This window comes from Mesoplodon bidens (genome assembly GCF_964165515.1).
Source record: "Mesoplodon bidens genome assembly, chromosome: 8".
Classification (NCBI taxonomy): Eukaryota; Metazoa; Chordata; class Mammalia; order Artiodactyla; family Ziphiidae; genus Mesoplodon; species Mesoplodon bidens.
Genome location: NC_138165.1, coordinates 997,206 through 1,116,224, shown reverse-complemented (window position 1 = coordinate 1,116,224; position 119,019 = coordinate 997,206). Strand labels below are relative to the sequence as shown.

At 40.0% G+C, this 119,019-nt stretch overlaps 2 protein-coding genes across 5 annotated transcripts; one reads left to right on the top strand and one right to left on the bottom strand.

The window, feature by feature from the left end:
• The first annotated feature begins 4,552 nt into the window (after positions 1–4,552).
• Positions 4,553–7,033, top strand: SFT2D3 (SFT2 domain containing 3). The gene has a single exon (XM_081243117.1). The coding sequence runs from the start codon at positions 4,564–4,566 to the stop codon at positions 5,218–5,220; it is 657 nt and encodes a 218-aa protein (XP_081099243.1). The 5' UTR covers positions 4,553–4,563; the 3' UTR covers positions 5,221–7,033.
• A 1,765-nt stretch (positions 7,034–8,798) lies between these two features.
• Positions 8,799–114,222, bottom strand: WDR33 (WD repeat domain 33). 4 transcript variants are annotated; one of them, XM_081243113.1, is made up of 24 exons: positions 114,048–114,222; positions 71,770–71,996; positions 70,461–70,529; positions 68,915–69,019; positions 66,361–66,456; positions 66,021–66,172; positions 64,252–64,349; positions 29,853–29,979; positions 28,452–28,606; positions 28,280–28,358; positions 27,743–27,853; positions 27,285–27,379; positions 26,985–27,071; positions 26,619–26,758; positions 25,824–25,976; positions 24,105–25,193; positions 20,879–20,987; positions 19,500–19,601; positions 19,235–19,342; positions 17,237–17,675; positions 12,507–12,670; positions 12,306–12,398; positions 11,239–11,454; positions 8,799–9,334 (listed from the first exon to the last, which is right to left on the bottom strand). In XM_081243113.1, exons 2-24 carry the CDS (start codon positions 71,971–71,973, stop codon positions 9,105–9,107), a joined length of 4,221 nt encoding a protein of 1,406 aa, XP_081099239.1. In that variant the 5' UTR covers positions 71,974–71,996; positions 114,048–114,222; the 3' UTR covers positions 8,799–9,104. The 4 variants fall into 4 exon arrangements, with proteins under 4 accessions (XP_081099239.1, XP_081099241.1, XP_081099240.1 ...); XM_081243115.1 differs by lacking the exon at positions 19,235–19,342 and having other exon boundaries at positions 114,048–114,221; XM_081243114.1 differs by lacking the exon at positions 19,500–19,601 and having other exon boundaries at positions 114,048–114,221.
• Between the last annotated feature and the right edge of the window lie 4,797 nt (positions 114,223–119,019).

Sequence of the window (119,019 nt, the reverse complement as noted above, 5' to 3'; positions counted from 1 at the left end):
ATAATGATGCTATGTTATAATAAATTATATGTTATAAATTATGTTGATAATATAAGTTATAGTATAAATATAATTCATTATAAATAATGAATTAATTAAAATTTAAAATGAAGTTCTTCCAACTCACTAGCCACCTTTCAGGTTGCTCAAACTACATGTGGCTAGTGGCTACAGAACTGAACATTCACCAAGAATCTTTCCCCATCAAATTACCAGTGGCATTTTTCACGGAACTAGAACAAAAAATTATACAATTTGTATGGAAACACAAAAGACCCCGAATAGCCAAAGCAATCTTGAGAAAGAAAAACGGAGCTGGAGGAATCAGGCTCCCCAACTTCAGACTATACTACAAAGCTACAGTAGTCAAGACAGTATGGTACTGGCACAAAAACAGAAATATACATCAATGGTACAAGACAAAAAGCCCAGAGATAAAACCACACACCTATGGTCACCTAATCTATGACAAAGGAGACAAGAATATACAATGGAGACAAGACATCCTCTTCAATAAATGGTCCTGGGAAAACTGGACAACAACATGTAGATGAATGAAATTAGAACACTACCTAACACCATATACAAAAATAAACTCAAAGTGGATTAAAAACCTAAATGTAAGACTGGACACTATAAAACTCTTAGAGGAAAACATAGGAAAAACACTCTTTGACATAAATCACAGCAAGATCTTTTATGACCCACCTCCTAGAGTAATGAAAATAAAAACAAAAATAAGCTAATGGGACCTAATGAAACTTAAAAGCTTTTGCACAGCAAAGGAAACCAAAAACAGGATGAAAAAACAACCCACAGAATGGGAGAAATATTTGCAAATGAAGAAAAGGACAAAGAATTAATCTCTAAAATATGCAAACAGCTCATGCAGCTCAATATCAAAAAACAAACAACCCAGTCTAAAAATGGGTGGAAGACCTAAACAGACATTTCAGCAAAGAAGACATACAGATGGCCAAGAGGCACATGAAAAGATGCTCAACATCACTAATTATTAGAGAAATGCAAATCAAAACTACAATGAGGTATCACCTCACACCAGTTACAATGGGTATCATCAGAAAATCTACAAACAATAAATGCTGGAGAGGGTGCAGAGAAAAGGGAACCCTCTTGCACTGGTGGTGGGAATGTAAATTGGTACAGCCACTATGGAGAACAGTAGGGAGGTTCCTTAAAAAACTAAAAATAGAACTACCATAAGATCCAGCAATCCCACTACTGGGCATATACCCTGAGAAAAACATAATTTAAAAAGACACATGTACCCCAGTGTTCACTGCAACACTATTTACAATAGCCAGGACATGGAAACAATCTATATGTCCATCGACAGATGAATGGATAAAGAAGTTGTGGTACATATATACAATGGAATATTACTCAGCCATAAAGAGAAATGAAATTGGGTCATTTGTAGAGATGTGGATGAACCTAGTCTGTCATACAGAGTGAAGTCAGTCAGAAAGAGAAAAACAAATATCGTATATTAACACATATATGTGGAATCTAGAAAAATGGTACAGATGAACCTATTTGCAGGGCAGGAATAGAAAGGCAGATGTAGAGAACGGACGTGTGGACATGGGAGGGGGGAAGGGGAGGGTGGGATGAATTGGGAGATTAGATTTGACATAAATACACTACCATGTGTAAAACAGATAGCTAGTGGGAACCTGCTGTATAGCACAGGGAGCTCAGTTCAGTGCTGTGATGACCTTGATGGGTGGGATGGGGTGTGGGAGGGAGGTCCAAGAGGGAGGGGAGATAAGTATACATACAGCTGATTCACTTCACTGCACAGCAGAAACTTACACAACATTGTAAAACAGTTATACTCCAATTAAAAAAAAAATCTCTCCCCATCCTCAAGCCAAACTTACTACTTGGACTCTGGCTAGACTCCCTGCTCTAGGCACTCCTTGCTCATAAATACAGCCCAGCCCAAACCTCAACGGACTCCCTTGTAGCTGCTACAGTTTGCTTTTCCTGAAATGCAATTCCTCTGCTATTCCCGATTAAGTTCAATTTCTGGTAACTTAAGCTTGCCTCGGTTTACTCCTTTATTTAGGGTGACACACGTGAGATAACAAATTGGAATTTATTTTGAAAAAGCATACTGAAACCAAGCAGGAACCTTCCAGGGAGAGACCTCCCCATGTCTCCACTTCTTGTTTGTAGAAAAGCTTTAGCCTCCTAGGTGTTCCCCGAGTTCCAAAGAGCAAAGTGAGAAAATGAAGAAACAAAGGAAAGCAGTCAAGTCAGAAAAAATAAGAATAGTTTAGCCATAAAACAAAGTTGAGGACCTTTAGTTCCATCTCAAGGGCTGTAGATAATATCCTGAACCATACCCTTGAGCTGTTTTGCAGACACTAAAACCTCCACTAGGTGGAGGAAGTTAACTGCATGCTCACCACCAGCACGTAGACCCCAGACCTGTTGGAACCAGAAGGTTGATGACTGAGATTCCTGAAGCATCATCCTCTTAACCTCACCACCAACCAGAGAACCGTGCACAAGCTGATCATGCACCCTGTGACCCTCGCCCTCCCACTGTCTTTAAAAGCTCTTCCCTGAAAGCCACTGGGGAGTGCGGGTCCTCTGAGCATGGTGCTGGGCGCCCTGCAATAAACGCTGCGCTTTCCTCCACCACAATCCAGTGTCAGTGGATTGGCTTTGCTCACATCGGGCAAGTGGAACCAAGTTTGGTTCAGGACCAACAGTAACTGCCAAGATCCAACCAGGAAAACAAAGTATTAAGGGGAATTTAATGCGGGAAACAGGTTACACAGGTAACAGGAAGACTGAAAAGTCAGAGACGACAACAGCAGAAAGCCATTAATATCAACCTTTTCATAGAGGAGAGAACAAAGGGGTGTTACCAGCCCATCAGCAGGAGTTGCCCAGGGGAAGCCAGTACAGCCAAAAGCGGCAGACACGGCGGAAATACCCTGGGTTCACCTCCTGCAGTGCCTCCAAAGCCAGGGATACCGGAAACAGCCTACAGTGGTCAGCCCTGCCTTCCACTTCCAGTACTTCTGGGGTAAATAAGCCAAAGACTTGTACAAGAGTAGACTGCTGTATTACTTAACTGTACTGCACTTTATGGTACAAAAGGACTTCCACGCCATCACGTTCACGTTCACAACAGGCATTTATAAAGTCTAGCAAAATAGGTTTTTCAACCAATGGCTTCTACATCTACAAAAGAAGTATCTACAGGGGACTTCCCTGGTGGTGCCGTGGTTAAGACTCCGCGCTCCCAATGCTGGGGGCCCAGGTTCAACCCCTGGTTGGGGAGCTAGATCCCACACACATGCCGCAATTAAGAGTTCGCACGCCACAACTAAGGGGCCAGCAAGGGAGACTGCAAACCACAACTAAGGAGCCCGACTGCTGCAACTAAGACTCGGCACAACCAAATAAATAAATTAAAATATATTTTTTTAAAAGAAGTATCTACAAAGCCTTTCAGGCAGCTTTACTGCACACAAATTGACAACTGTGTCAATCTGGTCAACATCTGTTTGTGTGCCTTTGCAGCAGCCTTCCAGGCCCCAGGAAAAGGGAGATGGAAGAGAACCTGTCCTCAAGCTGCTGGCACTGCCTTCAACCAATAAACTTTCACAACTAGAATAGATGAAAACTCAGAAAAAGTGCACCTAAGCGGGATAGGAGTAAATAGCAGGCGGTGCAGCTTGAGCCAACGTCCGGGAATGGGAATCAGGTAGAAACCAGAGGGGGATGAAGCCCTGGCAGAGACCCGGAAAGTTGTGACCTACGTGACCACAGGCTGAAGAACTTCCAAGGAGGCTCTGAAAAAGAGCAGGGCTATGGGAGCTACCTCAGAACACCCTGAAGTGCGAGGAGCATGGCAAGGCGGGCCAAGGATACATGATAAGGGGCTTGAAAGACTCAAGAATATTTCCAGGCCTCTGCTGAAACGGGGAAGAGAAAAGAAGCAAACTGGTGGGAGTGGGGGGTTAACTCTTCTTCACCTCTGTAGCTTTCCCAAAGAAACCACCTAAGACCTGCACTCTGAGCTTCTAAAAACATTAAATTCATTGACATAGATTAGCATGGTTTTAAGAAATAGGTAGATCCCGTGTACCCTTTCCCCATTTTCCCCCAATAGCAGCATCTTGAAAAGCTATAACACAGTATCACAACAGGATACTGACATCCATAAGGTCAAGACACGTTAAGTTTCCCTCAAGTTCCTTTATAACCACACCGACTCACGCCCCCCAACTAACTTTTAATGCTGCCATGATTTATCCAGGCCCTCACAGCGCCTACACCGGACACAAGACAAGGTCCGGGGCTAGGAGGGTAAACGCACAGGGCCCAGCAGAGCCCCCAGCCCCGGGGCCAGCGGAGGCAGCTGAAGGCGCGGAGGCAGCTGAAGTCGCCGAGCCGCAGGCCCCGCCCCTTCCGCCAAGGCCGACCAACAGCCGACCGAGGCCCGAGCCGCTTCCAACGGCGACCGAGCAAAACCGGAAGTGGGCGGCAGCCCTCCCCCTCCCGGAGCCCCCGCCCAAGATGGCGGACCTCCACCGCCAACTGCAGGAGTATCTGGCGCAGGGGAAAGCGGGCGGGCCGGCGGCCGCCGAGCCGCTGCTCGATGCGGGAGAGGCGGAGGAGACCACGGCCGGGGCCGGGCCGGCGGGGGCGTGGCTCGGTCGCGCGGGCCTGCGCTGGACGTGGGCGCGGAGCTCCGCGGAGCCGACGACGGCGGCGGGACCGACGTGCATGCCGAGAGTGACGCGCGCTCAGCGGCTGGCGGCGAGCGGCGTTTGCCTGCTGCTGGCCGCTCTCTGCTTCGGCCTGGCCGCACTCTACGCGCCAGTGTTGCTGCTGCGCGCCCGCAAGTTCGCGCTGCTGTGGTCGCTGGGCTCGGCACTGGCGCTAGCGGGCGGCACGCTCCTGCGAGGCGGTGCAGCGTGCGGACGCCTGTTGCGCGGCGAGGAGGCGCCGTCGCGGCCCGCGCTGCTCTACATGGCCGCGCTGGGTGCTACGCTGTACGCGGCGCTGGGTCTGCGCAGCACGTTGCTCACGGCGCTGGGCGCCTGCGCGCAGGTGGCTGCGCTGCTCGCCGTGCTGTTGGGTTTGCTCCCCCGCGGAGCGGGCACCGCGCTGCGCATGGCGCTTGGGCGCCTGGGCCCGGGCGCCACCCTCGCCAAGGCGCTCCCCGTGTGAGAGGCCTGGGGCCCGCGCCGTCGGAAAGGACGCAGAGTCCGCCCCCGGGACGCGCCGTCGGGAGACCACACGCAGCCGGCCCAGGGGCCCAACGCTCGCCATGCCAAGGACTGCGCCCGCCGTTACCAGAGCGCGCGGGGCAAAGGCTGCTCCTTTACTGTGCCAGCGAAATCTGTAAACTGAGCAGCCGTTGTAAAACTGAGATATGAGCTGTTTCGGAAGCTCCTCAAGTTCAGCGTTTTGTGCTATACTCAGCAGCAAGTGCTATGAGAACTAAATTTTGCCCTTGAGTTGGTGACATACTGTGAAGCATTTATGATAAATTGCTTTTGCGTTAACCGTGGTCTTAGTTTACACTCAGTTGAAAAAGAAAAAGAACACTAAGCTCTACCGTTTTAGTTAACTGCCCTTATTTTCTCAGACTTCTGTTCCACGTTTTGTCACTTTAAAAAATCCAGTGGTAGACTGTAGTAGCTTAGCTACAGTAAACTTGTTCTCTTCGGCTCTTGGAAATTATTTTTCCGTATTCTTCAATGTTAGTGGATCCATAAGAGTTATCAAAATAAATACTGACTTTAGCCACCGGAATTTTTAAAAGTACTTTAGTTAAGATGGTTTATCTCAGTTTTTTCTACTTTTAGTGGCGTTGTAAACATGGTGCCTTATAAAATTAAAGGAAAATTGATTCTGTATTAGATGGGGAAAGAGACGGACCAAGAAGCATCCTGTAAGAAGTACCCAATAAGGTGCATGTAAATGCTGTGAGAGGTCCGTGGGCAGAACTGAGCTAGGGGACTCCTGGGAGACAGACGATTCTACGTGTGGTTTCCCTGTTTGATGGAAACCATGGATTTCTACAAGGCCTAATTTTTTTCATTCCTAATTTTATGATCTGCTTTTTAACTATAATTTACACTTTACAGTCTGATCTTCATGCAATGTAAGATGCTTTTCATATCTGATTGCCAAATTTCCTTCATTTTAGGTTTAGCACTTTTGTTTAGGACCTTCTTACTTACCTTAATTTATTGCCAGAAAGTATGGGCTCAATATTCTGATGAGTCCAGAAAACTACATGTTTTATCACTAGCTGTATATTAACTAGGAAGTAAACTATTTAAAATGTTTAAATCCTACGCCAGTGGTTCTCCGTTCACATGAGAATTACCTCAGATCAACTCAGTCTGTCTCTGCGGCGGTGGGGGTGGGAGCCAGGCATCAGCATTTTTTTCGAGCTCTCCAGATGATTCCTTTTCCAGCTAAGGTTGTGAACCACTTTTCTGTATGTTGGCGTGCACGATTTGAAAATAATTGTCTCCTGGGGCTGGATTCCAGTGCTGCCGAAACTGGCTGTCAGGCAGCAGTAGAGCCTTACCCCTTTGTCCAACCTCAGAATTTAGATTTTTATCAGTGTCCTAAGCCCTGCTTCAAGAAGTGGACACTAAAGTGACCAACATCCACACTGTAGACTTACCCCAGCCCCCCATATTCTCTAAGAATGCTTCCTTGTTCCCCTCTCAGTAAATAGGGTTACCTACCTCAAGAGGAACAACCAAGGGGGTGTTTGTAAAAGCAAATCCACTGTTTTGGGGGAGTGACTGGAAAACGTACCATTGGCTGCTCTTTCTACCCCCTTGTTAAATCTGCATTCTAGTTCTAAATTTCTCTACAGTTTGCATGGCTGAAGATTTCACAGTGTTGGCTTTTATGTTCATTATACTGTATTTTAAAAAATTGTTTTCCCATCATTTTTTCAAGAATTCACTGTTTGGAAATCTAAGCTTTAATAAAATTCAAAGCACAACATCTTGTATGTATTTTGACAGTGATACTTTAAAATGTATCACTTAACTAAGTAATGCATTACTAAGTAATTAATATATAATGTTTTCAGTTTTCTCTAAATGAATTCATTCTCAAAATGTGATCTGGTTATCTGCTTACTGAGGCACTGTTTTCAAGTTAAAGCCTTGGAATGTTATGATAAAGTTCTTACCACATAAATCTCAGAAAAAAGGAGCCTAAATCTCTGTATGGGTTTGCTCTCTGGATCCCTTTTTAGCTTCTTAGAATTTGATTACAACTTCTTTTTAAGCTATACCAGTGGAGGGCAAATGAATATCCTCAGGGCTTCCCTTGTGGCGCAGTGGTTGAGTCCGCCTGCCGATGCAGGGGACATGGGTTCATGCCCCGGTCCGGGAAGATCCCACATGCCGCAGAGCGGCTGGGCCCGTGAGCCATGGCCGCTGAGCCTGCGTGTCCGGAGCCTGTGCTCCACAACGGGAGAGGCCACAACAGTGAGAGGCCCGCGTACTGCAAAAAAAAAAAAAAAAAAAAAAGAATATCCTCAGACCTAAAGCAATCCTGAGTCTACTAAACATGTGTTTAGAGCAAAGTGCTGATCAATAGGATGTTTTAAATTGCAAAGAAAAGAGAAAATCTCTTGTAGTCTCTAGGTTCTAACACCCTAAAAAAGCGGTGTGTGTGGTGTCAACATTTTATCTGCAGAGATAACTTAGCACTTACCATTTTTTAAATTAATGTAGAATCAGGAGTTTTTTATATACTCTCCCAACTATGTCAGTATCCCTTTCCTAAGCAACTACTGACACTTTCCAGCACCACTAAATTTGTCAAGGAAACTTTTCTCCTATGCCAAACTGAAGCTGGCAAAGTAATGAGATGTTAGGGTGGCCACAGGACAGTCCTTTGAATAATAAAAGCTTTCTTTTTATAAAAACAAAGTAAGGGGTGAGTATAGAAAGTATGCTGGAGTTATCTCAAACTGAACTTTTGGCTTTCAATTCAAACTGGGCCAAATGTTCCATTTATTTAAAACTAAAGGAATTTGTTGTGGATGAGAACTTCCTGGCTTACTTTAAGTTGGAACAATCCTCTGCCTTAAAAATTGGTGTTTCCACATAGCTAGTGTGGAAGAGGAAGAAATTATTTAAGTTTTGCACAACTGTTTTAAGAGAGATTTTGATCCATTCCTTTTCAACTTAGAACCATTTGTGAAATGATTTACAGTATTCAGGAGGTATGTATAGTTGATTTCTGGTTTATGTCAAGTTCCTCTCATCAGAAAAAGGCAATTCAAGTCTATGGTGTGATTACTAGGAGATGCAGCCTAGTAAGACCCCTACTTGGACATCCAGATTTTTTTTCTCCGGTGTATAATTTTCCGTCTGCCAGAGTAGATCTAACTAATTATAAGGCTTTGAATCTACTTCAAACCTTGTTACAGTTTTGAAGTATTTTTCACTCTACTACAGAAATAAGTGTGACAATGGCTAGATAAGAATTTGTTTAAAAACAAAAAGTTCACAGATGACTTTAGATGACTTAGAGATTCCCATCAAGTATGCTCACAAATATAAGCAATAATTGTACACCCCTCAGCAGACTAGATGCAATGGAAGCTAAGGGTTTCCTTAAGGCAAGCACTTGACGACTAGTTGTTTTCTGTTAATTCTTGCGTAAATCACATTCTGTATTCATACAAAAACAACTTTTTCTCTGACAAACTGTACATATAGAAACAAATTTCCAATCAGACATGAACTTAAATTTGTGGAGGTTCCATGTCTTGTGACACTTTAAAAAAAAAAAAAGAAAAAAAATTCCAGCTCTTATCTTCACAAGCCCACGTGGGATTTAGGGCAGTGTGGGTGGACAGGGCAAAACAAGGCCAGCTACTCTGGGTAGCCAGCTACTCTGGCAGCAGTCTCTTCATAATGAAGACATCAGGGGCTCCTGGGATTCAGCTGCCCCAGAAAGAGTTCAGGGCTACACGGTGCAGGTTTCCTTTTGTTTCTCTTGGAAAGTCCACAGAAGTTCTTAAATACTGTCCAGAGAGGCCGAGGAGTATCGAGCCCCAACTTCTACCGACCCCTTCCACCCCCTCTTGAAGCTCCTCGCCTTGGCGGGCCAGAGTTCATGTTACTCCCTCTACCCCAGTTACTGCCACTCCGGCCCCCTCTAGAAGGGGTACCACTGCCTGGAGGGCCCCCAAAAGGTTCATCTCTGTGGTATCCATCATGGTGATCTCCATCCAAGGAGCTGGAACGTCCGGACTTTGGCACTCTCTGAGAAGGTCCAGGGCCCCCTCGGCCTGAAACGAAACAATGGTTTTACATGTGACTTTTTTTTCCATCAGAGACTGTTAACAACTCCTGGTACAAACTTTTACTCTATGACGACAGACAGTGGAACACTTCTTTTTTAAAAAAAAAAAAACAGAGCTCTGAGGACATAAGCACAGCCCTCAGAGCACTGAAAGCTGTGCCTCTGCTTTTCTGGACCACCATCTCACTCCTGCCCTGGCTTGTGGCTGTGCACCCCTCAGCCTCACCTACACATGTGTTCCCCGAGGCTGTGACGGAACTGACAGGGAGCCAAGAGATAAACACGGAGCACCTCCTGGAGGTCACCGACCATATGGACCATGCCTACAGTCCATGAGATGTGTATCTTCACCCTCCTACGCCACCAGGGGTATTCCAGGGGAAGGTTTGAAAAGCACTGACTTAACATTGGAAGCAACTAAGAAATACAAACTGTTGATGATGTTAATTATTACAATTGCTCTAACCAGGATAAGTGTTTACTATGATTATCCTACAACTATATAGCACTTTTGATTTCCTTTTAAATAACCAGATAAAACATTTCTTGAAAAACAAAAGCACAAAAAGAAAAACACTGGCTTTTAGTGCTTCTCCCAGGGATAGTTTTATTTGTACCAGACTTAGACACAGAAACCTCTAGGTATCTTAATGACTTTTAAGATTCTGACCTTTAAGATTTTTTGTCTTGAGATGATCGGATTTGGACACATCTCCCATGATGCATTATCAGAAGACTACTGCCAACTTCGTCTTAAATTTTTGAATGGAATTTGAATTCAGCTAAGACAATGAGGTGAGGAAAGCTAGCCAAAATAGCCAAAGGCATTTTGGCTTCTTTTCTTACAAAGCTCAGCCTAGGTACCTTGGCTGAGCACCACCTGAAGGTACCTTGGCAGAGAATCTGTCAGCTAGGACATCATTTCCACACTAGCCACGTGGCCTCAGCCCTGGACCTACAAAGGTGTCCCCAGTGCCCACCCCAACTGGCAACAAAATGAGCGCCTGGGTGGGGGGATCTACTGGTGACACGAGGTAAATTCTGAGGGCTTTGCACTGAGAAGAACCAAACTATTGAGAACAAAAGGCAGAACTTTGTAATGAAGGGACTACAACCACGAGGCAGGTGAACTGAGGAGTGGAGCACAGGTCGAGGCACACAGGCAGTCTTTCCAGCAGCCTCCAAAGTACACCACATGTGCAACGGCCCAGCCTAACCTGAGACCACAGCTGTAGTTAGCATTTGGTGGCTACTGCTCTGGGCTAAAAGTCAGTGCTGCCTCTAAAATAAAGATCCAAAGTTTCAAGTAGTAGAAATAATCCACTGCCCCCCTGAAAAGAAAACCCCTTCCAGACCATACTCCCCAAAGTCTTTGTGACTCTGGGCATAAGCCAAATGCCTCCTGGGTTCAGACTTAAAAAAAAAACCACAGAACCTGAGAGAGGACAATTCTTCCTGGCACTGGGGACACCCTTCAAGGTATCAGAGCAGCCACTACCAGAGAGCACATTTGCCAATTAGAGCAAGAGTCTCAGAGATCAGCAGAGAAAGTACTGGGGCAAACTGAAAGAGAGCTGGAGTGGAAAATGTGAACAAACCAGAGGTTCCTGGAAGCAAGTGGAGAAGAACTGCATAGAGGCTGAGCTTGCAGTCACCCACTGAGAGCTCCAACTGGCTGTACCACAGCTGGGAACATGTGCCTTTGCACAGTCTAAGCCCTGGAGGGTAGAGTGGAGAAAGGACCCCCAGTACCCCAGTCGGGGACAGACAGAACAGGCATACACTGGGATGGGGCTGGCCTGGAGATGAGGCTTCCCGTGACCCCTGCAGCCTTCTTGGCAGGGCTGTGGCATCCGTAGCTCCTGAGCTGAAATCACCAGCCTCACTTACCTTTGCCTCCTCGATCCTCAGAAGGACCCCCTGGGGCTTCCATTTCTCTATGCTCAGAGGTTCCTGGCCCATCATGCCAGGGGCGCTTTCGGGGTGGTAGGGATGCCATGTCCATGCCTTGGAGAGAAGAGGACCGTTCTCTGCTAGCTGGGGAATGACCGTCGTGAGGGGGATGATCAGGGCGGGGAGCATCACGGAAATGTTCATGACCTGGCCCTAATATAGAAAACACAGATCCAGAAGGCTAAGAATCTAACCATCTCATATTAAAGTACAGTGTGACTAAAAGCAGACAGGAATTATACTGTTAAGAATAAATGGCAACTCCACCTACTGAGCCTGTGCGTCTGGAGCCTGTGCTCCGCAACAAGAGAGGCCGTGATAGTGAGAGGCCCGCGCGCCGCGATGAAGAGTGGCCCCCGCTCGCCGCAACTAGAGAAAGCCCTCGCACAGAAAGACCCAACACAGCCAAAAATAAATAAATTAATTAATTAATTTAAAAAAAAAAAGAAGAAGTGGCAACTCAAAAACCAATATTCACTCATGAAAGAAACATTTCCTGAATACCTAGTCACATCATGAGTACACAAAAAGGGTCAAGATTAGAAATCAACGTACCTCCTAAAATAAGAGGAGGCAGGGAAGGGCCAGAAAAGTGGTTCTCAGACTTTTTAGTTTCAGAGTGTCTTTACACTCTTAAAAATTATTGAGGATCCCAAAGAGAATTCATTTACGAGAGTTCTAACAACATTTGCCATATCAGAAATGAAGACTGAGAAAGCTTTAGTTCATTTAACTATACTTTCCAAAAACAAAACAATTTAGTGAAAAGAGTGGTATTTAGACAAATCTCTTTAATATCTGGCTCAGTAGGAGAAAGCTGGGTTCTCCCATCTGCTCTTGCATTCAGTCTACACTGTGGGTTGAAGATGTGGGTTGAAGACAATGAGGCCTACCACGGAGAGGTGAGTCGCTAAAGAGAGAACCCAGTGGACCCCTGGGAGAGTCCTCAGACCAAACTCTGTGAACTGTGGGACCCTAAGCCACAAGCAGCTCTACTGCCTTACCTGGCTCTCTATTTCCATCCCAGGAGTCTGGTTTCCGACCTCCTTCAAAGCGAGGGAACTCATCAGGAGTGGGAAGTAAACCCTTCCTTCCTCCTACACAACAGAACACAGCAACGCCGCACACTCACAGACTATTTCAGGGGTGTCCACAACAACCTACCTCTCCACCCGTCCTTCCCAGACCCGGGGTTCTCAGCTCACCTCGTGGGGTACCCCGACCTCGACCTCTGAGATCTCTTCCTCGGGCTGTTTCATCAGAACCATCAAAATTCTCCTCTGGTCCGAAGTCTTCGGGACCAGGAAAACCATCCCTTCCTCTGGGGGGAGCACGGCCCTCATGTCTCGGGGGGGCTCCTCGTCTGAAGCTGTTAGGGAAAAACAATAGAATATCCACCTAATGGAATACCTTGTAGTCCTCAGTTCATGTTTCAAAGAAGCATAATGATGTGAGAAAATATGATACAATGTTAAATGGGAGAAAAACAAAATAAAAGTATGTATTTTTTAAAGTACCCATTTTACAATCCCAATATGGCACGTAAAAACAGGCAAGAGGGAAAAGTACCAGAATGTAGGGTTATTTTAATTTTGTTTTAGGCTTTTAGGAATAATAGCAGTGAGCATTTTTTAGGTGCTTATATCATGCCAAGTGCTTTACATGTATTATTTCATGTCATTTTATCCTCACAACCACCTTATGAAACGGACACTATTACTTCCCTGGCAGTCCAGTGGTTAAGACTCTGTGCTTCCATGGCAGGGGGCATGGGTTCGATCCCTGGTCAGGGAACTAAGATCCTGCATGCCATGCAGCACACCAAAAAATAGAAAGGAAAAAGAAAAGAAACTGACACTACTATTCTACCCATGTGTACACTGGGGCTCAGAGAGGTTAAGTCATTTACTTAAGGACACAACACAGTAAGTGTTGGGATTTGAACTCAGCCAGTCTCGACACCCAGCCCAGGCTCTTTATCATTGCTTCCCAAATACTTTTCATATTACCATTTATGTTTTTATAATGAATACTACTTATATAATCAGAAAAAAGGGGGGCACAGATTCATGCCTGCTAACTGTACCCGACTTGTTTTGGGGCATCTGCTCTGCCATCTGCCCCGGCCCACCTCTACTCAGGGGCAGGCCTGGTGGCCATGAACTTCAGCAATGGCCCCAGCCCACAGCTGACTGGTGTACTGGTAGGGCCTCTGGCTTATGGGTAGCCCACCCGCTGGCAAGCTGGCAACCTGGTGCCTGGGCTGGTGGAGAATTTCACCACCTCTCAGAAATTCTGGAACTGGGAAACTAAGTCAGCCAGGAGTGTTACTGAAGCAGGACCATTAATGAGGGGGTGCCAGAGCTGTAGCAGAAGCCTGTGGGGAAGCAGGAACAGGGGCCTGCCAGCAGGAAAGGTACGTGAACACCCAGGAGAGGCCATGGAAACTGGAGAAAGGATCAGAAGGGGGAAAGGGCCTGGGCCATCTGCATGAACTGCCTGCTCGTGGCTTCCTCTCAGGCCAGGCCTTCTGCTTTTTCCTGAGTTTCCACTCAGTTATATTTTACTCCAACATTTTAGTTCGAAAAATTTCAAACTTACAGTAAAGATGCAAGTATAGAGCAACAAATGCCCATACATCCTTCACTGCGATTAATTAATCAGTTCTTAAGATTCTGCCACATGAGCCTTTGTCTTTTCTCTATCCATCTATTTATAAATTCATTTTCTAAACCATTTCAAAACCAGTTGTGACATGATGCTTCACCCCTAAATCCTTCAGTAAATTTCTTTAAGAACAAGGACTTTCTCCTACATAATACCACTACTATCACTCTAAATAACATGTAATATTATTTAATATACAGTCCAACTTGAATTTCTCCAATTGTCCTCAAAACGTCCTTTACAGTTGTCTTTATAGATTTCAGTCATCATCACACACTATTATTTAGTGGTCACGTCCCTTTGGTCTACCTTAATCTAGAACAGTCCCCCCCGCCACCCCGCGTTTTATCTTTCATGACCTCGACTTTACTTATTTATTTATTTATTTTTAAATTTTTACTGAGATAGGCCCCAACATTTTTGAAGGATCCATCCTTCAAAATGGCTCGTTTTACAGAATGTTCCACAATTTGAATTCATGTGATTGCTTCCTCATGATTAGATTCAGGTAAAACACTTCTGGCAAAACGTCTTATACCTTCACAGTGATGCCAGTCTGTCTCATTGTTTAGGATGCAAAAGTGGTATGGCAACAAAACTCATTGTTGCAAAGGTACATTTTCTCCTTTGCAATTAAGTAATCTGTAGGGTGATACTTTGGCAGCATGGGTGATTCTCCACAATCTTTTTACTCAGTGGCTTTTAGCATCCCCACTGATGATCCTTGCCTGAATCAATTACGACACTGGGTACTTAAAAGAAGTGATTTTCTAATTCTATCACTCCTCCTCCGTTTATAACTTGGTGTTTTACTGTAAAAAGAGCTTTCCTTTTTTCACTCCACCGTTCCAGCTACTAGCTACCTTTTTAATACCCTTCCTGTCCTGAGGTAACTTAATGAGCCATGCTTCTGCAAGCAAAGCGGGTATGACCCAGACGCTGGCTGAAATGACCACCTAAGGTGAGGGTGGAACTGACACGGGGAGGTAAGTGGAGCAGGGAGAGTATCAGCAGAGGGCGCTGCTCCCCTGAGACGGATTCAGGGGAGACTCCCCACACATGGCAGGACTCTTTTCTTGTCCAGGCAGCCATTATACGACTGCCCTAGCTACAAAAGGAAAGGGGGGGGTCTAATGTGCCCTAATTAGAAAACAGTTCCTGTTATGGACTAAATGTTTGCGTCCCCTCCACCAAATTCATGTTGAAGCCCTATCCACCAAGATGATTTTGGAAATGGGCCTCTGAGAGCTATTTAGGTTAGATGAGGTTCTCAGCATGGGGCCCCACAATGGGCTCAGATAAGAAGAGATACCAGCAAGAGCCTGCTCACTCTCTTTCCACCATGCAAGGACAAAGGGAGACGGTGGCTGTCTGCAAGCCAGGAAGAGAAGTCTCACCAGAAACCCACCCTGCTAGACCTTGATCTGGGACTTCTAGCCTCCAGTACTGTGAGAAAACTGATTTCTGTTGTTTCAGCCCCCCAGTCCGGGTATTTGCTATGGCAGCCCAAGCTGAGTAGCACACCTCCTAGTGAACTGAACCCTGTCAAATACATCTCCCCCTTTAACACATTCATTTATTCAACAGTTACTGAGAACCTACAGGGCGTCACCACTACTGCTCTAGTTTCTGAGGACCTGCCTTCAGGAAGCTACCGTGCTTCTGGGAGTTACAACACAGAAATACGTATACCACTTAATGTCAAGCAGTGCTAAGTGCTATGCAGAAATATAAAGCAGGGTAAAATAAAGGAACAGGAGGAGAGATCTAAGTGGAGTGAGCCACAAACATCTGGGAGACTGTGCTCCAGGCAGAGGAAAAAGCAAGCACTACGTGAACAGGACATGCTTGGCATACCTGAAGAGGAGCACAAGCTGGGAACAGCACAAGAGTCTAGGTGTGGGTCTGTCACTGACAGATGAAATATGACAAACCGAAGCACAGTAAAATCTGAAACTTTGCACAAGATGCAGAGATTTAAGAACTCACTGAAAGTTATGCTGATGCCAAAGCCACTGGAAATGAGCTTCCTGCAGACTTGTGAACACTTGGATGTCATTAAGAGAGCTCTTAAATCTTTTTATTAAAAACTCCCCTCTGATAGCTGCTTCCTTTAACCCCTCTAGTTCACCCTCCTGGCCATTTTATCAGCCACTCTTTTCTAACACACACCGTGAGAACAGAGATTGCCAACCCTTACTTCAATTACCTGCAAGCGACAGTCACGAGAAGTATGATGGGAAAAGACACAGGAGAGAGGACTGAGGCAGGAAAGGCAGGAGTGCTGGACAGCACAGCTTGGGCACTGCAGTCGGACGGCCCAGGCCTGAAGCTGCTCTTACACTTACCACCTATGGGACCTTCCAAAGTCAAGGAACTGCTCTGACTCTCCATGTCATCCCTTATCTGTAAATGCTGGCAGTAACACCTATCTCACAACTCACTCTAACAGTTAAATGAAGTAACATCTGGCACAAGGTAAATACTCAATTATTATACCATTGATTACTCTGAGTCTCACTTGAGATTTCACTAATTCTTGTTTTTTTCTCCCTACTTCTTCTTTTCCTTTTGTTACCCCAAGCAAGTTGAGTGTTCAAGCCTGACCTCAACCTAATTTAATAGCAAGATTATTTTTCAGTTTGATTGGATTTTGTTAAGATCTTTAGGCAATTACACAGAAACTATCTACTCAATAATTCCATGGGGCCTCCCTGGTGGCGCAGTGGTTGAGAGTCCGCCTGCCGATGCAGGGGATACGGGTTCGTGCCCCGGTCTGGGAGGATCCCATATGCCGCGGAGCGGCTGGGCCCGTGAGCCATGGCCGCTGGGCCTGCGCATCCGGAGCCTGTGCTCCGCAACGGGAGAGGCCACAACAGTGAGAGGCCCGCATACCGCAAAAAGAAAAAAATAAATAATAATAATAATTCCTTTATTCTCAATCTAGATATCTGTCTCATATTTCATCATTCTAACCAAGAGAACCTGGAGATTTCTATTCAAATCCAAGAAACTTTACAGCACACTGACCCATCTATCTGTTTAAAAGGACCAAGTAATAAGCAAAAAGAAAAAGATTTCTAAATTGTAGAGACAAAAAAGAACCACATAAATGTTAAAGGCATATACATATTTTTAAGTCTAAACACGAAACCTAGAGGGGGGAGGGTACTCTCTCCCCAGGTGAGGGAGGAAAGAGACTTTTGTGGAGAGAACAGGTGGAAAGCTCCAGGGAAGAAGAAACGGACCCATGAAGTATCCATCCCACCTTTCTTCTCTGCGCCCTCGAAACCGTGGGTCCTCAGGATCCCGGGGGAAGCGCTCGTCTCCAGGTCTGCGGCCTTCCCAGGCCCCTGGAGGGCCCCGGGCCGCGCCCCGGCCATCCCCCTCACTGAACTCCCTGTGATCAGGAGGAAACGGAGGCCCGGGGCCCCCACGCCTCCACTTCTCTTCTTGCGGTAAAGGTCCTCCTCGGCCCTCAAATTCACGTAACCGGTGGCCAAAGCGCTTGTCAGGGTGGAAGTCATCTGGTCTGCTGAAGTCATCGGGGAAGTCGGGGTGGGGGCCGCGCCTATCAGGGGGACCCCTGCAGTCCTGGCCGCCCCGGAAAGGACCCCTCTCGGGACCGTGCTCGGGCCCGCTGCTCTGCTCGTGCCGTCTCTCTGACATTGGGCCCATGTGATGGTTCGGAGGGCCACGTGAGTCACCTAAAGGAAACAAAACGGATTTTTACCTTGTCTTCCAGGAATCCTGCCAACGTAGGTCTGATTTTCAGCATCTTAAAATTTCAGAATGCATGCTTTTATTAAGAATGTTTTCCCTTTTTGGTTCCCAGCATACTTAGAAGACAAACGTCCCTCAGGCATCATATGATGAAAAGAACAAGGGTTTTGGGGGTGCAGATTTCATCACTCATTAGCTAAGCAACTAGACCTAGGGCGAATTATTAATCTCAAATGAGATGAGCAACTCAGTTGATATGAAGATTCATTTGGAAAACACAAGAGAGCCTCACTGGCCTAAGAACGGGCTTCCCCTCCTACCCCCATTCCTTCAGTGTTTTTGTTGGGCCCACTCCCCATACCCAGGGAGAAGGCAACGGGGGAAATTCATGCCGAAAGTCGGGAAGCCGAGTACAAGGAATTCACCTCTGCGTTTGTAAAAGCCCGCAAGCTCACCACAGGGCCACAGGCCTACACTGCCATGGTGTCTCTCCTTTCACTCCTAGTTCATTTAAGTTGATTTGTTAACTCATACTTTGATCCTTAACAAAATCCTCTGTAAGGTACATGGAAGCATGGGCCTCTCTAATAACTGCTTGGGGACCAAACAGCCTTGCTGTACTTCAGTTTCAGGGTTTATATAAACACTTTTTCTGTCCCTTCTATGAATGATATCCCTCGTCTATAATATCATCACCATTCTTCGCAGATAAGAGCTTGGAAACCCACTAAAGATTTTTTAAAAAATATTTTAGTACATGTACTATATTCAGAGTACTGAATAAAAATGCAAAGAGGCCAGTTACACTTAGTTTACTTTGAAGGGATGTGTTTTCCTGGCTACTGAATAATTATTGCAGCCATTGTAAAAGTACACCTATTTTCTGTCAACATACAATTTAAATCAAATATATTTTTTTAAGTAGATAGCAAAGGGACACTCTTGCTTCTAAAACAACTAACTTTAAAAAATGAAATTCCTCCACTTGCCCAGCTCATGCCTTTTTACTGCTTTTCCCTGGCAATCAAGACGAACTTCCTTTCCTTACAGCACATTCGGCCATAATCCTTACCCTTCTAACATCCTTCCTCTCTCATTTTTCACTCATTTCTCTTGGCCACTTCAATTCCTCCTCACCATTCAACATGGTTAAACAACTTGGAAATCTTAGTATAAAACTACACCATTAGAAGGACTCTCTCTCCTTTTAAGCTTTCTCTGTCCCCTCTACCTTCCCTTCTTTCCTTCCATTAAACCAGTCCTCTCCATGCTGAGGAAAGCGCCTTCGAAGCTGCCTTTTTGTTCAAATACCCCAGGCTTCTCTCCTCCTGGTAAACAGCCCCTCACTTCTCAGTGTGATCCTGCAGCTAGTGGCGCCTTCTCTGACCTCATGTTGCTTGGACTTCGTGTGACCTCAGACACAGCAGACCTTTGACCTGAGGAAGCTGAACACATTCCATTCGAACTTACCTATGAATAATAATCCTCCCATTACCTCTACCTGCTTAAAAGTACCCTGGCTCCTCCAAAGAAAGAAACCCACCACTACAAATCAGAAGGGATGTGGCCCCCGGTGACGGGCGGCGGCGCTGGTTAATCCAGTAGGGGACGGCGGGGCCACTTTCTCGGCTCTCCCTTCTCCCTTTGGTCCCTGGGAGGAGAAAGGAGGAAGAGAGAGATGGGGGTGGGGTGGGGCGGGGTGAAGAGAAAAGGGGAAGAAGAGCAAGGAGGAGAGGGAAGTAGGTGGAGACAGACACAAGGTGGGGGAGAGGGAGAGAGGCAGGCTCTCGGTTTGCTGATGGCTGTACCTTGTGGGAAACAGACTTCTTTTCTTAGGGTCCCCAAATCCAGAGATTGGTTCTTGATGCTTTCTCTTTTTCCCTGTTGGCCACCGCTTCCATAGGATGAGACTAAAATAAACATTCTCCTAATTCCTTTATCTCTCCCTTTCCTACCTCTAGTAACTCAGGTAAATTCAGGACTAAGCTTTAAATTCCCAAAGTCCTAGGGCTGAAAATGCTGACAAGGGCTTTTCTTAATCTGATCAAATGGGGGCAAGAAACCTAACATGTACCACAAGGTGCTGTGGGCTTAGCCAATTAAAAATTAAAAGGGGTCTAGTTCTTTGTAGTGACGTCTCCACAATGCTCAGGATTCTCTGGCTTGCTCCCCGTGAAAAGGCGCACTGAACGTGCAACTCCAGCCACCCGCACTCCCTCCCGGTCCCACCCTCTGACTCTCCATCCAGGAGCTGCCCACTCACCACAGCCCCGCTCCAGCTCTTCTTGCACGTGTGAGAGCTGAACACCTCGCCAAGCAGGGACTGTGGCTCCTGCGGGTGCCCCCTTCCAACCCTTAGGGGTAACTCAACTTCCACAGAGCCTCACATCTCAAAACTGACAATTCTCATCTCGGTGCTTTTCATGTTATCAACAACCTGAGGCACAACACACTGGTACATGGCTTTCTTCTTTTCAAAGGGTACAGAACAATGTAACCAGCTAAAGAATTCAACATATGACACAATTTGAGGGGAGGAGGGGGTGATATTAAAAACACCGTCAGGGCTTCCCTGGTGGCGCAGTGGTTGCGAGTCCGCCTGCTGATGCGGGGGACACGGGTTCATGCCCTGGTCCGGGAAGATCCCACATGCCGCGGAGCGGCTGGGCCCGTGAGCCATGACCGCTGAGCCTGCGCATCTGGAGCCTGTGCTCCGCAAGGGGAGAGGCCGCAGTAGTGAGAGGCCCTCGTACCGCAAAAAAAAAAAAAAAAAAACACCATCAAAATCTCTGAATTCTTTATCCCGTCAAAAATTTAAACTGAGACAGTTCAGCTCTCTGGGATAATAAAAACATACGCTTGCACTCAGTTAGCATAGGAACCACTCCCATTCCCAGGAGATGGACAAGGCCGGCCTGTGGCCCAGGCCCTGCTCTTGGAGGTTGTCCAAGCGGTTTCACCGCCCACTTCTGGTAGTGAGCAGCTGTTTCCTCTGGCGGAATTTGGGCTAACTAAAGCAAATCTACGAAAACAACATAAGACAAAGCTATTACCTGAATTGACTATGCTCTTATTTTTCCTAGAGGTTCAAATGACCAGTCTATCAATTACTTACCAGTAAAACTATTGTAAGATTTACCCAAAGGAGATAGAATATAATCTCTTATTCAGCCAAGCAGATATTTACCTTTGTTAGGGCCAGGTCCTTGTCCAGGGTTAAGAGGGGGGATGCGACCTTGTGCTCCCTGCTGCCCTAGGCCTGGTATCAGGGGTGGGGGGCCTGCGTTCTGTCCTTCCTGAAAAGATGTTTTTAAAGCGGGGGTGTGAAATCAAAGGCTTGTGCTTCATGAACAGCAATTGTATCATAATGTGACAAGATAAAAACACTAGGTTGCCCCAAAGCTTCCAGGAGTAAATATATACCTAGTGACATTATAGCAAAATTGTCATTAAATTGGGGGAAAGGAGATACTTCTCTGACCATAATAAAAGGAAACACTTATATTTTAAACCTGCTGATAAGTTTTATTTAAAGCTAGATCTTTACTTGTAATGCCAAGCAAGAACCTCAGTGGAAAGTCAGAAATCATAACATAAAACAACAACACTCTGCACAAAGGCGTGACTTCTAGCAAAAGTAAAGACCTGGAAACCCGCCAGGACAGGTAAACTCTGCTCTTACATCCATGACCCCTTTCCAGCTACAGAAAATATCCATCCTCTCAAGAGGCTATGGCCAGGTTTACAAGGCGGGGAGGAGGAGAGTAAGAAGGGGTCCCTGATGAGCAAGGTGTTCACTCACTGCTTTCTCCTTTCCCTCCCCAACCTCTACTGTCTAACTCGCCCGTGCTCAGCACCCACTGCGCATTCCCAGCTACGTTACCCGGGACATGGGTTCGTGGGTTCTTGCAGCTTCTATCTGACGCAAACCTACTGCTCTGATCCTCTTAACCTCCTTTCTCTGCAACCCCAGCATGTCCCCCGTCCTAATATTCTGTATTTTTATCTAGCCACGTCTAAATTCAGATTCCCCACACTTCCCAGTGACCTTGGATCTGGTCTCTTGACAAACAAATAATCAAATATAGATCTAGTCATTCCTTCACAGAAAGAATGCATTTAGTGACTGGACCTACCATGAGAATAGCAGAGTTTCAAAACCATCAATAGCAAAAGTGCTTTCACATTCCAAACTAGCTACAAGAAAGAGCAGCGTTGATAGGACTCATTTATAGCACTGCAGTTAAACTGCCATAATTAACTCAATACCAGTAATTTCCATATTCCTTTGTTTCTTGTCCCTTTTACTCAAGGGCAGCTCTTATCAACATCTTGCATGCTATTACTGTAACACCTGAAGGCAATTCCATTAAATTTAACCAATTAAAACAACTGGTTTAAATAACTGACCTGGGGGACTTCCTGGTGGTTCAGTGGTTAAGAATCCGCCTGCCAATGCAGGGGACACGGGTTCGAGCCCTGGTCCGCGAGGATCCCACATGCCGCGGAGCAGCTAAGCCCTCACCACAACTGCTGAGCCTGCACTCTAGAGCCCAGGAGCCACAGCTACTAAGCCCACGTGCCACAACTACTGAAGCCCGTGCACCTCGAGCTTATGCTCCACAACAAGAGAAGCCACCGCAATGAGAAGCCTGCACACCGCAACAAGGAGTAGCCCCCGCTCGCTGCAGTTAGAGGAAGCCTGCGCACAGCAACGAAGACCCAACGCAGCCAAAAATAATAAATAAATAAATAGCTGACCTTGTCAAAGTGAAGAAAGTCAGATATCAGTGTAAGAAATATAAGCAAAAAAAAAAGAAAAAGAAATACAAGCAAAGCTTTTTATCAGACAACTTCTGAGATGTGAAATGCCCTACACTATATTAATCCTCCATTCTCATGCCACCAGTATTTCTATAGGTCAATTAAATTTTTAGAGCCACTTTGCTTTTCATGTATAAAATCTTTTACTATATGATACAATAACTTATTAAATTGTCCCCAACAGACCTGTCCTCTGGAATATGACATGTTTATATAATTTCAGTCACAAGGTAATGGCTAAATTTCATTATGTTTTTATCCTCCAAAATGAGAACTGTTAATTCACTAACATAAGGTCAGGTAGGTAAATATTATAAACACACACAAATATACTCTGTATTAATAAAACATATATTACTTTTAAGTCTTAGGACAGTTCTGGATGGTAAACCTAGATTTATTAAACATCCTAAATTCTGAAAAGTGCCCAATAAGTTCTGGAAATAAACTCAAATGCCATCAGATTCTTCACTGGTATGACATTTTTAAGTTCTGGAAGATGTGCTGAAGAGGAACATATAATCTAGTTATTTTAATTCAGTGAATCCAATGGCCACCTTCCCATTACAGACTCTCCGAGGTGTTGTGTGTTCTACACACAGCATCCACAGCAGGCCCTCTTCCACAGGAATCGAGTGCCTTGCAACACCAGCTCACTCAGTCACTCACTTACTTTTGGTCCACGACTGACTTCAAGGACACAAACCCAGTTGTTCATACCCAAATAATGCTTTCAGACTATGAAATTCAGAAAAATGTAAACACCACAGAGCCAAACAGTGTCCAATCCACTCACGCCCATGCAGTCTTCTGCAATTCAGCCCAAGCAAACTGAACTCTCATCATACCACCTCTCAAGCACAGCTCAGAGAATGGGTAAAAAAAACTTGGCTGACAATAACAGAATCCTCTAAAAAGGACCAAGAAAATTTCTACAGAAACACTCCCTCCTGTAAACACTTTTATATGTGAGCTAAAAAAAACAACTTGAACGGAACTTCATCCAAAGGGTCACCATTTGAAAATGCACAATTCTGGACTCAAGAGATCTCTAAAAGCATTCACTGAAATGAAAACAGTGAGATCACAGTCTACAGTATACTCATGAGTTAAATACCCCACACTATCTTAAAAGCAGAGCCGGCAGGCAGATCGGCAGGCAGATAGGAGGTGGCTCAGCTGTCTGGCAAGCCCATGAAACACCAACCTATGAAGGCAAGAGCCCAGAAAACAGCGCAGGACAGGATCAGAGCCACCCATGCTCCCTCCTCACCCTCCTCAGGGCCACAGCTCTTTTGGAGCCCTGGGACAATTATGAACTGTATTCAACAGGGAGTGCATCTTTTCTGGAAGAACCTCTATTAAAAAACATAGGTTGAGAAGTAAAGATTCATACTGCGATGTATTTGGTATCTACTTAGTTACTCTTATTTCTTTCTTCAGCCATGATGCTATTCTCAAGCCACCATCACTACTTGAGAGATATCTATACCAGCTGTGACTGCCTTTCTCAGCATTTGGAAGTGCCACCTCAGTGCAGAGTATATTTTCCCAAAGTGTAATGCCTACAAGTTGGAAAGAAATAATACCTGGTTGAAGGAGGCCCGGGGCCCATCACCTAGCAGAGCTGTTTTCTGCTGCTGGAATGGTATTGGCCCTTGAGATGGATGTGGCCCTCTTGCCGGGTTCTGCTGTCCCTGAGGTCCAGGGGGCCCTTGCATGCCACCCTGGGGTGGAGGTCCCAAAGAGCCCTGGGGCGGCCCCTGCTGACCTTGTGAGCCTGGAGGCCCTCGCAATTCCTGGGGAGGGCCCAGCATTGATCCTTGGGGTGGAGGCCCCTGCATGCCTCGCATCTCCTGAGGACCTCGCATCTCCTGAGGGCCATGTCCCAGCAGTCCACTTGGAGGATGAGGTCCTCTCATCTCTTGAGGCGGGTGGCCCAGCATCATCCCTTGGGGAGCAGGACCCTGGTTCTCTCGGGGGCCTGGAGGACCCTGCATTCCTCTTGGATTCAATCCCATCAGAGGTCCCTGAGACACAGGACCTTGGATCCCTTGAGACCCTGGCCCACCTTGCATCCCATGAGGATGGGGAGGTCCTTGCATTCCTCTGGGACCAGGTGGTCCCTGCATACCTTGAGTACCAGGAGGTCCCTGAGGGCCCAAGTGACCCTGGGGACCAGGTGGGCCTTGGGGGCCTATGTGACTTTGTGGGCCAGGTGGGCCCTGAGGACCCATATGACCTTGAGGACCAGAATTGCCCTGTGGTCCAGGTGGTCCTTGAGGTCCCAAAGGGCCATGAGGTCCAGGATGCCTTTGCATTCCTTGGGGCCCATGCATGTCCTGAGGCCTTGGCAACCCCTGGGGTGGGCCCTGGGGCCCTTGTGGTCCCATGAATCCTTGTGGCCCCCCACCTCCCTGATGCAGTGGAGGACCCTGTGGTCCCATTTGTCCCTGCGGTCCAGGGGGCCTAAACTGTCCCTGTGGACCTGGAGGCCCCATTTGAGCCATGTTCATTGGCATCTGCTGAGATGGATGAGGCTGTTGAAAACCTTGAGGAATCTGAGACATTGGACCTTGTCCTGGAAAGGGCTGGGGTCCCAGGAGAGGGGTGCCAGATGAAGGAGGAGGCTGAATTTGCTCAGCCTGTTTCTGTGCAAGTCTTTCAATTTTAAGTTGCTGGAAAGAAAGAAAGAAAACGCATGCTGATAAAAATGCCAGAGCCCTTAAAGATGACAATACTGCTCTCACTTATTTCGTTAGGGGAGCCTCAAAACAAACATAAGGTATTGATTGACCTCTAGAGTCCATATGATATTCAGATGTTCTGAAGGTACTCAGGCTTCCAGACTCTAGAATGCTTCTTTTTAGGTGCTGGGAAACAGCAGTCAGGACTATTTATATCCATCTTGATCAGGGAAAGCCCAACAATTTACTAGTGTTTTATCATTCTTGGTAGCTGCCAATGGTAGGGAAAATAAGAACAAACCACCTGTTCTAGAGCTGACAGAAAAAAATTTTTAACCCGTGGATAAGTAAGTGAATCCAAATTAAAACTATGTTGGTTCTATCCTGTCTATTAAAAAACGTATATTCAACTTAGGTCTACTTGCTGCTTGACTGATCTGGTTTTAAAAGTCTAAGAAACACGATTCTTTTAGAAACTAGCTTCCTAATGCAGCAATAATAAATGATATTGCTCATCAGACCCATCTGAGAGTCCCTTCCCTTCTCCTTAAGAGCGTATCAATAAAAAAAAGTTAATCACTACTTAGATCATCTCGAATCCCCCAAAAGAGCGTCACACACCTCCAGAAGCTGTGGGTTAGTATACTGTAATGTGGCCATCTCTTGTTCGATTTCTGCTTGTGTTTTTTTCTTCTCTTCCAATTTAATGTCTTCTTTTCTGTCATTCAATACCTCGTTTGGGGCAGGAATTGGAACTTTATTTTGCATCCAAGCCTTGGGAAAGAAGAGAATATTAAAGTATACTCTAAGTGTGTAAATTATAATGACAGAATGAGAAAGCCATTCTATAATGTCACTGGCTCATTCCAACCTGGTGAATACAAGTCGGCTCAGCTGGTAAACTATCTTTATTTCTAATACTAGTTCTTAGTGACACAGGAATGGAGTCAGGCAAGCACATCACTAGGTAGAAATTGTTAAGTTGATAAAAGCTGCAAGATCTCACATGTTATTAAGATGCAACACCTGCCTGCCTCTTCAAAAGGACACGTGTACTCTGTGTTGAGGGAACAAAGTGGAAGACAGACAAAATACGTTGAAGAGGGTCAACATACTCTCCCTGCTCCGTGTCTCTTTTTTCCCTCTTCTGAGAGCTTGGAATGATAACAAGGAGGTGAGAATAAAAGAAGACCTAGAGAAGATTCATGACAAACTCAGGACTAACTGCAAAGCAACAGATGGGAACTACGTCTAATAATGCCTGAAATATGTGAAGAATGCTCAAAAAATGTCTGTAGTACAGAAATACCTTCAATAGATGAGGCAATCCAAGAGAAACCTATTTCTGCACTTCAGTTAGACTCACCAAGCAGAGTCTCCCACCAAGTGGGCAGGGGCGCACTTCTAGTTACTCACCTGCTGAAACTGAGCAGGAATAGGTTTTGCATAAGGAACTTTCTTCTGAGGTACTTTTTTCTGATCCTTTTGCATCACCTCCTCCATTCCCCAATCTAAACCTGGAATTGTCATTTCAATTTCGTTTGATTCATCTTTCCCTGAAACCATAAAGAGAAGTAGTTAGCCAAGGAAGTAAAAGAAAGTGGTCACTTCATCAATGAACACATTTTTGGAAGAACAGATTCTAAATATCATGCAGTTTACATCACTTTTATCAACATTTCTCAACATACATCATTTTGGCATTTTCAACATAATATCATGATTATAAGAAATAGGTAAAATTACAGAAAAAGTAAAATTTATAGGTACAACTTCTCTTACCCATCTGTTCTTGTTCCATAGCTAATTTTAGTTGTTCTGGTATTCCCATCCCTGGAATTACTGCCAGGCTATTAGGTTCAAGGTCATCTATACATAGGAATACAGCCATTGTCAATAGAGATTTTATAAATGTATCAGGCCAATAAAATTAACACTTTATAAAAATGAAAATTATTGCTGGCGATTTATAAATCCATAAACTATAAAACTAAAATTTGTTTTGCAAAATCTTCTCAACACCTAACACTTTTATAACAGAATATCAGATTTCAAAGACGGATAAACATGCAAGAACCTCACCGTATTCCACTCCATCTTCAGACATTCCAGGCAACAAGTTTAGATTGTATCGATCTCGCATTTTATCACCTGGTCGGTTTCGGGTCCAAAATTTGCTGTCAAAATAAAAGTATTTGGAGGGGGGAGGAGAGAAGCATGGTTTCAGTGTATTTCTGGGCACTTAACAGTACTTAGCAGTCCTCTGGCAAAAACAACAAAGTTTTACAATGCCTTATTCTAAACATTTTTAATGTAGAAATATATTTTTTAAATTAGAAGGCAAAACAAAATCCAAATAACAAAGTCATATTCAATACCCAATCTCCTTGTAATATATGTATTTACAAACCACTACTATCATGTCCTTAAGAGTACGTTAGAAAACAAATTAATACACTCCTATATGAATAAAATATACATTTATCTCCTGCTGCTCCATAAATACAGTAATTCCTTGTTATTTTTGACATAAAGCTTACCTAGTATGGTCATTTGAGCCTGAGCAGAGGATATGTCCAAGAGGATGCCAAGCCAGACTCCAAATCATTCCTTCATGGGCCATCTCCATCCCACCCACTTCTTTCTCTACCCTGTAATGGCACCACAGAAAGTAGTCTTTTTCACAAAAGTTACCCAACCCCTCCCCCACCAAAAAAGACATTTTCTTTTAGTGCAACACAAAGCTACCAAAGTCTGTTACTTTGAATCTGGTCAACTCCACATGTTTCAGAGGTACTGATTTGTCATCAGTAATATAGTCTTTTATCCAGAGAGTACCTCAGAGGGGAAATGCTTCAGAAATGACCTCACCACAAGAAACAAGGAAGTTGGTCATACTCTCCCTTCATGACTTCCATAGCCAAAAAGAGAGATGCTAAGTTTTCTGTTCCAAACTGGGTTTACAGATACAGGACATATGAACACTCAGAAAAAATACAAAACACTATCATTTTTTTCATGTTCAGGTGCTCTCTTCATAAAATTTGTAACTTCTTTACATAGTAAGTGCCACATACCCAACATGCCAGAATAACAAAGAGCCATCAGACCCTCCACTGGCAAAAAGTCCTTCGTGAACAGGATGCCAGGCCACAGCTGTAAACAAAAACACGGAGAAGGACAAAACTATTAGGATCTCAGAACACTACAGGTAATAGTCAAAATGAGAAGCATATCATAGCCGCTGACCTGTAGCTTCTTTCTTATGACCTCGGAAGACTTGAAGCTCTTCTTTCAGGTTTCGGATGTCGAAAAGTTTACAGAGGTGGTCACGTGATGCTGTGAGTAGCCAGTTACCATTGAGATTTAATTTCACTTCCATTACTGTGTTTTTATGGGCATGACTACAAACAAAGTACCAAGAAAGTAATCTGTCAGAATTCAAAACAAGTATAAACCAATATAATGGCCATTCTTCTTGAAAAGCTCATGGCAGTCAAGATGGCAAGAACTTTGGCCTAGAAGTAATAAAGCTGTAACGTTATAGGACCATGGCTAAAAGTGCATGTGAAAGAAATAGGTCAAAGACAGAAGGAAATAATGTCCATTATCTAAGCACAGCTTTCACTAACCAGTTAAAATAAGAGAACTTCAACTGGATAGAAAAGTTTATCTGTGAAGCAGGGGAAGCACTTGAACACATAAATTAATATTCGATAAAGCTCATTCAATTTTAAAAATTCAATGAAGCTTCTCTCATTGAGTCAAAGCATTTTTAAAAAGGACACAAGATAGTTTGAGGGTTAATTTGAACTAAAGACTCTGCAACCGCTGAGGCCTGCACAATGCACACATCTCCAAGGAGCACCATTCACAAGGCGTCCTATTTGGTTGTGGCCACTGGAGCTGTGCAACAAGGCAGCCTTGCTCCAGCCAGCTCACTCTGGGTATGGCTCAATTCCCAATAAGAGGGACCAGGATACAGCTGCTTAGTCAAAAAAACGTTAACAACATATTCATAGAACTGTGAATGTTTACAGATAATTCAAAGAGAAAATTTTTTATGATGTGGCTGCATCGTAACTAAATACCTCAGATAAAAAATGAGAACTGATTCAAATATGAAGGGAAAATTTCTCTATAAGTAGATGTAGTGAGATGGAGAAAGCTGGGCTGTGTCTAACAAATGGCACACGTCAGGACTTCCCTGGTCGTACAGTGGTTACGACTCCGCGCTTCCGATGCAGGGGGCGTGGGTTCGATCCCTGGTTGGGGAATACGATCCCACATGCCACGCGGCCAAAAGTTTAAAAAAAAAAAAAAATGGCACACACATCAATTCCATACAAAATGTATTATGATGAGGAAACAGTAAAGCTAGAAGAGTAGCAATAACCACCTCCTCCCCACCCCCGTGACGCCCAAATTAAATTTAGATGTATGGGGCAGAACAAAAATCAAGCCTTATTTTATTAGGAATTTAGAGAGAAATCATATTTAATAAATAAGAAGCCTCTAGGTGTAAGTCCATCTGTTGTCTACACTACTTTTTCAGGAATACATGAGAGGAAAAAAAAGCTAAAAGGTAAAGAATACAGGCAGCTTTGCTCCCCTTGGTTTAGGGACCAAGGTGGGGTTCCTATCACTTACAGTGTTGCAAGACTCTGCCCAGTCTTGGGATCCCAGAACTTGATTGGCTGTTGACTATCTTTACTTCCTGAAACAACTAACCCTTTTGTTGGATGCCAGTCTACACACTTCACATCAGCACCGTGCCCTGTCGGAAACAAGTTAAGATAAAAACCTAATCAGCATAGATATTTAAAACAGGACTCCATTCTAATTTAAACCAAAGTAGAGAAACCTATTAAATGTTTTGATCCTAGTACTCAGTCATCTTAAACTTTTAAAACAAACTCTCTTTGGTCATTGTGTCTGGAAGACTTTTGGGTACAGCAACCTCTCCTCCTATGCCACAATGCACAGGGACCATTCCTCTTCTCCTGGAACTAAGCTCACCTTCTCACCTACTTGCTGGTAGGCCGGTCAAGATTTTTGGAAGCCCCTGTAAAGCTTTGCAAACTTTTCATGATCTTCTATGTATTGTCCTAATTATTAGAAACAGTGCTTGTCATTCACTTTAGCTTTCCTGCTTTGAAGTAGTCCCTATAGATCAAAAGTCCTAAATTCAGATTCAGACACAACCACTTTCTAGATGTGACAATACGAAAAGTATTCCATCTTTCTGATCCCATTTACTGAAATGCAGAATGGGAAAAATAATCCCTGCTTCACTCACACATATGTCAGGTGAGATGCCAATAAAAGCTAGTCTATCGAGTGCTCACTATATGATAGGCAGTGTATCGAGCACTTATAAGCATCACCTCTTTAAATCCTCTCAAAATCCTGAGAAAAGCTAGTCAACAATAACAGGAGCTGGAATCTGAACCCTGTCTGTAGGAATAGAGAGAGTTCTCTTAACCACTGTGCTAGAGCACGAGGTTGCTTCAAAAATGCAACAGATTAACCGTTACTAAAAATTACAAAAGTGAAAACCAGAATTTACAAAACTGAAAAAAATGAGCATGATTTTTGAAAACTTGTTGCTGTACAAAAAGAGCCTCAAGAGTATTTTATATAGCAAATGCACTAAGAAGCAGGGGAAGAGGGAGGTCAACAGCATTTGAAACAGCTCCTTCTCTAACCAGGCTCAAATCCAGCTTCTATGGAGTATGAGGTGGGAAGCAGGAAGGATACAGAAGAATAGAAAAATAGGGAAGTAGGGAAGAAGGAAGAGATGGCTCTAGAGGCGCTGGAGAGTGAATGTGCACCATGCAGAAGGGAAATTCACATCTCAAGTAGGCAAGACTTATCTAAAGCTCATCCCAGGGCTGGCGCTTGGGAGATACCAACTCTCTGGAGAAGCTTGGCAACGTGTAGTAAAAGCATGGAAAAAGTACATATCCTGCAACCCGGTAACTCCACGTCTCAGAATTGATCATCAGGATACCATGGGTGTCCAAAAAGATTGGCATATAATGATGTTGACCAATATAGTTTATTTTTAAATGCTCCTGAATAGGAACTATACTACAGAATAAATTTCAGCATGGCATATGTGCTCAATGGAATATGATGCACCTATTATAAATGATTCTATAGATAATTTAATGGCATGATTAAAATGTTCATACTAAGTTTATTAAAAAAAACAAACACCAGTGTGTATAGCATTCCTGATGCCATCACTGTAGAAGGCCAACAAATTAATAACGAGTGACTGTGTGTGCATATCTATATATAGAAAAAAGGCAGGAAGTCTAGACAGCAAGCTGTTATAATATTAAGCTGGATAGCAATTTTAAGGTGATTCTTATTTCTCTGTGTCTTCTGTTTTTATATTTCCTACAATAAATATATATTATTTTGTAACTAGGATCTGAAGGTGGGAAAGGGAAAAGAGGTCTCGTTGTTGCCTTAATTTTTTACTAAGAACTGAGGATGGAAAAATTGGACAGAAATAGAATTCAGTCCCCCAGCCCCTGGCTTGCCTTAAGAACTTTTAATGTTATTAACAATTTTATCCTTAAAAGATATGGCCAGGGAATTTTAAGACTTTATGGGCCACTATCACCTGAAATTAAATATTATGTATAGATACGTATATATTTTTACCAAATTTGAGTACAAAGTGCGTGAGAAAGTATTTTTAAAATGTGATGCGCTATGCAAAATTGTTCATATTCTTAGCTGCCACCTCTACCCTCACCTTCTCTGGGACACTTTTATTACATAAAGAAAGCTGAGCTTAGTTTAAAGAAGTATATGCAAAAACAAGAAAACTATCAACCCATAAGAAAGGAACAACACAATGTATTTTAGCTGCTTCACTTTTGTTCTCGGAAGTTTTCTAAAATATTTAAGTAGAATTCAAACAAGTGAAAAATCCCGTCCATCCCTTTCTGTTCAATGAATTTACCCATATCCATATATATCACTAATATACATCAAACTGATAGGAACTGATTCTTGGATGTTATTTTATTGGTCACTGTCCCTAATAATAAAACTACTACTACTAGCAAACACATATACTCCTTATGTATGGTAGTAGTCTAAGCAAAGAATGTATACTGAGTCATCATCTCACATGATTACAAAGCGCAGATAGGTTAAAAAAGTTGCCCACGATTATACAGATGATATGTGGCAGAGCGGACACCTGAACGCAGGGAACCGGCCCCGAGCCACTGCTCTTAATGCCTATTCTATACTGCCTGAGTACATGTTAAAGGTTACTTTGAGAGTTACAGAAGGAAAACAAAAATATGTACCTTCCTATTTGCTTCTCTATGCGTAAAGACTCACCAAAGGACGGTACATTGCAGACAGGGTACTGAAATAGAAGGGGGACTATTCAAGCCCTTACATTATTTTACTTTTGAAAAATGTACATGTATTATCTACTTTAAAAAATTAAATACAAATAAAATAATCTAAGAAAATATGTACAAAAAAGTATGTGCAGCTTGCTAACATCTGTGGCTTAAAAAGAGAGAGACACACAAACATACACAGAGCACACACATACATTTGCTTAAAAATGCATAAAATGGGCTTCCCTGGTGGCGCAGTGGTTGAGAGTCCACCTGCCGATGCAGGGGACACGGGTTCGTGCCCCGGTCTGGGAAGATCCCACATGCCATGGAGCAGCTGGGCCCGTGAGCCATGGCCGCTGAGCCTGCGCGTCCGGAGCCTGTGCTCCACAACAGGAGAGGCCACAACAGTGAGAGGCCCGCGTACCGCAATACAATAATAATAATAAAAAATAAAAATGCATAAAATATGTCTGAAAGAATATGAAAGAATCTGATAATATTGACGGCCACCAAGAAGGGGAACTGGTACCCTTGTACCCTGGGAACAAGGGTAAGGAGAGTTCACTGTATATTATTTGGTAATTTTAAAATATTGAAACACATGAAATGATCTATTGAGAAAAATATTCAATTAAAAGATTTTATTTACTAGATAACAGATTGATTACCTATATGAAATCTTTACAAGCAGCATATGTTATTTTCATAATTTTTCATGAAAAAGAATAAACAGATTAAGCTGGCAATAGAAGCAAATTGATATGCAACTGCTTCCTTCTCCAGGGAAAAAAGTTACTGAATTCCCAATGAAGTGACAAAAACTATTTCAAATGATAAAATTTTACCCTCTCATGTCAATATGATACGTTTAGATCAAGAAGAATCAGACTGATAGAAATCAGGATTATCCTAAGAAAATAATTTTCAAGGATTTTAAAAAACTTTTATTTTTAAAATATGGTATTTGAAACCTTGTTCATAACAGTTTAAAAGTATAAAAAATTTCAGAAGTGGAATGACTAAATGAACTGTGCCACAGTCCCAGAACAGAAGAAACATACAACTACTACAATGAAGATTCTGGGAACAAAGAAAAACATGCTCATGAAATAAAGGGAACTTTTACAAGCAAACAACACAGGCACAACCTGTGCATATGCTATGAGAATGACTATAAAAATGTACACATATATTTGCAAAAATGTAGGTACAAATAAGCAGGAAATGAAAAACATATTGGGATAGTGAGAACAAAGGTAAAATTTTTCTATCCACATTTCCTCTAATGTTATACTGTGGTTTTAACCATAAATAACATGGGTTAGATTTTTGTGTGTGTGTGTGAACTTTTTGATATGTTTTTAAAATGAGAAAAAAATGCAAGTTACTTAGCTAGGTAATGTCTTAACCATCAAATTAGCAAAAATTAATTTTGGTGACACCCAGTGTAAGTAAGTTACACTCTTATGCATAACTGGTTGGAAAGTCAATCAGTACAACTTTGCAGGGAAGCTTTTGGCCCTATCAAAATGTTAAATGCTCACAACCTTTAATTCAGTAATCCCTCTGCTAGGAATTTACCCTATGTTTGTAGCTGTAAAAGCACACCAAGATTTATATACAAAGGTATTTATTACACTGTGTTTGAATTATAAAACTGGAAACAACCTAAATATAAATAAATGAGGGGATATTTAGAAAAATTAAGATAAATCCATATAATTGAATACCATACGGCTGTTAAAACTGAAGCTGAAACTGAATCTGGAGTGACAGAAGTGTTTTATATCTTGATTATGGTGGTGGTTTCAAAAATGAAGCAGTGAGAAGGAACCTTCTGGAGGGACTGAAATGTTATATATCTTGATTATGGTGTATATATTTGTCAAAATTCATAGAACTGTACACCTAAAAAAAGGTAAATGTTACCGTATGTAACTTACGCCTCAATAAACCTGACTTTTAAATAATATAAGCAGAAAAGCAAGGTGTAATTTAGCCCCATTTGGAAAAAAGAAAACTTAAGCTGTTAATAAGTGAGAAGAAATGGTATGGGAATAAGAAGAAGGCATTTACTCTTCTGTACTGCTTGAAGCTTTTAACATGGGCTTTTATTACTTTACTTAATGTCAACTGGCTTTGGTTTCCCTCTATTCAAAACTCAAGGGACTGACTGACATCAATTAGCGCCTGTGTTTGTCAATACGGAACTAACCAGTGCCTGTGGTCCCGGGAAGATGTGCTTCAGAACCTCAGTGGGAATGAAAGTTTCCGTTGAAAGCTCTTGGACTCGCTATGGCTGAATGAAGTTTCAAGGATAATATGGGTTTTGTGACCTGGCATGCTATATATAAAAACTTAATCTTATATAAATTATTATCTCATCGAAAAATGACTGAGTCCCAAACACATGGCTTATCAATTTCAACCATTAACCCTAAAGAACGCCTTTACAATAATTTTTATCATTTCAAAGGTCCAGAATTTCAGGATAGAATCATTCAAAGTTCTTTGTAATCCCCAAACATGAAAATTTCAAGACTAGTATTTGCAGTGCTGAAGCAATTAATACAGACTTCATGGAAAATTCATTCACGTGACAACTGTTTTTTATTGGCCTACTGACCTAGATATTTTAGTACTAAAAACATCTTGCTAATGGCTCAAGATTTTAGGACTGAAAACTTCTTGCCAATGAAAGACCAAATATTTTTTAAAGTGGCATTTAAACGTTTCAGAATCAAGCCCATAAAAAATACAAAGATAAAACTCTCAACACCACCAAACCTCCTCCAGATACTATAAAGCCTAACACAGGAAAACGTGGAGCCCTGCAGGGGACTGACAGGAGTCTAAAGGTAGATTGTAGTAAACACATACAATCCTTAGTAGGATGGCAGAGCTTTAAGAAGCCAGCGATGTGGGCACAGAGTTACCAAGTAAAAACTCTAGGATCCCCAGGAAAGGTAACAAGTAGCTGGGCCATACTGCTACTAGAAATGGAGGCTATGCTTAAAGAAAGATTTCAATATTGAGACTTGGAGATACAACTGCCAAATTCTAAAATATCCCAGTTGCAAATTATCAAATAAAAAACAAGACTGTCATGATAAATCTACACGTGACATTCCCTTTGAATGCTTTTAAATATTTAAGAACTTAACCTGCACTGTTCAATACAGTAGCTATTAGCCACCCGTAGCTATTTAAATGTTTTAATTTAGATTAAAAATTAGGTCACTCAGTCACACTAGCGACATTTCAAGTGCTCAACAGCCACCTGTGATTAACAGCTAGCATACTGGACAGCGTAAACACAGAATATTTCCATCATCTCAAGAAGTCCTATTAGACAACACTGATTTAGACTGTAATTAGACATTTTAAAGAAAGTTTCTCCTTGAATTTCCATAATCATATTATTTTTATTCCCTATCTCAGTTACACAATGAATAGCAACAACAAAAAAATTACCTTCAATTGATACTTGAGCTAGGGACAACCTACAAAGTTATACAGTCTTGTAATTTTTACAAGAGAAAACTGAGGCCTAAAAGAGTTTTAGGCCAGTGGCCAGAGGTGGCCGGGACTGCCTTCTTTCCATTCCAATCTTCCCTTCACCTCACTAAATATAACGTCCAAATGAAGTAGCAGAAGAGGTCCTTTTGCTTGCTCAAATGTAACTGAGGAGGGTGTGGAAGGCAAACTTCTACACACCTTTCCGTCTCTCAGAACTGTACAAGAACAGAACTTAGGGGTAAAATCTAAAGATAAACACATAAAAAAGATTACTTGTTAACTATCTGAGAAGTAACCAGATTGACTTGGAAGACCAGGGTCCTGTTAAATGTGGCAACCATGACCCAACTCCACCCAAAGAAATTCCAAATTAATCTAACCATACTGGGTTACTCTCAGAGCTTAAGCTTTGAGGGCAATGAGTTCTGCATCATTTCTTTGCTAGCTAAACATTCCCTCAGGGTCCGAGCTAAATGAATAGTGACAGAATTAGCATCTCTAAGAGAGTGGTGGCATTGCTCTGCGGATTAACCTGGGTCTGACATGCCAGAATTGTTTAGCTTATTACTTCATAATAATTATTTGCAGAAAGCAACCATTAATTGTGCATTAGAATTTATACCAAATGGGGAGGTAAACAGTAATTTTACTTATTCCACTTGATTATACTTTCACACATTCATCTATCTTTCACTTGTTCACTAATTCAAAATAAGTTTGCTCAATAGCAACATTTATTGGGTTCCTATTACGGGTGGCTCAACCTCTAAAAGATGTGATCACCAAATGAAATAGAACTGAACACTGGGGAAGTATTTGTGGAATCACACAGTCCAGGTACAATAACTTTCAAGAAAGTTAATACTTAGAATAAAGAAGTTTTCTGAATATAGACTGAAATTAAGCCAGCAAACAATTAATGCAGGTGTTTTAGAGACCCTCTCCACAAAATGAAAACAGGAAAAAAACCTCTTTTAAAAACAATGTTACATGACTATGCTTGAAATAGGAAGTGCACCTTCCTATTTCAAAAAAAAAAAAAAAAAAATTTTCCTAATGACAAAATGCTTAATGTGTTGTTGTTGTTTTTAAAGGAGATCCTAGAAATATTATGCAGAGACTCCTTAATAAACCTTAGAATTCTATGAATAATAGGATAGATGGTTAGGTCCTTAGCTGTTTGGCGAACAGCTCTAGACTTACTTTTGTAGAAAGTGGAGTCTTCCTGTTGATTAATAATTTCCAATCTCAGAATCGTAAAGTGTAGTGCAGTGAACGCTAGCCGCCAACAAGGGAACAAGGTCTGTTTTTGTACTCTTCCCTTACCGGACCCTGGCCTCTGGGAAACTGTATGTAAACTTTGTGCCCCTGTGCATTTTTCAAGAACCTCAACTCTCCTCCACAGCCTCACCAGATCCTAAGGGACCTATCATCCCACGAAGGTAAACAGCCCTGCCTTAAGACAATGCATATGCCCCCAAGGCTCGGTGAAGAGTCTGAAAATCAAGATACAGAGTTTTATTTGAAGGTCAGAAATAGTGTCCATTTTCCCATTTTATTTTTCCTGGATCAGACCATTATATGAACAAATCTTAAGGAAAATTTCTTTTATACATAGCTTACAAAAAGCACCAAGATTTTCTAATACAGGAAGGAAAAAAGCAAACAAAATTTAAGCACCACCTCGTACAACATTAACAGCTGAAGAACTGTTATTCAAGAAAGTGTGTCAAACATTAACAAACTCAAGCTACTTCCAGCCACAAGAACATAAAATGTAACAGATCAGTTCAAGGCAAAGGTATGTGTAGCTATGGTCCATAGCCAAACACTTCAGTAGGTCAGCGGAATCAAGAATTTAAAAAATTAAGGAGCATAAGCAACTTGTATGTTGGTCAATGAATATGCAATTTATTAACATTTTTACCTTCCTTTTTTGCAGAATGATTTTAAACTTGATCCAACACTGAACATCAACTGGAAGTAATTACTATCTTTGTCATTTAAATCTAGAAAGTTACATTAGTAAAAAACTATAAAATTAAATGGAAAATAAATTTTAGAAAGAGTACACCTCTAGGCAGTGTTTACACAAAGCATATTCCAAGCAACAACAGTGCACAGAATCATGGGTGAAGGGTTTCTCCGGTCAAATAGCTGGGCAATGCTGAATTTTAAAAATTGACAAGTTTCTCTTCACGTCTGAGAGCCTTCAGTGCTGTCAATATGTATTACAAATCTGACCACAAGCCTTTTTTTTCTCAGAATACTTCCCAGTCCCTCAAAAGACCAATCTGTGAAATTTTGAAATGCTAGCTTAGGATGTGGTCTGGCAATGAGGAACCTAAATTCAGGCCAGCAGACACCTCTGGAGCAGGAGAGGAGCAACTAAAGGGACCTTTAACCATACCTGTGATGTGTGTAATGTGTACTTCTTTTTAAAATTCAGAAGTAAGTATGGAAAAATGTAAGGATTTGACAGAGCTGAGTGGTAACACTGTTATAACTCAAGTGTTATAAAAAACAGTTAAACATACAGTGTCAGAAAAGCATCCAATATACAAACAAAAACAAACTCAAATGGCATAGGGGGTAGACACATCATAAATTTGTCCATCTTCTACTTAACTTACATATTTAATTTGCGTATGCAAGTAAAATGGTTTCTATTTATTTGTACCATGTATTTACATGGTACTGACAAAGGCTGACCTAAATGAAATTGTCAAGTAGGTTAAAAATTGAAATTAAATATACATCTCATAAGATTAATGCCATGTAACTACTTCTGGCATAAAGTGAAAAAAATTATGAATATATGACTAAGTATATAATTTCTGAGTCCAATTAAAAATTTAGGGCTTCCCTGGTGGCGCAGTGGTTGAGAGTCCGCCTGCCGATGCAGGGGACACGGGTTCGTGCCCCGGTCTGGGAGGATCCCGCATGCCGCGGAGCGGTTGGGCCCGTGAGCCATGGCCGTTGGGCCTGCGCGTCCGAAGCCTGTGCTCCGCAACGGGAGAGGCCACGACAGTGAGAGGCCCGCATACAGCAAAAAAAATAAAAAAATAAAAATAAAAATTTAAAGTATTCAAAAAAAGTACAAGGCTATTTTGGAGAATATTTATCAAAGCAGATTAAAGCAAACGAATGCAACAACCAAATATTCTTTCAGCCTCATTGCTGTTGTACTCCCCCAATTGCTGGATGTTAACAATCAATATATCAAAGCACTTCAGCCATTTGTCTGGGATGGGAGATACTTGGGGTCCCACGCAACACAGAAACCAGCCACAAAGTCCTTTGTAAGAAAGGGTACACTGGTGTGTGCATGTGTGCGCATGTGTGTGAGCACGTGCATAATTAGTCAAAGTTCTCTAGTAAACATTTCTGCACACATTCATAATTCAATAGTAATATACAGATGACACAATATTCTTTTAAAGGATCAAGAAGAAAAGCATATAGCCATTGCTTGAAAAATTAGAAAGAAAATGTAAAACCAAAAACTCCTTTAAAAGAATGAGCAGGGGGCTTCCCTGGTGGCGCAGTGGTTGTGACTCCGCCTGCCGATGCAGGGGACACGGGTTCGTGCCCCGGTCCGGGAGGATCCCACATGCCGCGGAGTGGCTGGGCCCGTGAGCCATGGCCACTGAGCCTGCGCGTCCGGAGCCTGTGCTCCGCAACGGGAGAGGCCACAACAGTGAGAGGCCCGCGTACCGCCAAAAAAAAGGAATGAGCAGGACTAGAAGAAAGTGCAATACCTATGTGACATTAATAATAAAGTTATTAGTGCCAGCAGGTACCTTGGCCAAGAATGAAGAGAAGTCATGATTGAAACTCCTAATAAAGAAAAAGCAAAACCATTTATAATGATACTTTAGGGTACTTCTAGAGTAAGCCTTCCTTCTGAAAACAAGGTAAAAAATATGGTGCACCCAGTTGGCCATCTTAAGGAGACTGTTTTTTTAAGTTGAAGTTTAGATACATAAAAGCAACACATAATCTTGGTCAAAGCACAATTAATTAACCCCATGGCAATCACAGCCATGCACAGCATCAATTGTACTTTGAATCTCTGAGTTTTGCCAGACTATTCTTGGGTATATCTGCACACTTTTGGTAAATGTGGTTCCCTGTATAATCCTCTCCATCTACTACTATTTACCTCTTGGAAGAAAGGAAGGTACAATGGCAAGGTTACAGAAATTTACCTGTACCAGAACAAAAGGGTTATGTGAACCCCTAAATACTGCTGGGGGTAAGTATATATCACATGATTCTAAGCACATTGTGTAATTTCTACCTATAACTAAAACTTTTCCTACAAATATTCATTGGTAGGAATTACACTCCAATTGGATCATTACCCTCCAATTGGATCTTGATAATTATCTTAATTTCTGTTTCAAAGCAGAAATAAGATAACAGAGAAAGCCTCAACTGGGAGCTGGTCCTATTATCTAGTTTCTATCACAGTGAAAACATATTCCAATAAAATATTCATTAGCCCATAGTGATATAAATAAATAATAAATAAGAGGGGGAGAAGAGCTGAATTTCTCATATGTGAAAATTCCAAATAACTTAGGTTCACCCTCAAGGATGTGGAGCATAATTCCCAACCCCTTTGGTGTGGGCTGTGCTTCACGACTTCCTTTCAAAGAGAACTGTATGGAGGGGGGAGAAAGAGTAGCCTTACACTGGAGAACTCTGACAAACACTGCTTCAACCTGTTGACCAAAGTCAACATCAAGTCATGTTGATAGTATACACCCTCTTGCTCTGATGTGATAAAAATGGCACTTCACCTCTGTGATCTACCTCCCCAAATCCCATAAAACCAAAACCAATCATGAGAAAAATATCAGCTAAAACCCAACTGAGGGCCATTCCACAACTAGCATAATACTCATCAAAACACTGGCAGCAAGAAGACAGAGGAACAAAATCTTCATAGTGCTAACATGGGGGAGAAACTTTGAATCTAGAATTCTGAATCCAGCCAAAGCCTCATTATAAATGAAATGAAGACGTATAATAAATTTTCAAAATTTTGCCCATAGGTCTCAGAAAGAAAAAAAATTTTTGACCGTTCTAGAAATGTGGAAACCAAGTAATACTGGTTAGGAAATGTGAAAATCCAAAGCAGCTCAAATTAAACTTAACATATTATAAAGAATACCATTATTTCCTCGTGGAGGTGTTTTAAAATCTGCCATCTTCTTGTACTTTGTTGAATGAATGAATGAATGAATGTATGTATGATGAAAAGCCCAGAGAAAAAAACCCAAAAAAACAAAATTGTGTTCTTAGGAAAAACAGATCAGTGTTTCATTTTGCCCTCCTCTCTTGAGCAGCGTCGTGAATCACAAAAATTCTCATCCCACCTACAATCTACTATATACTTCCTTCCCTCTGGAAGAAATAATCACAAGATAAAGTGAGCTTTCTCCAACAGGTGCGCAGGTACAGTGTCAGAACAGTTTTATTTGGAATCAAGGAAAGGATATGTTAAATATAATTTAATTCATGTAGGTACTATGTTTAGTGCTCATGTGCTATACAATGGTTATTAGTAAAAAGATTTGAAGTGAACTTGATCTGTTTAAACCTCAAATGTCATTTACCATCTTATATAATTTACTTAACCCTTGCTAAGCCTTTATATTTCCATGTGTAAAATGGACTACTCAATCATTGGGTTGTTTCAGGAATTAAATGAAATGTATGAAGCACTTAGCATCATGCCTAGCACACATTTTGAATAGTCAAATTTTAAAAACTCTTGTTTTGATCCAATCTCTGCCCTGAAGAAGCTCACCATAAGGACAGAGATTTCCATGTAGAGCTATTCAGCAAGAGCTGTCACTACCATGAACAGAGTATGGGAAAGCGGAAAATGGCTCAATTTGCAAGTACTTCCCACAAGTGAGACTTAAGACTTCGCTAAATTTCAGTCTTCAAGTGACCCAAGAAAAAAAGAACACGGAGTTCTAATTACCAACATCCAACCTAAGTATTAGACTTGACCCAACGCCATTTCTCTCTGAGAACTGGAAAACCTACAATGGGGGCCATCATTGCCTTTATTATATTATTTTGACTGTGTTTTAAGACAGGTAATACTTTTGATGACAGATAATACTGTTAATTCCGCTAGACTAAATGGCAGTCTCCAATACTGAGATAAAACCAATCACTTTTTTTTAATATTAAGTAAATATTTGAAAATTCTCTCTACATTTTTTTCTATTTTTATTAATATTAACACATTTCTAGGGGACAAAAAACCTACGGGAAAAATACTAGGTTTAACTCAAGCGCCTTTCATTTATTTTAATTGATCACTTACCTCTAAATTCTCCCAAATGCCACGGATTACCTTAAACTAGAAATAAATGATTAAAAACTTATATGTATAATATTTCTTAAGAAATGGAGAAATGACAGAAGTTGGAAGAATACCAGGAGGGAGGTAAGGGAAACTGTGTCAAGGTCACTAATGTGAAGAAGGAATTGAGTCTTGGAATAAATCATGATTTTACTACTAAGTTAAATTATGTATGCAAGCCCCTTCCTAAATTACTTTGAAAGATTTACAGTGGATGCACTTATTTCCCACGACTGTCACTGACCACAAACGTTATAAAAATTTCAAAAAACTTCAACCTAAATGTGGGCAATTCTCCAAAAATAGATGGGCTCAGTGATGAATAAACCATAGCACAGAAATAACATACACAAAGGGCTGCTGGGGCCTTAAAAAGACTCTAGGCTCCAGGACAGCTCAGTGACAAAGGCTGTGATGCTGTAATGAGGGTAATTACAGAACTCTCCACAGAGCAACTTGTCCAGGCCCCTCCTCCTGCCTTCCCATTTATATAGAAGAGCTGCACTCAGCTAAAGCCAGACATCGGCTTTCTAAAACAAAGCAATATTAAGTCTGGAAAGAAATCCCAGAACAGGACTTAAGGCTGGAGGGAAAAGCAGCACAAAGCTTGTGCCAATGCTATACTATGACCCTGGAGGAAGGAAAGGAGAAGGGAGAGGAGAGAAAGAAGGAAAGAGGAGGGGAGATGAGACAGGAGAGGAGGAAAGGAGAGGGGGAAAGGGGAGAAAGGAAGGTAGTTCCATCCACCCAAGGGTGAAATAAACTGAGCACTCACTGCATCTCAGAATACAACACACTTACTTTCTTCCTTTGGCAACTGTGGCAGTAGCCCGTTTACTCCAAGACTGTCCTTCCCCACACAGCTCACTACACACACGCACACACACACGCGCGCGCGCACGCACACAGAGTCCACAGTGAGGTCTATTATTGAGCAGAGTCCTTTGGGCCAGTGGACTTACTCAACTGCAAAAGAAATGAAAAACAGCTACTTATACTAACCAACACAAATCTTCATTCAAGTATTAGGCCAACCAAGGATCACTGGACATTTGAGAAAAATCAAACAGGAGGAAAGAGAAAGACCAGGGGAAAAAAACAGATTAAGTGATTCTAGGGAAAACAAATAGGAACAGACCCAACCAAACTAAACACACATATACACTCATACACACACACCTCGATTACTATGCTGAAAGTTTTAAAGGCTATGTGCATTTCAAAAAAACAAACAACAAACCAGGCCACCATGAAAAATGAAAAGACCAGAGAACCACTAGGGGGTCCTGGAAATTAAACACGGCAGTGGATAAAATAAAAGTTTCATCAGAAGGGCTGAATAACAGATTGGGCATGATTGAAGATCACACTCTGGAAGATAAAATAAAAGAATTCTCCCAATACTGGGAGCAAAAGATGGAAACAGAAAATATGAAAGAGGTAATACACAGTAGATAGCTCCAAGAGGTCCAACATTCATATATCAAGTTCCATAATACAAGCAGAGACAGTACGAAATGATAATCAAAGAAGAAAAACCCTTTGACTAGAATAAAGATTTGAGATTGTAGATCAAAGTGAGCCAATGAAGATGAAGTTTAAAATCTTACACCTATACCCACAGTAAAATAATAATAATAATAAAATAAGTCCACAGAAAAAAAGAGATCATTTAAAAATCATTCAGAAGGGAAAACTAGGTTACATACAAAATAATGTGAACTGGAATAGCATATGACTTCTCATCAGCAGAACTGACAGAAGATAGTAGAAGCCTTCAAAATCCTGAGGGAAGAGAATTTCAAACCTAGAATCTGAAACCCAAACTATGAGTCAAGTATGATGGCAAATTATAGACCTCTCCAGACATCAGAATTTTGAAATTTACCTCTCAAGCACTGTTTCGGGGGGGTGGGGGGGTGGGGGGTATATTTTTAATTAAATTGAAAAACAAAAACAAAACAGAGTGGACTTAACAGGGGAAGGCAAAGAAATCCCAGTATGACTGCAGTCACAGGCACAGAAGACAATCAGTCCAAATTAGAGCAGGAAGTCAGAGAACCAGTTGAAGAATATCTTCAAAAATAAAAATAAAATGCATTTACTATAATTGCAAAATTAAAATTCAAAAACTTGCTACGATAAAGGCTTTTAGTGCCATTAAGAAGGGAAAGTAATTACAAATTATAAGAAAAACTAAAGCAAACTTAATTATGGCATTACTTTCAACAGTTTATAGGACAATCGATGTAAGAAAACAGAGTCTCACTTGATCTTGGTAATCTTGAAGCAGGACAACTTTTAACTGCCATAGAGTTTATTATAAACCAGCTTGTACTACTTGTTTCTGAGATCAACAGGCTCATTCATATTCAAAATTCTACTTATTGGTTTCATTTTTTTTTTTAGAACTGAAACCTTGGTTAAAAATAAAAGGGAGAAAAGTAGAAAAGATATTGAGGGGCATAGATTTCCTTAGGTAACATAATGGTGAGTCAAGGAACATTGCCTAAAGTTGGTGGCCCCCCAAAATAAAGAACTAAGAACATTTAAAGCTATATGGGAAACTATCAAAACAACTACAATTCATAACAAAGCCCAGAAGGTAGAAGGCAAGGCTGGTGGTGTAAGTACTTGAAATTCTTCACCTTTCATGATAGGTAGTAAACAGACACTGTGTCAGGTAGATATACCAAGAAATATTTAAAATTCTGATGGTAACCACAGGAATAAACAAATTAGTTTAAAAGGATTATCCACATTCCATCCCTCTATGGTGCTGGAGAAAAGATTTTACCATATGTGCATTTTATTTATAAATTTTTAAAAATAAGCTTACATTTTTAAATGGTAGAAATTTCCTCAAATGTTAAGCCTACAGTATCTCTAGAATTTCTGGCTGGATCACAACATTCTTAAAGTTTATCATTAATGACTCCAGGATGGTGAGGACAACTCAGGAGTATCTTCCAAAAGTTTGAATGGTCATGCTCTGATCCATCAAGTTTACTGCTAGGATTCTATCCTAAAGGAAAATTTACTTAAGTGGGAACAAATATTAAGGTACAATGAAGCTTAGTGAACAACTTTGTCTTTGTAAAACTTCTTGCAAATCCTAAATGTCTGTCACTGAGAATGGTAAAATAAGCAAGCTATGGTAGATACACGCTATGTAATGTTATAGAGCAGTTACTTTAAAAAGACTGGAATAGTAATGACACGGAAGAATGATCATGACATACTGTGTTGTGAGAAAAGCAAACAGCAGAAGAATATATGTAGTATAATCCCGTTTCAGTAGGTTTTAAAAAAAATTTTTTTTGTATATGCGTAAGAGTTGTAGAAACATTCACACCAAACTATTAATGGAATAGCGATGACCTCTGAATGTGAGATTGGAAACAGGGAGGGCAAGACACTGACTTGTTACTTCTAAGTGTTTGAACTCTTTATGAATGTTTATTACCCCTGTAAAAGGCAGAAAATTCTCAAGAAAACATCGTCAACATTAATCCTACCCAATTCTTTCCTTACCTTTCCACCCCTCCATTCCCCCAACACTGATGCATAATAGATCTCAGCCTTCCATATGGCACATGGTAGGAATGTGTGAATCCAGACATTACAATTCTCTCCAAATCTCACTTCCACGTGATACACAGAATATACTTGTTGTCATGCATGACTGATGAAAAAAATGCATCTTAAAATGTTGCATGTGGTCTTCAGCTTGGTTGGTTAGGAAATGGTGCTGCTAATAAAGCCAAGGTTGCAAGTGATATCCACATATAGGTCAGTAATTGTTATGAAGTCAGCCTGCATTTGTACTCATCATCTGTCATCTTTCTGGTGACAGAACAAGATGTGGAAAAATCAACATAAACCCATTTGAACTAGTGAGAACACTTCTTAAAAGATACATACTGATAGTGGGCTTCAGTCTCTTGGTTGTATTCTGAACACATTTGTGTAGACGTATGACCGCAGTTTATACATTTCTTTGCCAGTCAACCACACTAAGTTGTGTCATCAGTGTTTCCCAGAGAGAGAATGCCGGTTAACCAGGTATCTGCAGCAACACTGCCTGTCTGCGCTCTGTGGGACCAATGTGATGTTGGGATGTGTGGGGCCACAGCGTTCTGTTTCTGGTCTTTAATTCTCATCTTCAGCCATCATACCAAACACAAAATCAAAGTAATGTGGCAGAGTGAAGGTTTCTCAACCTTAACTGTGCTTGAAGAATGATTTTTCTTTTACTGCTCATTTTTAGAAAATGCAACTATATAAGGAGAAAATCAAAGACTGAAGAAAAACAGAATATATAATATATAAACAGAACTTATAATGTGACTGCATTGCTAGAAATGGAGTATGTGATTTTGATCTAACTTAAAATGTCTATTTAAAATGCTCAAATAACTCACACTGCAGAGATCTATCATTTTTTTTGGCCATTATATCCTTTCAAGATATTATAAACCTAGTAAAAAATAGCAATGGGAAGAAAATTCTGCTGCATCTACAGAATAACTTAGTATATCTTATATTCACCAAATATGAATTTACCTAACTAGAACTCAAAAAAACAGCTAGTGATTCTCAGGAAAGATTCAAATGTATTAGCTATTCAAAATCCAAACAAGCAAGCAACCAAAAAAAGGAACAGAACTTTGGGGACAGTGCATGGGGAAAGGCGGGAGTGAATTATTGCCTTAAGGTAATGCTGTGATTGTGAGATGACAGTGGAAATAAAGTATGAGGACTGATATAAATAAAGCTTTAAAAAATAAGTCATACTTCCATTTCAATGTTATTTATTTAAATGTGGCTTACAATACAATTAATTTTATCAATGACACATCTAAACCTAAGAATCACTACTGAAATAGGATACTCATATGACAACCCATCCCAGTTCTTGACCTAGTAATCTCCTCTTAAATAAACCCTTTATAATATCTTTCCTAATCAACTCCAACTTCCTCTTAAACCAAATTAACTTAAATGTGTTACTTTCTTTACACCCTCCATGCTTTTTGCATCTTTCCTAGCACATATATGACCTTAAGCAACATTTACTTCATGCCTACAACATGAGAAGTGCCTTCTTCTGTGTACTTCTGGGACCCTCACAACAACCCTGTGAGGTAGGTACCATTAGCTCCACTTTACAGAGGAGGAAGCGCATACTGAGAGAGACTGACCTGCCCAATAGCAGAGCTGGGATTCAAAGCCAGACCTGCTGCTCTCAGATGAGTAATGTTTAAAGTACCCCAGATGAAAAAACAAGGATTGCCCAAGGAGAAACTATGACTGTAGCCAGAATTTTGGAGCAGCTGGAGAAGAGGTTTCGACAACATTAATGATTTCTTCTTCCTTGTCACTTAACCACTGTAAGCAGCAATTACACTATATTCTCCTATACTTTATTTTTAAAAAAAAATTTTTTTTTGGCCGTGCCGCATGGCATGCGGGATCTTAGTTCCCCGACCAGGGATTGAACCCGTGCCCCCTGCAGTGGAAGCGGAGAGTCCTAACCACTGGACCACCAGGGAATTCCTGTATTCTCCTACATTTTAAAGGTAGCAATACACAAACAGAAATTTTACCCCTCCCTTTTTTATAGAAAAAAAAATGACACATTACAAACAGACTTACACTCATCATTGACTATAAAAAGACACAGTAAACTGGCACTATTTCACAACAACCCTTATGGTAAGTGGATAGTTACAAAGAAAACATAGATGCAAATCTACTGGTTATAGTAAATAACATGAAAAGTGAATTTTGTGGGGATCATGAAAATGGGTTGCTGCCCAGATTTAATTTTAAATTACAAAACCTTATCTAGACACTTTAAATCAAGAGAATGTACCACAAACCTTTGTGCCTAAATTACATGAAGATGTATTCTGGCATCTACATTTGGCCCAAATCAACCATATTCTAATGCTACTACGGCTCTACTAAAAGCATCAAGAGTTCAAAAGTTGTGCAATCTAAATCCTTTCTTAAAGGTTTTTGAGATTCTCATAAACATTCAAAGCTATCATGAAGATTTCAATGACAAAATATGATTATGTTCTTTATTTCTATAGGAAAGTTCTATAGACCAATGGCAAAACTAGTAGTACCACATAAAGAGACTGGTTTGCCTATAGTGTGTCTTGCTTATCTAATGGAGCTAGACATTTTGAATTCTCTAATCATGTGACACTATCCTAATGTGCTCTATACTTTTAATAAGTACCCACAGTCAAGTCTTAATTACAAACCTAACTTTTCTAGTATTAAAACTTACTCAGTTTTTACCAAATGACAAAAAGATTCAGTATTAAAAATACACCCAGTTTATTATTCAAGGTAAAGATTCAACAGAAGAAGCCTATCTTGCAGTTTCCTAGGAGACAAATTTTGTTCTGAAGACCTTCACATTTAAAAAAAATTATCTCCAGACTTGCATGAACAGATGCTCCACAAATACATGATTTTTAAAAGCTACCACTTTCAAAATCACAAAAATGATAAGAACTACCTCATTAATCATAGGGATATTTTTCTATGCACTATAATACAATAAGACAATGCTTACTTTAGTATATGAAATTAAGATACCATTAAAAGTGATGCTTTTAGGGCTTCCCTGGTGGTGCAGTGGTTGAGAGTCCGCCTGCCGATGCAGGGGACACGGGTTCCTGCCCCGGTCTGGGAAGATCCCACATGCCGCGGAGCGGCTGGGCCTGTGAGCCATGGCCACTGAGCCTGCGCGTCCGGAGCCTGTGCTCCGCGACGGGAGAGGCCACAGCAGTGAGAGGCCCGCATACCGCCAAAAAAAAAAAAAAAAGTGATGCTTTTAAACCAAAAATCTCCAGCTATCACTTGTATTGCTCATAAAGACAGGAATAAGTGCTTGACTCCCTCCTCCAAGCCCAGGGCCTGGCACCTAGCTGGGCACACACTGCACAGCAATTACTTAAATAAATGAATAAATATACATTTCTTTTCAGTGATCTTTGATGCACATGAATAAACTACAGGGTGGAGTTTCAAAACATGGTCCTTTTTTTTGCCTTAAGTCAACCTGAGAGTTCATAAAGAATTTTACAATTATTATAATTATTAATTGTAAGGCTTTTTTAAACAGTGTTCATAGTCTTAAAAACCTTTAAAATCCCTTTGGTGTATACTGCTATGTATTATATTAACAAAGACAACAGAGAAAATAAACAGTTGACTCTTCCCAGATCTAAAGAACTCCTAAAGTATGAAAAACTAATTCCTAGACACTAAATTTAGTAAAATAACCCTAAGATCCCCAGAGAGATTAATGTAGCAAAACTGACCCATCTTATTTCTTAAAAAAGGACATGTTTTTACCCACTAAAGGTACCCCGTGCTTTTCGAAAGTTCGCTTTACACCACTTTGCTTTTATGAAGGATCTACATTAGTACAGACATACCTCTAAGATATTGTAGGTTCGGTTCCAGACCACCATAATAAAGCAAATATTGCAATAAAGCAATTCACATGAATTTCTGATTTCCCAGTACTTAAACTTATTTACACATACTGTATCTATTAAGTGTGCAATAACAGTATGTCTTAAAAAAATGTACCTACCTTAATTAAAAACTAATGCTATTGGAAAATGGCGCTAATAGGCTTGCTTGAAACAGGATTGCCACAAACCTTCAATTTGTGAAAAATGCACTGTGAAGTGCAACAAAACGAAGTACAATAAAACAAGGTATGCTTGTACCTGTTTTTGCTAACAGAAAGAAATCCAAAGAGAATTTCTGCTTTTGCAAAAAATGGCAAAAAGCATCTGTTTTGCAGCAAAACCGAGATAGAGGCAGACACCCTGAGCAACAAGAGTGGCGCCACCAAGCTCCTTCCCTAGGAACTACACTCAGCATCTCAGCAGCAAGCCATGGTAGTCTGCGAGCACCTGCACTTTTGTCTCGATTTATTTTGTGCATCAGTTGGCAAGCTGAGTCCTACTTTAGGATAGTGGGGGAAACCTGTAATTACTTCCAGCCAGCTGAAAACTGGCATGATTCCCAACTGCTCTGCTTTGTAAAAATATACCTGTCAGTATCACCACAGCTTGTTCAAGTGACAGACCTAACAGGTCACTGCTATTAAATCCTGACCTCCCCCAGCTGGTCCCTACATAGTGAGAAGCCAGTTGGACTTAAATGCTATTGGGGGGCTGGGGGTGGGGGAAGCAGTTGCTGATCTCTGAGAACTAACCTGAGGCTCACAGCTAAGCCTCCATGTTATTAAAAACTGATCCGACATTTACAGCTAAACCATTTTGTTCTCCTGTTGGACAATCTCACTAAACATCTGTATCAAATTAAGTCATTCTGAGATCACGATGACGTGAAACAAAAACAAGGTCCTGCACAACCTACAAAATACCAAACATCTCTCTTATGCTAAAAGAGTGATAGCCCTCACTTCTTTGAACCCTTACGTCAATTACCCAAAGTCCAAATCCTGTAATATAATCTTTATAATATCCTCTCTTACTGGGATACCCTGTGGTTCCCTGTGGTCTGTGTTCTTTGCTTAAGACGAGTAATAAATCCAATTTGTTCAACTAAAGGTATGCTCCTGGTGGTCTCTGACTCCAGGCACTTACACTTGTCAATACTAATGGTAGAATAAAACAGACTAAGTGTTCTGGGGTTACAAAATGACTCTAAAACATGCCTTATTAATACACATCTCATCATTCACAGGGAGGTAAGCTTTGGATGATTTTGGCATAAGATTTCTTCCTTTTTGCTTTCAATGTCAAAGCCATGCTAGTATGTGCTGAAGAGTTCAGATAAAACAAAAAGCATTACTGCCCATCATACTGAGAAGGCACAGGAGATGCCTATCTAGCCCAGCTGACCAGGAGAATGAGCAGGAGTTCATCACGTGTCATCTCCACTGGAGGCATGCTCAAGCATCTGGGCTACACCCAGATTCACAAGTATTTTTAAAAAAGGGCTCCAGGAAAATACTCAGCAATAATAAAACCAAAGGTATGTAAGGAAAAGGTGGAAGAAAATAACTCTTTAAAAAAAAAAGTGCTCACCATAACTACTGGAAAATCTAGATAATAGGTTAGTATGAGAAGAAAATGAAGATTTTCATATGTACTTTTCCACTGAAAGATTTTTTTAGATGTGCAAAAAAAATCTCCCACTTTACAGCTGAACGTTACTTTTGTAAGAATTAATCACATCCAGACAGAGGTTAAAAAAACCAAGAATGCCAACTTAAAACAAACAAGTTTCTATAACACAAACAAATCTACTAGGCACTAAAATCAGCATTTTGTCAGAAGTTTTTTTAAAGCTAATCTATTCATAACTATATGTTTAACACAAAAGTTAAAAACTAGAAGTCTTAAAGAACCTGAGGATAATAATTTTTAAAAAGCCCCTCTCTGGCCCAAAGAAAAAACAGAAAACATCTTTTAACTTATCAACTATAAAATCCGCTTTAAAAGAAAGAAAGAAAAAAAAAACTATGAAAAAAAAAATCACCCATTCCTTACCTTCCAGATATAACCAGAAGATTTTCATGTCTAAGGCTGGGGACAGGCGTAAATGTATGCCTGTTCCCCTAGTGCCTACTGTGTCCTTCCTGGCCACAGAAGATGTAAGTTTGGAGTCTGAGATCCCAAACATGAAAGTCATTGTCTTCAAAGGCACATCATTTCCTAGGAACCTGCACTGTGTGGACATTTTGGGTGAGAGAAAACATTTTCACCACCACTGCCCTCTAACATGTAGCACACAAAGTGCTGCATATATTACAATCTGATTTCCCTTGTTATACAGGCATTACCATTTACTTTTTATGGATCATGAAAACCTGGTTATTCAACAAGTAGAAGGAGCAATGATTTAAACTCATCTTCTGATGCCATCATGCAGTTGAAAACCATGACTTCAATATAGCAATAAAAAATGTTTAAAAGTTTGTTCAAAGACAATATATATTATAGCATGTAATGTCTGTGTAACTTATAGTAGGAAAAGGAAGTTTGTGGTAAATGAGGTAATAAAAGATTTTAGGGAACAACGGGCTAAATATTCATAAGTTACATTTTACAGTAACCTCCTCCGTAAATCTCTGCTAAATTTATTTTTTTCAAGAAATGCAAATTTATTGCCTGCTGGATTTTAGCACATTTAATTCAAATGTGATTGTAAAATAATGATGAAGGAAACACCACAATATTGACTACTCTCTCTTTACAGTCTAGACCTTAATAACAGTGCCAAGCCTTGTCCTTTACAATTATCATGGTCCTTGGTGAGCCTCCTCCAGGACTGAAACTCTCCTCTACCAAACTGAGTCTTTCAAGCACCTATCATCTCACAGGCTTCAATCTCTAATATCCAATTCCCAAATCAGAAATGTGTCAACATCTTATTTTCTCATGGTGGAAGGATAGCAGATTTTCCTTTTTTTAAAAAAAGGTACAAAAGCAATTATATCCCTAAAAAAAAAAAAGGTACAAAATATAAAGGAAAAAACTACATTTAAAACACTTAATTCAAAAAGTTAAAGTATTTTATAGTAACATTTAATGATTTTTCTGCTAGAATTTAATAAACCAAACAAAATGCCTAGTGTACTCTTGAATCTTTGTTTTAATATTTTATTTTTACCCAGAAGACCCTTGGTGATTTACATTTGCATGGCACATTAAAACATTCAATCTGTAAAACTAAAAATGTCCTCAAAAATTAGACTAAGCCACTTGAAAAAGATGTAAATGGAAGTTTCCATAAATCTCTGAAAACTAAATTAAATGATCTGATTTGACCATTACAAAAAATATGTAAAATATTAAAAACACCAAACTTCTGAAGTATTTCAAAACATTGAGGGCCTACAGAAAGAACATTAGAAGCGGGCGGTGTACTATATGACCTCAAGAAAGAAGCAGGATTTATGTTCAGAAATCATCAAACTTACAATGAATGCTCTTTAACTTCTAATACCTCCTGTAATATCATCCTGTTTGCTCTTAGAATCACTTTATCAGTTGGGCCCCTATCTGTTACATCCTATGTAAGGATCTAGATCCCACCCTGTAACAAACTCCACCAAAGACATCTGGGATAGAATAGGCTACACGCCCAGCCAGTCGGCTGTCAGCTGGCAAGTTGGATGGGATGGGGAGAGAGGATGATTAGGAGGCTGAAATAGTTGATACTAGATTTCTATATTTAAGCCGTCTATTGTGACAAAAAATATGTGGAATACACTTTCCCCAAAACTTCTAACTTACTGCTTATCACATTCCTCATCAAAGATGACAAACAGAAATGACATTTTACCAGAGCTATCACTAGTTCACCCAACTTTATTATATTGCTAAATGGAGTCTGAAGTTTAAAACTGTGATCAAATTCAGTCAATAGGAAAAAAAACCCTGTTCTTTCCTCAGAGAAAAACAAGTGCTGTCCCAAGGAATCAACCTAGACACCGATTACCCCAATCTGCTGCAGTGTTATAAGTTGTGGAGACTGCTGGATCTCAGTTACTCAGCACTACGTTCCCCAGAGTACCAGGCCAACTTACAAAACATCTGAAGAAATGAAAGAACTAGGGAAATGCTGAAAATGCTGCTTAAGGGACAAGGTCATGCCTTGTAAATGTATCAGCAAAAGAATCAAGCTCAGCGTCTTGACCAGTAGGTAATCATTAAATATTCAATTCATCTAACAATTAAAATAGAATCTTTAAATGTTTCCAAATGAGATCTTAAGATCTAAACTTCCCTTTACTCTTTGCCCAATTCTAAGCGCTGAATTTTTTACACCTGAAAACATTAGAAAATCATGACAACTGTTTAAACAAGTGCTCGTATTTATGGACTACCTGTAAATAAAAACTTGTACTACTGTAAAAACTAATGACAATGGCTGAAAAATATTTAAATGAGAAAAGCAGAATACACTTCTGAAATAACCATTTTAATCCTTAAATAGGCAGAGACAGGGAAACAGGTTCTGAAATTAGCTTTGGAAATGACATAATAGCTGGCATCCACTGAACACTCTTTATGGCACTAGTTAAGTGCTTCTTATGAATTAACCCATTTACTTCTTGCAACTTAGTAGGCTGGTACTATTATTAATCCCCATTATACACATGAGGACACAACCCCAGTAATGTGACTTACATGGCTGCTAACAGCTAAAACTGTGAATCACATTCAGATTGTGACTGTAGTAATACACAATAGTATCTTTTTATACACTAACTTCTGTTATGTAGCAGGAAACTAGTAAAAGAAGCTAATCAGAAAAAATAGTACAACAGTATTTTCAAAAGAGTACAGAAGCAAATCAAGGAAAGGAAATTAAGAAAGCTCCACACAAGGGAAAGTGAGATGATAGAAACCACAAAATGACAAAATAAAGAACAGTAGAAAAAAAGGAAAAATAATTTAATGAAAATATCTTTGAAAGTCTAAACTACCTAATAGAAGGCTTAGGTGGAAAAGAGGCAGGAAGGAATCTTTAGAGTGCTGAAAACACTCTGTATCTTGATCTAACAGGTGGTTAGATGAGTGTGTAAATATGTAAAAATACATCATACTGTACACCTAGGATTTGTGTACTTTACTGTATATGTATAATATGATCTAAAAGTATAAATATTTTAAAATATTTTTTATAAGATGAGGTGGCTTTGAGGCTCCATTTACTTCAAGCAACAGGATTAAATGATCTAATGTCTCACCAAAAATATTTTTAGAACAGAAGGTGGCAGTATCTCCTCATGGGATAATATCCCATCCACTTAACCCTTTGTAATAAATGTATCCACATGCTTGACTTTCAGGCTTTTGGGTCTGCCTTAAAACATGAAACTAGGGCTTCCCTGGTGGCGCAGTGGTTGAGAGTCCGCCTGCCGATGCAGGGGACGCGGGTTCGTGCCCCGGTCCGGGAGGATCCCACATGCCGCGGAGCGGCTGGGCCCGTGAGCCATGGCCGCTGAGCCTGCGCGTCCGGAGCCTGTGCTCCGCGACGGGAGAGGCCACAGCAGTGAGAGGCCCGCGTACCGCAAAAAAAAAAAAAAAAAAAAAACATGAAACTACAGGGCTTCCCTGGTGGCGCAGTGGTTGAGAGTCCGCCTGCCGATGCAGGGGACGCGGGTTCGTGCCCCGGTCCCCGGTCCGAGAGGATCCCACGTGCCGCCGCGCGGCTGGGCCCATGAGCCATGGCCACTGAGCCTGTGCGTCCGGAGCCTGTGCTCCGCAACGGGGGAGGCCACAACAGTGAGAGGCCTGCGTACAGCATAAAAAATAAAACAAAACAAAACATGAAACTACAGTTAACAGACAACCTAATCCAGGTTAATTATTATCAAATAGAACCATCCTTCTGAAAAAGGAGTGCATTCTATAATCTCCGTAACAGTTGGCAAAGCTAAACATGGCACAACTTCAGCAAAGGAAAGCCTAACAGCTCACAGAATAGCCCATTCTCTTTTCAACAAAAAAGTTCCATAATTAAATCCAAATATCATGTCCTATTTTCTCCCCAACCCCTTTATTCTAGACATATATACAATAAATCCAATCCTACTTCCATACAAAAGCCTTTAAATATTTGAAAATGACAAAACTTGTCTTCAATCTCTCTTATCCAAGTTGAATACTAAACTTCCCTTTACTCTTCCTCATGATTTCCAGATGCTTCTCCATTCTAATCATCTCCCATCAATAATTAAGCCCCATCGTTCTGAACATCACTTTTACAAATAGGGGAAGGCATGACACCTCAAGAATTCACACTTATCATCTAAAACCCATGATCGTTTTTATATGAACTCTCATAAACCAGTCTAATAAACTCCAGAATTGAGGTTGAAAACCTAAATACAGAACTTTACATTCATCTCTATTTAAAATTTAACATAATATTTTTCTATTAAGTTTAATATCACACTATCTTCTTGAATCCTGATGAGATTCAAGAGGTTCTCTCTAGATGAGAATTTCTGCTTGTAATTTTGAATTACCTGTAAATTTGCAAAGCAAGCTATCTTTAATAAAAAATGTTAAACAGGACAGAGGCCAAGTAAAGGATCTTGCAGCACTCTCTGCATACTTGCCTCACAGATAACAAACCACCAATGAAACTTTTTTGGAAATGACCAATCATGCAGCTATAAAGCCATGATCCTCTACCATAACTCACAGATGAATTCAAAAGATTGACTACGGTTTGACTACAATCTCCTTCAGCTCCTCCGGTAATTCTAGAAAAATAGGGTTGTTTTAGCATGACCTCTTCCAAACCACCGGTTTTCAATGGAAGCAGTAATGTCCCTTAATGAGCATTTTGTAAACTTTTCTTCTCAGAGCCTGTATGCATGTGCACTGGTGCCTTTTAAAAAAAGTTTAATGTGTAGCAGTTATTATCAATGAAGTTCATTTCAGAAGAGTAAAACTATTTATTAGACAAAGCAATTAATAGGCTTTACAGGACCAAAACCAGCTACTCTAACCTTTGATGACTCCTGGTTATCAAAAATTACTTTTGTTTAATAATATATAAAAAGTTTCCACTGCAGATAAAATATTGAGCTCCCAGGTATGAAGTTTCTTGGACTCACCTTTGTACTTTGGTTCTGCACTCATGTTGATTTCCCTCAGTATTTCCTAATTGTTTTAATGTGGTAGAATACTTATGGTTTCCACCTTTGACAAAACAAACCTGGAAACTGAGTGAGGATTCCCACAAGCTGTCCAAGGGATATGCCAGGTGCAGAAAATGCTGAAGGTTTAACTCTTGAACAGATAATTTAAAAAGGAGAAAAAAATACACAGCCTGAAAACAGCAACAACTTGGCCACTTTTAAAGCCACATATCCTAAACTGGATCTCTACATGATGTCTGCACTTTTGCCCACTCAGAAGTATAGACAAAGGGGCATGCACTAGTCGGGGGAGGGCTCTAATAAAGCAGCACACTGGGCTATGGAGAAGCTCTACCTACCCCTGCTCAAAGGCACCTTGTGGTGGCTGGCCTTCCCTGGGGTTCCCTAGAACCAGTGCAATACTTAAAAACAACAAGTTAAAGCAGATACAGTTCACAGGGCTAATGCAAGTAACATGGTATTCTAAAATCATGCTAAGAAGGTAAACTTCTCTCAAAGAGAACTATATTAGATTATATTCAGCGGAAAAAAACATAAAGAGGCCTCAGCAGATTGATTTTGAGACATAGTAGTGTGTTCTGGACAAATTAAGACTATTTTATGACACAATTTGTAAAAAAGAATAAATGACCAAGAAAATACCATTTCTTCCTTGAAATTCTTCTTCTAGTCTCTTTATAACTAAAGAGATCACAGCATGGTAGGTGCTTCTTAAAAATTCCTGAGATATGATTTAAATCAAATTTTAAGATGGTTTTCAGATATATAATAAAAAAGTGAGTAAAGGGAAAAAAATGACTATGAAAAAAACAATATTTGTTTTGGTACTTAATGTCCCTAATTGGCAAATAACTTATTTGTGGTGATACCATATTTTAATCATATACTTTTATTAAAGGATCTACCCAGTAGAAATGAAGAAGCCAAAAGCGTATTATATATTTATCTACTTTTATCAGCTCTTTCAAAAGCTCTGAAATTTAACTTTAAAAACTATCAAATGGGCTTCCCTGGTGGCGCAGTGGTTGAGAGTCCGCCTGCCGATGCAGGGGACACGGGTTCGTGCCCCGGTCTGGGAAGATCCCACATGCCGCAGAGTGGCTAGGCCCGTGAGCCATGGCTGCTGAGCCTGCGCATCCGGAGCCTGTGCCCTGCAAGGGGAGAGGCCACAACAGTGAGAGGCCCGCCTACCGCAAAAAAAAAAAAAAAAAAAAAAAAAAAAAAAAAACTATCAAAAACTTGATTAGCTGAGGAGCTCTATAAGAGGGTAACTAATTCCTCAGCAAATAGAAATTTAAGCCTCACTGAAGGCAGACTGAAGCAGACAATTACAGAATATTTACTAAATGCAAAGATGAAAACTGACTGCCTAGATTACGAGTCATAGTAATTTGTTGCTGTCAAAAAACTGGAATCTTGGGGCTTCCCTGGTGGCACAGTGGTTGAGAATCCGCCTGCCGATGCAGGGGACACGGGTTCGTGCCCTGGTCCAGGAAGATCCCACATGCCGCGGAGCGGCTGGGCCCGTGAGCCATGGCCACTGAGCCTGTGCGTCCGGAGCCTGTGCTCCGCAACGGGAGAGGCCACAACAGTGAGAGGCCCGCGTACCGCAAAAAAACAAAACAAAACCTGGAATCTTTATACACAAAAGAATGTCTGGAAATAACTCTTGACTCTTAATTATAACAGTGAATAAGACAGTAACAGTGTGTAGCACTGGCATCCCAAGAAAGCTAAGATCTATTTTCAAGAAGTTTTTGCCACATTTGTGCAATATCTTAAGTGTAGAGTTAGAAAGGACAAAGCCCAGCATAAAAATCTAAAACAGTTCCTGCAAAACTGTGAATGGACTATATAAAATGAATATTTCAGGACACTACTACACTAATTTCTTCAAATAATTTGCTTTAGAAGTAAATGTTAAGTCTTCTTCCCTCTCATGATATACCCAGATAGTTATTTATCAATACATAGGAGAACCTACCATGATCCAGTCTGTTCAGGAGAGCAGAGGGAAAAGAGCCTTAAATAAACGCTTCCTCAAAATAAGGAATCACAGATAAGAGAAAACAGGTGTCAATCAATATATATATATGGGCCCACATGATTGTTTGGATGATGTGCCTGAAGTACTTTTAATATTAAAACATGCTATGTTAGTGGAAGGAGTTATTCTGCTATAGGCTATTTATTTTAAAGGAAGCTGGGTGTTTGTTTTTTGTCTTGGAGAGAACAGAAAGGATTTTGTGGAATGTTCTGTACAAATACATTAGGTCCATTAATCATAAACTTCATGGTTTGGCAATTTTACTTTAAATAAGTAAAATTATTTCCCATGAAAAGCATCAGAGGGGACTTCCCTGGTGGTCCAGTGGCCCGCACTTCCACTGCAGGGGGCATGGATTCGATCCCTGGTAGGGGAACTAAGATCCCACATGCCGCAGAGCACGGCCAAAAAAAGAAAAAGAAAAAAAAAAATCAGAGATTTTTTTGAACACTCAGACTTTGTAAACATGTCTTTACACAGTTCAAAAACACACTTTTTGAACCAAAAGATCTTTGCAGAGGAGTTTATCTCATTAAGAACCACAGCCAAATACAATCAGGCATGGATACGCAAGACTTAGTAAAAATGCTAACAGTATTCTTTTTCATAAGCTGTGTGTACTCGGGTTCATTTCCTCTCCATGAGTGCTATATTTTAAAACTGAAAACAGATCTTACCTCCTGAGTAAGTCTCAGTACAACTCCTTATGTCCATGTTCTATTTATATAACCTAGCTTATAACTCACCTGCAGTTTGAACTATTCATTGTGGTTTTTTGTTGTTGTTAAATATACATTGAAAACCTATAGCCTATATGGACAGCTTTAAAGAAGAATGGTAAAGTAAACTTGAGTACCTAAATTCTCTCTACCCACACTTCTCTCCTTTCCCCCCAAAAAACTCTACAATTCTGTCATCACAGCTCAGGAAGACATTATTACATCCATGCTGATGATATTTTTAAAACATAAAAGAGGCAGTTTAACATAATAAATAAGAGCATGAACTCTGGAGTGAAATAACATGGGTTCAAATCTGAGCCTCATCTCTTACAAGTTATATTACCTTGGGGAGGTTTACTTAACTTTCTTGTACCTTGGTTACTGATTCGTAAAATGTGCAATAAACAGTATTTATCTCATAGGGTTACTGGTAAGATTAAATGAAGTACTGGTTACTGGTAAGATTAAATGAAGTATTTAAAATATGCCTGATACATAGTAAGTGTAATGTGTCAGCTACTGTTGTTAAAATCAAGAAGGTAAAACAAAATTAAAGCATGCTAAAGCTGATAAACTGGATTCTTTTTAAGTTATATATAATATACATGTTATATATCATATAATATATAATTATGCTTCTCATTAAAATTTACTCTGTATTCTTACTGATTCTACATTTTCAATCTTTCACATTTTCATTTTAGTCACAAGTGATCTGCTTCTAACTTTACACTGATAAAACTACACTTTTTTTTTAAAACTATACTTCTAATACTCTCATGACTCTTCTCCCCTAATATCCAACAATATTGTTTGTGACAATATCTTACCTTTCCTACTAAACTTTAAGAAGCAGGAGGGTAGGAGGTCATCATACCTTATTTTCTTTTAAATTTCTTCTACCTATGATAGCATGCATATAATATATGCTAATTAAATAAATGGATTTTAATGCCTCTATTTCTCTTGGAGTCAACTGCATAAACACCTAGAGGCTCATTTAGACTCATGTATTCCTGGTGCTTAAATGTTATTTTAATCCCAGTCCATAATTTGAGTGCTGCAATTCATACTAGAAAAGGATAAATGTGTATAAATTACACTGATTTGCATATGCTTTGGAAATGGGTGGACATATACATGGTACTTCTCAATGTTGCAGTATATTCCATTTCACAAGTGTTTCCTTTTCCCATCTATGGACCAAACATTACAACTTCAAAGTAGCAAATCTGGCAACAGATCGATGCTCATTTTTTGTTAAAAAAACTGATGATTTTCTCTTGTGTAACTTCTTCTTTTTCCAAGAAGCATAAGAACAATCTCAGTAAGGACACTAAAAAGCAACTGTAAATTCTGCACTCACAGGGATCCTGTAAGCTTATAGCTGAAAGACTGCATTAAGAAGACATGAGAGCTGTCTTCAAATACTTAAAGGGCTGCTATGTAGAAGAGTACAGACCTGATTTTTTGTGTTCCAGAAGGGAGGACAAGTTATAAGAAAGTGGGTTTCTGATATAAAGAAAGAACTTTCTGAAAATTAGAGCTACCTAAAATTGAAAAAGAGATTCATGTGTGGTAGTGAATACTGTATCACTAATAATGTTTTGTGAGTAGAAAACTGGTTTTGGGGAATGATGTAGAAAAGTATTAGATAAAGAGTTGGACTACGTGATCACAAACATCCTCCTCAATCAAAATGTTCTTGGATTTTCTTAACTTAATCCCAAGTGATGGTCTGATGCACAACACTAACATGCCTTCGGAATATGCCTACCTGCCTGGCGTCACACAGCCTATGTAGGCTACATGAACATCACCCCCTTTCTATAGGGCAACTGACATTTTAGAGGCCACCCTATCTGCTTAACTCTGTGATCCACCTTTCTCTCTACGAACAGAACTAAATTAAGTTCACTTCAAATTTTATTTGAAGAATTTCACATCAATCCTTGAGACAAGTGGAGTTCCATCATCCCCTGATCCCCAAGCCACCAAGTGAAGAATAGAAAAACTATAACAACATTGGTTTCACTATTTTATAATCATCTCTAAAGTTCAGAAAATTTAGAAAAATGAGGAATGACAGAAAATGGATAATTGGAAAAACCCATCTACTACACCAGATCCACTATCAGAACTACTACTTGGGTGGTATAATTAACTTGGCTTATATATTTATACTTCTCATATACTCATTGAGGTACAAAGAAAAAAATCATGACCATAAAACAAGTAGAATACTGTTTAAAGGAAATAAAAAACATGAATAAGCTAGAATACAAATCCTAAAAGTACATGCAAGTTCATTATACTCTTGTGCATGTTTGAAATTTTCATAGTGAAAACTTAAAAAGAACACCCACATGAAAAATAAAATTCAACTCTCAGTATAGACATGATATTGGTGTATTTTTTAAGCTATAAGAACAACAGGTAATGATTCAGCATCCACATTATCCAAATCTACCTGGACTCAAATCTGAAAATATTTAACTGCTAACTAATAACTCATGTACACTAAATTTCAGAAGAAAAGTTCTTAAGCACTATTTAGAAACAGTTTCATTACCAAAACTGAATAACACTTCATTGGAACCTGGGATTGAAAATGCTATCTTATAGCAGCTTTTCTTCTTCTTCTTTATTTAATCCAAGATGCAGAGTGGTTTTGTATCAGACTTTACAGTTATTATAGTCCTAGGTCACTGTAAAATTAATGGTTTTGATCCTTTAGAATTACTTTCAATAAATAAAATTATTTGGTTTCCTCTATATTTCTTAGGATTTTCAAAGTCTGGAAAAAGTTGTTTCCCTTATCACTGTTTAGCAGCTAAGACTTCTACTAATAGTGAGGAAAGATGCAACATTAGTGTAGCATTAGGCTAGTTGTCAAGTGACAGGATGCTAGTCCCGGCTCTGAACTTCTTTTACCTTGAACATGTCACTTAGGCCTTCTGGGTCATGATGCTCATCCATACAATAACTCAGATAAGATGATTTCAAAGGCTCCACCTAGTTCTGAAGCTGTACAATATTATGACCTCATTGTCAGGACACCCCTTCACTATGACAGGTGAAGGTACTATATCCTTATGCTAGCTATCACAATACATTACTGTGGATAAAACCCACACAAAATGTGCAAAGCCAGGAATGTTTAAAAATTGTGATTTAAAAAAAAATACTGGCTTGAAATATGGGTTAAATATCAAGAATACTTAGCTTCTTGTCTAGAAAGCATCGACACTATATGCTGTAAATAAAGCTCTGAAAAAGGTATAAAAAACTTATAAGTCAACCAAGATAACTCTGCCGACTCTTGAACAAAAAGGGCAATCTCTGAATAGTAACTGCTTGACACCCAATATCTGTGGCACCCATTCTCCCACCCTGCATTTATGTGTCAGAGAAAGATGTTACTTTTATGGTATATTGGAATGAAGAGTATGCAACAGAATGTACGCCTTGTTAAATCAGTACAGGTTCAAATTAAGCACCTGAGAAAACTACCTTCCCAATTAATAATAAGCTAATGAGATTTAGTTAAAAGTGTAAATGTTTTTTGTTTCAATGTTTGTATTGAATATATAAAACACACAGTTAATTTCCTTAACTTACTTTAACAGCACTGAATTCACATAAATGGTGTTGATGTACTGTATTTCAACAGCCCCACCTTAGGAAGTCTAAAACTAAGTTAATCCAAGTGAAAATACGGATTTCTTTTCTAGGATAGAGAAATTTATAGATGTTAGTTTATAATTATGAAATCAATAAAAGTACATAAAAATCCCTCCAAAGCTTAGTAACGAGTGGGCCACGTAGTACTGAAAAACCACCTCCTTTCAGAAATACCAATACTGAGAAGGGTAGCTAGTGAGACCTTGGTTAATGCATATTGTAAAAGGCCTGCCAGGAGAATGCGAGCTATATAAATAAAATTATTGTGTCAGTATGTTGGTGAAAGCTATCCTGGGTACAAGGCAGGAAAAGGAATATAGCCCTAATGGATGCATACAGATAAGTAAGTAATTGGGAGGAGAGGGGAGGAGAAGGGGAACATGTGTATTTAATTTATAGCTCAAAGAATTCAAAGATAATATTAGTAGTAAAAATCTACAAAAATGATTGTGAACCACAGAGTTGTTTTCTTTAAAGAGACTGACTGAGAGGGTGTGTATGTAAAACAACTGAATGAAGATGTAAGCTGGTATTGTGGTATTGTGATGATTTAAACCACAAATGCCTTCCCTATTTAAATATTCCAATCAGTACTGTTAGTACACGTACCTCGGAGAATTCTTTCCTCATGGCAACGAAGAAAGTCCCAGATTCTAACAGTGCCGTCATCAGAGCATGTAGCAAATTTATTATCCGTGGGTGAGAAACTGTTACATGAAGACACACAGCAGGGGAAAGAAGTCAGCATTTAACAGATTATCTGTGCTTCTCAGACAGGGAAAAATAAAAACACTGTGCTGCGTTATAAACAGAAGAGGGAAGTATCCACAGTGAAGAAGACCTTAAGGAGAATGTTGTCAGCTAACAAATGTATCTCATCAAAAGAAGAATTCAACAGAGTAGCTGCTTCTTAGTTTTCAATCATCAATATTCAGAGAACTTTATGAGTGTATTATTAGTACTAATGTTACCCACACTCCCCAGTATAGTATTTCCTATGGTACCAACAGAAAACATGGAGCTGATTTAAATGTAGAAACTAAACAAATTCTATCTTTGCAATATTCCTGTAAAGTCTTAAATCACGTAGGAATACTGCTCAAAAAATTAGCATCAGCTTCTGCTTCAAACTTCATAAAAGTTTCAGACAGGCTGTTTAAAGACTGGTTGCTACACATCCCTACCTAGGATGTTTCTGATTTATGTAAAAGGTCTGTGGAAAACGTTCACACCTTCTTCCAGGCAAACTATCCCATGAACGTTGCACTTTTTGAAGAAAACTAACATGGGGACCTTCTGACTGTTTAAAGCCAAAGAATATGCTTGCGAAGGAGGACTCCATTTTTTTCCTCCCTGTAAAAGACCATCAAGTTTCTCATCTAAGAACTCCCCTGAACTTCTGAACCCTTTGCCTAAGAAAGGACCAACTGCGAAAACTCAATGTATGGTCAGGACAATAAGGCAAAGTCTTTGCAGAAGCGTGTTTATCCAATAACTTTTGTTAAGATTCTGAGAGTAGAAACAAGTGACTGCAGTGGATGATGTTTCTATAAAGATGTCAACCTCCTCCCACACGTGGGTGGCACAACCGTGAAGAATGCTGCTTAGCTTTATTCTGAGGCTCCAGCAATTCTTCAGGCTTGTTTTTGAAGCTTTTTTTTTTCCATTTCTACTATACATATCTCACGGATATGTAAAAATATACAACTCACTGAAAATATTGTAAACTCCCACGTATGATACATTTGCATTACTGATGTTATCAACAGTGAATCAGAAGGAAAGTCTTCTTGACATTGGTCTGCTTACAGTTTCAAAGCTTGAAAGAACCCACTCATTAATCCATTAATGTTTGCCACATCCAGAGTTACTTGTGAGAGTTTTTAGTCCTACTGTACTTTCCTTTTGAAGTCGTGGCATAACCAAGCCAACCAGGGTCTTCACTTAAGCCTTTTTTATCTTGTATTTTGTGTGAACTCTGAAGGTGTTTTCTGTAGGCTTTAGATTTTATTCAGTTGTATAATTAAAGACTGAATTCTTTATTTGGAATGAAATATTCTTGTCTTACATAGTAGGTAATAAAAATGAATAACGTATACACATTATTAACCATAAACGAAAAGAGAAAACCAGTGCAAAATGCGGCAGACAATACATCTCTAACATATTGCAAAGGCTGATACCGGGACAACACTACTTCAGAAAAGTGCCAGCAAAATGGTGAATGTGTGAAAACAAAGAAAAATATTGTGCTTATAGGGTGCAGAAAGTTTCCCAGAATCTGACAGAGCCCATGCATCTCTGCACCCAGAATACACTTAGAGAATAATTTAACCATGACAATAGGGACTACAGAAAATGGTATATTGTGTATAAACCTGGCCTCTCTAATCGCCTCCTTATGTGCCTGGAACATCTTGACGTTGTTCATGTTCGACTGCCAATATTTCACATAGCCTCCGTGGTCCGCTGTCAACATCCACATGTCATTATGTGACCAAGTCATGGCTCTCACTGGGCTATCGTGAGCCTGTGAAAACATAAAACATTTGTAAACATTATATAAAAGAATATATGACGGAAGCCTTTACAGGACCATATATTAACTCATAACAATCATCGGTCCAACTGTAAGTTTAAAATGCCAAGAAAGTAACTACATATCAAGTTCTTTAACAGTAATATGGGACGATGCTACCATCTGATGATTACTGTTACCTGTAATATTGTTTCAAAATTGAAAGTGAGTCCATTCCACAAGGTAAACTCTCCACTAGAGGCTCCAGTGACTAACCGTCTTCCTTCTGGAGTCCACTGGGGGGGAAAAAAAGACATTATACAAGGTCACGAATCCTCAACCTTAATTTTTAAAACACTTAGAAAGTCTTTATTTATAAAATATCCAATAACTGACATTAAGTGGACAATACTGACTTTCACTTAAGACTATAGCTCAGATTTGTAAGTACTTTGTCAGAAAAGAACTTGTATTGACACAGTGCAAGGAAAGCTCTAGCACTTTAGCTCATTAATTAAAAATAATAAGTGCATTTTATTTATTTATTTATTTTTTGGCGGTATGCAGGCCTCTCACTGTTGTGGCCTCTCCCGTTGCGGAGCACAGGCTCCAGATGCGCAGGCTCAGCGGCCATGGCTCACAGGCCTAGCCGCTCTGCAGCATGTGGGATCCTCCTGGACCGGGGCACGAACCCGTGTCCCCTACATCAGCAGGCAGACTCTCAACCACTGCGCCACCAGGGAAGCCCCAATAAGTGCATTTTAAATACCTGTTAAGTTACACACACCTAGGCACTCTAAAGAGCATTTCAAAACAAAATATGCAAAGACCTAATTTTTCTAGAATACATGGCAGACCAACATAAATAAGATGGTCAGCCACCAGAAAAATTCAAAGACTAAATGTATAAACGATTTGGTTTATTACAGCTGCTAGTGAACCAATTCAGGCAAAAAAGTTACCAGTGTCTTATGAAAAAACAGTATTATATACCAATTTAAGGACATCAAGGCTATCAAACTTTTCCTGGAAACTAAACGTACAATATATACTACATACATGTATACATATTTTTTTAAGTTCTTCGTTCACAGTATCAGGCAGTGACAGGTCTTATGCTAATCTAGTCTCCAAAAAAATGTAATACAACAGAGGCATGACTAACAGTACCTCAATATTTCAATGTCACAATTTGCACACTGAAGGGAATCTGTGATATATGCTTATCAACTCAAAATGCAACATATTTTTTCTTACTTTTATTTTCAAGTTTCTATAGATTACATGTTCATTTTCCTTAGATGTAAATACATGAAATATCAATACAACAATCCTATTAGTAAAAAGTGTGACACAGAGTTGAAAACTACAAGTGTGTTTATAGGATGAGATACATGATATGAAGTCTGTTTGGTAAATTTCACAGATACATGCGACAAGCCAGCCTTTTACTGTTTACCTGCAGATCACAATTTTGATTATTATTAATAAAATCCTCCTACTTTCCTAGTTTCTGTTATCTGCTATGGATCCCAACCCAGTAAATACTACAAGCAATCAAACTGTAGACTCATGACCCACAGTCTTTATGTCTTTAATACCTTGTAATTTGGACTTGCCTCTACTATGTGCAAATTTCTTAAGACTTTATAGCTTGATTCCCAAATGAGAAATTTACCCATCTAACAAGATACAGGACACAGAATGCTCAGATTTTATTCATTCCAAAAAGGTTTTGTGTTATGCTAACAGGATATTAAAACTAGCTGCCATCATACTCCTTTTGCCAAATTCCCCGGCAAACAAAATTACACTACACACTGGTTGGCTCTCCTAATACAAAAGCCATTCAAATAATGTTTCTTTACTAATGGTTTCTACTGTAATAGGCCTCTGAAGCAAACAGGAGGCCTAAGACTGACTACCACATTTGTACGGAGCTCAAGCAGAGTCTCCTCCAGCAACTCTCAGTCCTCCTGGCTTGTCTATCACAACTCTCTAATAAGAAGACCTGCTTATTTTGCTCATTTGCCACAATGTTTGCCATGACTGTCTTTTCTCTGTCCCATTATTTTTTTCAATTCTTATTTGCTCCACTTTGACTATTAACTTTCCTACATTTCTGGACTTGATATACTGCTAACCAGCAAGTGCATTCTTGCTAGCAAACCACAAAAAAATGATTATACCATTATCTATGGAAATATTAACAGGATGCCTGGGAGACAGAGATGGGAAGACTTATTTATTGCAAACCCCTTCAAATTTTAATAATTTGAACCATGTTATTAATATATATTTTTAAATTATATTTTAAAAATTTTAGTGAAGAGTACCTACAATGTACCTTCATGGAGCTGACAATTATGGTCTACCATTGGTCTTCAGCTCTTCTTAGGTGTTTTCCTTCCTAGTAACCCTAAGAGTTTTCATTCACCTTGAGATGCTGCTCTCTAAACAGTAACAAAACATTCCTATTCAAGAGCAAGTCAGACAACTGCTGTAACACATATATCCATGGCCAGCTCAGAGAGAATTCTATGGAAATTGCAACATGAAGCAATCCAAAAGTACTACCTTACTAAATGTGGATACAGTAGATAAATGATTGGATATTTCAAAATAAAAATACAAGCAATACACTGATTTTTATCCCAGATATACATTTAAAATAATGTTTAATTTTCTTTGCAAATATATTTGCAGGCTAACTCAGAGTTAATTTTTCCAAAAAATATCAAACAGAATACTTACCCTAACAACAAATACTGGACACTTTACTTTATTTGTTGATGTTCGAACAAACTTTGTTGTTACTGCATTCATAGGATTATTCAACATTCCAATAGGTGGAACCAGCTACAAAAAAAGAAAATTGGGTTTAAAGATCACAAACGGCATAAACCAAGGACATGACAAGGTAATTACTTCAACATTTAAAGACAAATTCAGGACCATATAGGACTTTCAAAACACTATTATAATAGATTACAATTAGTCTATAGTAATTAAATGAAGAAAATGGAGATACAGGAAAGTTAAATGCCCATAATTACTAAATAAACAATAAAAGCAAGTGCCAGATTTCCCCCAATTACTTCTCAAAGTCAACACAATTAAACACATTCATAACAAGCCAAGTTTAAAATTAACTTTCTTGTTACAGAGACTCTGAGGCAGTGCAATCTTTTGCTGGACACTGCTTTAAACCCCAAATCAAAAGTTCACCTGTCGGGCCTCCCTGGTGGCGCAGTGGTTGAGAGTCCGCCTGCCGATGCAGGGGATGCGGGTTCGTGCCCCGGTCTGGGAGGATCCCATGTGCCGCGGAGCGGCTGGGCCCGTGAGCCATGGCCGATGGGCCTGCGCGTCCGGAGCCTGTGCTCCGCAACGGGAGAGGCCACAACAGTGAGAGGCCCGCATACCGCAAAAAGAAAAAAAAAAAAAAAAAAAAAAAAAAAAAAAAAAAAAGTTCACCTGTCATCAGATTAAAAGGAAAATTTTAATTGAGATTAAAAAAAATAATAACCCGGGCTTCCCTGGTGGCACAGTGGTTAAGAATCTGCCTGCCAGTACAGGAGACATGGGTTTGAGCCCTGGTCCGGGAAGATGCCAAATGCCACGGAGCAGCTAGGCCCGTGAGCCATGGCCGCTGAGCCTGCGTGTCCAGAAACTGTGCTCCACAACGGGAGAGGCCACAACAGTGAGAGGCCTGCATACCGCAAATAATAATAATAATAATAATAATAATAAAATAGGACTTCCCTGGTGGCGCAGTGGTTGAGAGTCCGCCTGCCGATGCAGGGGACACGGGTTCGTGCCCCGGTCTGGGAAGATCCCACATGCCACAGAGCGGCTGGGCCCGTGAGCCATGGCCGCTGAGCCTGAGCGTCCAGAGCCTGTGCTCCACAACGGGAGAGGCCGTGACAGTGAGAGGCCCGTGTACCGGGGAGGGAGGGAGGGAGGAAGGGAGGAAGGAAGGAAGGAAGGAAGGTAGGAAGGAAGGAAGGAAGGAAGGAAGGAAGGAAGGAAGGAAAGAAAGAAAGAAAGAAAGAAAGAAAGAAAGAAAGAAAGAAAGAAAGAAAGAAAGAAAGAAAGAAAGAAATATATATATATATATATATATATATATAAAAAATAACCCATGGTTTACACAGATATGTTATACTATCCCTTTAGGAATGTTTTATTTTAATTATAAAAATGTAATAAGAAAAGTCCATGTTTGAATTAGAGATCCCATAGTTCAAATGTCCAAGCAAAGAGGTTTCTATTAAGCTAGCATGACATATCTTATACTTACATCATTATAATAACCTGCATCAGGCTGAATTGCCCGCATATCTCTCTGGTCTCTTTGCCATATTCTATTCTGTTAAAAATAAATAAATTAATCAATCAATCAATATATTGTCTAATTATACTCAATTTGAAACATAATATTTACAAAATGCAAGCTGTCGTTAAATGTGGAAAAAAGAAGACTAAAACTTTTCCATTATGTTCTAAAACATAGATAATAGTGTGTATCTTAAGAGATTTCCCCTCTTAACACACTGACATTGCTGAGAATTTCCCTCCTTTCTTTACTCATATTATGCCCAACCAATCATCCAAGATGCTGCTGACCCCAACACATTCTCACTGACCATACCTTAGAGTAAACGGAAAAAGGACAAGGGGTAGACAGACGTTCCCAATTCCTTCAAAATCCTCAGCACAAAACAATTCCTCTTATCTTGGTGTTGGTTTTCTTAATTCCTCCCAAACTTTCCTAGTCTAGTTTTCCACCTGAAACACCTGAAAAAGCCTGTATCTGTCTTTACCTCTGAATGAATATTTTTGCTATGTACCTGCAACATACTAATTATGCCCAATATGCATATAGGTCTGTTAACAACTTGTCTCAGGTAATGAAAAGCAGACAAATCTTCTTCACGGGAGGCCGAGCAGACCAAAACCTGATTAACGTGGCGTTAGCAATGAAAACAGCAAATCATAGAGGCTTAAGACAAGAAAGGTTAAGACAAGTAAATAAAAAACTCAAAGGGGAGATGTGTCAAGCTGACACAGGTTTAGGCAGACCCCTCCTCTGCCTTTATTTGCCATGTCAGAGTTGGTTTCACCCTATAAGACTGTAGTAGGTGCTCAACCTTCATAAGTAAATAGAGCCCTTTTCCCTGAGGGGCTTGGAGAGTCGTGTTCTGATGCCAGTGTCTTGGACATGCAAGTCACTATTCTGAACACATGTTGTAATACAAATATTCCTATGTTGGTAGTCTCTTAACATTTCATATACACTGTGGGTTTAACAAGTGTTTTAAAGTTGGCCTCGTTGGACAAAAGTACCCTCTTCTGAAATACAGTGTGAACCTTTAGAACAAAACATATTTTTAAGTTGGAGTCTAATAATTTTTGAGATTATTCATGCATGCAAAGAGTAAAAAAAAAGGACTCTTTTTTATTGAGGTGATTGGTTGGCTTCATTTGAAATTCTACTTCATCCTACTAATTTAAAAAACACAGGTATACTCATTACCCTGCATTATAAAAACTTTCTTCTTTTCAAGAAACCAAAGTTCGGTCATCTGAAGTACATTAACTGGACTTACCTCCAAATACTTAATTACAGATGGATTATAGTCTATGGTTTTTCGGTTTACTGCTTTTCTCATTCGTTTTCCATCAAAAGTAAGCTGTTGCATTGCTTGCTGCTGTGCAAAATCAGGTCGCTTATAAAACAGCTGTCGAGGTGCCTGGTGTTGGAACCTTGGCATATGGAAAAAACGAGGAGGAGAACCAATTTCTGTAGCCATGGTGATGTTTTCCTTCTATGACACTAGGGTAAGGAAAAAGCACTGTCACAAATATATCAGCACTGTAACACTGCCTGAAAATATTTTTAAATGAACATTTTTTACACTTCTCTTCCTTTTCCTAATATGCACCATTTTTAGCTTTTAGTCGATCTATTTCCAAAATGAACTATTAAATTTAATGGCAGAGACCAGTTACACATTTGAAAAAGGTCAATTCACAGAATAAATGCTAATAAGTATTTGTTGTAAAATTTAGCCTGACGGAAGGAAAAATCACTGTTTATAACAGCTTGGGGCAATTGTGTTGTGCACGTGTGGGGTGGGTAAATTGTGGAGGGTAAGGAGGGTAAAATCACTGAGAACTGTTCACATTTTTAAAATGAAGTTTTCATTAGATGTTTGATAGTAAAACACATCATTTTAAGTTTATCGTAAGACCCCCATTTTATACAAGAGCCACTAAAACATTTTAAAACCTGACATTTTGTCCTTTTAAATTTCCTAGGACTAGTGTAAAAAGTGGAATAAACTATCTTGTTTCACATGAATGCTAAAAGTATGTATATCTAATTTCAGGCTCAAAGTAACTACCACAGAAACTTATTTCTCAGTATGTGGATTTACATATTTATAAGGCAATATTAAGCTAACATCTGAAGAAAAAAATATTAAGAGCTTACAGTTTTTCAACTTTAGTGTTCTACAATTAAACTTACATTCCAATAATACAAATATGCATGATTTAAAACCACATTTTCAAGCATATTTTAAAAATCAGACCATGAAAAAAAAATCAGACCATGATTTTTAACACATAAAGGGTGTTATAACAATTTTGGTATTTTTGTTTGAAAAAGAGGAATGATTAGACTCTCCATTATTTTTCTATATTCTTACATTTGCCTTTCTTCATTCAAGACACTAAATAAAGGACCTGAAAATAAATCTGTGATTTCCTCTGGATGAAAATATTCTTAGTACTAGCTAATTCACCCTTGACCCTTTAGTATCTCCTGAAACCATTTAATAATGATAACAGAAAGGAAATGGGGCAGGAGGAGGGGTGAGGGTGGGGAGATAAGTCCTGACTCCCAAGACAACAAAAGTAAACAGTGCAATTAAATGTGCATCTAATACATATTACTCCCACTACTCTGGAGCAATCCCAGAAGACCCCTGACAAATGTTCATCTGTAATGAGATGAGACACATTCTCAGGCTATGTGTATATTAAATTAGAATGCATTTGCCTCAATAAGGTTGGTGAAGGAATCTGTTTATTCAGCTATCCCATGAATCCAACTCAGTTTCAGCATGCAGATTTCAATTAACGGCTTTAATTCAGATGTCTACGCCAGTAATTCTAAAAGGATGCAGCTTTGGAAAGTATATTTTAAAATTACTATTTTTTCACTTTATAATCATCAAATTTCTAATTTTATTAGAAAAAATTATCCTAATATTCTAGTTTCCAATATTATTGATATCAAATGAGAATAAAGATTTTTACATGTATCAAAAGAGGCTTAAAAATTATTCAGCCAAAAAAACAAGGGAATGAAGTGCTGACACATGCTACAACATGGATGAATCTCAAAAACACTACCCAAGTGAAAGAAGCCAGACGTAAAAGGTCACATATTGTATGATTTCATTTATACCCAAATCCAAAACAGGCTAATACATAGTGACAGAAAGCATATTAGTGGTTGCCAGGGGCAGGGGAAGGGCAGAATAGGCAATGACTGCTTAATGGGAATGGGGTTTCCTTTGGGGACGATGAAAATGTTTGGAACCAGGCAGAGGTGGTGGCTGCACGACACTGTGAATATACTAAGTGGTGCTGAATTACACACTTTAAAATGGTTAAGACAGTGAATTTCATGTTATATGACTTTTACCTCAGTTAAAGAATGGGGGGTTTAATCTGCTGGAAAAACTTTTATATGGAGAGTAGATGAAACATTATCAGAAAGTTGATGGTATTAAAGCTGGGTGACAGGTACCTGGATGTAAAGCACTAACCAAGAGCCAAACCAAGGATCTACTGTAGAAATATGAGGAAAATGACTGAAGTCAAATACAAAACAACCAATGCGTTGTTACTAACACTCTTGAATAATTCACATGTTAAAGCTAGAAAAAATATTACTCCTTCATTTAAGACCTTTCCATTTACAGATTTGTTGAGTAAAACTTGTTCTGTAAAAAAGGCCTTTAACATTTCCTTGAATGGTCAAGTACCGCTTGTGTTCTAGAAATAAAGGTCCGGCATGGGGACTTCCCTAGTGGCACAGTGGTTAAGAATCCGCCTGCCAGTGCAGGGGACAAGGGTTCGAGCCCTGGTCCGGAAAGATCCCACATGCCGTGGAGCAACTAAGCCCATGCTCCACAACTACTGAGCTTGTGCTCTAGAGCCCGCAAGCCACAACTACTAAGCCTGAGTGCTGCAACTACTGAAGCCAGCACGCCGAGAGCCCGTGCTCCGCAACAAGAGAAGCCACCGCAATGAGAAGCCCGCACACCACCACGAACAGTAGCCCCCGCTCGCCGCAACTAGAGAAAGCCCGCACACAGCAACAAAGACCCAACACAGCCAAAAAAAAAAAAAAAAAAATTAAAAAGGTCTGGCATGAAGAAAATGAAAAAAAATATTATATTCTAAATCAAAATCCAGCCCTAAAATAAAACAAGAAAACCTCCTGACAATACAGTAAGCAGTCTTCATAAATGCCTTACACACTCCAGCTTCACTTCTGCAAACCACTGTAATTTGCCCAAAGTCAAAACAGAGCCTCTTAGTGGCTGTTATGAGCTGAACTGTGTCCCCCCACAAATTCGTATGTTGAAGTCCTAACTTCCAGTACCTCAGAATGTGACTGCACTTGGAGATAAAGCCCTAACCCTCGTGACTGGTATCCCAATAAGAGAAGGATATTAGGACGCAGGCATGCACAGAAGGAAGGCCATGTGAAAACATGGGAAGACGAAAGCCATCCACTAGCCAAGAAGAGAGGTCTCAGAAGAAACCAACCCCCTGCTCACACCTTAATCTCAGATTTCTACCTTCCAAAACTGTGAGAAAATTAATTTCTGTTGTTTCAGCCACCCAGTCTGTGGCGCTTTGTCATGGCAGCCCTAGCAGACTAACACAGAGGCAGAGGCAGAGGAAAACACCTGGACCTCCCGACTCTCCTTCAACTCTTCTTCCTTCGGGTTGCCAGAAGCCTTCAGCAATAATGATCTCACAGCTTTCGATGGCTGAAACGGCAGGTTGAAAACTGAATGGCCCAGATAGAAAAACCATCAATCAAATCATTAAAACTATCCTTTTCAGGCTTCACTCAGGACTATACTTCAAGGAACTATATATATAACCAAATACAGAAAAAGAAACAAAAGCTTTATCTTTCATAAAAATAATTATTGTAATTTCGACTCACTTAAGTACTCACACCTGAGCTACACTAACAGAAGACAACAATTTAAACCAGAAGGCAGGGTTGTCCCCAAAGCATATTCATCTCATATCTGGGGTAGAGCGGGAGGGAGGAGGATGGAGGGGATGGGGTGGGGAGAAGAGGGCTGTAGGCAAGACAGAAACTGAGGCAGAATGAGCATAAGTAATTTGCATAGGATTATTAAATACATACTAACAATAGACCAAATTGCTAAGGAAAAAAATCACCTGACACATTGAATTCATCATGTCTTTCTCATACACATAAACCTTCAATGTTTAAAGAAATCAGCACAATTTTATCAAGTGCCTACTTTTTATTACACCTAGCATAGGGTACAACATATTATCCTGATTCACTGAATATCACTTCTAAGTTCATAGATTTCATACTTTGTGTTTTTTGGTCCCCATCTCTATTTTCGGCAAATACAAAGACTCCTGAAGTCACAAAAGTCTGCAGCATATTCTTAGCCTTCAAGCTGGCAACTACTCTCCAAAATTAGGCAGGTCATGCCACTTCTCTGGATCTGTTTTCTCAACCTGGACAAGTCTAATGTAGATAACTTCAAAGATCCTTTTTGCTCAAAGATATTATTTTGCATGAAATATATTATTCTTTTAGCCAATGTACTGACTAGTCTGTTGAACAAACTGGAATACCCAGACGCGTGTGTGTATGCAAATCCATACAAGCATTATAATTCTGCTTCTTGTCCCAACTATTACAAAATAACCTTTTATAATCTTAGTCATGTGATACTACCAAGGGTATAAATGAAGACAGGGAAAAAACCACAAATGCTTTTTTTTTTTTTAACAGCTTTACTGGGATGTAATTTACACACAATAATTTCAACGCTTTAATGTATACAATTCAGTAGTTCTTAGTGTAACCACTAAAAGACTTGTGTAACCATCACAACATCCAATTTTAGATTTCTGTCCCCCCACAAAAAAACCCATTACACATTTACAATGTTTTTTCATTCTCCTCAACCCTCTCAGTCCTAGGCAATCACCAATCTACTTTCTGCATCTACAGATTTGCTCTTCTGGGCATTTCATATAAATGGGACCATATAATATGTGATCTTTTGTGAGTGGCTGCTTTTACTTTACATAATGCTTTCATGGCTCATCCATGTTGTAACATGGATCAATACTTCATCCCTTTTTATAGCTGAATGCTATTCTATTGTACGGATATTCCACATTTTGTTTATTCATCTGTCAGATTGACATTTGCTCTTTTTCCACCTTTTGTTTGTATAAACATGCTTCTGTGAACATTCACGTACAAGCTTTTGTGCAGACATAAGTTTTTATTTCTGTTAGGTATATATTTAGTAGTGGAACTGCTGGGTCATAGGGTCACTCCATGTTTAACATTTGGAGGAACTGTCAAGCTGTTTTGCAAAATGGCCACCCATTTTACATTCCCACCAGCAATGTATGTGGGCTCCAATCTCTTGTCTTTTAGCCTAGCATGTCATCTATGCTGGAAAACGTTTCACGTGTAGTTGAGAAGGATGAGTATTTTACTGTTCAGTTGAGTGTTCTGTAGACATTTATTAGGTCTTGATAATTCATAGTGTTGTCCAAGTCTTCTATATCCTTGTTGATCTTCTGCCTAATTGTTCTATCCATTATTGACCATGGAGTACTGAAGCCTCTACCTAATGTTGTGGAATTATCTATTTCTTCCTTCAATTCTTCGTGTATTTTGCTATTTTCTTCTTCATGTATTCTGGTTTTATCTTATTCAGGACACATGTTAATAATTTTTGAATCTTCCCTTTTTTTATCATAAAATGTCCCTTTTCATATCTAGTAATTTTGTTTGTTTTAAAGTCTATTTTTTCTGGTATTAGTATAGCCACTTCAGCATGCTATGGTTGCTATTTGCATGATGTATATTTTTTCATCCTTTTACTTTGTATACATTAGACCTTTGAATCCAAGAAGCGTCTCCTATAGAAAACATTTTTTTAAACCCTGGTAAACTTCTTTTTAAAGTTTGACAATATATGACTTTTGATTGTACTGCTTAATTCATTACACTTAGTTTTTATTATTGATATGGTAGGATTTATTTATGTTTAACACTGTACCTTTGGTTTTGTACATGTCTCATGTTTTTGTTTTTTGTTATTGTTGTTCCTCCATTTTCCTTTTTTTACATATTAATTTTATGATTAATAACGTGATTGTCATGTTCTACCAAATAAACAGACAACTTTTATATATGAATTGTCACTACAGCAAATCTCTAGATCACTTTGGGAAGAATTGATACATTTAAAATATTGATAGTCATTATTTACAAAGATATTTTTTTTAACATCTTTATTGGAGTATAGTTGCTTTACAATGGTGTGTTAGTTTCTGCTTTATAACAAAGTGAATCAGTTATACATATACATATGTTCCCATCTCTCTTCCCTCTTGCGCCTCCCTCCCTCCCACCCTCCCTATCCCACCCCTCTAGGTGGTCACAAAGCACTGAGCTGACCTCCCTCTGCTATGCGGCTGCTTCCCACTAGCTATCTATTTTACATTTGGTAGTGTATATATGTCCATGCCACTCTCACTTTGTCACAGCTTACCCTCCCCCCTCCCCATATCCTCAAGTCCATTCTCTAGTAGGTCTGTGTCTTTATTCCTGTCCTGTCCCTAGGTTCTTCATGACCTTTTTTTTTTTCTTAGATTCCATATATATGTGTTAGCATACGGTATTTGTTTTTCTCCTTCTGACTTACTTCACTCTGTATGACAGACTCTAGGTCCATCCACCTCACTACAAATAACTCAATTTCGTTTCTTTTTATGGCTGAGTAATATTCCACTGTATATATGTGCCACATCTTCTTTATCCATTCATCTGTTGATGGACACTTAGGTTGCTTCCATGTCCTGGCTATTGTAAATAGAGCTGCAATCAACATTTTGGTACATGACTCTTTTTGAATTACGGTTTTCTCAGGGTATATGCCCAGTAGTGGGATTGCTGGGCCGTATGGTAGTTCCATTTTTAGTTTTTTAAGGAACCTCCATACTGTTCTCCATAGTGGCTGTATCAATTTACATTCCCACCAACAGTGCAAGAGGGTTCCCTTTTCTCCACACCCTCTCCAGCATTTATTGTTTGTAAATTTTTTGATGATGGCCATTCTGACTGGTGAACTACAAATGCTTTTCTTAAAGAAAAGTCATTACAAGTTTCACATTGTAGAATTGTGCTAAACAATAACTCATTTTATTGAACCTAACTTCTAATTAAAGTAATAAAAACTCTACACTAGTAGTAACACAAGCTCAAAAATTAGAGCAACAATAGCAAAATTAACAGAAAGAGATTTATGAGAGACGTAAGACTTAAACTGAAAATTATATAGCAAAAGTTATTAATAATGAGCAGGCACCACCAAATTCACTGAGGCAGTTACTAGTTACTAGCTATGAATACATAAACTTAGGAACTGTTGAAAAAACCCTGTGACATGGGGAAGCGTAACAAGAAATGTAATTCATTTCAAGAAGTAATCAGTGAGCACTAACTACTTGACAGGCTAAAGACAGAGACACACATAAAGTCTGTCCTCAAGATTGACAGTTCTGGGCTTCCCTGGTGGTGCAGTGGTTGAGAATCTGCCTGCCAATGCAGGGGACATGGGTTCGAGCCCTGGTCTGGGAAGATCCCACATGCCGCGGAGCAACTGGGCCCGTGAGCCACGACTACTGAGCCTGCGCATCTGGAGCCTGTGCTCCCCAACAAGAGAGGCCGCAATAGTGAGAGGCCAGCGCACTGCGATGAAGAGTGGCCCCTGCTCACCGCAACTACAGAAAGCCCTCACACAGAAACGAAGACCCAACACAGCAAAGATAAATAAATAAATAAATAAAATTAAAAAAAAAAAAAAAGATTGACAGTTCATCAAAACAGAAGAGCTCATAAAGAAAGCAATGTTAGAATACTACTACATTGAGAATCTACTATGCTTGTTTACCAGAACTATTCATAGGCAATAGGGATATAACACAGGATGCTTACTGCACAATTCAGCCTCAAGAAGCTTAAATTCAGGGTGGGGTGGGGGAAGGTTGGAGGAAAAGACAGAGGAAATAAACAAAAATAAGTAACATTCATTCATTCAGCACACCACATCCCGAATAATCTTTTCCCCAACCAAACGTAATCCAAAATAATCTTCCCCAAGCAAACATTTCTGACTCCATGAGAAAAATTTTACCATCACAGCCAATCTCCAACTAAAACACAGGGGGAAAGGTGTACAGTTGACTCTTGAACAATGTGGGGTTAACCTGAGTATAACTTATAGTCAGCCCTCCATATCCACGGTTCTTTGCAACTTCAGATTCAACCAACAAATGGACCATGCAGTACTGTAGTATTTACTATTGAAAATTATCTGTGTCTAAGTGGACCTGCACAGATCAAACCCACACTGGTCAAGGGTCAAATGCATTTTTTATTGGAAAATAACATTGCTAAACCTTAACTAATTCGACAAATTCAATCCAAAACGAATTTGCTAAATGCTTCACACAATTGAATAAAAATATCTTTACGACTCAGGAGGGTAGGACTGAAAAGAAACCTCCATGGCCTGAAAGTTCATCAATTGCTCTGAAGTAGGGTTTTTCCTTTAAACCAGAAGTCATATCCTATTGGTGGTTCCTGAAATCAATGTGGCTGACAACTAGCATTACTTTAATAATTTAAAAAATAAAACAGACAAGATTGAACCACACATTTTAAAGAAAAGAACTGCTTCTGTAAAACTCATTTTGGTTGTACATGTGTGTACACTAGGTCACAATGTAAAAAAGTATTTCCTTCCTGTTAATTTCTCAAAAGTGAAAGCAAATGGTTTAATGTTAACAAACCGTTCAGTGAAAACCAGAGCTTCTTATTTATGCTATCTTCTGCTTATGATGACTTAATTTCTGCTGCCACTGAGAATCCATAGCCAAAGAAGTTCAAATACAGCATCTGTCTAGTGTGGGTACAGTGCCTGGCTACAGTAGCTATGGCAACAGAATCTGGTCGAATTATGAAATATAACAATTCTTACCGTGTCAACCACTAATCAGAGCTTTCTGATCAGCACATGAAAGCTTGTTTTCCCAAACTGAGAGGAAAGAATTCTAACCGAAAGCAAACTACTGATGCATTAAATAGCTAGGATAGCAAGTATAATTACTGAAGGGCTTTTAAAAATAACAAAAGATTTTAAGATCACCACCCTCATTAACACAAACCTGGTCCCCTAGGTCAGAACCTCAACCTAGGAACCTCTACTGAAGATTATCACCAGACCATTAGGTCCTGAAATGGATAATCTACCCTAAAAGAGATCTGATACCTAATCTGCCATAGAACTTTGAGGGGATCTACACTAGTGGTAAAAAAAAAAAAAGGCCAATAACAAAGTGATCAATGTTCTCTCTTCAATGTCCAATCATTGATAAATATGAATCCTGAACAAATCAGGAGACATTATGTTGAGACCATTCCATCTTTTAAAGAATAAACAAGAAGGCAACTGTTTAAATAAGTAGTTTTTAGAAGTTCACAATTCTGTATCTTGTTGATGATTAAATCTGACATTAAAGATCAACTTTACTTAACTCTCAGTGTAGGAGCTTTCCAACTTTTATTGCTTTCAGCCTCAGATTTACCTGCATAATTCTTTGTAACTTGCGGTAAGAAGCTTTGGTTGTATACTTAGGTACAAGGGTACTGAAACATTTTAGTGGATACTGCACTCGACCAGTTTAATATACATGTTACCTGATACTGTATTTGGGCTTTTACATTCAGTTTTCTGTGCCATTTCAAAAGCTAACTTTAATATTTAATGCACATATGAACACAAATCTGACTGTCTACTCAACTGGAAAGTAACAACTCAATATTTCAAAAGTGTGATTCTGGGATAAGGAACCTGTACCAGCAACGGTTTTCAATGGAGATAAAGTCAGTGGTTATTGGATATGTTTATTTCCCCTTGTCATTAGCATACAAAGAGGGTTTTCCATTCTTACACTTTGAACTGCATTGTAATTTATCAACTGTCTAAACCAATAAAAACTGGACAAACCAATTGTCACTAGATTAGTGAACTGCCTTTGTAAAAGTAAACAAAAACCATGCCTCATTTTCTAGATAAGGTAAGTAATCATAAACTGACCTCCTAAATTAAAGATAAGGAATTCAAAGATTCAAGTGTGAGTTGAAGTCAGCAGTTCCTAAGGCCAAACTTTAAGGGTCTCATCTTCGTTCTGATTTAACAGTATGGGATATGAACTGGGCAGCAGAGAGTTTTAAAAGCTCCCAGGTGATACCTTAATGTGGCAAAATTTGGGAACCACTGGACAAAGCAACTTGGATAGCTTACTTCTGAAACAGTTTCTTTCTTTTTTTTTTTTAGCTGCACCCTCGGCTTGTGGGAATCTTAGTTCCCTGACCAGGGATCGAACCCCGGCCACAGCAGTGAAAGCGCCAAGTCCTAACCACTGGACCACCAGGGAATTCAATGAAACTGTTTCTTTAAAGCAGCAAATTCTTAAACTTTTTATTTCAGGACACTTTTACTCTTAAAAATTGAGGATTTCCCCCCAATTTTTGTTAATTGTTATATTTATATCCATAGATACTTGCCACATTAGAAATTAAAACAGGAGAATCCAAAGTATTTATTAATTTAATTTAGAATAATGATAAACCTATTATAATAACTATTTTCCCTTCACCAGAAACAACTAGTGAGAGACTGGCATTGTTTTTTACATTTTTGCAAATCTCCTTAATGTCTAGCTTAACTGAAAACAGCTGGATTCTCATGTCTGCTTCTGCATTCAATCTGCTGCAATATGTTATTATTTAGGTTAGAGTACATGAAAAATATCTGGACCCACAGAGATATACATTTGGAAAAAGGAAGATTATTTTAATAGCCTTCTCAGAAAATTATGGGTATTCTTTGATATTCCAACAAAGCTTGACAAGTGATAGTTTATTAAATATTAATTGTAATGCAGCCTCTGAAATCACATCAATAAGCTTTCTGTACTCTATTATATTAAAATACACTGGTTTATTTTGTACTTTGGAATTTTAAACCATGTATGATTTTTCAACACCATACACTGATCACTTGGAAAACACTGGTTCCACAAAATCAGGCATTTCATCTAACTGTCACACTTCTTATAAAACATGTAATAATCATTTTTATTAAAATCAGCATTGATCTCATCATAAAAACTATTAATTATTGGGAAACTCAACCTCACAGACACAAGTTTTCCAAAACTCTAATTCTTGCTTGAAAACTAAATTTTTATCACTGGCAACAAATACTAACAGTTGCTTTCCTTGAAGCAACAGTCTACTTACATTCATCTTGAAGAAAAGTATTTAACATATACTCAAGAAGTCTGAATGCCATAGCTTGTCATTCTTTTCATTTAAATTTATTTAATATTTTTACATACTTTTAAAAATTACAGTTGATTTACAATATTGTGTTAACTTCTGCTGTACAGCAAAGTGATTCAGTTATACATATGTATACATTTTTTTGTATATTCTTTTCCATAATGGTTTATCACAAGATATTGAATCTAGTTCTCTGTGCTATACTGTAGGACCTTGTTGTTTATCAATTCTACATGTAATGGTTTGCATCTACTAACCCCAAACTCCCACTCCATCTCTCCCCCTCCCCTCCTCTCCCTCTGGAAACCACAAGTCTGTTCTCTATGTCTGTGAATCTGTTTCTGTTTCATAGATAAGTTCATTTGTGTCATATTTTAGATTCCACATATGATAACATATGGTATTTGTCTTTCTCCTTCTGATTTACTTCACTTAATATGATAATCTCTAGGTCCATCCATATTGCTGCAAATGGCATTACTTCATTTTTTTATGGCTGAGTAGCATTCCATTGTATTTATGTACCACATCATCTTTATCCATTCACCTGTCGATGGACATTTAGGTTGCTTCCATGTCTTGGCTATTGTGAACAGTGCTGCTATGAACATAAGGGTGCATGTACCTTTTGAATTATAATTTTAACTGGATATATGCCAAGGAGTGGGACTGCTGGATCATATGGCAACTCTATTTTTAGTTTTTTGAGGAACCTCCATACCATTTTCGATAGTGGCTGCACCAATTTACATTCCCACCAATGGTGTAGGAAGGTTCCCTTTTCTCCACACTCCCCAGCATTTGTTATTTGTAGACTTTTTAATGATGGCCATTCTGACCGGTGTGAGGTGATACCTCATTGTAGTTTTGATTTGCATTTCTCTAATAATTAGTGATGTTGAGCATCTTTTCATGTGCCTGTTGGCCGTCTGTATGTCTTCTTTGGAGAAATGTCTATTTAAGTTTTCTGCTCATTTTTCGATTGGGTTTTTGTTGTTGAGTTGCATGAGCTGTTTGTACATTTTGGAAATTAATCCCTTGTCGGTCACATAGTTTACAAATATTTTCTCCCATTCCACAAGTTGTCTTTTTGTTTTGTTTATTGTTTCCTTTGCTGTGCAAAAGCTTGTAAGTTTGATTAGGTCACATTTTTTTATTTTGCTTTTATTTCTATTGCCTTGGGTGACTGACCTAAGAGAACACTGATACAATTTATGTCGAAGAATGTTTTGCCTATGTTCTCTTTTAGGAGTTTATGGTGCCATGTCTTATACTTAAGGCTTTAAGCCATTTTGAATTTATTTTTGTGTATGGTGTGAGGGTGTGTTCTAACTTTATTGATTTACATGCAGCTGTCTGACTTTCCCAACACCACTTGCTGTAGAGACTGTCTTTCTCCCATTGTACGTACTTGCCTCCTCTGATGAAAATTGACCTTAGTTGTGTGGGTTTGTTTCTGAGTGGTCTTTTCTGTTTCATTGATCCAGATATCTGTTTTTGTGCCAATACCATGCTGTTTTGATTGCTGTAGCTTTGTAGTAGTCTCTGAAGTCTGGGAGGGTTATCCCTCCTGCTTTGTTCTTTTTCCTCAGGATTGCTTTGGTAATTCTGGACTTTTATGGTTCCATATAAACTTTAGGATTATTTGTTCTAGTTCTGTGAAAATGTAATGGGTAATTTGATAGGGATCACATTGAGTCTGTAGACTGCTTTGGGCAGTGTGGCCATTTTAACAATATTAATTCTTCCAATTCAAGAGCATGGGATATCTTTCCATTTCTTTGAATCATCTTTAATTTCCTTTATTAGTTTTACAGTCCTCAGCATATAAGTCGTTCACCTCCTTGGGCAGGTTTATTCCTATACACTTTTATCTTTTAAAGCAGTCCTAGGTCCACAGCAAAAGTGAGCATAAGGCACAGAGTTCCTGCACACAGTCCCCCTCCCTCACAACATTCAGCATCAGACTGAAAGTTAAAATCAGTGTACCAATATTAACACATCACTATGACCCAAAGCCCAAAGTTTATATAAGGGTTCACTCTCGGTGTTGTACATCCTATGGGTTTTGAAAAATGTATTCAGATTGACTTCTTTCACACAGCAGCATGGATTTAAAGCCCCTCCAGGTCTTTTCCACAATAGCTTAGCTCATTTCTTTTTAGCACTGACTAACATTCCATTGTCTGGATGTACCACTCTTTGTTTATCCACTCGCCTATAAAGTATACCTTGGTTACCTAAGTTTTGGCAATTAGTAATAAAGTTACTATAGACATTCACATGCAGGTTTTTTCTATGAATTTACTTTCAACTAATTTGGTTAAACACCAAGAAGTGCGATTACTGGATCCTCTGGTAAGAGTATACTTCATTTTGGGACTTCCCTGGTGGTCCAGTGGTTAAGACTCCACACTTACAGTAGGGAACCTGGGTTCGATCCCTGGTCAGGGAACTAGATCCCACATGCCGCAACTAAGACCCAGCACAGCCAAAGAAATAAATAAATATTTTTTTAAAAGAGTATACTTCATTTTGTAAAAAAACTAACGAACTGTCCAAAGTGGCTGCACCATTTTGCATTTCCACCAGCAATGAATGAGACTTTGTGTTGCTCCATAGCCTCACCAGCATTTGGTGATGTCCGTGTTTTGGATTTTAGACATTCTAACAGGTGTGCAGTGGTATCTCGTTGTTTTAATTTGCAATTCCCTAATGATGTACGATGCTAGGCATCTTTCCATATTCTTATTTGTCACCTGTATATCTTCTTTGGAGAGGTGTCTGTTCAGATCTTTTGCCCGTTTTTTTTTTTTTTTTTTTTTTTTGCGGTACGCGGGCCTCTCACTGTTGTGGCCTCTCCCGTTGCGGAGCACAGGCTCCGGACACGCAGGCCCAGCGGCCATGGCTCACGGATCCAGCCGCTCCGCGGCATGTGGGATCCTCCCGGACCGGGGCACGAACCCGTGTCCCCTGCATCGGCAGGCGGACTCTCAACCACTGCGCCACCAGGGAAGCCCCTTGCCCGTTTTTTTAAACTGAGTTCTACATTTTCTTATTGTTAAGTTTTAAGAGTTCTCTAAATATCTTGGGTAACAGTCTTTTATCAGATATGTCTTCTGCAAATATCTCCTCTCAGTCTGTGGCTTATCTTCTCATACTCTTGATTAATTTATTTTTAAAGTTACATGCAAGGGACTTCCCTGGTGGTTCAATGGTCAAGAATCCGCCTGCCGGGCTTCCCTGGTGGTGCAGTGGTTGAGAGTCCGCCTGCTGATGCAGGGGACACGGGTTCGTGCCCCAGTCTGGAAAGATCCCAAATGCCGCAGAGCGGCTGGGCCCGTGGGCCATGGCTGCTGAGCCTGCGCGTCTGGAGCCTGTGCTCCGCAATGGGAGAGGCCAGGACAGTGAGAGGCCCGCGTGCCGCAAAAAAAAAAAAAAAAAAAAAAGAATCCGCCTGCCAATGCAGGGGACACAGGTTTGAGCCCTGCTCCGGGAAGACCCCCCATGCCACGGAGCAACTAAGCCTGTGTGCCACAAGTACTGGCAAGCCAGCATGCCAAACTACTGAAGGCTGAGCGCCTAGAGCCCATGCTCCACGACAAGAGAAACCACCGAAGTGAGAAGCCCACGCAGCACAACAAAGAATAGCCCCCGCTCGCTGCAACTAGAGAAAGCCCGTGCACGGCAATGAAGACCCAACGCAGCCAAAAACATTTATTTAAAAAATAAAATAAAATAAAAATTTTTAAAAAGCTACATGCAGCAAAATTCACTTTTTGGTATATGTTTCTAAGTTTTAACAAACGCATAGAACCATGGAACAATCAAGGTGTAGAACAGTTCCACCACCGCCATAGATTCCTTCAAACTGACCCGCTGTTATAGATCTCCTACCACTACTCGTAGCCCCCCCGCAACCATTGATCTGTTTCCTATCCGTGTAATTGTGTGTTTTGGGGTTTTTTTTTTTGGCCACTAGGTGCGGCATGCAGGATCTAACCCGTGACCCCTGCAATGGAAGCATGTAGTCTTAACCACTGGACCACCAGGGAAGTCCCCTCATCATTGTAGTTTCTGTCTTTTACAGAATGTCATATAAATAGAATCATACATTCTATATAGACTTTTAAGTCTGGCATTTTCTATTCAGCGTAATACTTTTGAGATTCGCCAACGCTATTGCAAATTCCTTTTTTTAACTGTTGAATTCTATGGACACACCACAACTGTTTATCCATTTACCAATTCAGGAACATTTGGATTTTTTGCAGTGCTTGGCAATTTGAACAAAATTGCTATAAACATTCACACATAGCTTTTCTGTGACCTAAGTTTTCATTTTTCATGGGTAAATATCTAGGATTGAAACTGCTGGGTCATGTTAAGTTTATGTTTAACTTTATGGAAAGCAGCCAAACTGTCTCCCAAAGTGGCTGTACCATAAAAGTTCCAGTTACCCTACATCCTCACTTATACTTGGTATAGTCTACTAGGGGGAGGACATGGTTGTTTGTTTTGCTTTTTAGTCATTCTAATAGTAGAGAAGTAGTATCTTGTTGAGGTTTAATTTGCATTTCCCTAGTGACTAATGATGTAGAAGTCTTTTCAGATGTTTGTCACACATGTGTCTTTGCCAGCAAAGCTTCTTTTCAAATCTTTTGCCTATTTTTAAATTGGATTTTCGTTTTTGGGGCCACGCCATACGGCTTGCAGGATCTTAGTTCCCTGACCAGGGATTGAACCGCAGCCCTTGGCACTGAGAGCGTGGAGCCCTAATCACTGGACTGCCAGGGAACTCCCTCTGGTTATTTTCTCACTGTTGAGTTCTGAGAGTTCTTCCATAATCTACGTACAAAATCTTTATCAGATATGTGATCTGCGAATATTTTCTCTCAGTCTGTTGCTTCTTTTCATTCTCTTCACCATTTCTTTCAGAGTAGAAGTTTTGCATCTTAATGCAATCAAACTTATCAACTGATTTCGTGCTTTCAATTATATCTAAGAAGTCTCTATCGAAGCCAAGGCTACAAAGATTTTCTCCTGTCTTCTCCTCTGTCAATTTTACTGTTTTACATTTTCCAATTGTACTGTAAACAATTATAAAAAAGACTCATCTTTGTTCTACTGAATTGTCTTTCACATAGTGTGGGGGGTCTACCTCAATATCTTGATTACCATAATGGTAAAGAATATCTTGAGGGGCTTCCCTGGTGGCGCAGTGGTTGAGAGTCTGCCTGCGGATGCAGGGGACACGGGTTCGTGCCCCGGTCCGGGAGGATCCCACATGCCGCAGAGCGGCTGGGCCCGTGTTCCATGGCCGCTGATCCTGCGCGTCCGGAGCCTGTGCTCCGCAACGGGAGAGGCCGCAACAGTGAGAGGCCTGCGTACCGCAAAAAAAAAAAAAAAAAAAAAAAAAAAAAGAATATCTTGAAATCAGTCAGATCTCATATCAGATTCTCCAACTATGTTGTTTTTTATCAAGTGTTTTAGCGATCTGTGCTCCTTTGCCATTCTATGATTTTTAAAAGCAGCTTATCATTGATTACCTACAAAAAATGTTTCTGGGATTCTGATCTGGTGGATCAATTTAAGGAAAAATTACACCTTAATGTTGAGTCTCCAAAACCACAAAAAGGTAAATTCTCTACAATGCCTTGGGCCTTCCTTAATTTCTTTAATCAGTTTTGTAGTTTTCGGCTCACAGACCCTGTACACATTTTGCTAGACTTATATCTATTTTTTGGTGCTTTTTAAATGGCACCATTTTTTATATATTTCCATTGCTGTAATTCCAATTAATTGTATTTCCATACTGAAATACAATTGTATACACTGTCTATATAACCTGAAATCTTGCTAAACTCACTTATTAGTTCTAGAAGCTTTCCTGTAGATTTCTTGCGGTTTTCTGCACAATCAAGTCATCTGCAAATAGGGGCAATTTTATTTCTTCCTTTCTGTTCTAAAAGCCCTTTGTATTTCTTTTTCTTGCCTTACTGCACTGTTCTTAATTTTAGGGGGAAAAGCATTGTCTTTCACTATTAAGTATTCACTATTAAATATGACATTAGCTATAGACTTTTATAGATGTCCTTCATGAGTGAAAGAAAATCCCTTCCATTCCTAGTTTGTAAGAATTTTTAGCATGAAAGTATGAAGAATTGTATCAAATGCTTATTCTCTATCTACAAAGACTAGTATATTAATATGGTAAATTACCCCAACTGATTTTCAAATGTTGAACAGCCTTTCATTTCCAAAATAAACTGCATTTATTGTGACGTATTATATCCATTTTATAATTACCTGTATTTGATACAGTCACTAATATTTTGTAACTCTTCCATCCATGTTCGTGAGGAGTATTGGTATAGTTTTATTTTCTTGTATATCTTTACCTGGTTTTGTATCAAGCCTCACATAGTGAGTTGAGAAGTGTTTCTTCTAATATCTCCTGGAAGAGACTATATAGAACTTGCATTATTTCCTCTTTTTTTTTTTTTTTTTTGGCTGCGCAGCATGTAGGATCTTACTTCCCTGACCAGGGATCTAACCCATGCCCACTGCAGTGGAAGCACGGAAGTCTTAACCACTGGACCGCCAGGGAACTCTCATGTATTATTTCCTCCTTACATGTTTGGTAAACGTCACCTGTGAAACCATCTGAACATCAAGTTTCTTTTTTTGAAAGGATTTTAACTATGAAATCAGTTTCTTTAAAAGATACAGGACTGGAACTTCCCTGGCAGTCCAGTGGTTAAGACTCTGTGCTTCCAACACAGGGGGCGCAGGTTCAATCCCTGGTCGGGGAACTAGAATCCCACATGCCACGGAGCCAAAAAAAAAAAAAAAAAAAAAAAAAAAAAAAAAGAGAGGGCCTCCCTGGTGGCGCAGTGGTTGAGAGTCCGCCTGCCGATGCAGGGGATACGGGTTCGTGCCCCGGTCCGGGAGGATCCCATATGCTGCGGAGCGGCTGGGCCCGTGAGCCATGGCCGCTGAGCCTGCGCGTCCGGAGCCTGTGCTCCGCTACGGGAGAGGCCACAACAGTGAGAGGCCCGCGTACCGCAAAAAAAAAAAAAAAAAAAAAAAAAAAAAAAAAAAAAAAAAAAGAGAGAGAGAGAGGGGGACTTCCCTAGTGGTCCAGTGGTAAAGAATCCACCTTCCAATGCAGGGAACACGGGTTCAATCCCTGGTTGGGGATCTAAGATCCCACATGCTGTGGGGGCAATTAAGCCTGTGCACCACAATGAACAGCCCTCGCCACAACTAAGACCCGACACAGCCAAAAAAAAAAAAAAAAAAAAAAGAGCGAGAGAGAGACAGGACTATTCAGGTTATCTATTTCTTCTTGAGTGACTTTTAGTAGTTTGTGTTGTTACAGGAATTGTTCATTTTCACTCAAGTTATTAAATTTTAGGGCACAGAATTTTCATATTATTCCATTATCATTTTAAAGTCTGTAAACTCTGTAGTGATAGCCCTTCTTTCATTCCTGATGGTTAATTTGGGCACCTCCTTCTCTATACTCTCCCCACCTCTCTCTGAACAGTCTGTCATTCTTTTAAGTAAAAAAATGGGTTCCATAAAAAAAAGTGAGTATTATCATTACATAATTGTCTCTCAAGAGAAATGACATACTTTTGTAAGTGAGAAAAAGCACTTTACCTACACTTCCCATTTCATCACACAGTACGTATTTGTCTCCTCGGGCTGCCATAACAAACTACCACAGACTGAAACACTGATTAAACAACAGAAATTTATTTTCTTACAGTTCTAGAAGCTGAAAATCTGAAATCACGGTACCAGCATAGTCAAGTTCTGGTGAGAGCTCTCTTCCTGGCTTGCCAGTGGCCACCTTCTTGCTGTGTCCTCATAGGGCAGAGAGAAAGAAACAGCAAGTTCTCTGGTGTCTCTTCTTATAAAGACACTAATCCCATCATGAAGGCCCTACCTTCATGATGTCACCTAAACCTAATTATCTCCCAAAGGCCCCATCTCCAAATCCCATCACTGGGAGTTAGTGTTCCAACATGCGATTCTCACAGGGACACAGTTCTGTCCACAGTACACTACACTGTATTTTAAAACACACGTTCAAGGTGTAACATTTACATGAATTATTTTTACTGCTTGTCCGTGACATTCTTAAGTAAAATGCTTTTTTCATTTTAACTGCCAGTGTGCGGTGACAGCAAACATACAGTGACTACTAACACAGTTGGTACCACTGCCTTGAATCACGTCCAGGAGCCAGCAGTTTTATCCATTATGGCCTTTATTCCATAAGTGCAAATGTCAACACGGTAAAAAAGCCTAATAATATCTGAGCATTATTATAAAAGTAGTTCTGGCCTCACCTTGAGAATTCACCACTGCCTTACAAAGTTAAGTTCAAATAACTACCACAGAAAAAAGTTTAACAAACTGCAGTATTTATTAGGAATTTAAGATAGTCACATAGTATTCACGATACAACTAATATTAAAAACTTGATCCATTCCTAACTCTTCCAAATTCACTGATGAAAATGATCAAGCTATGCTTTCATTTGATGAATGTAAACCTTAGAAGGAAATATAAAGTGCTATAGGATCTAAAAAAGAAGAAACTACCTTGGTTGGCTATCTTGGTTGTGATAAAACAAATAAAAAAAATAAATAAAGCAGGCCATTTGTAAGCTATAAACATACTCATGTTTTTACAGGATTATATCACTTACAGACAGATACACCACAAATATTACCAGTGATGACCTCAGGAAGGGAATTAGATGACTTAGGACAAGAAATTTAGTTTATGTTCTCTTCCAGTTTTATAGGGTCATGTCTTACATTTAGATCTTTAAGCCATTTTGAGTTTGTGTATATGATATGATGGAATGTTCTAATTTCATTGTTTCACACATAGCTGTCCAGCTTTCCCAACACCACTTGAAGAGACTGTCTTTTCTCCATTGTATAGTCTAGTCTCCTTTGTCGTAGATTAATTGACCAGGTGCATGTGTTTATTTCTCAGCTCTATTCTGTTCCACTGATCTATGTATGTGTTTTTGTGCCAATACCATGCTGTTTTGATTACTGTAGCTTTGTAACATAGTCTTAGGTCTGGAAAAGTTATACCTCTAGCTTTGTTCTTTTTTCTCAGGATGACTTTGGCAATTCTGGGTCTTTTGTGGTCCCATATAATAATCCCATCTAGGATTATTTGTTCTAGTCCTGTGGAAAATGTCACTGATACTCTGATAGGGATTACACTAAATCTGTAGATTGCTTTGGGTAGTATGGCCATTTTAACAATATTAATTCTTCCAATCCAAGAGCAAAGAATATCTTTCCATTTCTTTGAATCACCTTCAATTTCCTTCAACAGTGTTTTATAGTTTCTGGCATATAGGTCTTTCACCTCCTTCATTAAATCTATTCCTAGGTGCTTAAGTTTTTTGACACAATTTTAAACAGGATTGGTTTTTTTTTTCCTCTTTCTGACATTCCATTATTAGTGTACAGAAATGCAACAGACTTCTGCATATTAGTCTTACATCCCATTACCTTGTTGAAATCACTTATTAGCTCTAATAGTTTTTGTGTGGAGACCTTAGAATTCTCTATATAGAGCATCATGTCATCTGCAAATATTGACAGTTTTGCTTCTTCCCTTCCAATCTGGATACCTTTTGTTTCTTTTTCTTGTCTGATTGCTGTGGCTAGGACTTCCAACACTACGTTAAATAGAAGTGATAAGAGTGGGCATCCTTGTCCTGAATTTAGCAGGAAGACTAAACTCCTAGAAAAAAACATAGGCAAAACATTCTTTGACACAAATCGTAGCAATATTTTCTTCGATCAGTCTCCCACAGCAAAAGAAATAAAAGCAAAAATAAACAAATGGGACCTAATCAAACTTACAAACTTTTGCTCAGCAAAGGAAACCATCAACAAAGCAAAAAGACAACCTAGGAATGGGAGAAAATATTTACAGCCCACGCGACCAACAAGGGATTAATTTCCAAAACATACAAACAGGTCATACAACTCAATATCGAAAACAAACAACCCCATCAAAGAAAAAAAATGGGCAGAAGATCTAAATAAACATTTCTCCAAAGAAGACATAGGTGGCCAACAGGCACATGAAAAGATGCTCAACACTGCTAATTATTAGAAAAATGCAAATCAAAACCACAATGAGGGGCTTCCTTGGTGGCACAGTGGTTAAGAATCTGCCTACCAATGCAGGGAACACAAGTTTGAGCCCTGGTCCAGGAAGATCCCACATGCCGTGGAACAACTAAGCCTGTGCGCCACAACTACTGAGCCTGTGCTCTAGAGCCCACAAGCCACAACTACTGAGCCCATGAGCCACAACCGCTGAAGCCCACATGCCTAGAGCCTGTGCTCCGCAACAAGAGAAGCCAGTGCAATGAGAAGCCCGCGCATTGCAACAAAGAGTAGCCCCCGCTCACCACAACTAGAGAAAGCCCGTGTGCAGCAATGAAGACCCAATGCAGCCAAAAATAAATTAAATAAATAAATTTATTTTTTTAAAAAACCCACAATCAGGCATCACCTCACACCAATCAGAATGGCCATCATCAAAAAGTCTACAAGTAAAAAAATCCTGGAAAGGATGTGGAGAACAGGGATCCCTCCTACACTATTGGTGGGAATGTAAATTGGTGCAGTCACTATAGAAAACAGTATGGAGGTCCCTTTAAAAACTAAAAAGAGAGCTACCATATGATCCAGCAATTCCACTCTTGGTTATACATCTGGAAAAAATGAGAAGTCTAATTTGAAAAGATACATGCCCCACAATGTTCCTAGCAGCACTATTCACATTAGCCAAAACGTGGGTGCAACCCAAGTGCCCATCAACAGACAACTGGCTTAAGATGTGAAAGAGTACTCAATCATAAAAAAAAGAATGAAATATTGCCACTTGTAGTAACATGGATGGACCTAGAGAATACTATGCTTAGTAAAATAAGTCAGAGAAAGACAAATTCTGTACAGTACAATTATATGTGGAATCTAAAAGTAATACAAATGAATCTAGATGCTGAACAGAAATAGACTCAGATACAGAAAACCAATTTATGATTACCAAATTTATGGTTACCAAAGGGAGAGGGGAAGGGACAAATTAGGAGTATGGGATTAACAGATAAAAACTACTGGACATAAAATAGGTAAGCAATAAGGATTACTGTATAGCATAGGGAATTATACTCAGTATCTTGTAATAACCTATAATGGAATATTATCTGTGAAAAAAAATTGGATCATTATGCTGTACACCTGAAACTAACACAATATTGTAAATCAGTTAAAAAAAGAGAAATTTAGTTAACACCTTGTGAATTTTAGACTATCTACATGTATTACCCCAAAAGTAAATGAAATTTGTTTCACAGTTAATATATAATGATTTCGTACACTAGAAACTCAATTTAAAACACTGTAAAATTTCACCCCCTCACTCAACTTGGGAAATAGAAGCCAGAATTCAGTTTTGTTTTTAAGAAAATACTTTTCTATTCCATAAATGGTATGTGTATAATTTTTCTAAAGCAATAGGGGTCTGACTGGATCTCCTTTAATGACTGGATAGTATCAATTTATAAGTGACAAAAATATAAATTCAGTTGCTTATTCTATGTTGGATTAAGTTTTCAATCAAAAACCTGAGATAGTTCTCAGCTGGAAGGTCTGTTAAGACTGAAGACAAAGTTCTCAGCTGGAAGGTCTGTTAAGACTGAAAGACAACATACATGTCATATATGTGATTAGTCCCTCCAAATGGAGAATTCAGTCCAGTATATTTCTCGAGAACAGACAATCAGCTTCATCATAACATTATTTTAAACGAATGAATAAGACACAAACCTAATATCTAGAGTCTATCTTAAACACTTTTTTTTTTAATATATAAATTTATTTATTTATTTTTGGCTGTGTTGGGTCTTCATTTCTGTGCGAGGGCTTTCTCTAGTTGCGGCGAGCGGGGGCCACTCTTTATCGCAGTGCATGGGCCTCTCACTATCACAGTCTCTCTTGTTGTGCAGCACAGGCTCCAGACCCACAGGCTCAGTAGTTGTGGCTCACGGGCCCAGTTGCTCCACGGCATGTGGGATCTTCCCAGACCAGGGCTCGAACCTGTGTCCCCTGCGTTAGCAGGTGGATTCTTAGCCACTGCGCCACCAGGGAAGCCCTATCTTAAACACTTTTAATCAAAATTAACTTAAAACAGGAAATACAACTTTCAAAACAACAGCTGTCCTTTCACATGTGCTTAAGCAATACTTTCTATTCCCAAACTGCAAGCCACTAATAATTTAAAAGCCTCTGGAGATTGATGGCTATCAGTACAAGGGGAGTAAGCTATAAAACAGTGTGGAGGTTTCCACCAAAATTAAAAACAGAACTACCATACGATCCAGCAATTCCACTTCTAAGTATTTATGCAAAGAAAACAAAAATACTAACTCAAAAATATATATGCACCCCATGTTCACTGCAACATTATTTATAACAACCAAGATACGGAAACAATGTGTCTATATATATGTGCGTATACATTACAGACACATATTACATGTATCACAAAATTATTCTCAGCCATCAAAAAGAATGAAATCTTGCCATGTGTGACAACATGGATGAACCTTGAGGGCATCACACTAAGTGAAATAAGTCAAAGACAAATATGTATAATCTCACTTACATGTGGAATCTAAAATACAAACAAACAAAAAACAAAACTCATGCAGAAAACAGACTGGTGGTTGCCAGAGGAGGGGGGTGTGCAGTAGGTGAAATGAGTGAAACGGGTCAAAAGGTACAAACTTCCAGGCTTCCCTGGTGGCACAGTGGTTGAGAGTCTGCCTGCCGATGCAGGGGACACGGGTTTGTGCCCCGGTCCGGGAAGATCCCACATGCCGCGGAGCGGCTGGGCCCGTGAGCCATGGCCGCTGAGCCTCCGCGTCCGGAGCCTGTGCTCCGCAACAGGAGAGGCCACAACAGTGAGAGGCCTGCGTACCACAAAAAAAAAAAAAAAAAAAAAGGTACAAACTTCCAGTTATAAATGTCATGGGAATGTAATGAGTAACATGGTGACTACAGTTAATAATACTATATTGCATACTTGAAAGTTGCTAAGAGAGTAGATCTTAAAAGTTCTCATCATAAGAACAGTAATTTGTAACTATGTAAGGTGACAGACATTAACTAGACTTATCTGATAATTCTGCAACGTATACATAAATCAAATCGTTATGTTGTACACCTGAAACTAATAAAATGCTATAAGTCAATGATACCTCAACTTTTTCAGAGTTCAAAAAAAAAAAAACTGAATGAATAAGTGAAAACCATGCTGTACACAGTTTAACCTCTCCCTAATGACTATTAGAAGGCACTTGAAGATCCTGTTCCACCTCAGTGTCACATTAATAGGACACTAATGATATTATATATACTGTGAGCCAAATCTGTATTACCTAACCATAACTTGCATTTATTTTTTAAGCCTTGGTCCACTGTGAAAACAATACATGGTAATGACAGATATCTGTGAAAAGAGGAGAAAGTAAAGAGAAGAGGGAGCAAGTAAATATAGTCAGGGCCTCCCCGGTGGCGCAGTGGTTGAGAGTCCGCCTGCCGATGCAGGGGACACGGGTTCCTGCCCCGGTCCGGGAGGATCCCACATGCCGCGGAGCGGCTGGGCCCGTGAGCCATGGCCGCTGAGCCTGCACGTCCAGAGCCTGTGCTCCGCAACGGGAGAGGCCACAACAGTGAGAGGCCTGCGTACCGCAAAAAAAATAAAAATAAAATAAAATAAAAATATATATATATAACATGATTTACTTAAGATAGTAAAAATGTAGAAAGACCAAGCTGGTTTCTTGGGTACCAGTTTCTTAAGCAGTCCAAATCTAAGCTTAGAAGAGAAGTTTAGCATTAAGCACCTTTACCTTCATGGATAAGTTCCAGCTTGCTCTTGCCAAGAGAAATTTAGTTAACACCTTTTAGTTAACTAAAAGTTAACTAAACTTTAACTTTAGTTAACTAAAACTTTAACCAAACTTGAGTTACAGAAGGCATAATTAGTTTGAAGAATTCAGCCTTACATATCAAAATAGATTTTGATGTATAAATGAGTTTTGTGAGGTGACGGCTGCCTCTCTATTCCTGTAACCATTTCACCTGGACTGTCTAATCAGTCCTATGAATATATAACTAAACGTGGTTTTTTTGAAAACCAAATAGCTGCCTCAGGACAATTAAGCACATGTTATTTATGGAGGAAAAAATATTAAATTTTGAATAGAGCATGTAGGCTCCCTAGTCAATGACTTTAACTTAAATTGTATGTTTGTAAAGCGTTCATTGTCCTACATCAGACTCATATTAAATAATTCCATCCACTTATGGAGGAGAGGATGTAGAAGAGGTAGAAGCTGCGCACTAGTTCATGTGCCTATGAGTCAGTCAGTAAAGATGGAAATAATGCCCAAGGTGGAGTTAGTTATTTCGAAATATGATAAAAATGATCACTGAGGTAAAAATTCTATTAACTGGAAGATCACAGGATATAGCCATCATATTTTTCAGGACAGGTAGTTTTTCATGTGAGGCAAAAAGTAAAAATTATACTGTATGGTAATTGCAATAAGGTTCTAAAGAAAGAAAAAACTGCAGAGAAATCTATGCAATATATAATTTGTCCAGATTGGTTTTCATTTGGGCAAAGAAGTTCTGAAAAATCTGCAAACAGTTTACTCATCAATTGAAAGTCCTCCAAAAACGGAACTATTGGGAAACCGTGGTATGTGGGGATGGAAAAGAAAAGCTCCCTTAGTTTTTTGGAGAGAATAACTTTAAAAATACTTAAACAGCCAAGTTTACTCGGTTCAGTTAAGATTAAAACTTGTTGATTTTAACACTGCTGTTACATCTGAAACAAACTTATGTAATATTCTGGGCAGAAAAAAATTTTATATATATATATATATATATATATATATATATATATATATATATATACACACAATGTAATATATATAATATAAACATGATTTACTTAAATGTCCCACTGTTGGACATTTGAATTGTTTTTAAGATATATCCTACTAAAATATGATACAAATGAACATATCTACGAAACAGAAACAGACTCAAAGACACAGAAAACAGACTTGTGGTTGCCAGCAGGGAGGAGGTGGGGGAGGGAAAGATTGGGAGTTTGGGATTAGCAGATGCAAACTAGTATGTGTAGGACGGATAAACAACAACGCCCTATTGTATAACACTGGGAACTATATTCAATATCCTGTAATAAACCATAACGAAAGAGAATATATATACACATATGCATGTATAACTGAGTCACTTTGCTGTACAGAAGAAATTAACACAACACTGTAAATCAACTATACTTCAATAAAATTAAAAAATAAAATAAAATACATCCTACTAAAATTCAAATCACACTGATCATCTTTGTACATAAAGCTTTTTCTGTAGAACCACTTATTTCCATCACAAGCAAGAGGAACTACTGAAGTCACTTTTTTTGATACTTTAGGTTTTAAAAAGAAAAATCACTTTTTCTTGGTTGTTTTTTAGTTTTCCTGATTAATAAGTGGAATACTTTTCCAGTTTTCAATTTTATTAACCAGTTTTACTCCCACCAGTGTAAAACTCCCAGTTTTAAAACCAGTGTAAAACTCCCAGTTTTTGTTTTTTTTTAATTTATTTTATTATTTAGTTATTTATTTTTGGCTGTGTTGGGTCTTCACTGCTGCATGTGGGCTTTCTCTAGTTGCGGCGAGTGGGGGTTAACTCTTTCTTGCGGTGCGTGGGCTTCTCATTGTGGTGGCTTCTCTTGTTGTGGAGCACAGGCTCTAGGCACGCAGGCTGCAGTAGTTGTGGCACGTGAGCTCAGTAGTTGTGGCTCGCAGGCTCCAGAGCTCATGCTCAGTAGTTGTGGCGCATGGGCTTAGTTGCTCCATGGCATGTGGGATGTTCCTGGACCAGGGCTTGAACCCGTGTCCCCTGCATTGGCAGGCAGACTCCCAACCACTGTGCCACCAGGGAAGCCCAAACTCCCAGTTTTTAAAACCAGTGTAGAACTCCCAGTTTTACACTGTCCTTTCATGTCTTTCGAATACCGTTTTGGGGAATCTACATGTAGGTCTTTGTCGTTTGTCTCCTACATGATTAGGTTCAGGGAAAAAACTTTCAGTATGCATTTTAGTTGTTTGGATTCTGAACTTAAAAGGCATACTTTTTATACCTCTGGAATTTTTATTGTTTCCCTGTGCTCAAACTAGAGTGGATTCTCATTATTCAAAGATTCAGCATTTGCAAATTTGCCTAATAGTTAACTTTTTCTGTAGCCCCAAAATCAACATTTGTAGTCTTTGGCGGTCATTTGTACGTCATATGCAGAGTTGAATCACCCAGAACTCAAGTTCCCAACTGAGGTATACCCTCCCCGTCCCCAAGTGTTGTGCTCCAGTGCTGTCTAGTGTGCCTGAGTGCAAGAAAGCTGTGATGTGCCTTATGGATTAAATGCAGTTAGATACTAAAGCTGTAAACAACCAATGTTGTTCGCCATGAGAACAATGTTAATGGATCAGCAATATACATTAACTAAGGCATCTTTAAACAGAAACACAAGGCTTCTTCCCTGCTGGCTCAGCGGTTAAGAATCCGCCTGCCTATGCAGGGGAATGGGTTCGAGCCCTGCTCCGGGAAGATCCCACATGCTGCGGAGCAACTAGGCCTGTGCGCCACAACTACTAAGCCTGTGCTCTAGAGCCCGTGAGCCACAACTACTTAAGCCATGTGCCACAACTACTGACGCCTACGCACCTAGAGCCCGTGCTCTGCAACAAGAGAAGCCACCACAATGAGAAGCCTGTGCACCGCAAGGAAGAGTAGCTCCCGCTCGCCACAACTTGAGAAAGCCTAGGCGCAGCAACGAAGACCCAACATAGCCAAAAATAAATTAATCTTAAAAAAAAAAGTAACTATCCTTAAAAAAAATAAAATAAACACATAAAATAAGGTTATGTTTTGGCTGACTGACTCAAATACTGTCACAGAGGCTCACAGGAATCTAAATTTCCTACGAGCAACGGTTCAGTATTTGCTAGTTCAGTGTTTGTGGCAACTTTATAGAGCATAACTACCATGAATAACAAGAATCAACTGGAGTTGGCAGCACTTACTATGTGCCACGCAGGATCTTAGTTTCCCAACCAGGAACTGAACCCAGGCCCTCGGCAGTGGAAGCACAGACTCCTAACCACTGGACAGCAAGGAATTCCCTCTCATTCTCTCCTTTTAAGTCTCCTTCAACTGAAGAACTCCTTCTTCAAGCTACATCTTAAAAGTAAGTTCGGGCTTCCCTGGTGGCACAGTGGTTAAGAGTCCGCCTGCCGATGCAGGGGACACGGGTTCGTGCCCCAGTCTGGGAAGATCCCGCATGCTGTGGAGTGGCTGGGCCCCTGAGCCATGGCCACTGAGCCTGCGCGTCCAGAGCCTGTGCTCCGCAACGGGAGAGGCCACAACAGTGAGAGGCCCTCGCACCCCCCAAAAAAAGAAAAAAAAAAGTAAGTTCAAGATAGACTGCAAAGTTGCACCACTCTAATACTATTCACAACTCCTCCACAGAACCCCTAAGCCTTGGGGGAAGGGGATACTGAATCATTAGAGTGCAAAGAACAACAAACTATGGAAGCTAGGACTCTATTTAAGGCTCTCCTATCCTGGAGAAATTTTTGACACCTCTGGGTCTTTGTTTCCTAGATCTCTAAAATGAAGGAACTGGATTAAGAACCATTAATAGCACTCAATACTTAAAATGTGTAAAGCACAGAGTGATTATGACTTATAATCTTATATTTGATATTCAAGGAAACTTCTGCAATTTTTAAACCATGTTACAACTAGCTGTGATTTCCAGAAATACCTTTATATGTTTATAAATTTCAGAGAACCATTCTATGATTTAATAGAGATCTACGTGGGCAACTTAAAAATCCTGTCTTGCAACAAAGTCTTTCAGTTCCGTTCACAAGCGTAACAGGCAACCAGAGAGGAATGACTAAATTACTTCTGCGTATCTGCATCACAAAATTTTATATAATTAAAAATGTTTGAAATATTTTTAACAAATTGCACATGATCTAATACTAAGTGGAAAAATCAGATTATGAAACAATTACCATTATTTTAAAAGAACTATACACTTTTGCTCAAAAGCCAGAAAATGGGAAGGAACACATAACGAAGGTAATAAGAGCATGGACTTATGGTAATATTTTGTTGACTTTTTTTTTTTTTTTTTTTTTTTTTGGCTGCGTTGGGTCTTAGTTGCTGCGCGTGGGCTTTCTCTAGTTGCAGTAAGCAAGGGCTATGCTTTGTTGCGGTGCACAGGCTTCTCATTGCAGTGGCTTCTCTTGTTGCGGAGCACTGGCTCTAGGCACGCAGGCTTCAGTAGTTGTGGCACAAGGGCTCAGTACTTGTGGCTCGCAGGCTCTAGAGCACAAGGCTCAGTAGTTGTGGCGCACGGGCTCAGCGGCTCCGCGGCATATGGAGTATTCCCGGACCAGGGATTGAACCCGTGTCCCCTGCACTAGCAGGCGAATTCTTAACCACTGTGCCACCACAGAAGTCCCTTGTTGTCTTCTTTACACCGTGGGTTTTTCCAAGTTGTCCACAAGAGACAAGACGGTCTGTATAAGGAGCTAGTAGCGTTTTTCTGTTTTTTTGTTTTAAATGCTATTCTGAAATCTCTAAGTTTGCCAAACACTCTCACAACCTTTGTTGCCATAATCCTAATACCAGTGTTCTTAATTACTTTTGTAAATTTATGCTTATTTATTATACTCAATTTATTCAGCAGTCTGCACTTCTAAAGTATATTATGCATAATCATGGAAAAGCATGTATCATACTGGTAAAAACCATGTAACTGCCTTTCTGTCTAAACTATAAATTTCTTGTAGGCAAGGACTGAATGTTTTTAATCTCTATATTCTCAGTGCCTTGCATACAGCCTAGCACACATGAAAATGGTAATAAATATATGTTAAAATATATGCTAACAGAAAATCATCATTGGAACCCCCATTAATAGTTGCTACAGACAGGGTCTAGCAATGGATGCTAAAAATCTGAGAACGAACAGTATATTTACACAGTTTCCAAGATACTTATTAACTACAAAAGAAAAAATATTAACTATACAGTGGAGAAGTACAGCAAACATAGTATTTACTCATAGAACAATTTTTGTGTTTCTGTATTACAAGTAATGAGCTAAGAGAATTTTCATCAAATTAAAAGGGTCTGTTTAAAATGATCTAATTTAAAATACAGAATGTGTAGCATACACAAAATAACATACAAAGATAAAGTCCATTCTCCAGAACAACTATAACAGAGGACATGTAACAGCCCTCTTAACTGTCCATCAAGAGACATGCCTTCTGTATTAGGACTCTTGGACAGAGAAAGCAAATGGTGGTTTCAACTAGTCTTAATCAGGTTGGCAGAGCACAGAGGCTTGATCTGCAACCGTGACACTGTAAGTCTTAAAAAAAAAAAAAAGTATATATATAAAAAGTAAAAGAGCAAAAAGACTGCTCCAGTTAAACATGCCAAGGAGACAACCAAATGATTGTCTGGTTTGGGGAAAAAAACAGCTATTAAAGACTATTTGAATGTGGACCATATATTACATAGTATTAGGAAATTATGGCTTATTTTCTTAGATGTGTTACTGCATGTTGATACTGCATGCTTAAGCGTCTTTTGTCATGTGTGCAATTACTCTCAAATGGTTAAAAGGTATGTATGTCTGTATGTATATAGAGACAGATTGTTACTGGTTGAATTACATCCCCTCAAAATTCACATGGTAAAGTCTTCACAACCACCACCACCCAGTACCTTACTGGGAAACAGGGTTGTTGCAGATATCATTAGTTAAGATGAAGTCATACTGGAGTAGGGTGGGCCAGTAATTCAATGTGATTGGTGTCTTTATAAAAAGGGGAAATTTGGACACATGTAAAGATTGGAGTTATGCTGGCACAGGCCAAGGAACTACCAAAATCCAGGTAAGGTCTGGAACAGATCTGTCCCTAGCACCTTCAGAGGGACCATGGCCCTGCTGACACCTTGATCTCAGACACCTAACCTCTAGAACTGTAAGACAATAAATAAATGTCTATTGTTTAAGCCACTCAGTCTGTGGTATTTTGATATATCAGCCCTAGCAAGAAAATACAGCAAAACTATAACAAATATTGAATTTAGGAGGCAAATAAATGGTATTAACTTCTTTCTTCAACTTTGTATATATCTAAAATGCTTAATACTGTAGGGTAATACCTTAGAACTGTGTGAATATTCTGTTCTCTAGTAACCATTCATTTAACAGGCACTGATGAAACTTATCTCATTAAAAGGAGCTTTGTTTGTTTATCAACATCCACAAAATAACTTGCTGGGATTCTGATTGGGAGCATGTTGAATCTATAGATCAAGCTGGGAAGACCTGACATCTTGACAATATTGAATCTTCCTATATCCACGTACTTTACATATTTTGCTGTGAGAGAGAATGCCGTGGGAAGAAACAAGAACTAGTGGGGGAGCACTGACGTGAAACAAAAGTGTCAGATTAACTAGCTTATAAGGGTCATAAGAGAAAGTCTACACCAAGTGGCGAAGGGGAAGAGGAGCAATTCCAGGCAGAGGAAGCAGTAAGTGAGGTAACAGAGAACGACTTTGGGGGTTTTTGTCTTGAGACATAATTGACAGATTGGGTTGGCCAAAAAGTTAGTTCAGGGTTTTCCATAACATCTTATGGGAAAACCTGAACGAACTTTTTTGGCCAACCCCACAACATTTCATTAGTTTTATTAGGTGTACTCAAGCTTTTAAAAAATGGTTCAAGGACAGGGTAGTGGGGAGAGGGAGTAGCAGAGGAAGAAGCTGAAAACCTGAGTTCATATAGTGGGACTAGATTCTGAAATGTCCGTTATGCTCATCTAGACACAAGAGTTTATATGTAACAAATAAAGCAGGAAGCCTTAACTGGAGTCTATGGATACATAAATGGGCAAAAGGATTTAAATTACCTCTCCACCTCACAGTTCCATGCCGAAGTCTAATATGGATATTCACATTTTTTATAATGGGAAGTATAAAACTTTCATAAGATTCCTATGGGGTCCAAAAAGGACAGAAACCACTATTATAGGCAATGGTGAATCATCCCAGGAATATATATCACGTGAAAATTATCAAAAAGGGACAAATTAGTGATTTTAAATTCTCGTTGCTACTCATGCTACAGAATGACTCATCATTTACTGAGAAGCAACGAAACTCAAGAAGGCAAAAACTATGATAAGGCTTCCCTGGTGGCACAGTGGTCAGGAATCCTCCTGCCAATGCAGGGGATGCAGGTTCGAGCCCTGGAGAATCCCACATGCCGCAGAGCAGCTAAGCCCATGTGCTGCAGCTGCTGAGCCTGCGCTCTAGAGCCAGCGAGGCACGGCTGCTGAGCCCACATGCCACAACTACTGAGCCCGCGTGCCACAGCTGCTGAAGTTCGCGTGCCTGGAGCTCATGTTCTGCAACAGTAAAGGCCACCGCAATGAGAGGCCCATGCGCCACGGCGAGGAGTGGCCCCTGGTCACCGCGGCTGGAGAGGGCCCGCGATCAGCAGTGAAGACCCAATACAACCAAAAATAAATAAATTTATAAAAAAACAAAAAAAAACCTATGATAATGCAAGTGGTGGTTTGGTGTGAGAGAAACCACCATATTCACACACTGATACTGCACCTACTTTGACCAAGCAATCCCACTTCCATGAATTTATCCCTACACATGTGCTCACACATGCACAAACACATATGCATAAGATTATTCAATGGAGCACTGTTTTTAATAACAAAAGACTGGAAACCACCCATGTCTATTAAGTAGAGGACTAGTTAATCATGGAATACCCATACTATATATATAAACTTTTAAACAGTTTGGCAGTTTCTTTTTTTTTTAATGTTGCGTATTTTATTTATTTTTTATTTATTTGTTTTGGCTGCACTAGGTCTTCGTTGCTGCGCGGGGGCTTTCTCTAGTTGTGGTGAGCGGGGGCACTCTTCCTTGCGGTGTGCGGGCTTCTCATTACGCTGGCTTCTCTCATTGCAGAGCATGGGCTCTAGGCACGTGGGCTTCAGTAACTGTGGCACTCGGGCTCAGTAGTTGTGACTCGCAGGCTCTACAGCACAGGCTCAGCAGTTGTGGTGCATGGGCTTAGGTGCTCCGCAGCATGTGGGATCTTCCCAGACCAGGGATCAAACCCGTGTCTCCTGCATTGGCAGGCGGATTCCTAACCACTGCGCCACCAGGGAAGTCCCCCCATACAATATATATTATGCAACTACTGATATTATCAAGAAGGTAGTTCTATTTAGGATCTCCAAGATATACCGTTAAGTGAAAAAAAGTACAAAACAGTGTATAAACTACAACTGTGTAAGTGAAAAGCAACAAAAAAGGGACACATACACATCTGTAGTAAATACATTTGCTATATAGAACCCAAAACATCTCTGGAAGAATTTACAATGAACTGATAACTACAGCTACCAGATAGATGAAAAAGGATTAGAGAATAGCCATAGGGAAGAGATAGATCACTGTATATCCCCTTGTACTTTGTACTTTTTTTTTCTTTTTTGGTAATTCGTTTATAAATGAATGAATAAATGCATAAAAATAAAATAACTTATATAAGTAATGCTACTAAGTAGTGCTATGAACACAGGCACAGAAATAGAAATGACTACTCTGGGCACAAAACTGCTGTAAGAAACATAACTGAAAATAAGCATCGTGGGTAGAAAATGCGGGTGAAAAAAACCTCCCTCATACTATCAACTATAATTTGAGTACATAAAACACATGAGAGAGGCACCTTGCTACACACTTGGGATATGGTGTGTGTGGATAAAATCTACCAAGAGGGAATTCCCTGGTGATCCAGTGGTTAGGACTCCACACTTCCCCTGCAGGGGGGCAGGGATTCGATCCCTGGTCAGGGAACTAAGATCTCACAAGCCTTGCGGCGCGACCTAATTGACTAATTTCTTAAAAATCTACCAAGAAATATTCTGCCAAATCCTATGATTATCTGGCAGAGTTAAAGGCTGAAATCATTAGGTTACTAAAATAGAAACATACCAAAGTCCCAGTTTGATAGTCAATTTTGAACAAAGCTAGATATGTCAAGTTCAGGACCACAGAATAATGTCACCACTTACTAACTGATGGAAGATTTTCCTATTTCAGACTTTTCTGGCTATGTAAACTTATAATTTTAGCTCTCTCTCAAAGACGATGAACCAAAAAAACTCTCCCAAGTTACACTATGAAATGTTCAGGGGTTTGTTTTTTGTTTGGTGTTTTTGTAAAGGTGGAGAAAAGAACACTAAACTGGTACTCAGGTGACCTGGATTCTTCCACTAACTGTGTGATTACGAACAAATTTAATCTCCTCAATCCTGTTTCTTTAAGGGTCTAGATCTGATGACTTACAGAAGTAAAATAATTCTAAAATTTCAAGATTACACAGGGAGTAAGCAACGATTTTCCAGTTTCTTTCAGCTCATTTTTAAACTTGGCTTAACAACTAAATTATATGTAAAAGCATTTAACAAAATACATAATCATTACCAAAGGAAGAACTCTAAAGAGATAGTCTTGAATATTTCAAATTTGTCAACAGCAAGATGAAACTGACAAACTTAAGGCTCTGAGTGCCTCTTGATTTCGGAACAGTGGTTCTCAGTTTCTGGTTTTATTGCCCACACTGGCCTAAAAGCCTAACTAGTTCCTCAGTCTTTGGCATTTGTGTCTTTACCCTATGACACATACTGTCTTAGTTTGGTTATTTCCCTCCAAACAAGTCAGTCTGGATTTCAAAAGTACAGTGATTACTAAAGATATAATCAGTGAGACTTAACCAAATACCTAAAAGTGAAGTTAAAAAAATTTAACCAATGAAACATATATCTATTATTATTTTTTAAACAAAGGATTTTTTTAACATTTTTAAAATTTATTTATTTTATTTTTTGGCTGAGCCATGTGTTAGTTGTGGCACGCAAGATCTTTGTTGAGGCATGCATGATCTTTCGTTGCTGCGTGCAGGCTTTCTCTACTTGTGGCGAGTGGGGGTTACTCTTTGTTGTGGTGCGTGGGCTTCTCATTGCAGTGGCTTCTCTTGTTGCAGAGCACGGGCTCTAGGCGCGTGGGCTTCAGTAGTTGTGGCGCACGAGCTCAGTTGCTCCGCCGCATGTGGGATCTTCCCAGACCAAGGATTGAACCCGTGTCCCCTACACTGGCAGGTGGATTCTTAACCACTGCGCCACCAGGGAAGTCCCCTGGAATGATTTCTTGGATATACTGTTAGGAAAAAACAAGGGTCCCACACACATAAATGGGACTGTATCAATCTTAAAAACTTTCGTGCAGTAAAGGACACAATCAAAAGAGTGAAAAGGCAACCTACAGAATGGGAGAAAATATTTGCAAATCTGATAAGGATTTATCAGATTTATCAGATTTTATCAGAATATATAAAGAACTCCTACAACTCAGCAACAACAAAAAAATCCAGTAACTCACTTAAAATCTGGGCAAAGGGCTTGAAGAGACATTTCTCCAAAGACGATATACAAATGGCCAACAAGCATATGAAAAAGATGTTCAACATCATTAATCATCAGAGAAATGCAAATTGAAACCACAATAAAGTACTGTAACTTTTGAACACAGTTCTCTGTTCATTTTTAGTAGAATACGTTCTAAGGAAAAAAAGACGGGAAAGAAATCAACTGCACTCAGCAGGATGTAAACTGAATCTACTTTCTTTGTAGCAAATCCCAATAATAACGTTATAATATAAACTGATGATTTTTGAAAACGTTTCCTAGCTCTGTCCACTGAAAGGAGCCTAGAAGCAAAGACACTCTAGTAACAGCACATATACTACCTAGCACTCAAATTTTAATTTATAAATATCATTTTCCATCAAAAGAAAGCGGGGCTTTCTGGAGAAATAGAAAAATATAAAAAACAAGAAGAAAGGGAAAAAAAGAAAGACCTGGGTTATTGTTTTGCAAAAACCAAGAAAGCCCTCAGAGATTAATCAGGCTCAGTCAAAAAAGACATAAGAGGGAATTCCCTGGCGGTCCAACGTTTAGGACTCTGCACTTCTACTGCAGGGGCCATGGGTTTGTTCCATGGTAAGGGAACTAAGATCCTTGGAAGCCGCATGGCACAGCCAAAAGAAAAAAAAAAAAAGTGACACAGAACCAGCTCGAAGAGGGACTCACACTGGCCAAATCTGGAACAACTTAAGCATCAAAAACAATAAGAGGGGCTTCCCCCGTGGCCCAGTGATTAAGAATCCGCCAGCCAACGCAGGGGACACGGGTTCCAGCCCTGGTCCGGGAAGATCCCACGTGCCGCGGAGCAACTGAGCCCATGTGCCACAACTACGGAGCCTGAACTCTAGAGCCCAAGAGCCACAACTACTGGGCCCACGTGCCACAACTACCGAAGCCCGGGCACCTAGAACCGGTGCTCCGCAACAAGAGAAGTCCCCACAATGAGAAGCCCGTGCACTGCAACGAAGAGTAGCCCTGGCTCGCCACAACCAGAGAAAGCCCGTGCAGCAACGAAGACCCAACACAGACAAAATTAAATAAATAAAATATTTTTTTAAAACAGTAACAACTACAACATACAAAAAAACTGTATTAGTAATTCTCCAAAAACGAAAACAAAACTAATAGACTATACTCTAAAAAAAAGTCATTAAAGAAAAAAAGACCACAGAACTGGTCTTCATTAAAAACTAAAGAAATATGGGCTTCCCTGGTGGCACAGTGGTTGGGAGTCTGCCTGCCGATGCAGGGGGCGCGGGTTTGTGCCCCGGTCTGGGAGGATCCCACATGCCGCGGAGCGGCTGGGCCCGTGAGCCATGGCCACTGGGCCTGAGCGTCCGGAGCCTGTGCTCTGCAATGGGAGAGGCCACAGCAGTAAGAGGCCGGCGTACCGCAAAAAAAAAACCCAAAAAACTAAAGAAATATGACAATCAAACACAATGTTCAATTTTAGGTTGGACCCTAAATGACAGGGGGGGAAAAACTCTGTAAGGGATGTTATTGAGACAACTAGAGAAACTGGAATATGAAATTTGAATATCAAATATTGTATCAATGTTAAATGTGTAGAATTTGTTAATACTGTGGGTATTTAAGAGAATGGTGTTCTTAGGGGAAAGATGCATGGTGTCTGTGAAGGACTCCAGATGGTTCGAAAAAATACATGGGCTGGCGGGAATTCCCAGGGAGCCCAGTGGTTAGGGAGCCCAGTGGTTAGGACTAGGTGCTTTCACTGCCGTGGCCTGGGTTCAATCCCTGGTTGGGGAACTAAGATCCCGCAAGCTGCTCAGCACGGCCAAAAAAACCCAAAAACATGGGATGGGGAGAAAGAAGGGATGGAGGGAAGGAGGGATAAAGCAAATGTGACAAAAAGTTAACACTGGTGAACAGGGATGAAAAAGTATATGAGAGTTCTTTGTACTAGCATTCCAACTCTTCTATAAGTTCGTATTTATTTCAAAATTTAAAAGTTTAAGCAGAGGGACTTCCCTGGTGGCGCAGTGGATACGACTCCGCGCTCCCAATGCAGGGGGCCCGGGTTCAATCCCTGGTCAGGGAACTAGATCCCACATGCATGCCACAACTAAGAGTTTGCGTGCGGCTACTAAGGAGCCCACGTGCTGCAATTAAGGAGTTGGTGAGCGGCAACTAAGATGCCCTCCTGCCGCAACTAAGACCCAGTGCAACCAAATAAATAATAAAAATTTTTTTTGTAAGTTTAAAACATGAAAGAGGGGGAAGCTCTTTTTTTTTTTTAAAGAAAACAGCTAATAAATGTAAAGAAATAAGAGCCATGAGGAGAATTTTTGGAGAAAGCTCACTCATTTAATTTTTATAACCCCCAATTAAATAAATGACTAGGCCAACAATCATCAACCACCAGATGACGGGAAAAATGTACCTTTTCAACGAAGAAACCTGATGGACACCACACTAACCAAGTAAACTTAGCATAGTAAACAATGGGGCAAACTAACATCTGGTAATCCTCACCACCTTATTGATCACTAGAAACAGGAGAACCAGACATTCTGTCCTTCCTGATGTAATACAATGTAAATTACATATCACCATCTATGAAGTATTTTTGCCAAAAATATCTGACCCAAATTTAATCAAACCTCTCTAGATCTAACGTCCAAGTTATAGGAAATTTTAAAAATAGAGAAATAAGTTAAATGCCATTTTAATCATTTAATCAGAAAATCCCAAATGTGGAACATTCTTTAAAAAGTCCATGCCAGAGACTTAATGCTAACTGTCTTAAGCATAATAATGGTTACTGTTTTTATACAGTCTTAGCGGGAGGCTAGTTTGCAATAAAAATACATAAAGTGTAGAAAAATGGCATTATTTTAAAGAGATCCATCCTGAGGTATTCAGGGGACAAACAGCATGATATCTACGTTTAATTTCAATTGGTTGTTGAGGGGAGAGGTATACTGAGAACTAAAGCAAAATGATTAAATGTTAGTAACAGATAAATCTAAATGAAAGGTAACAGATGTTCACTGTGTTACTCTTTCAACTTTTCTGGATGTTTTCAGTTTCTCCTAACATAAAAAGATAGGAAAAACGTTACCAGATTATCCCACATACTAATAAAGGGAAATTGCTCCTTAAAAGTATCTTACTAAGTGGGACAGTAAACAGAGCAAGTGCCTATAACAAAGTCAGCCTTCAAGCACAGTTAGGCATTTGTCAACCCACCCAAGAATCTGTTCAAAACCGTTAAGGCATAGTGCCCGGTAGTATGAAGGCAGTCACACAGACCTTAGATTAACCGGAAAGACAGCTGTAAATAAATAAATACTCACTGAAGACAGACCTCATTAATGGGAAGAGATTTAGTTGGATGTTGAGGAATGGACAAGATATGCATAGTCTGAAAGACGTCACCAGTAAGGGCCAAGGAGCAGAATAATAAACAAGGTCTGTGTGAAATATGGATCCCAGCAGAGTCATGAAGAGAATTTTTGTAGAAAAATCAATCATTCCTCTATTTTTATAATGCTAGGCTTTATGAATACAAAAAATATATATAAGGCTCTGAAGCATTTGCCTTCAAAGAGCTGACAAAGTAATGGAAAAGATACTGCTTCAATCAAAATACATTAAATAGAGATATACACAAAAATCTTTAATAACACAGGGAAAGGAGTAATCAGTTTACCAGAGGAATGAGATTATCAGTAAGTTTTCAATAAAGATATTTGAGTTCGTTTTTACACAGTGAAAATGGGGAAGGTAGGAATGGGCAAGATGGATGAAGGGGGGCCAAAAGGTGCAAACTTCCAATTCTAAAATAAGTAAGTTATAAGGATGTAACTTAACATATGACATCGTGACTACAGTTAATAACACTATACTGCATATTTAAAAGTTTCTGAGTAGATCTTAAAAGTTCTCATCACAAGAAAACAAAATTGTAGCTATGTATGGTGATGGACTTATTGTGATGATCATTTTGCAATATACACTAATAGCGAATCATTATGTTGTACAGCTGAAACTAATACCTCAATTTAAAAAAAAGTGACCTCATCAGTTAGAGTCACAGAAAGAAAAATGCCAAAAATTACTGAATGCTTACTATGTACTAGACACTTTCTTTTACCTTTGAAATAAGTACTATAATTAACATTTTTATATATAAGAAAACTGAAGTTCAGAGAGTGTAAATGACCAAATGGAGAAAAGCTAGTTAGTGGTGAGCCTGGCATTCAAATCTAGGTCTGTCCACTGCTAAAACCCATGGCCTTTACAATACTACCCAGCTCTGGGAATTTACAAGCACTCAAGTTATGAACATAAGGTACAATACAAACGTTATAAAGTCAGTCACTACCAGAAAATACTAAAATGTTCTAGGGCCAGAAAGGATGAGAGTAATGTAAAGATTTTCCAATACTATACATACTTAAGAGTCTCAGAAAAACTTCCACTATTCCAAAAGAAAAAGTTTCAGCACAAGAAACAGTTTCAACACAAATAAAATCCTGGAATAATGTTTGGCAGAAAACTAGGACAATCTGGAATCTTAAACAACAAATCTGGAATGCTTAAACAACTGGTAAGTTTATGACATTTAATTAAACATACTTTGATAATGAAGATTTCTAATCTGCAGGCTCTAGCTAATTAATACTTTATCTAAAAGTGCTTTTTTTTTTTGCTAAGCAACCTCAAAAGGATTACATAAATAGATTCCTAAGTGAAAAGCTTTCACTGATATCTTTGTCAATATATTTATTACAGTTACAAAGCTTTACTTTACCTTACCTTCTTCTTTCTTATTCTGAAATATGAAACAGTTCGAACTTCAGCAATAATCAAATAGCACGTTTTTCCCAAAGTAGTGTGAAAAATATACGGACTTATTACTTAGCAAAGAGAGCTTTGAATAAGCACCTTAAGTGGTTACTAAAAGTATAATTAAAGCCTTAGGTCGGGGTAAAATTGTGATGGCAAAATCTGTCGTTTTAGTATTTTTCACCAACCTAAGAATGCAGGTTAAGCCATCAACTTCAGGGATAAGGGTTTATTTTTTCCTAAAGCACTGTGATGTAAGGCCAACTTTCTATGAAAATTCTTCCCCCATATACACAAAGATAAAATTTTTCCCTAAACTTCAAGAAAAAAGGCCAAATACGGAACTAGACGCCTCAACACAAACTCAAACCGATACAGTATTTTGCCGCCTTCTAGGCAAGGAGACCAATTAAAAAGTGCAAAAGTATCTTATGGTTATAAAAGATAGGCGTCAAAAGCAATTAAGATGAGGAACAGAAAATTGCCATCAGGGGAAGAATGAACATGTTTCCTTTTAACTAACAGTCTCTAGAAGTTTTGTTTAAACAGATCTACCACTGCATCACGTTCACAGGCAAAAAATGCTGCGTACGCTGAATCTCCAGAGTGTACTTGAAAGTCAACTCAGTGCTAACAAGAGGTATTCCTTTTAACATAGGCTTTTTGTTCACACTCGTCTTCAAAAGCTCCCGAACAGTCAACTTCATGTCATCTGTGTGGAAATTACTTCAAAACATTCTTGACAGGCTTTCTACAAATAATCCGTGCTTTTCTGACTTGATTTAAACAGGTCCAATTACGGAATTCCCTATCGACCCGCCTCCTTCTCCTTTCTCCGGAAGGACCACCAACCACTAGGATTTACAACCAAGTAACCAGTTTTTTCCTTTCCGTAAAAAAAAAAAGAGAATGCCTTCTAAGAACCTAAATATCTAGTTGCCAGAAGTCTTAAAATCGGAAACGTGCAGGAGGTTCTTAAGGGACACTTGCAGGGACCATGATCTAAACCAAACAAAATACTAATGTAGCTATTCCAAAGGAGCAGGGGATTTTTGCCTGTCAACCTGTGGACTTATCCCTGTTAAAATACCGACTTCCAGCCACGATAATAACGAGACTAAACCTTCCGCCGTTTTACAGGTTTCCCATTAACTAACTTCCCGTGACCCCTTCACCCAACCACTCAAAACCACACTCCATTCCACTCTCGGCCCAACCCCTTCCACTCCCGCTCCAGTTTTAACGCGCTTCCCTCCTCCAAACTTCCCAGTTTTTTCCGTGGCCTACCCTACCTATGTCTTCTCGTCGCCACCGGTCCCCAGTCAGGGCCTTAGTCCTACCATGCCCGCCTTTCCCGGTCTGCCTCAAGCCTCTAGCCCCGTCCCCTAAGGCCCGAACCCGCCTCGAAGAGCCCTCGGGAGATCGATCCTCCCAGCTCTTCCAACCCATCCCCAGGCACCCCCCCAGGCCCCCAAAGCACGCAACGGCCGAGCTTGAAAATGGCGGAGAGTGCCGCCGCCTGCTGCAGGCGAGCGGTCCCATGCCGCCGCCGCACTCACCCTGTGGCGCTGAGCAGAGCTCCTAATGACTAGCGAGCGAAATGTTCGTCTTCACAGTCAGGAATGTCTCTCCTGTCTGGCCTCCTCCCTCCCCTCTCAATCCCACTCCTCCAAAAGAGGAGCCGCCATCTTCCCCTATGAGCCACCGAGCGCACGCCCGTGCGTCAGCACGCACCGGCGTACGCTACTACGTCACAAGCGCCGGAGCCGCCGGGCTCCCTAGGGCTCAATCTGCGCCTGTGCATAGGTGAGAGGCGGGGCCTGACCGGAACCCCACGCGGCTTAGCTGAGTGACTCCTTTGTTCCAACTGAGACGAGCGAGGGTGGTGCTGCCGTACTTTTTTCACATTGTGAGCTAACCTTGATGCTCTCAGAAGTACCGTTTTCGAAAATTTGAATGAGAAATTTGTTCGGGGGCGGTGCTGCATTTGCTAAGTCTGTTTATTCATCCGTGGAATTGGGGGTCCGGCCTGACAATAGCTTAAGAATTTGAAGGAAAGCGCCGAGCTGAGTCCAGCACACAGAGTTCGCGCGTTCCCGGTGCCTCTGAGTTATCGCCTTCCCTCACTGAGTGGAGACCAAGTTATAAAAACTGAGCCCCAGGGTACGACCACTTTGGTAAACTGTTTCCAGTACTAAAACTAAGCATACCCTCCCCTTGAGACTCAGCAGTTCCCCTCCAAGAGGACTGAGTGCATGCGTCCACCAGAGGCTTGCACGGGAATGTTCATAGCAGCTTTTTTTGTAATAACCAGACACTGGTAACCCCAATGTCCATCAGCAGTTGTAAATAAATTGTGGTGTGGTCATGCAGTGGGCTACTATGTAGCGACAGGAAATTCCGGCATACCTCGGAGGTACTGCGTGTTCAGTTCCAGACCACCGTAATAAAGCCAATATTGCAGTAAAGTGAGTCACACGATTTTTTTTGATTTCTCAGTGCATATAAGTTTATGTTTGCACTGTACTTAGTCTATTAAGTGTGCAATAGCACTAAGTCTAAAAGAAATACATACCTTAATTTCAAAATGCTTTATTGCTAAAATATGCTAACCATCATCTGACAATGCAGGCTTGCCACGAACCTTCAATTTGTAGGAAAAAAATGCAATATCTGTGAAGCGCAATAAAACAAGGTATGCCTGTAATTACTGATAAATGCAACAAACTGGATGAATATCACAGATACTGTTAAATCAGGCACAAAAGAGGACATGGATGATTCCACTTATATGAAGTTCAGAACACGACTTCAAAACAGACAAGTTGTCTTCTAACTTTAGGAAAGTAATTTGGCAGTATGAATCAGGAATTTAAAAAATATTTATTACTGGGCTTCCCTGGTGGCGCAGTGGTTGAGAGTCCGCCTGCCCATGCAGGGGACACGGGTTCATGCCCCGGTCTAGGAAGATCCCATATGTTGCGGAGCGGCTGGGCCCATGAGCCATGGCCGCTGAGCCTCCGCGTCCGGAGCCTGTGCTCCACAACGGGAGAGGCCACAACAGTGAGAGGCCTGCGTACCGCAAAAAAAAAAAAAAAAAAAAAAAAAAAAATTAAAACTTAAATAAAATTGAAGGTTCATGGGACTTCCCTAGTGGTCCGATGGTTAAGACTCCCAGTGCAGGGGGCTTGGGTTCGATTCCTGGTCAGGGAACTAGATCCCGCAAGCTGCAGCGAAGAGTCCACATGCTGCAACTAAGACCCGGCGAAGCATGCATGCATGCATGTATAAAAGCTGCTTGCAAAGAAGGCTCAAGCACAGCCAGTTCTGTAAATGCCTCTATCCCAATTGAGACAGCTAGAAAGTTGACTGAATGGAAACTAGCCTATGTGACCAAATCTTTCTGTGTTGCTGTCTACTGAAGTTCAGTTCCTCAGTCCAGTGACACTAGCCTCAAGTGCTCCAGGGCTACCTGTGGCAGGCAGCCACCGCACTGGACAGTGCAGATACGGAATATTCCTACCTTGCAGAAAGTTCTGTTGGGCAGCTTTGCCTCGTCTTCCAAAATGCCCAGGTGTCTTCTGGGCTGCTTCCCCACCTCCCCCCGTCTCTCTCCTCCAACTGTATTATTTCAGGTACATTCTCGTTCTCCCTGCACTCCAAGTCAACCTTCGGCAAACGGGGGCAGTGTATTTACTCAATACTCACTACTTAGCACCCCCTGGGAGCCACGCACAGGGAGCGAGGCGCACAGAACCCAAGTCTGAACGTGATTCCAGTAGACAGACCTGCCTTCACCCTGCCGTCTCCACTCACACTTTCTGTTTAGTCCCAAACTGCCCTCCTGCTGCTGCTGAAGGAACAGGCACGGAGAGCCACAGGCAGACACATTACCAATCACTGTTTAGGGCCTGAACTCTGTCTAGGCCCACTTGCCACCCAGGGGTTGCAAAGGGGTATTTTCGTCCAACAACTTGAGGGCAGTAGCCACATGTATTTCTTCAATATTTCTCATAAGTGTCAGTTTAGATCCTTAATGACGATTGATTTTATATACTAAAATATACCAACACTGGGACTGACTACTGGCCCAGAACCCTCCTCAGGAGAAGTTTGAACTGAATATTAAGTTATCAGGAAATTCTTGTCAATATTCCTAAGTGCAACAGTTGTACTTAACAGAGGAAAGTGTATTTTTAAAATGCATGCTTAAATTTTCAATGAAGTGTCATGCTTTCACACGCTTCCTAGAAAAATATAATAAGGCAAATATGACAAATATTATCTGTTAAATGCAGGTGAAAAACATAGGTATGATCAATGCTCTAATCTTTCGGCTTTTCTGTGCTTAAAATTTTTCACAATAGAAAACTATAATTCAAAAAGAGTCATGTACCAAAATGTTCATAGCAGCCCTATTTACAATAGCCCGGAGATGGAAACAACCTAAGTGTCCATCATCGGATGAATGGATAAAGAAGATGCGGCACATATATACAATGGAATATTACTCAGCGATAAAAAGAAACGAAATTGAGCTATTTGTAATGAGGTGGATGGACCTAGAGTCTGCCATACAGAGTGAAGTAAGTCAGAAAGAGAAAGACAAATACTGTATGCTGACACATATATATGGAATTTAAGAAAAAAAATGTCATGAAGAACATAGGGGTAAGACAGGAATAAAGACACAGACCTACTAGAGAATGGACTTGAGGATATGGGGAGGGGGAAGGGTAAGCTGTGACAAAGCGAAAGAGCGGCATGGACATATATACACTACCAAATGTAAGGTAGATAGCTAGTGGGAAGCAGCCTCATAGCACAGGGAGATCAGCTCGGTGCTTTGTGACCGCCTGGAGAGGTGGGATAGGGAGGGGGGGAGGGAGACGCAAAAGGGAGGGGATATGGGAACATATGTATATGTATAACTGATTAAATTTGTTAATAAAGCAGAAAAATAAAATAAATCCAAAAAAAAAAAACCTGAAAAAATGTCACCCCACTGGCATATCCTGTGGGCTTCAATGCTTTGGGTTTTTGTTTTTTTAGTTCATTCCTTTTTATTGCTAAAAAGTATTCCACTGTATGGCTGTATCAGACTTTGCTGATCAAATCACTAACTGGTGGACATGGGAATTGTTTCCAGTTTTCGGCTATTATGAATAATGCTGCAATGATTATTCACACAGAAGTCTTTGTGTAGGCTTCAATGGTTTTAGTAATAAGCTTAAAACAATTATTTTTAATAAGAATGGCTTGTGCTCAAGCCCCATCCAGTAATGCTTTTTCAAGACTCAAGTTTAATACATTTTTATAAAACCAAGATGACGAGAGCTTTCAGAAAAGCTTTTCTGGTTAATGTAGCTTTCTGGTGAAGTGAGGCTTTGACAACATGACATCTTTGTTTTGAATTCTGCTTTTGCAAACAGTACAGTGAGTCTAATTCTGTTTCACAGATAATTAAAGATTTTGCAGGACCTCCTGTTCACTGGACAGTGAGCTACTGTCCAGGACTAGACAGAACCCTGACCAGCAGAAGGCACAGACCGGGCTTTGAGTCTGTTACATGGCATGAGGCTGCTTTTACCTGTAATCCCCAGTATGAGTTGTTGTTGTTGTGTTAAACTGCTTCTAGTTGCCTTACTACCTGCCATTTATTAGTTCCTAACTATATGCCAGCCACTTTGCAAGGTTTAATACTCCCAGGTGGCTCACAGGCGGGCACCCCGTGGGGATGGTAGCACCGCCCTGCTCCTGCCACCGAGCGCACGCGGCCTGGATTACAGCTCGGGTCTGCCATCCAGGCCTGTTCTTTTTGTTTCATTGCCTGGTGCCAACCATGGAACTGACTCTTTTTTTTTGCGCGCTGTACGCGGGCCTCTCACTGTCGTGGCCTCTCTCGTCGCGGAGCACAGGCTCCGGACACGCAGGCTCAGCGGCCATGGCTCACGGGCCCAGCCGCTCCGTGGCATGTGGGATCCTCCCGGACCGGGGCACGAACCCGTGTCCCCTGCATCGGCAGGCGGACTCCCAACCACTGCGCCACCAGGGAAGCCCAGAACTGGCTCTCTGAAAAGATACTTCTGCAGACTTCGAGCAGGCAGTTGGGTTTGTTTTCATAGTCTGATACCAGTACCAGTGGGTATGCTACCAATTCCGTGCACTAATTTCTTTTTTCTTTTCTTTCTTTTTTTGGGGGGGGCTGTGCCACATGGCTTGTGGGATCTTAATTCCTTGACCAGGAATCGAACCAGGGCCCTCGGCAGTGAAGGCGCAGCGTCCTAACTACTGGACCGCCAGGGACGTCCCCCGTGCACTAATTTCTACAAGGCAAGCTGACTAATAACAGCTACCATTTACTGGGGTACAGTGTATGTCAGACACCAATAGGCTCTTTTTCATAATTTTCTCATTCAATCTTTAAAAACATCTGTGGCACAGAAACTATTATCCACATTTTACAATTGAGAACACTGAGTCTCAAAGAAGTAAAGTTGCCCAAGGATGAAAAGATTATTTCCTCAAATG

Coding starts and splice junctions, on each gene's coding strand:
- SFT2D3 (XM_081243117.1), top strand. CDS start 4,564: ATGGCGGACCTCCACCGCCAACTGCAGGAGTATCTGGCGCAGGGGAAA.
- WDR33 (XM_081243113.1), bottom strand. CDS start 71,973: ATGGCTACAGAAATTGGTTCTCCTCCTCGTTTTTTCCATATGCCAAGG. Junction 70,530..71,769: donor CTGTAATTAAGTATTTGGAG/GTAAGTCCAGTT, acceptor TATTTTTAACAG/AATAGAATATGGCAAAGAGA. Junction 12,399..12,506: donor AGGTCGGGGTACCCCACGAG/GTGAGCTGAGAA, acceptor TCTGTTGTGTAG/GAGGAAGGAAGGGTTTACTT.